Source organism: Passer montanus, unplaced genomic scaffold (genome assembly GCF_014805655.1).
Source record: "Passer montanus isolate IOZ18808 unplaced genomic scaffold, ASM1480565v1 scaffold73, whole genome shotgun sequence".
Lineage (NCBI taxonomy): Eukaryota > Metazoa > Chordata > Aves > Passeriformes > Passeridae > Passer > Passer montanus.
The window spans coordinates 444,875-585,209 of record NW_024372481.1 but is presented as its reverse complement, the minus strand read 5'-3'; the positions used below and the strand labels follow the sequence as shown (position 1 = coordinate 585,209).

At 49.3% G+C, this 140,335-nt stretch overlaps 3 protein-coding genes, 1 long non-coding RNA gene and 1 other non-coding gene across 12 annotated transcripts; 2 read left to right on the top strand and 3 right to left on the bottom strand.

Moving 5' to 3' along the window:
• Positions 1 to 52,824: 52,824 nt before the first annotated feature.
• LOC120512430 lies at positions 52,825 to 54,684 on the bottom strand. 3 transcript variants are annotated; one of them, XR_005630004.1, is made up of 2 exons: positions 54,273 to 54,684; positions 52,825 to 53,247 (listed from the first exon to the last, which is right to left on the bottom strand). It is a non-coding gene; the product is annotated as an uncharacterized LOC120512430 (long non-coding RNA). The 3 variants fall into 3 exon arrangements; XR_005630003.1 differs by lacking the exon at positions 54,273 to 54,684 and adding an exon at positions 53,454 to 54,217; XR_005630005.1 differs by lacking the exon at positions 54,273 to 54,684 and adding an exon at positions 54,114 to 54,206.
• A 22,061-nt stretch (positions 54,685 to 76,745) lies between these two features.
• Positions 76,746 to 76,873, top strand: LOC120512475. The gene has a single exon (XR_005630021.1). It is a non-coding gene; the product is annotated as a U6atac minor spliceosomal RNA (small nuclear RNA).
• A 1,316-nt stretch (positions 76,874 to 78,189) lies between these two features.
• On the bottom strand, positions 78,190 to 90,042 carry WDR5 (WD repeat domain 5). Its single transcript, XM_039730783.1, has 14 exons — positions 90,023 to 90,042; positions 87,659 to 87,847; positions 86,721 to 86,829; positions 85,386 to 85,459; positions 84,398 to 84,487; positions 83,746 to 83,835; positions 83,036 to 83,119; positions 82,168 to 82,223; positions 81,983 to 82,029; positions 81,751 to 81,826; positions 81,402 to 81,435; positions 80,667 to 80,741; positions 80,322 to 80,409; positions 78,190 to 79,328 (listed from the first exon to the last, which is right to left on the bottom strand). The coding sequence occupies exons 2-14, from the start codon at positions 87,737 to 87,739 to the stop codon at positions 79,228 to 79,230; spliced, it is 1,005 nt and encodes a 334-aa protein (XP_039586717.1). The 5' UTR covers positions 87,740 to 87,847; positions 90,023 to 90,042; the 3' UTR covers positions 78,190 to 79,227.
• Positions 90,043 to 98,216: 8,174 nt separating this feature from the next.
• Positions 98,217 to 134,920, top strand: BRD3 (bromodomain containing 3). Of its 2 annotated transcripts, XM_039730521.1 has the most exons (13): positions 98,217 to 98,448; positions 107,465 to 107,710; positions 114,312 to 114,638; positions 115,238 to 115,375; positions 116,331 to 116,478; positions 117,876 to 118,090; positions 120,288 to 120,659; positions 124,876 to 125,004; positions 125,379 to 125,570; positions 125,902 to 126,137; positions 126,637 to 126,929; positions 128,695 to 128,823; positions 130,367 to 134,920. In XM_039730521.1, exons 3-13 carry the CDS (start codon positions 114,438 to 114,440, stop codon positions 130,480 to 130,482), a joined length of 2,169 nt encoding a protein of 722 aa, XP_039586455.1. In that variant the 5' UTR covers positions 98,217 to 98,448; positions 107,465 to 107,710; positions 114,312 to 114,437; the 3' UTR covers positions 130,483 to 134,920. The 2 variants fall into 2 exon arrangements, with proteins under 2 accessions (XP_039586455.1, XP_039586454.1); XM_039730520.1 differs by lacking the exon at positions 107,465 to 107,710.
• Positions 130,667 to 139,766, bottom strand: BRD3OS (BRD3 opposite strand). 5 transcript variants are annotated; one of them, XM_039730525.1, is made up of 2 exons: positions 138,810 to 139,766; positions 130,667 to 136,662 (listed from the first exon to the last, which is right to left on the bottom strand). In XM_039730525.1, the coding sequence occupies exon 1, from the start codon at positions 139,123 to 139,125 to the stop codon at positions 138,856 to 138,858; it is 270 nt and encodes an 89-aa protein (XP_039586459.1). In that variant the 5' UTR covers positions 139,126 to 139,766; the 3' UTR covers positions 130,667 to 136,662; positions 138,810 to 138,855. The 5 variants fall into 5 exon arrangements, 4 of the variants coding, with proteins under 4 accessions (XP_039586459.1, XP_039586456.1, XP_039586457.1 ...); XR_005629996.1 differs by having other exon boundaries at positions 133,592 to 136,662; positions 136,933 to 138,850; XM_039730522.1 differs by having other exon boundaries at positions 136,453 to 137,175.
• Between the last annotated feature and the right edge of the window lie 569 nt (positions 139,767 to 140,335).

Here is a 140,335-nt window from a genome sequence, read left to right as displayed (position 1 = left end):
AGCTGGCTCGATAGGGTCCTGCTCCCTGGTTGAAACATCAATATTACTAATAAATAGAAATAACAAGTGAGGTAAAGGGCCAGACCAGCCTGACCTGCTTTATGAATTAATGTAGTGAAAACTGGCCTTTTTCCTCCAGCCTTTATATACTGCAGGCACATATATGAACATTGTACACATTTATTGGACATCAGAGCTCTGGAATACAGCTGGAGCCATGCTGTAACCTAATTTCTGTGCCAGGGAAAAAGTGGGAAAGGCCCAATGCACAGCCCCCTTTGGCTTTCAGGATTGCTATGAATGAAATCACCTCTCCCAGGCAGGATTTTTGTCCAGGGTGGATCCCCTCCAGCCGCAGAGCTGAGGGGTTTCTGTGGGATCCAGGGCTTCTAGTTTGCAGGGATTTTAGCTGGAGTTTGTGGGTCTTGTGGCAAGGCCGTGTTTGGTTTGGAGCTGGGTTGTTTGGGGGATGGCTGCCAACAGGAGCTGGGCAACCTGACCCCTCTGCCCTGTGAGTGGGCTGGGCTATATATATCCATATATCTATATATCCCTGGCTATATATATCCATATATCTATATATCTATATATCCCTGGCTATACATATCCATATATCTATATATCTATATATCCCTGGCTATATATGCCCATATATCCATATATCCTTGGTTATATATATATATACATATATCCATATATCCCTGTCTGTATATCCATATATTCATCTATCCCTGGCTATATATACCCATATATCCATATATCCCTGGCTATATATATATCTATATATCCATACATCCCTAGCTGTGTATATCCATATAGCCATATATCCCTGGCTACATATAACCATATATCCATATATCCATATATCCATATATCCCTGTCTGTATATACTGATATATCCATATATCCCTGGCTATATATATATATATGTATATATCCATTTATCCCTGGCTATAGACACCCATAAAGGTGGGAACAGAGGTGCTGGGCACTGCCCTGCTCCCCTGGAGCTCTGCCCTGTGATTCCTGCGTGCTGGGGGATGATTTCTGGGAGGTGTGAGGCAGACGTGACCAAGCTTTGGGATGTGAGCTGATCCCAGTAATGTCCTATCACAGATCCCAGTTCCTGGGAATGCCAGGACAGCTTTACACCACGGAGCAGCAATCTGGGGCCAGCCCTTGCTCCCAGACACAGACACCGTGTGCTGTCCATAATTTATAAGCTATTCAAAATTTATCGCCGAGAACAAACTCCGGCGGCGGAAGGGTTTTAAAGCCTTGTTAAGTATTAAAGTGGAAATATCCGTGCTGGAGAGGATGGGGATGAGGATGAGGAGCATCCTGCCTGCCCACCAGCTCAGCCTGCCCCGTGCAGACCTGGCAGGGCTCAGATTATCTCTCTACCCCCCTTTTTTTCCACCTTTTTTTCCCTTTGTGCTGCCCCACCATCTCTGTGTTCTCCAGCCACAGCAGCCCCTGGGTCAGGGGTAGGTCGGGGCTGGCCATGCCCCCCTCCACTGCCCCCAGCCCCTTCCCTGGGGGGACCCTTGGCTCTGCTGCAGGGGGCCCAGGCCACGCTGGCGAGGGGCTGACAGAGCCATACAAGCACTTGTCACCCCGGCGGTGACGAATCGGCCTCGGCTGACAAGAATGGATGGAGCTGTTTCCCGGGCTGATGAGGGGCAAGAGCAGGGCTGGGGATGCTCGGGGGGGGCTGCAGGAGAGGTGCTGGAGGTGGGAGGTGAGGTGGGACTCAGGTGGCTGAGCTGGGGCAGCCCCATGCTGGGGATGGGCTTTGGGGTCTGGGCTGGGGCACATTTAATAAGTGCTGCGGCGGCCTCCTCGCAGAGCTTGGCTTAATGGGATGCCAGAGACGACAGGGTTGCCTCGATCTGCTCATTCCCTGGGCCTGGGGAACCATCCATCTTGTTCTAACCCTATTTTAAAAAAATATAAAAGGAAAGAAAAGGAGGGGGTGGGGGAGAAAGAAAAATGATAAATCTGTTCAGGGCTTTTGTTTGCCTGCGATTCCTGTAAAGGACAAAAAAATGAAATAAAAGCCAGGCCCATTTTTTCCCTGCTTGGTGTTGCCATGGGATAGAAAACCCCCTGTTCCCAAGAGTGCAGTGCCTCTGGGGAGGGGAAAACCCCTCGTTAGCGTTATGAGTTGCATCTGTTCCCTGGGCCCGGGTCACTTCCAGCTCTCCAGCTCTCCCTTGCTGCCTCCCCCACCCCCTCGCATTCCCATTGCTAATTTATTTGGCTCTCCATGCCCTCAGAAACCAAAGGGGAGATCCTGGCTCCCAGCTTGGGCTCTGAGACAATGACCACCATGCTGAGAGCATCCAAAATCTGAGAGCATCCCAGATCTGGGAGCATCCCAAATCTGAGAGCATCCTGGCTCTGGGAGCATCCCAGCTCTGGGAGCTCTAAACCAGGTGCAGGAGACGGGGTGTAGAGCAAGGTTTTGGAGTGCAGTGCCTCCTCACCCCTCTGGAAAACAGAAATAATAATCCTGGGTCACCCCTGCAAGAGGCAGGAGAGGGAATTCCCCCTGGGACACAGCTGTGGGCAGGAAGGGTTTGGGGCAGCATGGCAGGAGATTGATCCTGCACTCTTGCGCTGGAACCTGCCAGGCCTGAGCCCCTGAGGAGCCAAATGAACAAACCTCCCTCTCCTGCTCCTGCTTGGCTCTCAGCTCCTTCCCTGCTCAGGGAATGCATGTGATCAGGACCCAGAACTATTTACCACATCTAGGAGGGTGAGGAGGCGTAAAAAAAGATCTTTGATGTAACACACTGCCATAAAAACATGTCTGTACAGCGGAGCAGAGGCTCTGCAGGACTTTGCAGGGTGAGGGAACTGGCTGGATATTCCCAATGGCATGTGGCAGGGAAGGTTCCAGCCACTGCCCGTGCTGGAGCTCCAAGGTGAAGCACAGGAGCTGGAGCAGGGCTGGCAGCCATAAAGCAAAGAGCTTCACAGTGAGAGACAAAACAGACCCAGCGCAGGGAGAGCAGGATTTTCTTACCCAGCCGTGGCTCCTATCTGCTCAGATCCCATTTCCAGGCTATTTATAACCCAGGTGGCAGCAGAAGGCTGGTGGCTGTGAGCACTGAGCCCCGGCACCCCGTGGTTGCCTGCACCACGTTGCCAAATGTGCCTGGTTCCCTGGAGATCTGGCTCCAAGAGCAGAGGGGACCAGCAGCCGCAGCCACCTGGGTCTGCTCTGCACCAGGGAGCACCCACGGGGAGTTTGGGTGGGTGCAGGCAGCAGGATGGGGCTGCAGAGAGGGAAGAAAGGTGATTTCAGCCGGTGTAAAACAGAGCTTTGGTGCCTGATGTGCCAACAGGGACCAAAACATGGCTGAGCAGGGGGCTCCAGGTGGGAACACGTCCTGAATGGGTTGAGCAGCAGGGCCGAGCCAAAATATGCCATGAGGAGCCATGCCAAGCCGTGCTGTGCCAACTGCACCATGCCATGCCATGCCACCTGGGCTGGGGACACGCTCATGGATCTCAGGCTGGCATCAGGGCTTGGCAGAGGCTCACAACCAGGCAGAGGCATCCTCCCAAAGCCTGGCATCGCTGCCTGGAAGGAAGCATGGCAGTTGTGCCTGGAAGCCACGGAGAAGCACAAAATCCCTGTGCCCAGTCCCAGGATCCCTGGGTAACTCGCAGGTACCGGTGTGCTGGATTGTGTGCAAAAGGCTTCACAGCCCTTATTATAAACACTATAAATAGGTTTGTGGTTCTTCTTTGAGCTTAAGAACAAAAGGCTGCTTCATTATCATTAAACTTGCGTTTGAGTTGCTCTGTGACTGAGTGTCTGGCCTTTTATTGCAAGCCAGGGCTTTCAAAAGCTCCTTAAATGTTAATGTCACCTTTAAAACAACAGTGGCGAGGCCTTTGATCAGCAGCGCCGGTCACTCGGTGCAGCTGAAGTAAGAACCAGCCACTGACTGATCTTGGGGTTTTAATATTTCCTTCTTCCCCCCGAGGATGCCTGGCACCAGGAGAGCAGCCAGGCTTTGATCAGACCTGGGTTTTTGGCCATCTCAAAGACCTCCTGCTCAAAGGAGATGTTCAGTGCTGGGCTCCCATGGCTCGGTGTGAGGCAGGGGAGCAGGGAATGGCCAGGTTGGTCCTGCAAGAGTGATCCAGCCACACTGCCCCTGCCTGGCTTTGGGGACAGGAGAGAGGCCCTTCTCCACTGCTTTGCCATGGAGCTGTGGGATTGCCCAGGTTTTGGGGCCACCAGCTGCACCCCCTTGTCTTTGCCATGGTGCATCCCCACCGTTTGGATGCTGGCGTCCACCAAGATCATCTCAAAACCTTCCCCTTCTCATGGCTCCAGCTCTGCCCTATACCAAAACCTCCCAGCAAGACCACATTCCCACAATTTCTGCCCATGCCCAGCCCCTGTGCATCCCACACAATGCCCAAGCACATGGTCAGCATGCAGGGACAAGGTGACACCGAGCAGGCGGCAGCCAAACGCCCCAGGAAAGCACATTTCAGGTCCAATTAATGCCATCCACGGCTGTGCTGGTGCTGGGCTGGGTACAAGGATATGTTTGCAGAGATAAGTGTGAGTGTAACCTGATGACACAAGTTGCCTGCTTCCAAATGTCAGGCAAAGTTCACCCAACCCATGTGAAACGAGTTAAAATTTAACAGAAATCTGCAAAGTGTTGCGTTGTAATTGAATCCATGATGTGGACGGGAAGCATGTTCAGACACATCCCAAATTTGCCTGAACCATAATATTCTTCTGGAAAAAAAAAATAAAAAGAAAAAGAAAGGGAAAAAAAAGAAAAAGGTCGATTTAAAGGAGGCGGCTGCTGCTAAATATGCACGCGCCCCCTCCTTCCCCTGCTGCAAGGAGAAAGTTCTGTCTGAAAACTTCTGAGTCATCCTGCATCGGTTTTGATGTGTCAAAATCGGTTTAAAAATTCACAGCTGAAGCAGCAGTGGGGAGAGCTGAGCCCAGGCACAGGCAGATGAATGCAAAGTGCTGCAGAGCTGAACCGCATCGGCTCCGCATCCGCAACAAGAGTCCTTAAAGCCGGACCCGGGATTTGAGGAGGAAAAAGGCTTTTTGGCTTCTTGACACTGGGATGTGGCTTTGTGTTGTTTTTCTCATTGCTGGCTGCTAATTCTCCCTTTGTCCTGGCATGGCAGGGTGCAAACCCCTTCAAGCTTTAGAAATGGAAAGTTGTTTTGTTGGTTTTGTGCTCCCTTTCTATAGAGAGTTCAGCCCCCCAGGCCTCCCTGCCGTGGGCTTTGGCCAGCAGTGGCCAGATGTGACCAGCACAGCCCATCACAGCCCCACGTGGGCTGGAACAACCTCTCCACGCATGGAACCATCCCAGTGCCCTTTTCCTTCCCTTTCCACGTCCTCCTGGCCTGATCCCGCCCAGGTCCTTCATCCCAAGCCTCAGCTGCCAAAAGAGCCGTGTCACAGTAAGGAGGAGGAAGCAGGAGAAATGAGCTCTGTGCTCTGGCTCACTCGGAGGTTTTTGTCTCTATCTTTTCCATTTAGGGAATTTATTACAGTAAGTGATGGATGGAATGGATTAAAAAAAGAAGAGGATGGCCATGGCAGTTTGGAGTAACTGAACACAGCCCCCTGCCTGGGCACACAGCATCTCCATGGATGGATTTGGGCTTGGCTCTGCTTTACCCCCTGCTCCTGCCAGCAGATTAAACCTGTGATCCTAAAGGTTGGTGCTGCTGGCTGCTGCACAGCCAGGCTCTCCCCTGGACACAGCAGGAGTGGAGGAAAACTGCGAGGGATGACTGAGACCCTTGTGTGCTTTTACTCTGCAAGGGCTTTTCATAGGGGAGCTAAAAACAAATTTAGCACTTAATGCTCTGAAGAGTAAACACTTAAATACCCTATCATCTGCCCAAGTGCTTTGTTTATTATTCAGAGAAGCCAAACTGAAGCAGTTTTCCATGGAGATGTAGTACCTCCTTCAGATTAGCCAGCTTAATTAGATCCTGGTTGCAGCGCACGCCGCTCTGCGCTGATGAGGGAAAGTCAAACAGCCACTTCCAGAAGCCAAGCCTGGGCTTCAGCTCCACCAGGCACAGGGCAGGATTTTGAGAAGAGAGTGGCAAAGCTGGACATCTCGAGCTCTGGTTCAAGGCTGATCAGAGCAGGTGACAGGGACAAACCCAGCACTGCTGCTGGATGTGGAGAGGAGCCACCATCTGCTCCCAGCCATGCCAGTCTGTCCCAGCTTCCATCTCCAAATCCCAACAGGGATAAATCTGATCTCTGATGAGGATTGACAACTTTAAACAAGCTATTTTCCCCTTTTTTTGAAAGAAAGTTGATGAAAATACCAGTTTAGGTACTAAACACTGGCAAAGGCCACTCCTGAATAGTAGCTGCCGTGGCTGGTACTCCCTGAAGCATAAAATCTCCAGTCTCCCATTTACAAGCTATTAAAGCTGTTACATCCCATAATGGAGTTCCTCAGGTGAAGAAGACAAACAAGGGGAAATGCTGAAACACCACGGCAAGGCCTGACACAATAACAGACACGGCACAAGAAGGATGTGACACGGGGAGACAAACAGGAGCGGAATTTATGTCACTGGAGATTACAAGGGCATCGTATATCAGCCATGGAGACGGGCTCTGAACGGGGCTGGCCTAACCTTTCAGGGAGAAAACTCAGAGCAACAACCCCAGCCAAGAGGAAAAGCAGGGCTGGGGTTCTCTGGCAGCATCCTGTGCTTGGGGACAGCCGGGGAGTTTGGTGGGAAGGAGAGGGAAAAGACAAAAAATGGCACAGTGGCCACGTGGCTGACGTGAAACTGAAGGTGTTGCTCAGTTGTTAGTGATACAAGGCTGGAAAATGTGTGCAGAGATAAGAGACACCTGTGCCGTGGTGTGAGGGGTTTTTCCTGGCCCAGTGGCATCACTTTGGGCACCAATGGCTAATCCTGCTGTTTGAGCTGGTGGGGCTGCTCTGATCCCCTCCCGAGCCCTGCCCACCACACCAAAGCACCCCCTAAAGCAGCTCTGGTTAAAGCTGTGAGGAAGAGGAAGCCAAAAGCTGAGCAGAGCCCAGACTCCAACATCCCACTGCGTGGAGGGGAATTCTGTCTTGCTGATGCCAGAGATCAGGAGCAACCTTCTGTCATGGGGAAACCCTGTTGTGAATGGCTTTAAAAACGTCACTGAACCAGTCTGCAGGGAAAGGTTTCACCCACAGCTTATGGGATTTGGCCATTCCTAGATCAACTTTCTCATGCTCATCCAAAAACCTGTAAATAGCCATGAAAACTCAGGAACAGGAGAAGGGTGTTGCCCTTCGGTTGGATTTGGTGTAATGTGAGTACTTTGGACTTTGTTTAGCCCTCAGATGAATTATTGGCTCCTCGTCCTTCAGCTCAGAACCTTCTTTTCTTGCTTTAAGTGACTATTTGCAAACATGTGATGTCTGCCCTGTCAGAGCACTCTGCACCTTGCAACTGCTCTTGGAAGTGTCAGAAATTATTAGGAGAGGCTGGATGTGGGCACTGCTGTTCCACAGAGCATCTCAGGTTGGAAGGGATCCATAAGGATCATCAAGTCCAACTCCAGGACTGATCTATATGACCAAGAGCATCACCTGAGTGCTCACTGAACTGTGCTGTAAGTATTTCCCTGTTCCATCATATGCTGGGAAAGAGAGAAATCTGAAGCAATTTTTCCCATGGTCACAAAATCAACCTATGACCACACTGTGACCTGAATATTGGGAATATCCGTGTCATTTCCAGCTGGTTTTGGTGTTGGAAATGCCTTTAGCAGCCTGCCCCGGTGCCAGGGTGCAAAGCAGAGATGCCTCCTGCTGCCCTGTGCCTGCCAGGAAGGACAAGTCCAAGGTGGAAGAGGATTCAAGATTCCACCTAAGGGTGATGCTGCAGAAAGAGAGGGTCCTGCAGGAGCTGGCTGCTCAGCTGTGAGTCTCCTGCAACTCCCAGCCCTCATTATTTCACTCCAAGTCAGTGCAGCAGCAGTCAGACTTCAGAGTAAAACCTGTCCTACTTTCCAGTGACTGAATGCAGCCCGTGCTCAGACTCCTGTGGCTGTGAACACACACTTCCAGTGCAGGTTTGGGTGGTTCCTCTCCATCCTTGGGTTGCATGAGCTGAAATTGGGGTTGATCTGTCTGGTCCCAGCACAATAAATTGCCCTGCTGCCTCAGCTGGCAGCAAGGTGGGGGCAGATTGCTGCAGTGGCAGATGAACTCATCCAAGGATTGTTGCAGCCCTCGGTTCAGCGTGAGCGCGTCTGTCACGGGCTCCACGGGGATCAGACACCCCCAGCCCCCCTGGCAAATAAAAAATGCCTTTTCTTCTCCAGCCTCACAAAGCAGCAGCTCTGCCTGGAGCCCAGAGGCAGCAGCAGAGCCTCCTTCCCTTCTCTTCCTCCTTCCTTCCCCCTCGCAGGCGGAGATATTGCATTCATTCATCTCGGGGGCAGGCTGAGCTCGCAGCCTGACAATACATTATGGTGATGGAGGTCTTCATTTGGTGCTGTCAGGGTACAACAGCTGTATCCATAACCCAGCAGGCCAAACAGGCCAGTTCCCCCAGCTCCCCCACCTCTGGGCCGTGTCCCAGCCTGGCAAGGAGGGCAGTGCCCGCTGCTCTGGGTGTGGGGTGGGGAAAGGGGCGGCCAGGAGGAGATGGATGGCCCCAAGTGCCACGAACACAATGAGGTAATTCCACCCAGCAGAGCCTCATCAATCCCCCGGCTCCAGCCCAGCGTCCCCACGGCCACGGACTGCCAGGGCCATAGCCCAGGTGTGTGGCTGTCAGGGAGATAAAAGAGCCTTAATTAAGACCCAATAAGCTAAGTGATTTGTTATCTCGGCACAATATATTACTCCAGCCTATCGATCCCAGGGCAGCACGTGTGTCTGAGAGCCACTGACCAGGCTGGATCTCTCCCTGGGGAATATGTGCTGTGGAATTCCCACTGGAGCAGCAGTTCCTACTGCTGGCTGCTGCCAGAGGACAGGAACCAGCCCTAAGATCTCCCCACTGCTGGACACAGCCAAAAAAATATCAGGATTTGCTTCACCAGTGAAATTTGGGAAAAGGCAGTTTCCATAAACCAGCATGAGCTCAGCTGTGGAACGGGAAGCCCCGAGGGCTGTCCCTGTCCCAGGCAGAGCTGGATGTCCCCGAGCAGGGAGCCAGCTCCTGGACACACTGCCATGACCTTGGTGCTCCAGCCCAGGCAGCACCACTCATCCCCGGAGCTGCTGAAACATTCCCTTCCCAGCTAAGATCAAACCATTTATTTTTCAAAACTTGAAGGAGGGGTGAAGGGGAGAGGGAGGGGAACCCAATTCCTTTAACATTCGAAATGTTAAACTGTTCATGGAGTTCTTTGATCTTTTGAGGTTTTGCTGCAAAGGGAACACCCTTTCCCCATTGGTTTACTGAGTCACGCTTATTACTTCAATGCAGAAATATCCTTTATGTCAAGTGTATAAATATCCAGCTCTAAGCTTCAGAAGCCTTTTCCTTTTTTCTTTTTTTTTTTTTTTTTCTGTCTGCCTTTTTTATTTTTTTTTTTTTCTGGAGGAGCATGTTTCACGCTCTCCCGGAGCCGCCTGCTCTCTCCCTCGCAGCCACAGTGACTTCCCAGCAGGAAAACTGGGTGCTCTGCATGGGTGCCTTGCAGGGAGCACCCCACTCTGCATCCTCCCCAGTTTCTTGTGGGGAATTCGACAAAAAAGCAGGATGGGGGAAGAAAGTAGAATATCCAGCCTGCAATTGTGTTAAGATCCCGGGATGCCCCTACTGCGAGGAGCAGCATCTCCCGCGGGATGCGCAACACAAACACGGGCTGGGGAGCGGCTGCGCGGCTCTCCCACGTTTTCTCCCGCATCTCTGGCATCTCCGGGCTGAGGCCGGGGTTCAAAGTGGCCGCAGGTGCGGAGGAAAAGCCCCGGGCTGGCAGAGCCCGGCTGGCACACGATGCCGGCGGCACCCACGCGTCCGCCCGGACCTCCCGCAGCCCCGGCTGGAGCCGGGCCGGCTGCTCCCTGCCGCCTGCCCCACGACTTGGCCCCGAGCTACGTCTGCGATTGGGCTTGTTTGAACAGTATTGATGGCAGGCAAGCCGGAGCTTGAGCAGCGGGAGCCCCGGCAGTGTTTGCCGGCGAGGGGAGGGAGGCGGTGATCCCCCCGCGCCCCGTCTGGGCTGCGGGATGCGGAGCGCGGCACCTCCCTGCCTTGCTTTGCCTTGCTTCAGCTTCCCAGCAGGATGTCAGCTCCAGCACAGGGCATCCCGCTGCCATGGGTGTGCCAGGTAGTGCAAAGTGTGTTTTAAACCGTGGCACAGCTCAACAGCTCTGGGTTTCCTTCGTCTTCAAGGAAAGATCCCTCAAACCGTGAGCATCACTCAGATCTTAGCCAGGCAAAGGGAGGCATTCCCGACAGCCTCCCCAAAATGGGACAGCATTCCCACTCCAGCCAGCCCTGGCTGAGAGGAGTCAAAGCTTTTAGGAGCCACATTCCCTGTCCAGTTCTTGCTGTAAGCTGAGATGGATGCTCAGAGCTACCTCGAGTCACCACCTCTGAGGACCAGCGAGCAGATTCCTGACCAGCTGTGTGTCCTGTGTCCCCAGATCAGGAGCTGCGGCAGGAATGACAACCTGGCCAGCTGGGGCAACACCCAGAGCCCTCGCCTGACAGAGGGGTCAGGGCTGCTGCAGTGCCAGAGCCCGCTGAGGGATGTGTGCCTGCCCTGTGCCCTGCCTTCCCCTGCAGCACAGCACAGCAGGGGTGACCAGAGTCACCCTCTCGTGTCCCCTGGGGTCCCAGATGGATGTGGCACATCCAGGAATGCTGGGTGGACCCTGATCCATCCCTGCCCATGCCAGGAGCTGCTGTGGCCCCTCCAAGCCCAGCTGTGGCCAGGCTGCTGAGGCTCCTGGCTGACACCTATCCCTGTGTTCCCTCTCCATCCCAGCATGGAAATGGGTTCATACTTTCCTTTGTCTTCCCTTTCTCCCCCTTGTTGGAGGTCACACCCCCCCATTACATAACCAGGAGCCAGCTCTGGGCAGAGCAAGGAAACTTGACATTCACATAACCTGCCAGGCTCCCTCCAACGGGGATTATTAAGTCATTAGAGCCTGTTAGCAAATTTTCCCAAATACTTTTTTTTGCTTCTTCCCAGGGGCACCTTGATGGTTAATGATCCCAAACTACGGGCTGGGCTTAAATTCACCCACTCTGGTCAGACAACTTCCAGTGAGGGTGTGGGAGAGCTGCAGAGGGAGGGATCAGGAAGGACCCTTAAGAAAATTCCCTCAAAATGATGCTCCTGTTGGACAGCAGAGAGAGGGAAGGGTTGGCACAGGGGAGGGGGAGAGGTGCCCACCCCAGGGAGGGTGAGGGGGTGATGCCCATCCTCCCTGGGTAACACACACCCGCTTTTCTCCTCGGCTGAGCTGGCAGCCCAGGGCAATATTTCTAACAGGCAACTGTATTGCCTAACTGGAGACAGAATAAAAAATAATCATAAAAAACCAGTCAGGCAGGCCAGTTGAGTAGAGAGGAGATAGGTTGCACCCAAGTGCAGCTGACTTGTCCTCACATTCTCAGGCTGAGCAGTGTGCACATCAACACCTGAGGAGTGAGGCTGAGGACAGGGGACATTCCCTGGCCCCAAACCCCCACCCAGGAGCAGCATCTGTTCAAAATCCACCCTTTCATCAAGGTATCCCTCACATTTTTGTGTTTATTGAGAAGCAAATTCTGGAGGAAGGGTTACAGCTGCAACCCAAGGTGTAGGTAAAGGGGAAACCCCACACAGACTCCTCTTATTTTAGACCCATGGCTTTTAAAAAGAATATTATACACTTAAAAGGATTTCTGATTCATTTAGCATTTAGAAAAGCCTTCATAATTTTATGACTATCAGTAAAACTAGCAATAATAATGAACTGATGGCTGCCAAAGTGTGCCTCCAGGTAACTCTGAATAATTTCCACTGGGATAAGCAGTAAAGCTCTCTGATCCCCATGACCCCCCAGCCTTGAAAACCCTTTGAAAGACCAGAGGAGGCCGTGAATTCCATCCCAAACCACTTTTGGTTAATATCTATGAGGAAGTCACCTGGCTATATCCAACATGAGGTTCAGCATTGGCACGGAGCTGTAGAAAAATCTGATTTCCCAGGCAAGTGCAAGCACCTGGAGCCCCCCAGGCACCCATGCCACAGCTCCCAGGACAGGGGATGGAGCTTTGCAATGGATCCTCCACAAAGGACCAGAGATCCTCAGTGTCACCAACCCCTTCACACTGGGCAGAGAGCAGGCAACCAGCGAGTCAAAAATTCACCTTCTCTGCAAAGTTGCTCGTGGAAGGAGATTTGTCACATGAGCCTGTTTGCTCCAGAAATAAATCTCCCTTTAAGGCAGGTAAATCTCAGGCAGAATCTGTAAGATACCCTAATGTGGCATTAAGCTGAAGTTAAGGTTATATTCCTCCAGGGATGCCAGATGGGATTTGCTTTCCTTGAAGACAGGACACATATTTTAACTTTAATGGGTTGATGGAGCCCCTTTTATCTTGTAAATATGAATGAGGAAGGGGGAGCTGTTAAATAAATGGAGGGGTTTTACCTGAACCTTTTTCCCTGTCATTGGCTTGGACTGTGCTAAAGACCTTTGTTTTCTCAGCAGAAAACTCGCTCAATCATTCAGAAAGGGAACTAAATGCCTTTTGAGAACATAACCTTTATTTTCCAGATAAATGGTTCACTCAGAGCAATTTGCATGTGGGAAGCTGGTATATGGCACAGGGAAAAAAAAAATTATATTTAAAACCCAATAGCAATGTAGGTCATGATACAAACATCTACTGCTGAGATGACTTCTCTGGGGTTGGAGAGTTAGGGAGCTCAAGGCAATGCGAAAGGATGGGGAGGGTGTGTGCAGCAGCTCTGCTTGGGGCTGCCTGGGGAGATGAGGGAGTGAACTGATCCATAGTGGTCCAGATAAAAGGTTCTGGGCCCTGGGAAGGTGCAGTCAAGCAGATGAGAAACTCTGCTCATGGATCCCACCACCCCACGCCTGCTCTGCAGCCTTGTCCCCAAGGCTGGCTTTGCAAACCCATCCCAACCCCTCTCTCTTTGCAGAATTGATCCCACCAGACGTGTCCCATTCCCTGGAGCTGTCACACCCACCCCAGTGACACTTGGCCACCTCTGCCCAAGCACAATTCCCACAGCAAAGCCAACCAAGGGAGCTGCTGCTGCCGCACCAACAGAGGGACAAACCAGCACTCAAACCTGATGTTTCATCTTCCTCCAGCAGCAGATTCCCCTAAAATTCTCCAAATCAGCGCACCCCAAAACATCTCATCCCCCATCTAAGCTGCTACAAACACTCTCACTGATCCAAGCCACCTAATCCAGCCCAGAACCAGCCCCCAGGTTTCCAGACCTTGGGCTGGGAACTAAACCCTGCTGTCTAAAGGGAGAGGGGAGCCTTGAGGCGCTGACCCCGCTGCAGGTTGTGCCCCCGTGGTGGTGTGGAGGAGGCAGAGCCTGGGAAAGGCGCCGGGAGCAGCTGCAGCAGAGCCCGGTGCCAAGCCCAGCTGCTCGTTAATTAGGGTAACATGTTGTCTCTTGTACACACCTCCAAAGACGCTGCATTAGCTTGATAAGTATTTAACACTTGGCACAGGGGGAAATTTCCACTTAGCATCCAGCAGAGCTGAGCAGCAGGGAGGGAAAGGTGGCACAGGCAGGGCAGGAGGTGGCACAGCCCCGAGGAGCCAGCCTTGCCCTGCTGGGACAGCATCAGGCAGCAGCTGAAGGGGTTTGTGGGCTCTGCCATCACACTGGGAGCTTGCAGCCCTGGGACAAAGCCCTGGCTCTGTTCTGGGTTTAATCCACCCCTCTCTGGGGGTTGTGGCTGCTCGTGCTTTTCTTTGAGAGGCTTTTGGAGCGTGCTGGCCGTGACGGGCCCGCTGTGTTGGGGTGCAGGTACCGTGCAAACACACTGCCAGGGCCAATGTGCTGCTGCCTGCCAGACATCTTCATCCCACAGCTGCCTTCCTGCAGGGAAAAGGGCCAGACTCAGCTCCTGGGACTGCAGGATATCCCCAGAGCTGAGGAAAACTGAGCCGGAACCCAGGAAAATGGTCCTTGCTGCAAAACTCACCTTTTGCAAGCACAATGCACTCCAGAGTGAGCAGGGATGAGGGTGATCAGACTCTCTCCAGCTTTGGGGACTCATCCCAGCCACACATAAACTGGGGTGGGGAAGCTGGTCCCAGTCCATCAGGCACTGCCCAAGCCTTACACAGGGCCAGGCAGCAGCCCAGCCTCCTCTTTCCACTACCAGGTTACATTAGCATTTTCCATATGTTCCAGTGCAGATAAATCTTTTGTCTGAATCGAAATCAGTAATTATGAGTCAGAGTTAGCACACAGCAGGTGAGTCAGGCTCAGAGGCATTTCTGCCTCGTACCCTCGAGGTCTGAGACACATCGCTCTCCTGAGCCTGCCGTGTGTGGTCTTTGTTCAGGGCTTTCACCAACTCCACGGGCAATCCACCAGCATCCCCCAGGCAGAGCTGCCACCTCCTCCTCAAATCCTCGGGGTGGGAAAGCACCCTCAGCAGCTGGGCAATGCACAGGAGGTCCCTGCTCACTCCAGGCCCTGTTCACTTGTCTTCGAGGGGATGGTTTATTGATGGGTGTGGCTGTTGGAGATTTGTCTCCCCACTCCCTTTGATCCCCCACTCATCTCCTCACCCCATCTCCTCTCCTCACACCCCCGTGGAGCTCAGCCCCATCTTTCTGTGGCACTTCATCCTCCCACACACCAGGCCTGGCCCACGGAAGGTGATCCAGCCCTGAGAGGTGTCACAGGCTGGAGGTTGGTTTGGTCACCCAGGTGCACGCAAGGAGCTCCAAACCCCACAGCCAAACCCTGGAGAGCCCATCCCAAGTGCTGAGCCAAGCTTAAAGGTGTGTGGGCAGAGCAGTACATGGCCTAAATCCTTAATCTCTGCAAGGGCCACATTGTTAATGTCACCAGGGTGAGACTCATCATGGCTCTTCTGTTCCCTCAGAGTGGAGCCCCTTTAGGGGCTTTGTCCCGAAAAGACAGGAAGATTGTGGCTCCAAAAGTTATTATGAGAGAGAACACAGTCCAAGGTAACCCCACATCCAGCATGATCATCTAAACTCCATTTAATTTCGAGGTGCCACAAGAGAGTAACAACCTGATGAGTGCCACGAGCCAGCAGCACACACAGGAGAGGGAGAACATCCCCACGCTCCTTGTTTGAGCCACAGCAGAGATAAAAATCCCGCTGGCATGAACCAGGAAGGAGCTGTCAGCCCTCAGCTCTGCGCAGAGGAGATTAGCCCGGCGAGCCTGTGTTTACTTTCTTTGCCTTAAAGCACGCAAACCCCAACAAAACAGACTTTGTTTACTGCCCCTCCTAAACCGCTTAGGCAGGGGGAGATGAGCTGAAAGCTTAGACACGCTGCAGAGCTCCAGCCAGATGTGGTTTCCAATGGCTGAGTTAGGCACCTCTGAAACCTGAGGTTTATTAATGAAGGTGCCTGCTGAACCATAACGAGCTGTTGTAATTACCTCGGCCGGACAGCAGCGCCACGAGCGCCCGGCCGAGTGACCACAGCATCTCAGGGAGGGGAGGAAATAGGTGAAGGTCATTGCCCACGCTGACAGGCTCTGGTGGATGGCTGGGGAGAGATAACAAACCATCAGGGTCACCCCAATAAGGGATGGAAAAGCTCCAGAGGAGAGGAATAATTACATGTGAAGGGCGATGCTCCCCTCCCAATGACAGCCCTCCAGAGCTGAGGGTGCTCCCCTGAGGGACCAACCACCGAGTTGTGTCTCTGTGGGATGAGCACCGGGCAGGAGAATCCTTCCCTGCAGCCCAGTGGTCCCTTCCCAGTTCAAACCAGTGCAAGGAGCAGAACAGAGGGGCATCCTCCTTATGGCAATTCCATAGTTTGGTCCCAACCCCACTGGTCACCTGTGAGTGAGCTCTTGGATGGTCAGGAAATGATACTGGGCTGTGCTTAGGTAGGAGCAGCTTAAACTGCAGCCAGGCCACAGCCCCCAACAGAGGGAATGGAAAAGCCACCACAGCTGAGGACCAGAGAAGCACCTACACCAAACCACCAGGTTGATGGAGACCAGGAAGATCAAGGATGACAAATCCCAGCACCCAGGAGGGGGTGACAAAGCAGGGGGACCAGGTGGCCCTCCCCAGTGGGGGCACAGACCTGTCCTCCTCCCCTGCTCCCTGAAGCACAGCCCTGCTGATGGAAGTCAGCACCTCAGCGAGCAAACACTCACTGGGAGCTTTTCACACCTGCTTTGGCCTCTTGGAGTTTCACACCAGTGAAGAGCTGTGACCTCAGGAGGGGAGGGTATCAGCTATATTTCCCAAATATCAGCAAATTGTGTGAGAGAAAGAGATATGCTAAGGGGGCAGACTGCTCAAACCATTACCATCCTTCTTAGTACCACTTAGCTGAACCGTTAAAAAGATCCAGGGCTCCCAAAGACAATTAAGCTCAAGGGAAGCCATAAATCTCAATAAACATCAAGCCAAGTTTTCTTCACTGCTTGAAACAACAGATATAATTTCATTGGTTACTGAGCTCATGCTCCCAAAGGGATTTCAGATAAAAAGCCACTTATTCAAAACACCAAACCCAGGCTTCTCCTGTCTCTCAGGCTACCGAGGGGTCAGATTTCCCAGCATGGGAACATGTGCCCCGCGGTCTGCAGAGGTGGAGCCTGGCTGCAGCAAACCCTTGCAGATTTATGGTGTCTGTGGCACGGCGCTGTGACCTGCCACCAAGGTCAGGCACCTGCCTGGGGAGGTGGCTGAGCCCAACAGGAGGCAGCCACGGGGCAGGAGGGGTCCTGGATGCTGGGCACAGCCCTCCATCCTCTGCTGAGCTCGGCAGGACACGGAGCTGGTGGAGCTGGGTGCCTGCTCTGGGAGCCCAGGGACAGAGGGCACGCACGGCCAAGGGTGTGGGGAGCATTTTCTCTATCTCCAAGCTGGCTTCCACTCCTGCCTCGTTATCTCTGAGGTACTTGAGGAGCCCAAAGGGGCAGCACAGAGCACGTCAGCTCTCCCAGCTGCCCCAGGAGCCTCCTGGCACTTTGCCCTTGTGTCGCTGATGCAGCTCACAACCAGCCTCTCTCACCCATGTGCTTTCCACTGAGGAGATCAGAGTGAAAGCCATGCCAAGGCAGCACATGCCAGCCTCAAGTACTCACTCCAGGGTTTTTTCCTGGCAGGTTCTGTGCTCAACAGGGCTGGGGCTTCACTTTTGACAGCTCTCTGCAAGGTCATTCCATCCACCAAGCGCTGCTTCCTTGTGCTTTGATTTAAGTTCTGGCATGCCTCTTGTATTGATTTCTCTCAGATGTATTTTATGGGGAATAAGCACTCAAACCAGGAGGCCAAGACCTCCAGCATTGTGCGCAGCATGGTAATGGATGAGCTTCTTCTCACACTCCCTCCTTCCCCTTGTCCCCAGTTCTCTCACCTTTTATTTAATCCACTTGCAAATGCAGTGGGGTGAAGGATGGCAAATGCACAAACACATGAAATGTCCCTGCTTTGGATGCTTCCCTGTGAGGGCCAAGCAGGGGATGGCTTTGGGTTGAAAGTAGAAAGACTTCTCCCAGTTTTTATCATGAGTTTCAGCTGCAAAGGCATTTCCCTGGTTGAGACTGTCTGCGGGATCTCCTTGACCACTGGGTAGTGGTCAAGAGCCTCATGAAGCCTAAAGAATTCAGCCTTGTCATTATTTAGCACCTAAAATCTGCAGGTGGTAGAACCAACTCAAACCTCAACTTTTCTCCCTGAAAGAAACCATCTTTACCACCAGAAATGCCCTGGTGGGATGGCAGGGAGCGTGTCCTCATAACTCTTCTGCTGTCTCTGCAGACTATCCAGGGCCAAACATAGCCACACATTCCAGGCAAGGCTTTTCTGCCAGCTGAAAATCTCCTGACCTCAGCAGAGGTGGAGACTCACAGGATCCTGGGGGACAGCCTGAGCTCTCCAGGTTTCCAGCCCAGTGGTTTCTCAGCATCCAAGATGTGCACTCTGGGCTTGCTGCATCCAGCACTGCTGGAGGTGACCTTGGCACTGCTGCTGTCCTGGTTAAACCCCAGCCTTAAGTGAGACCTAAAAATCACCACCAGAAACAGCAGAACACTTCAAGGGACAAACCCTCCGCAGACCCAAGGGATGGGTTTTCTCTATTTTAGTAAACAAACTACTGGGATCCCTATTGCCAGCATCAGGTTTCCCAAAATCCTGAATTCAGGGTACTGAAATGATGACATTGTGGTAAAAATGAGGACTCTAAAACTCCCATTCAATATATTTTCCTCTGATGACATAAGCCCAAGGAGTCAGGATTTGGAAGGCAGCCCTCGTTCTGTCCACGGGAGGAATAAAAACATGGTTATTGTTTTTCTCAGTGAACTGCAAAGCCTGTTTTTAAGTGAAACCTGAGCTTCCCGTCTCATCACGTGCTTCCAGGAGCTCGAGCTTTAGGAAAACCAAATACTTTCAAACTCTGGATAAGACCATTAGAGTTGCTTAATTTCCTTTATGTCCATCTGTTTCAGTTCAGCTCAGTTGCTTCTGTCCCAGACAAGACATTTAGCTCTTCTAAATAAATCTTATAGCCCATTTGGATTAAAGACTTTCTGATGCAGCCTCTGAATGTAATCCCTCTGATTTGCATCTCAAAGAAATCGAGTTAAAACCGAGTAAGAACCATACACGGAGTGCTTGGAATTGCTGGAGTATGCGGAGCACTCACGAGGTCCCATATGGATAATGGTGCTTTTGTCTGGAATTTATCATGAGCTCCTGCGCTCCTCTGGCCGTGGTCGCACCAGGCACACTCCGGGGCTTTCGAGGCAGACAGGGTGCAAACATAATTGACTGGTTTTGCTGATGTCCAAGGCTGGAAGTCTTACACCCCAGCACTCGAGGAGGCTGTGGGGAAAGTGTGAGACGCACTTTGAGAGTCTGGGGCAGCAGATGCCATGGATGGATGAACGAACGGCAAATCGCGCTCGAGCTCCGGCAGCTCCGCGATTATTCTGTTCTCCAGCGGGATTATTCTGTTCTTTAGCGGGATTATTCTGTTCTTCAGCTCCAATGGGTACATTCACATGGAGGGAGAGCTGAGAGCCTTTGCCCTGAGCACATTGCCACCCCACAGGCAGCGCTCACAGGGCTCCAGGCGCTGCTGTCCCCAGGCTGCTCAGCCGGCACTGGGAGCGTTATCTCATTTTTGGGTCACGGGATGCCGGGGTGCTATTCGTGGCACTGACGCAGCTGCCTTCCTGCCCAGGCAAATGCTTTTCCCCTTTCCGTGTCCCAGGGTACCTGTCTGTGACACATGCCTTGCGAAACGGCTGCAGCGCTCCGAGATTGCCCAGATAAGAGGCTCCGTTGGAGGCTGGCTGATTTTGGCAGCAGCCCAAGCGCTCCCTCGCTGCTGTCCCACTGATTCCTCTCAGGAGCATTTGAAGGCTCGAGGTGTTTGTGCTGCTGAGGCGTGGGAACAGCTGCTTCCCTCTTTTTAACCTTCAGAGTGGTAAAATCCCGGAAAAAAATAAAAATGAAAACTTACATAACCCTAAAAAAAAATAACGAAGCAAAGCCTTGCTGCAGTACCAGTGCTGCCCATGGCAGAGCTGTGCTCTAAATGGATTCAAGGGAGCAATTCAAAACCTTGTCACAGTGACATAATTATGAGAGGAATGGACACGGTTGCATTGACAAACTCCAATCCTCCTCCCAAAGATCCCAAGATTATCAACTCCTCACACGGTGGGGAGCTGAGTCACAGAGCAGGGAGGTGGTTTGGGTATCAGCCCTGCAGGGTTACTGCAGAGGATCAGATCCATAGCAGGACACAGGCAGGAATCCCTTTGCTAGGGCAAAGCAGACACCCACGCTGCTAATAATGATAATAATTAATTACAAGGACAGAGCAGAACTGCCCCAGCCTGAACCTTTACCCAGAAAAACCTCATTTTCTCTGGATGAGAAGAGCCTGGGTTGTTTACTACTGAGGAGCAGGAGGGGGAGCTGAGCTGGACCAGCTCAGACCATCACCCCCTCCCCTGCCACAGCCCCAGAGCCATCACAGGGCCATTAAAAGCCAAATTCATTTCCAGAGCTGAAACCAACTGCCCGTAATACAGAATCTGCTGCAGCTGTGGTTCAGTGTGGCACCTGAGAGCTGGGAGGTTAATGACACAGGGCTGTCAGCAGCCTTAATTATATTCCCATTTTTCCAGCCCCTGATTAGCTTTAGAGCTCATCTGGTGTCAGAAATTTGGTGCCTAAGCTTTGACAAAAGTGTTTCATTATTACTTAATAAACGGGCAGAGAGGGAGGGCACGTCTTTAAGCTCTGGCTTGTAAAAGCTTCCTCTTTTTTTCAGCTTTTTTTTTCATTTAACCTCCTAAAGGCTCCCTTACCTCACCCATTTGGGCTGACCCTCTTCTCAGTGCCCAGCCAAGAGCCCCCCACATTGCAGGCACCCCCAAACCTGTCTCAAATTCCCCCATAAATGTGCTCTGTTCAGCTGGGAGCCTGCTGCTCTCTGGCTGCTGATGGCCAATTAACAAGAATCATTTATTACTGTTCTATCACCCCTAAAATGAGCCAGGTGTTTGCAGGGAAAAATAATAAAATGAAAGGAGATTTAAAAACAATAATAATAAAAGCACAAGCTTCGAATCAAAAGATCCAAACGACTTAAAATCTAAAGCAGAGCTTAGGTTCTTCTTGAGATTCAATTTCCTCCAGCTCTCAGTGAAGTTAATTAGCTTGAATATTAATAGAATTGGTGAGAAGGAGCCTGGTATCTTTTAGCTCCTTCTCTAAAACCACAGTGAGCTCCACCACAAACCTTGCTGGGTGAGGCCTCCCAGCAGCTCCCTGTCCTTGCTAAGACCTCCAAAGGCAGCTTGGTACCCAATTCCCAATGAATTCCCCCCAGATTTTGTCACCCCTCAATATTTTTCTTTTTTATCCTTCTGCAGAAAATTCCTGGAGTGGAAATTTGAGCAAATAATCACAAAACACCGGAGTTGTGCTCAGGACTGAGATCGCGGGTGCTGCCTGGGGGAGGTTTTTAAACCCAAGTGTGGCTCTTCAGCATCATGAGCTGGATGTTCCCTCCCACCTGGCCCGAAAGTCAATCCCCTAAATCCCTCCTGTGTTTGTGAACATCCCTCCCAACATTCTCCCTGTTTCTGTCAGGGTGAGAGGGGCCTGCCCAGAGGAGCACTCATGTGGGGCAGGGTTCATGGTGCTGGTCTCTCTCTGGCCTTGGCCACGCTCGTGGCAGTTCCCTGAGATGAAGGACGCTCTCAATGACTTTATCCTTGACCTCTGATCAGTCAGAAAGCACGGAAGTTTCCAGCACCTCCAACCACTTAATGTTTAACTTCTGCCGTGGCTTCTGGAGACTGATACAATTTTGGCTTTGCAAAGGCAACTGGGGCTGGAAGGAGCTGACTGCAAATCATTAGCAGGATTGTTCTCACCCTTGTTCTTGGCTTTTTTAATTGCCAGGCACAGTGACAGGAGACATTTACTGCAAAAAGCTGCAACCACGTGAAATTTGCCTCGTTTGAGGTTTGGTTCCAGTGGAGCAGCGAGTGATAGAAACCAGGTTGATATTAACAGAGCCACTTCCAGTGTCTCCAGTGGTGAGAGCACTGGAGCTTGGCTCAGAAGATTTCCAGAAGCTGGAGATGGGCTGGGAGCAGCAACAGCATTTGGTGAATGTCTCAGCTCAGCACAAAGCAGGTGTGGGGTACTTTTGGCACAATCCCACCACTGTGTCTGATGTTCTTGTCCTTTGAGTGATTAAAACAAGCTCCATCAAAAAGGGACCACAGGGAGGTTGGTGACTTCTGTCCAGGAATACCTGAAATTATTAGAAAGAATCCACTTCCTTCCCTTTCCCCCTCCATGTGAAGAAAAAAGAAATATTTGGGAGGGAAAATCAGCTGGAACAGGAACGGTTTTCCATCAGTGAGGAAAGCTGAGGTGGTGTCTCGTGATGGCTGAGGTGGACTCCTTCAGTGGAGGACTTTGGCCCAGCAAGGCACCAGTACCACCAGTACCACCAGCCCTGCAGCCTGTCCCCACGCCGTTTGCAGGGCTGGTAACGAAGAGCAAACACCAAACGTTCACTGCATGGAACCCACCCAGGCTAATAACAGTATTAATTACACACACGGCCCCTTCTTCCCACTGTAAATCTCTATTAGCAATAAACTGGAAGGCTCATAAAAGGGAGTTTACAATGAACCCACCAGGCAATATGTGCCTGAATCCTTGGCTTTGTTGCAGCTGGCAATAAAGCCATCTTTTATTAGAGCACATACCCTGCCCTGGAGATAACGTCCAGGGCCCAGGACTCCTCAAAGAAATGATGCAAAGCTGTTTTGTTGCACTTTGATTTGCTGCAGAGCCGTGTGGAGGTGGGAAAAGCTGAGGGATCCGGGTAACAGGCTCTGCTTCCCTCACTCCCAGCCTGACACTGAATCACCAGAGCAGGAACAGCCTCGGTAATTCTACATCGTAAATGTTCCCCTGCCCTGAGGGGGGGAACTCGAGGAAACAGGAAAAACAGAAAAGGAAAAAATAAAATAAGGGGAAAAAAAAGTTGGTGGTAAATTAAGAAACACAAGGAAATCTCTGGTGTGAGAAAGGAGTAGCAAATGGTTGTGGTGGTGTCATGGGCAGGGGTTAATGTTTAAGTTTCTGTTTTTATTTATAAAAGTCAGAAGCAAATAGTGCTGAATATCTCAGAAATAGGCACAGATCCATCCAGGGGCACGAGGGCCAGGCCTGGAAGAGATTTGTTGGCTTCAAAGTCCTAGGCAGGCTGGGTCCAAAAGAGGAAAAATATTAAAAAAAGAAGGAAAAAAAAACCCCAAAAAAGCAAAAGTTGATATCTGCAATTTGTGGGACATGAGAGAAGCACCGAGACCAGCACACAGGTCTCAGAAAAGGCCAGCACACAGGTCCTTGCCTTCCAGCAACCACAAAACTGGACTTTGATGCTCCTTGTAGGTCCCTTCCAGCTCAGGCTGTTCTGTGATTCTGGGAAAGTTTGCTTTGCTGAAGGACAAACACCACCAGTGCCAGGATCACCACCGGAATCCCTGCACAGCCCAGCGTGCCCCTCTTCCCACCCCTGTCCCAGCAAGGGCTGCCTTCAAGCCCTAAAATGGGCACCTGGATCCTCTGGGCTTGCAAGACCCCTTAAGAGGCACCAGACTCATTAATTTAAGCTCAGTGGAAGGTGCTGCAGACAGGGGTGTGAAATCACCAGTTTTATTTAGCTCGCTGCTCAGGTAGGATTGTTCTGAAGTGCACATCAGCCCTGTTCTCTTATATATCTTACAGACTTAAAAATAACAATTTTGTCACCTCTGGAGCCATTTCTTTGCTGTTTGCAGCCCTGCTGGAGCGTCAGTGTTTAGCTGGAGGGCTTCATCTCCTTCAGACAGCCACCTGTCAATTATCCATCCCCTCCACAAACAAAATAAACGGCTGCTGGCTTTTGTTATACCCATAAAAAGTCTTTCTCCCTCTGTGTTTGCAGGAAAGCTGGTGGCACCGTGCTAGAAGGCAGACAGTTTTTTCCAGGGAGTTTAAAACCTGGCTCCAGCACTGTGGTTTGGACTTTCTTTCAAGCTGAAATTCAACCACGGCCCTTCACACTGCTGCCTTTATGCTGCTCTGAGGTGTGTTTCCATTCTTGTAAACACAGTTTTGGGGCTGCTCTTGGACAAGTCATTGCCCAGAGAAGCTGTGGCTGCTCCTGGGAGTGTCCCAGGCCAGGCTGGACAGGGCTTGGAGCAGCCTGGGATAGGGGGAGGTGTCCCTGCCCATGGCAGGGGGTGGAATGGGATGAGCTTTAAGGTCTCTTCCAACCCAAACCATTCTGGGATTTCATGTCTGCTGCCCTGGATGATGGTGAGACCCCACTGTGGTTGTCAGATGAACAGGACAAGTGCTCTCCTCAGTGTGACCTTTTTAAAATTCTCTTCTCCTTCTTCAAACCTGACATCCTCAAGGAAAACTCTCATCCCACTTCTGCATTCTTCCCTTCCCAGGTTAGAGCTTTTCCCAGCTGGGTTTGCAGGCCAGACACACTCTCAAAGTCAAGGGGAGAAAAATAGCACGCTGGAAGTGCTGGAGCCCTGGGCCTGGCTTTTTAAAGATGAATATTCCGCAGAGAAATTACTCATTGTTTTTTGTGGCTCTTTTACAGAGACAGAGAAAGAAAAGAAACTGATGTAATAGGAGATATTAGCCAAGACATCTGACTAAGGCACCTCACTCCCCATCCACCACATCCAGCCTGCCTGGAACTTCTGCTGCCAGCCCCAGCCTGGGCTCTGCTCCTGCTGCCTGATGGGGCACAGACAGGGCTGGACCCCGATCTTTGGGTGGGTCTGCAAGAGCCACCCCAAAATCAGCCTCTGAACCCACCCCAGAGGGGAAGCAGAGGAAGCTGGGGAGCAGCACCAGCCTGCAGGCAGGCTTGGAAGGGACCTTGGCTCTCTGCTGGGCCCTTTGCCACCAGCCTGTCCTTCCCTGTGCTACTGAGAGTGCCGGGCAGGCAGCAAGGCCAGAGCTCCTGAGTCATCCCCAGCTCCAGCTCCCATCCATCCCCATGACTCACGTGTGGGAGGGGACATTTTTATATATATATGTATTTTTACTGCATGGTGGCCCTGTTCCTGAGGACAGAGGAACAATTACCTGCTGCTTTCATGGTATAATAAAGAGCATGTGTTGTACCCTGCATAAATTTAGCTCCTGAGCTGATAAGAGAGGAGATTTTTCCCCTTTTCTGCCCTGGACTGTGCAGATGAGTGCTCACATTTATCCAGTACACGAGTGGGAAGGGATGGCTGGGTGAGAAGTGGGAGCAAGGCACACATGTGCACACACACAGGGACACATGGCCCCGTGCACACTGAGCCAGAAAAACGCTGCAGCTCTAAATCTACCCAGCAATCCTGTGCTAATCTGCTCAGTCGCTGTCCCAAATATAACTCGGGGACAATAAATAAACGAACAGGAGTTAAGTAAGTTCAGCTTCTTAACCTTTGCACGGATCAATCCCCGTGTTATTTCATTTTTCCCTTGTTTCTCTCCATCCCCATGTCTTGTTCTCTGCTTCTCCTGCCTCCAGGGACAGCAGGGCACAGCAGCCAGGTGAGGAGGGAGCTGGAAGCAGAGGAGGAAGACCCAGATCTGTGACAAAAATAAATCACCAACCACTTCCTTTCTGAAACCTGGGGTTGTTGCTTCCTGCTCTGCATCCCAGATCTCAGAAGGTTCCATCTGTAGGAGGACAGACACCCTCAGGGTACAGGAGTTTAAAAATCCTGGGTTAAAAAGCTCTGGCCATGGTTCCTGATTGTCAGGAGTGAGATGGTCCAGGGGTTTTAGATCTGTGAAATATCTGGTCCAGAATGTGCTGGAAGAGAGTTTACCATGTCTTTCATCATGAGTCATGTGCCACACACTCATGGGGAAAATATGATGCTGGTACCCAGCAGATGCCACGCTGGATGGGGACAGTCCCAGCTGCACTGCTCAGCACATCTCCTGCTTTGTTACCCATCCCAGCAGGAATAAGTCTTTCCTCCCAGCTGGACTCGCTGTTCCCTCAAGAATGAGGAGCCTCCAGCCTTACTGCTGTTGCCATCTGCACAGGCCACTGTTCTTTAGGTCTTTTTTGAGGTGGTCAGTACAGCCACCAGCCTGCTTTGCCAAAATCCTGTGAGGGTTTTTTTACTGTGAGCTGGGGAAAAGAAGATGTTTTCCAGACTCCCGCCCTCGGAGGATGAGTCGGAGGAAATTAGCAATGATGCACCACTGAAAAAAAAAATCAAATTGTTCAAGCAAGTTCAAAGCTGAGCCAGTCTGGAGACATCTGCACACCACATGCCAGCAGCAGTGAAGCACCAATAAATCCTTGCAGGATGGCACCGAGGGAAGGAAGCTTGAGCTGCTCAACCCAACTGGGGAAGCTCCCAGGTCTTCTGTTCTGAGGTACCTGGAGGGACTCAGTGGAAAGGAGAGAGAGTTGAGGGAAGTGAGGGAAGAATAACAATTTTTGGGGAAAATGTTGAGCTACCTATGTTCATAGAATCCCAGACTGGTTTGCATTGGAATGGACCTGGAAGATCTCATTCCAACAGGGACATTTCCCATTATCCCAGGTTTCTCCAAGCCCCATCCAACCCGGCCTTGGACACTTCCAGGGATCCAGGGGCAGCCACAGCTTCTCTGGGCAACCACAGGGGCCTTCTCAAAGCTTCTTTCATTTTGGATGTGGTTATTGCTGCAGTTTCCAGAATGAGGTGACCACTGAAGTCTATTTTCTGATTGAAACCCAAAATCATTAGGCCAAAACTAAAGAAAACCTTTCTAAAATTGGAAGGCAACCATGAAGTGAAACAGCAGAGAAAAATGGAGGTGAGCATCCAATTTTATTTCTGGGGAAAAGGTTAGTTTTAAAATAAAAACAGAAGAACCTTGCCAGGTGAAAATTGTCCATCCCCTTCAGCAGAGATCAATAACTCCACAGGATGAGGAGCTCAGGCCAGCTGACCTGTGGCTGTTTGCAAAAGGCTTTCGCTCTGCCCATGGAGCTCAGAGTAAAAAACGTTACAGTGTTCAAAGAAAAGTGAGTAAACAACCCCAAATCAAAGGTCCAGGAGCTTCTCATCCAAATGGCCTCAAGATCATGCGTGGTGGAGGAGGAGGTGTCAGCCCAAGTGGGAAAATCCCACCGTACCTGAGCAACACCAGAGCTTTGCCATCAACTCCAACAGAGGCAGGAATTATTCACTGTGTTTTTCTGAACCCCTGTGTCATCCTCAACTCCATCCCTCTGGAGTTTGTGGTTGAGGTAACGCCAGGCCTGGAGCAAGGCAGTTGTAGGAAAACTTTAAGTCCACATTTAGTAAGCACAAATATCCCCTTGTGAAAACCCATGTCAGTGGGATGGGTGGATTCCTCCACCTTCAGGACTGGATGGATTCTTCCATCTTCTCCAGGCTGGGATGACAGGAATGCTGTGGATGGGTTATTCCCACCCTGACAGGTGCCACACTCCATCCCCAGTGCCCACAGCCTGGGTGAAGCCTCATTTCCCCACCCAGCTCCAGTCATTCCATGTCCCCACACCAATCATTGCCTGCTCCAAGGAGAAATTTAGTGTTGAGCACAGTTTGAACACCATGACCAGCCCCATGGTCCTTATATCTGCAAAGGGTTCCTGTTCTTCAGGCACAGAAATTCAAATAAATCAAAATCTACTCTCAGCATCTGAAATATCCATCAGGTGTAGAGAAAGGAGACAGAGGGAAGGAGCAGGGTTAGGGCTGACCCACAGCAGAGGAAGAGATGTGAGAACGGAGCCTGGTGCCTGCCCTTCCTCTGAGAGAGGAGTTTCACACAGACCTGAAACCAGATTGTCAGAGTGGGGAGTTTGCAGAAGTGCTCCAGCACAGGGGGGCTCCCATGGGGACGCTCGAGACCAGACTTTCCTGAAGTGCTCACCTGATCTGCTGTGCTTTTTGGAAAATCTGACAGGCAGAGCAGATAGCTCTAGACACTGCTGTCTCATATAGGTATGGCTGACTCAGATAAATATATAAATATATGTGTGAGTGGCTTAACACACTTCCCTTTCTTCCTCCTCTCTCCCCCCAAGTTTTGCATGTCTGAAGCTGTTTCAGATAAAAGATACTCAAAAATGAAAATGCATTTGGGATGTCTGGGAACTGAAGTCAGACTCAGAGAAAACCAGACAGAGTTAGAGCCCCAAAATCCCTGTCTCCTGCCAGGAATCTCAACCCACTGCTGACTGCAGGTTGAGGCTCCGTGTGCTCAGCAGCAGCCAGGGTTTTTTCCAAAGTGTATTCCATCAGCAGTAATGGGTCTTTCCTCATAAGCTCTGTTTTCATAGTAAATCTTCAGTCTTACATTGCATTACAGAGTTCAGCTGCCGCTAATCCTTAAAAACAATTCATTCCCAACTGCAAAGTGCAATAAAGAAAGGATAATCACTATTAATATTAGTTATTGTTATTGATTTCAGCTTTAAAGAATTGATTTTCAGTCCTGGCTGCATTTATGAGTCTCTTTGCTGAAGATGCATATACGGGGCTCACCACTATTTTTAGATCCTTGCCCCAGCTCCAGGAGGAAGAGGATGGGGAAGGCAAGGGAGAAAGCACATGGGGAAGATCCTGATGGGTGAGGGATGGCATCTCCATGTGGCTTCACATGGGAGGAAAACACGGAGATTAAAAGGAAAATTATCAGTGCTTTCTTCCAGCGAGACCCTGCAATAGCAGTGAGTCCTCCCAGTCCTTTATGAGCTGTAAATTCAGTTTTACCCCCTGCCAGTGAGTCTTGCTTTGTCTGGAGTCCTCCTGCCTGACATTTCTCCCCACTCCACCCACAGTCTGACTGCTAAATATAACATCAAAATATGAATAAAATGGTTTTAGTGGAGGTGACTCTTTCCTGTGGGGAGGCTCAACCCTCTGGAGACCCTCAGCATCCTCCACTGAGCAAATCTGAGTGAGGGCCCCAAAACAGGCAATGATCCAGGATGGGATGGGATTCCTGGGAGGATAATCTGGGCAGGAGATCAGGGATGGGATGAGGAATGGGCAGGTGGGAAATATTTTGTTACTTGTGGTCGAAGCTGATGCCCAGGAAGGGCATATGCTGAGAAGAGAGAGTAAAGTTTCAGTTCCTTGTTTTTAAGGCAAGAAGGGGGTTGGGTTTTTTGAATCAACATTTTGCTTCAAAAAGTCACTAAAGTTCTGTCTCAAGGGCATAAAAATATTGAGAACCTCAAAAGCAGAAGGAATGGGGTTGTTTTTTTAGGCCACCAAAATGTTTCAGTGGGCTTGGACTGAAAGAGTTTCCAACATATTGCTTGGAAAGAAATTTTGGAAATTTTTTGCAATTCCACTCACCCTGCAGCAAACGCTTCTTTTCCCCAGTTGTTTGGAAATGGCAGTATATATAAAAAATTCCATATATAGCTCTATTTTCTGTGAGCTTTAAAAGCTCTCCCTCTAGATAGTTTGAATATAATCTGGTGAGGATGTGGGAATGAAACAGGGATAAAAACCCTTAGCCAAGCCTGCAAAATAATTAAATGAGCGTTTAACCAAGATCATTATTTTCCACAGTTTTATTTGTATGCAAGATTGGATACAATGGTCTGGAATATTGTTCCACACTATTACTGTGCTATAAATTATTTGAGCAAAGCACAGCAAGGCATCATAATGCAATATATTTTTATAGTGCCATAAAGTAATTACGCACCAGACAACAAAATCCTACAGAAGTGACATATTTTATGCTTAAATTATAATTACATTAAAAGCGTCTCTTCCATTTGATGTTTATGGAGCACACACAACGGCTGTCAGGAGGCCTGGGAACAAAGGGGATCTCTCACAGAAAGCTGGGCTGGGCCAGGGAGATGCAGCTGGGGAATATTCCTTGGAATTTTGGTGTTTTCAGAGTATTTCTGACAATTTTGGCTGTGTCTTAGCAGCCAAGCTCAGATTAGCACGGCTGTTCCTTGGGTTAGGCCTAGGATGCAGGCCCAGCTAGGAAAAACAATGCAATCTAATGCTGTTCCAAGAATTGGGCTGGGTTTTCCACTTTGTTTCACCTCCCCTGGACATGAGGGATGAGGAATTAGCCAAATTAACATTTGTGCCCCCACAGATCTCAGCCTCAAAGAAATCCAACAACCTCCCTCAAGAGCAGCCTCAAACCATCTTCTTCCAACAGCATTTTCCTACAAATCTTGTGATGTTCTGGGGATAAATTCAGTCCAGAAGTGGGAATAACACCCCAAAAATTACACTTAGAGCAATGGGTGGGAAGAGCTCAGAAAAAAGAAAGAGTTCTTTGGTGGGAAGTCCCTGGAGCCTTGGATTTTTCACCTCAGAGAGGCTTCAGCCTGCAGGAAACCTCTCCAAATGGGGCCTGGAGTTTTTTCTTAGTGGATAGTGCCTGTTTTGGGTTAAAACCAACTAAAAAGATCAGATCAGCGATGCAGAGAGGGGTTGTTAATCCAGGCAAGCTGCAGGAGGAGAGACGAGCCATGAGACAGGGATGGTCCCGTGGTTGTCCTCAAGCCAGGAGCTCCTCTTGGGAGCAGCCCAGAGGGTGGGAAAGGGAGAAAGAGAGGATGTGTGGGAGCAAATCCCCACCTCAGGAGGGCTCAGCATGTGCAAAGCAGTCGTTTCTGGCAGGGGAAAAATGGCTCGAGCCTGCAAGGAAATGGCTTCTGTGGTTGCAACCCAGCTTTTCCTGGAAAGTGCCCAGCTCCCACCTCGCAGCTCTCAGCTCTTCCTGCGTGACTCACGCCATGCAGGCGCCCCAAGGTGGGCGTCTGATGCCCTTTAGAGGCGGTGACATCTTCCTAGAAGTGTGACAGAGACCGTCACTGGCAAGGCAGCAAGGGCAGCACCAGGGGAGACAATGGAGGACTGGGCCCCTGGCTCTGCCAGGCCTGGCTTTGCTCCCCGTGTGTTCTGCCACCTTCAGAGCATGCTTTGCTGCTGTGTGCCTCAGTTTCCCCATCCGTGTGGCAGCTGTGCATGGAGGGAAGGAGGCCAGGAGCAGTTGTGAGCCAATAACACTGTGCAAACACTGCCACACTCAGGAGCGGGGTGAAGATACACAGAGTGCCCTTCCTGAGGCACCCAAACCTACAAAACCTGTGCTGTGAACGAGGGCAGATGAAGGCCCTGGGAAGGCTGCATTGGTCTGCCTCTCTTTCTGTACCCCCCACATTAACTAACTAACTAACCAACTAACTAACTAACCAACTAACTCACCTGTTTATCTAGCAACTCTCTATTTATGTATATTTATATATCCACCCCCTGCATATGGAATGGCCCCGCTCTTCCAGAGCTGACACCCTTCAGAAGAAATCCATCCTGCAAGAGTTGGTGTTTTGCTAGAGAAAGGTCACTTCAGCTGTTTGTGTGAGAGCTGAGGCCAACTCCATATCCTTCCTGTCCTGACATCCTTTTCCAGGCCAAAGCCCTTTCTGGAAGCACGCAGAGGAAAAGCTCAGAACAATATCTGCCCTTACTTCCCCCTCCTGGGCTATATCCTTCAATGTCCCTCTATCCAGGGCTTCTGCTCCATGCTGGAAGAGGGAATGGCTCTTAAATCATGTCTACACATGGCTGCTCCCCTGGTTTACCCAACAAACACAGAGGTCTCCTGGTGTGTGGGAGCAGCCCTTAAATTCAGTGACCCAGAGAGCTCAGAGCAGAGCAGGGATGGTTTGAAAGCCTTTCCTGGCTCCTGTGGTTTCTCTTCCCTTGGGTCTCTGTCGTGACATGCCTGGACAACGTGACAAGACCTGCACAAACTCTGTCAGCCTCACTGTGCTCCCTCCAGCACCGAGCTCTTCTTGCAAGCTTGCTCCAGGAGAAAGAACAGCAGAGATGCTGCAGGCTCTGCTGGGAGAGGAGAGGGCAGGGGTTAAATTCAGGCCTCGGAGAGCTGAAATATCCCAAGCATAAGGCGGATGTGGCACTTCCCAGACTGCATGTAAATCAGAGACACATGCTCCCTCTGCTATGGCAGCACATGTGCGCTGCTTATTTGGAGGACCCACGTTGCCATTTATTTTTGTTTCCACCCAGTCAGGACTGGAGGAATTTTGCTCCAGCTCTCCATGGCAAAATAACACAGGGTCTCTCTTCCCCCAGGACTGAGGGCATGAGAGCTACCTTCAATTTCTTGATCAAAAGAACTCAGTGTTGCCCTTTTGAGATGAGCTCCAGATCCCCCGCCAACCTTGGAGCTTTCTCTCCCTCTGAACCCAGCCAGGAGCAACTCAACATCAGGAAACAATTCCAGGGACTGTTCCACATTAACCACAATCCAATTATTTTCCACAGCCTGGTGATATCTTCCTACACCCCTTCCCTGGCCATGGCGATGCCATCGATGGCGTTGGGCAGGTTGGGGGTGACCAGCCCAGGGACATCCTGGACAGTGGCAGCACAGGAAGGGACATGGCAAGCTCTGTGCCTCTGGCTGTTTGCACAAGGCCAGGTTTGCCCCGGTGCTGGCAACAGCATCCTGGGGGTGAAGTCCAGTGCTACGCTGTCAGTGTGCAAAGGACACGGGCACTGTGGAGACCTGTAAGCAGCCAGAAGATCAAAGGGGACAAATGTCCATGGAGGCCACAATTACAGAGCCAAGGTGAGAAAGGATTTCATGTCCCAGGCACGGGCAGTGCCCTGAGAAACTCTCCAGTGCAGCAGTGCTCAGGGCTGGCTGCAAGGCTGCTCCAACTTCCCTCTCAGGTGTCTCCGCTGGGTATTTTGCAAGCAGAAACTCTGTTCTGGCTCAGACCAGCCCTGGCCTCAAGCCAGGACGTGTGGCTGTGGTCAAGGCAGGGCTGAGGCACCACGAACAAGCCCAGCTTGCTGTGCATCAGCCCCCACACAGCCCCGGCTGCTCAGTGTGACTTTCGAGGCTTCCCACCCACCACAAGCTCTTCATCTCCTCCTCCATGACACCCTGGCTCCTTTTGTGCCCAATTTCAATTCATTTCTTGCTTGAGTGTGCTCCTTTGCTCAGCGCCCAGCCCAGGCTGGGCCAGGCTCCCTGCATGGATCACAACACGGATTGCAGCGATCTGCAGACGGGATTTGGGATCCTGGGAAAGCTCTTGGGAAAGGTCCTCCCTGCCATCCCTCGTCTCCTCTTCCCTCTGAGCTCTGCGTTGGCGAGGCAGGAGTGCAGCCCTGCAGGCTCTGCCTTTCTGCAGGGTTATTTCTCTGTTTGGAGTCGCTTACCCTCAGAACCCCCAGCGCCATGGCAGCGCTGCAGGCGTGCAGCAATCCTCAGGAGCTCAGCCCTGCTGGATCCCCCCTGGCAGGGTGAATTTCTGTCTGGCAGCTCCCATATGACTGGAGCAGAGAGCGAGGGCTGGCCCAGCTCTGCTGGAAGTGGCCTTGTGTCACCCAGGAGAGGCTGGGCCCCCGCTGTCCCCATCAGCCAGATGTGACTTGGCCAGTGATGCGTGAGCGCCTGGGCTTGAGCTTTCTTGGTTTTCCTTCCTTTCCAGTGCCCCCAGCTGATGGCAGGGACTGGAGGAGGCAGCTGAGATGCCAGGGATGAAATCTGCTGTCCCCTAGCACGCAAACCCTGTGTCCCCAGTGACAGATTCACCCAAATCACTCTGTTCCCCGGGAGCCGCCGGCTTGCCAGAGCTCTCAGTGAGTTTTGGTACCCAGCCATGCACAACCTTCCTCCTCTGGTGGAAGGAGAAAGGCACAGAAGACAGAAAATGAACCTGGATCCAACATCTGGTCCCCTCCAGTCCCAAAGAGGCAGAGGATCTGGTGTAACTGGTCAACTTAACGGGTGGGAGGCTCACACCAGGCAGGTACAGGCACCAAAAGCCACTCTGGAGAACAGAAAGGCTCTTTGCAGCCACACACCAGCTCGGATTTCCCTGCTGTATTCAGACTGAGGTGTTGATCCCTGCTGAACCCAGGACTGATAAGAAAGGACCCACCTGGAGCAGCCCCCACTGCATTTTTTGGCTCTGTGATGCCCATACCCACCCCCCTGCCAAAGCTCCCAGACAAATCAGGAGTTTGGAGCTGCTGGGGCTTGCCCAGCTGGAGGGGATGTTTGTGAACTCACTTACAGTGTGGGGAAAACAGCCAAGGGGGGCTGGGGGAGTCCAAAAATCCAAAACACAAACAGAGCTGGCAGGGAGAGAGGGAGGGAGGGAGGGGTCCTTGCTTTTCATGCCCAGGTGAGGCAAGGCAAGGAGGAGGAATGTTTTCCCCTGGATCCACCAGGCCCTGATCCCCTTGGGGGGCTGGCATCACCCCTGAGAGCACAGTCCCTGCTGTGGCACCTCACCCTGATCCCCTTGGGGGGCTGGCATCACCCCTGAGAGCACAGTCCCTGCTGTGGCACCTCACCCTGATCCCCCTCACCAGGCAGCAGCCCCGGGGAGAGGAGAGCAGAGCTCCCCTCTCTGCAGCCTCCTCCATCCCCAGGAGCTCTGGAAACTTCCCTGCCCAGCCAGGAGCGGTACCACGAAACCTGGCAAGGGCACAGGTGATGCCTCCCTCCCACCCCACACACAAATCAGCCTTTATCTGCTGGCTGAGTGGGCAAGAGGTGCCTCTTCCCAGGCTGATTGGAGCCAAGAGTGTGAGGCAGGGGGCGGGCAGTGCCCACAATGGCTCTTTGTAACGGGGCTGGGGAAGGCTGGGCAAGCAGAACAGGTTTGCTTCACAAAGACCAAAATCCTCCCAGGAGCAATTAGCAGGGGATCTGAGGGTAAGAAAATCCCCAGCTCCCTGTAATTTGGATGTGAGGACGGGCTGACCCGTGAGGACACAGGTAACGGGGTGAGAAGCTCCTGGGGATGCTGCTGGAGGTGGAACTGCTGATCAAAAATCCTGCATGGCCAGGCAGCTCCCTATGGAAACAAGATGTGGGGAAGGACTAACTCCTGCTTAATTTGGAGCTGGAAAAGATCACACACTCCCTTAGATGGCTTGGAAGCATATTGATCTGACTGTCGTGGTCCCAGGCTGCTGTGCCGTGTCAAAACAAGAAGTTTTGATCAGACTGAAGCAAAGGAAATGTTGAATTTTCCCTTCAGGGAAAGAATTCCCAGGACTGTGAATTTCATCCTGGCTTGAGATTGCCCTTCTTCAGCATTTCTCATGGGACAGAGAGGTTTTATTCTTTTTTCCAAGCTCTTGTCCTCAAGACCTTTTTCTGAAATTCTGGACTTAGTCTTCCCAGAGGGTCAGGTTTATTCATAACTGAGGAGGCCAGGAGGCCTTTTAAGCAGTACTGTAATTATAACTGAAATGTCCAGAGACTGCAGAGAGAGCAGAGGCTGAAGACAACACAAAATGCCTCGGGACCCTTGAGGAAATGAGGAGATCTGGCACACGGGTTTGGACAGCCACGGATATGCCATGAAAGCCCTCATTAGTGTTATCCTACATTATGTTTATGGCCATAACACCAAGAGAGAGCTCCCACAGGGAGACCGTACAGGAGCATCACAACAAACGGTGCTGAATGGAGAAACATCTCCCACCTGCTGCTGTCAAAGGCTTTTTCTCCTCTAAATGCAGCAACACAGACTCAGAGACTGAGCCCAGGCACTGCAGCTTGGCAGCTTTAGCCCACAGACACATCCTGAGTCACGGGATGGTTTCTATTCCTGTTTCCTGTGCCTTTGCAGGTCGGTTTGGTGCAGGATTGTGTCCCCCACACTCACACAGGGTCTGTGTTGAGGCCGTTCTCGGCCCTGCCACCTCCATCTCCTGCTGTGCCAGAGATTTCCACCTCCACCTGCCTGCACGGAGCAGGAGCACAAGCACAGCCACATCCAAGGCTGGCTCAGCTCAGTGCCAGCCTGCAGGAACAGCTCCAGTGTGGCATCTCTTCATGGGAATCCAGAGAGACAATTTCCAGAACACGCCCGCCTGTTTCAGCATCAGCTCCCAAATTCTGGTCCTTCAACCACCCACACCTGTGAAACACATTCCCAAGTCCCCCTCCCACCTACCTGAGCCTGGCATGACCTCAGGACTAAAGCAGTGCATTGGGATTCTCCTTGCTGTTAATAACCCACTGCAAGCCCAGAAATGGGAGCAGCTTTTGCTCGTGGCATCAGATCCACCACTGATTCCCAAGAGTTTTGTGGCCTCTCCAATTCAATGTTCTGACCTACAACCCAAAATGCAGGGTTGACCTAAGAGGTCATGAAGGGCTAAGAGAAATTTGGACAAAAGTTAGACCCCAGCCCAGCAATGCCAAGCACCAGCTGCACTCTGAAACCTGCTGAATCTTCTCTGCTAAGACCGTTCCAGGAGACCTTTTGCAGCTCATTTTTCCCTCCCACAAGAAGTCCACATCAATGCTTAAAGTCTTTATAAAGTGCTTGGAGTTCTACAAACCACGCAGTGCTGGTGCAAAGGCAGGTGTTGAAAGCAGGGCTTGGGCTCTGTTTGGTCCAAAAACTGCAGCTGAATGTTTGAATTTTGACTTGGCCACACATGCAGCAATCAGTTAAAATTTAAGCAATGTCCAGAAGTCCTGTTGGCTCCTGTGAGGCCAAAGGACACATCTGAAGTGAGGTGTGGGGTTAAATCAGGTTTTCCAGAGGAGTCTAATTGATTCAACTCCCAGAATACGCCTGAATCTCTACACGTTTTCCAAAAATGAGACTTGAAGATGAGGTTACTTCACCTGGATAAAGACTTGGAGGGTTTTATGCCCAGTTTGTCTTTCCCAAAAGATCATGTTTTCCATTAAAGGCAGACATTCAGGAAATTAATGACTCCAAACTTCCACAAATGTTGAAGCCATGTAAAAAGGGACAGTGCCCAACAGTGCCAACCCCTCTGTGTCAGTGGCTCATCCCTGACAATGATGGAACAGCTCCTAGTGCCACTGTGACATCAGAAGCTCCTCGTGAGTTTGCAGAGCTTTTGAGAGCTCCAGTTCTCTTCTGCTTAAACAATCCTCACCTTAAAAATGAGGCTGTGGAGAATTCACTGTAAATCCCTTTGCATTTCCTCCGCGCTGAGGAAACGAGTGAGATCAGCTCCAAACTTGCAGTGAGCTTGCCCTGCCAGAAATATTTGTGCTTGGACCAGCAAAGCCAACCTTCCCAGGCTGGCTTGGGAGAGCAGACACTTTGTTTTTTGGCTCCAAGGGAAAATGTTGCCAGCTGCCAGCACTTAAACCAGCAGTGCTGCTGCTGCTGCTGAGCACGAAATCAGCCAGGCAAGACATTGTGATGGGGAGACAGGAGGGAAGAAAGCAGGGCATGGACTGGGTGCAGAAACCACCACGCTGAGAAACCCAGCTGTGCCACAGAGCTGGGGCGTGCCGTGGTGAGCCAGATTAAATCAGGAAATTGGGATTGTTTGCTTCTTATTGCTGCCATCCTTCACCCATTTGTCCCGGGAAATGGAGCAGGAGCTTCTAAAATCCTGCTGGTGCCATTTCTTGTCACTGCCTGCCCCCTGCCCCTGGTCTGACAGCCCTGATCCGTGGGGTGACCATGGATATTGCCATTGGATATATGACTCAGTCTCTCTGAGGATAAACTTGGAAAACTGAGTTACTTTGAGAGCTGATCATGTTTTTTTCATGGGGTCCATGGCTGGGATCGCTCCCACATCACATCCTCATCCTCCCAGCCTTTTCCCCACTCTTCTCAGCCCTTCCAAAAGGAAAGCAGATGTTGGCAGCTCTCAAGGCTTCTCTTTCTGAGCCAGGCAAAAGTGACTTTGGTTTTCCATGCTGCTCTAGCAGAATGTTCTGACTGAGTGCACGAGTGGGTATGGATTTATGGAGAATTTACCCAACGAGATGGGAGCTGTAGAGTCATATATATATATAAATTCTGTTTCAAACCAATATCCCAGGACTGTTCTCCATAAAACCAAGAATTTACACAAGCAAAAAAGAATTAACATCAGTGTGTTCCCCACAAATAGAAAGTTTCACAGAGTTTGGGTTTTGTGGGCGTACATTTCAAAATCTGCCCACAAATGTTTTCTGTCTTAAACACCTCAAAAACTTCCCAGCAAAAAGTGACAGAATGTATCTCTCTGCAGTCAGAAATGGGATTGCATCATATGCACACACAATCAGGCTGGTTTTCAGCTAATTAGCTCTGATCCACACTGCATCACTGCTTGAACAAAGCTCTAAGAGACCCAGGGCAAGTTTCATGATCAAGAGGTCCATGGGGGTTAGAATAAGATGATTTTTAGGTCCCTTCCAGCCCAAATCATTTTATTATTTATTATGAATCCATGCCTGAGAGGCTGGAGTTCCCTCGAAGGCCATGTTGATATCACTTTGAACATTTTCATGTACTCCAGGGAAAATTCTTCGAGATCCCCAAATGTTAAAATATGAGTTGGGAAAATATTCCGAATTCCTCTGCAATAGTGGGAAAAAAAATTCCAAGTTAAATCTGGAGTGTTTTCCTACATTTCATATAAGAGCTTTTAATTGCATTTTCCTTTAAGGGACATTTCAATTTTATATTTATTCACATTATAGGATGACATGAAAGGCAAGAGTGGTTCCTGCAGCTGGAGGATGATGAAGTTTGAAGGAGAGGCTCCGTGCAGGGAGCTGTGCTGGACCAGGGCTTGGGACCAGTGCAGCAGCAGCCTCCCAGTGCTCCCATACCCAGCTAACATGAAGGAAAATCTCCCACTGTCTCCAGCCGATTGTAACTCAATTGTGTAAAAAAAAAAATTTGCTCCAGGTGGCAATTTGGCATCTGCTTCCATCTCCCCCTGCGGTGAGGGATTGCAGGCACTGCTAACGAGGGGCTGATTTTGCACACAGTGGGCCAGATCCTGGACTCCTGCAAAGCACAGGGAACATGGTGGAGCAGGCAGCAGCTCGTTCCAGACCAGGGGACAAGCCCCAGGAGTCTGTCCTTCCACTCCCTGTTGCGACAGCAGCTCGGAGCTGTGAGTTTTGGGCTGCAGCCTGGGGTTGCTGTTTGCATCCGCAGCCTCTTTAAACATTCTCGTGCCGTGTTATCGCTCTGGAATTCCAGAGTGCTGAGTCCTGGCCTCAAGCAGCCAGAGGAATTTGCTCCCCAAGCATTAATGCCTTCTCCTTCCCCAGAAGGATCCCCTGGGATGGCTCCTGTTGTGCAATGAGGGTGGGCTGGTCTCCTGCCAGGCCCCAGATGCAGGTTTGGGCTTGGTCACCTCATCCAGCTCTGGCACGTGAGATGGGTGATGGCACCATCATGGTCCATGGTGGCCCTGGGACAAGCCCAGGGTGAAGAACTCGGCACTGTGAAGGGCAGCAGCCTCTTCCATCCCTTCCTCTCCAGGGGTATCCAGGTTTGCATCAACCCATCCAGAGGCTCTGGGGGACAAGCCCCACATCCTGGATCCTCACTGCTAGTCCTCCCACCCATTCTGAGGACAACACAGGAGGCTTCTCCACTCAGCTGCAGGACTCCTCACTGCAGCAGAATTCTTGCCTGGGCTGAGCTCACAAGGAAGAATTTGAAGTTGTACACACGCAAGAGCAATACTTTAAAAAAACTGGGGAAGAGATAGAAAAGCTTCTGGATGAAAACCAGGCAAATTCCTTGAGTTTGGAGGAGGCTGATCCACATCTGCTTCCTGCAGGGGTTCCTGTCACTGCTGCTGCCTCTGCAGAAAGGCCGTGGGACAAACGGGGCTGGCGAATCATCCTGGGCGAGCTCCGAAGGAGCCAGCAAGCTTTTGCAGAATCTTTTTGATGACAAGAGCGTTGTGCTGACAAAACAGCCCATTTTCCCCGCTGCAACCCCCTCGTTATCAGCCCCTGGTTGCAGGAGTGTTGGCTGACACTGCAGCGAGGCAGACGAGGATTATTAAGTTGTTGACAGAGAGCTCATCCACTCAGAGCAGTTATCGTGGCAGGGAGCATCCAGCACGCAGGCAGCTCCTGACAGGCTCTCTCATCAGCCAGATGCCGTGTGTGGGGGAGCCTCCTCGAGCCTCACACCCCGTTTTCCCCCCTCTTGTTGTATTTAAATGAGTCTCCCAGCAGTGTTATGGTTGATTAGCCCTGCAGAGAAATTAATGGGGACACGGCTGTAAATAATCTTGGAAATGGTTCTTAGCTGTCCCTCCAGGTGAGTCCATCTCTGTAAGGGATATATTTGGGAAAATGCTGCTGTGATTGCTCCAGGGAGGAGCATGGGACCTTCGTGGATGGGGAAAACCAGACCAAAGCCAGAACTTCACCTTGCCAAGACCTGCATTGCTTTACTGATTTTGGTATAAGGCTCCTGATTGCACCAAGTGGTAAAAGCCATGCCAAAGGCCAGGATTAGAAAGCCAAAGTACAGTTCAGTGCTGTATTCCTGAGCTCAATAAATGTATCCCCTCCTGGAAATGCTGCTCAATGTTAACAGGATTACTGGGCCTGCTCATCCATCCAGGCAACCTCTCGGAGAGGGGTAGGAAGGAAGGAAGGAGGTGGGAAGGATAGGAAAAAGGAGGATGGAGGCTGGTGAAATGTCCTTAATCCTGCTCCTGTGCCCACTGGGACCCAGCACTCCCTCCCTGCTGCTCTGCCATCCAGACAGCTCCACAATCACAAGGAAGCAGCAAGACCAGCCCCAACCCATGGTGCAGCACTGCAAAACTCAAGGTTTCACTTTGATCTCTGCCTGGAAGATGAAAAGTCTTAATCAAGGCTGAGAGCACGTTAAACAGCAGACTCTGAAATAATTGGGCACTCCGGCCTCCTTAGGTAAGTGCAAAAAGAGGGGATTATTGTGGCTTGGGAAGTCAAACGTGTCCAGGCTTTATCCTGGCTGGAATAGGGCACAGGCAGAGGGAGCAGGGCAGTGCAGGCTGAGCACACCCTGCTCAAGGATTGCCAGACAATCCAAGGGTTTCTCTGCTCTCCCCCCAAGCTGGCTGCACTAAAGCAGGCAGGGGCAAGGCTGCCAGGCTTGGCCAGCCCTTGCCTTGCCAGCCCCAGGAGCAGCTGCTTTTGCAGAGGGGATTTGTCTGCCTGGAGAGTCCAAATCTTTTAGTTTATTTCCCTCGAGTGTGTCAAAAACCTCTGCCTGCAAGGCTGAAGGAGACTTTTAAAAAGTTTTAAACTGGTCGTTGCTAGTGGGTGGACACCAAAAGAATTGTCTTCCCAATGCTCTTAGGATGATGTGCAGGGGAAAAGGGACAACCATGGCATCCAGATGAGGCACACCATTGCAAAAATCTACAGAAAGCAGGAGAGATGGAGAGGAGAGGGATGGACTTGGTCCTGTGATTGAAGAGAAAACAGCAGAGCCAACACGGTAGGAGGTATCCTGTACTTCCAGCTCAGATGATGCCATTGGATGCTGGAGCAGGTCCCAAATGTGCCATTTCTCCTTGCAGGTTTGTGTCACCTCGGCTCCCAGCACCTCACAACCAATTCCACGTGCAACAACAACACACGAGAGTGAACAGGGAGGTTTGTGACATGGAAAAAGTGCTTTGCCCCAGACTGAAAACCTAATTAGCAATTAAAGAGGAAAGAGCATCCCATGAAGTAGATATGCAGATTCTTTTCCAGCCCATCAGGTTTGCAGAGAGCAAGGGAGCAGCTTCTGGAGCAGCACAGGGCAGCGGGGCGATGGACGGACGAGAGGATCGTCTTCAAGAATGGAAAGGACATGAGACAAAATGTTCTTGCTCGATGTTGTAAACAAGCCTAAAGTGTTTTGAAAGACTCTGTCAATATAAATTACTGACAAACAAGACAGTGGAATTGCAAAAGAGGAGCCCAGCTGGAGGAAGGCTGCTCGCAGAGTGCCTGCTGCCCACCTCAGACTCTCAATGCGGCAGCACCACTCTGCTGCCCTCCCACATTCCTCTCTATTCTTCTCCTCTCGAATGGAGAAGAGGCATCAAGTGCTCTGTGAGAGATGAGTGCATTAAAGCATCCTCCAGCCCAGCTAGTGCAGCCCTGACAGCCGAGGGAATCTGCCAGCAGAGCTCTCTGTGCAGCATTTCACGATAATTCCCTGTGCAAGCCCTCCCTGTGAGGGCTTGGGAGACTCGCTCAGCAGTGCCTGTGTCCCTGCTCCTCCCTGCTGGCAGCTCATCCCCATCCCCACAGCATGGATCAGGGAGCTCTTGGCATCCTCCTGTGTGCTCAAGCCACGGGCAGGGAGCAGCTGTAAATTCCCAGCCTCGGTTACCTGGTGTTAACTTTGTCATCTTGTCCTGGGACAGCAGCCAGAGCTCTGCCAGGAAGAACTGTGGCAGTGCCAGTCTCAGCTCGGCTATGGACAGCCCCGGCAGCAATCCTGGCAAAAAAAAAGCCCAAAATAGAGTAATGCTGATCCCTTACCCATGGCCTGGAGTGATTCCAGCTGCAGGTACAGGGTGAACACTCCCTGTGTGCTTTGGGGACAGTGATGGGGACAGGAGCTCACACCCACACTGGGCGTGCTTCAGAATCATAGAATCCATAAAGATGGAAAAGATCTCTAAATCCTTCAAGTCCAACCAGTACAGATAGAGGCCAAAAGTCTCTATTTTTAGGGGTGTTAGCCCTTTCTCAAAGAGATACATTGAAAAAAATTCCTTGCAGAATTTGTTGGTGTGGTCAGCTCCCAACCCAGCCCCAGCACCTTCCCAATATGGCTCTGGTGGCAAATCTCAGGAGGATTTTTTTATTACATTTAGGTCTTCAAAACCTCTTTGCCTCAGAGTTAAATTGCTAAAACAGCCTGGAGAAGAGAAGGCCCTGGGGAGACTTCAGAGCACCTTCCAGTGCTTAAAGGGGCTCCAAAAGAGCTGAAGAGGGACTGTGGACAAGAACCTGGAGTGACAGGACAGGGGGGAATGGCTTCAAAGTGCCAGGGGGCAAGGATGGATGGGATTTTGGGAAGGAATTCTTCTCTGTGAGGGTGGGCAGGCCCTGGCACAGGGTGCCCAGAGATGCTGTGGCTGCCCCTGCATCCCTGGAAGTGTCCAAGGCCAGTTTGGATGCAGCTTGGAACACCCTGGGATAGTGGAAATGAGATGAGCTTTGAGCTCCCTTATCACCCAAATTGTTCTGTGATTCCATAAAAACAAAGGCTCCAAAACCCATCTCTGTTTGCACCTCTGGCATTTCAACCTGGTACCTTCTGAGAAAAGCTGATAAAACAGATGCAAAACAGGAATTTCTGCCCCCAAAAACTTCTTACCAATTCCCAATGCCACCCTGTGAACGGCATAAATCAGGGTTTTGCACTTTTCCCCCTGCTGTTTAAAGCCCAGATGTCTGAGCAGAGCTCCAGGATGAGAGCTCTGCCTGCTGCAGAGCCATGCCTTGCACATAGGGATGCTTTAAATCCCATATGGGATTTCCAGCAGGCCCTACTGTACTTGGGCCTCGAGTTCAGAGCAAGGGGAGTGCTGGAGGGGTGGCTTTACCAGCTACAAACATAAATAAACTGGAGTGGGTTCGTCCACCACTGAAACACAAACATGGCTGGAGTGGCAGCAAGCCAAGCAGAGAGATAATATTTTTCTTAGGTATTAGCCCAGTATGAAATCAGAGCAGAAGAATACTCAAAGAAAGCCTTGACAGGGAGTAATGAGATTTTCAGGTGGGTTTTTAAAATTTTACTAGAAAGCTGAGAAAATAATGAATTGTAACCATTCTCCTTATGATTAAAGAGTCTCGGTGCCACCCCCCAGAGTGGCACGGGTAGGAAGTGCTTTTCAGGAGGATTTTGTGGTTATTTCTGCTTCTTTCTGTATTATGGGAGGCTCCAGGAGCTCCAGAGCTCATCCATCCTTTAGCAGATGTGAGCTGGGCTGTGCCCATGGCTCAGTGCCCACCAAGCCCTCCCCTGGCACAGGGGTCACCGTGGGGCTGGGGGAGCAACAGGGCTGCCCCAGCACCAGAATTTTGGGGTACATCCCCTTCTCCAAGGAGGAGAAATCCAGTCCAGCCCCAGGATCAGACAGGAGGTGTTCTCCACGTGCTCATTGTTGGTCTCAGTTAGCTCTGCCTCCCCTTGGGGCTGAAAATACCTTGCTGGGACCCTTGACAATGGTGCCAGAGCAGAGCTGGGGTACCAGCCTGCAGTCACATGGATATCTCTTGGGTTTCCTGCTTTTGGGATGATCCCAGAGTCCCTTTTTCCCAGCCCGATGGTCAAAGAAAGAGTCAGAATTCTTCCGCTCATGTTCACAAGGTTGTTTATTGTCTATTATCTAAAATATTTTCTCTCAGACCCGCAGAGGGCTGATCTGCAGGTCTGTCAAGGGCACACTGCCCACCCCTGGGCTGGTGTCTGCATTTTATACTATGAGTTACGTGTACTTTATTTATCATTATTTTCCAGTACCTATCGCCTATGTCAGACTGTCTACTTCCATTCTAAACCAATCCAAATGTGCCACCATCACCCAGAAAATGGAGGCTAGGAAGAAGAAGGAAGAAGAATAGGACACCCAGTTCCCTCCATCTTGCCTCCTAGACCCCCTATAGTAAAATCCCCAAAACTCCACTTTTCACCCAGTGATTAATTCATTATTACTCCACTTAAACTTCTGTGACTTGTGATTCTTCGTACAAGGTTGGTAATTTGCTCCATGGGTTGAGATTTAATTCCCAAATGTTTTGTCTTCCCACCAGGGGCTCGTGTCACTCAGGGCACTCAGAGGGGTGTCCTGGGTTCCAACAGCGAGTGGGGCAGGCGAAGGCAAAACAGGGACAGACATCTCATTTTTGTTTCCACTGAGATCCCAGAACGCTTTGGGTTGGATGGGACCTTAAAGCCCATCTCATCCCAACCTTCCCAGCATGGGACACCTTCCCCTGGAGCAGGCTGCTCCGAGGTGGCACGGGCAGCAATGCCATGCAGGGTTTGGCTCCGGGAGCAGAGTTTTGGCTGCCGTCTCTCCGCGTCAGCCGGGATGGGGAAACCTGAGCCGATGGACGGCTCGCAGGAGCAGAACTAACAAGCCAACAAATCAGGGCGCTGCCATCTCCTCCGCCCCTCTCTGTCTGGTTCAATAACAGCCGATGGGGGAGGCTCCCAGAACTGCTGAATGGCTCGATAACCAGGAGCCAAAAACATTCAAAACCGCACGTCTGAATTAATTCATCCCAAAGCATCCGCAGACAGGGAAGGGGAGGGGGGTGGTGGTGAGGGAGGAGGTGGAGGAAAAGAAACAGAAGAAGGAGAAACGACTTGGCTCCTTTTCAAGCCCTTTCTAAAAATGCTGAAAGAGTTTGGCAATACTAATAAAAACCCAGTGCAGCAGTTGCCCTAATTTTTCTGAGCAACATCGCTGAGAGGCAGGCGACAGGATGGCTGTGGCATGTAAAATAAGGGATGAAAAGGAGGAGGAAAGGGTTTGGATGTCAAAGTGGCGGTGGCAGGATGGAGCCTGACAGGATGGACAGAGACACCCAGCTCTTGGAATCCCTCTCAGATCCCTCCCTGCTCCATTCCTGGCCTTCCAAAGCTCAGCCCAGACCCTCTCCCAGGGCTGGGAGTCTCTCTCTGTGGCTCAGCTGATTCAGAGATGGATTTGAACATGGTCTGGAGGCAGCCAGTGTCAGCCTGTCTGCTGGGATGAGACTCAACAGAGCTCCAGCCAGAGCAGAGGAGCAGAAAAGCCACACGTTGGTATTGGGGAGAGGCAGCCCAGCAGCCAGGCAGGAGCTCCAGACAGCAGCTTTTTCCTCAAACAGCATGAAATCCATACAGGAGAAAAGTTTGTGACCAACTCAGCCTGGGAACCCCCTCCCAGGGAGGGGAGGGCTGAGGGAGCACCGAGGCTCCTGCAGTGAGGACAAGGTTTTCTGCAGCAACGTCAAAGCTCCATTTTGGGCTGGTTTTCTAATGTTGGGCACTCTGGAGGAACACTGGCAGTACGTGGTGTGGTCATTCCCAGTTCCTCACGCACTCAGAGGGATGCTGTGGGCTGCCTTTGAAGCTGATTCATCAATTCATGGCTTTAAACTGGAAAATAATGCCTTTGAATTGAAAGAAAGTAGGGTTAGATGGGATATTGGGAAGGAATTGTTCCCTGTGAGGCTGGAGAGGCCCTGGCCCAGAGGAGCTGTGGCTGCTCCATCCCTGGGAGTGTCCAAGGCCAGCTTGGACAGGGTTTAAAGCAACCTGGGATAGTGGAAGGTGGAACTGGATAAACTCTAAGGTCCCTCCCAACCTAAACCATTCAGTGACTCAATAATTCCACAATTAATTAAAACATCCCTCAAGAATTTCAATCTCAATCCCTTAGATTTCAGGTTTCCTACACCAAACATCACTCCAGGAGTTTGGAGGGCTCCATTCCAGCCTGTGGCTGGTTTTCCCAACCCTTCCACAATGGCATTTTCAGGGCAGTGGCAGACCCAGGTCCATGTTAGGGGTTGCTAAATTGAGAGACCAACACTGCTGTTAGAAACACAACATTTAAGGGCTGCAGCCCATCAAACCACCAGCACAACCAAGGTCAAAGCCATCTTTGAGTCATCCCATGGAGCGTTAGGAGGATCTGTATAAATAACTGGAGAGACTAAAGCTAACGGCTGAGTGCAAACACTCCCAGTGCTGCAGGACTTGGTGACATTCAGCCAAAAGGTCACATCTCTCACCATGCTATTTGCATTCTCCATCTTCACACAGCAGGAGGAGAGCACAGGAGCTGCAGGAGGCAGGTGAACGGGCTGGAAATGCTGCCCAGCCTCTGGTTTGGGCAGGACTTGCATTTCCTGTCCTTAATTTTCACTATGAAGGCTTCATAACAAAGCAGCTGGTGGGGTCTTGGGTCTGCTACTCCCTCTGACCAAGAGTGAGGACAACACATGTGTGGGGACACCCCAGCAGACCAAGCTGGGACATTGTGGCTGCCACAGGAGCCCATTCCCTGCTCCAGCTGGGACTTCCTTCCCAGGAAGGTGTTGTAGGAACCCCTAAAGAATGGGGCTGCTCCACCAGGGCTGCCTCAACCCAACAGAGGGGGCTTTGGAAGAAGAAAACAGAGAGCTCGAGCACTATTAGGATATGCAGAATTTTTAGGGTGCCCCTCATCCTAGTGATAGTTGAGGGTAATTAAAATTGCAGGGAGAAACTCTCAGCCCTGGGGAAGGGAACCACTGGATCTCTGTTGGAGCCCAGGACACCCCTCTGGGTGCCCTGAGTGACACGAGCCCCTGGCAGGAAGACAAAGACACTTGGGATTTCCATCTTAACGCACGGAGCAAATTATCCTTGTATGAAGAATCACAAGCCACAGAAGTTTAAGTAGAGTGATAATGAATTAATCACTGGGTGAAAAGTGGAGTTTTGGGGATTTTACTATAGGAGGTCTAGGAGGAAAGATGGAGGGATCTGGGCGTTGTCCTATGCTTCTTCTTTCTTCTTCTAAGCCTCCATTTTCTGGGTGATGGTGGCACAGCCGAGAGATCTCCATGTGACTGCAGGCTGGCCAGCCCCAGTTGGGATGAGTGAGAACAGTGGATTTGTGTGTCCCTGAGCTGCTGTTTGTATCTGGGGAGTGCGGGCAGGGAAGAGGTGTTGGGAAATCTCTCTGACTCAGCCTCAGAAGTTGCTCAACTGAAATATCCACAGCAAAGCAGGGTGCTACAGCTGAGGGATTTCTTCCCCAGTTGCAGAAAAAGGAATGGCTTGAAAAGTTTCAACCTCCAGCTAATTTTAGATGGACTGTCCTATTATTGTCCAAGCTTACATCAGTTAAACCTTGTTTTTCTGTCACACAGGACATGGGACACATCTGTACCGCTGAAGATTGGCTTAGTCAGAGCCTTTCTGAAGCCTGGGGCTTGCTGGATTCAATCACAGAATCATTTAGGTTGGAACAGACCTTTAAGATTATCGAGTCCAACCCTATTTATGTACCTATGTAATGTTTAACTTCATGGCACTGTAATGCAGTTAAAGAAAACTCAAAGGGAAAACTCTGCTGTTCTTAATGCAGTTTCTGCTGATGTCTGAGGCACCTCAGACAGCAAAATTCATCTTTTTAATCGAGGAGGAAAAGTCTGTAATGTGCACAGACCTGGTGAATCATGTCCTCAAAGTGCCAGGAAGGATCAAAGTTGGAAGACCTCCCCCTGCTCCCCAGAACACGCTGGGTTGTTGCACCAACTTGTACATGAATTTAAGTCCCAGGTAGGATTTTAACCACAGCAGATGGTTGGGAAGAAAGCAAAGGCTCTCCAGAGGAGCCCCACCTGGAATGTGGGCTGTGCTGTGATGTAGGAGACTGATGGTGGGGTCTGGCTTGTTCCTCTCACAGGCACCAGAGGCTTTGAAGTATCTCCCCAAGGTTCTTAAGGACAGTGTGGGTGTGGGGAAGCCACCCTGCCTGGCCTGGGGAGGTGACTGCTCAGCCCTCAGCCAGGGGAAACCGTCCATAAAGGCTCCAAATAGGAAATGCCTTCAAAAAATTTAGGGGGGAAAAAACCAGTCCTTGCAGTTCTTATCTCAGGGGAAATGGGAATCAGGCTTTTGGGAGGAGGCATTTCCCACCCCTGCGGGCTGCCAAGCCCCCCCGTGCTGCTGCAGATCCCTGGCAGTGGCCTTTGCAGGATGCAGGAGAAGGCCTCTGAGACATTTCTTTCAAAAATAGAGCAGGGGTTACCCTTTCTTTCCAAACTCCTCCCGGGAAGGAGCCGCCCTCTCCCCGCGCCTCTCCGTCCCCTGGCTCTGTGCACGTTAACCCCGAGCCATGATGGTCCAGCCTCGCTCTTCCCTGGCCTCTGTGGCCCCTGCTCATTTTCCTGGGGAGCAGCTCCCACCTCTCCTGCTGGTGGCTTCCCACATGGTCCCAAAAAGTACAAGGGAGCACCAGGGAAAGGTGGAAATGTGTTGGAACTCGATGATCTTTAGGGTTCCTTCCGACTCAAAGTGTTCTGTGATTTTTGGGATTCTCTGATTTAATGTCAGGGCCCTCCCCTGCACCCCAGCCCTCAGCAGGGCTCCAGGCCAGCCAGGCAGGAGAGGCTTTCCAGAGCTTATGGCAGAAGAGGAGCTAGAGCAGAAATTTTAGGAGAAACGCCAGATCCCTGCAAGTCATCAGCGTGAGACAGCCCCAGGTCTCTCAAGACAGATGTTTCCAGATGTGGCCAGGCAGCTGGACTACCTTACAAGGCAAAATGATGACCTGGCCAGAGGTTTGGTGCTCAAAGGGGGGTGATTTGGCAGATTGCAGGTGGCAAAGCCCCCCAGGTCCCCTTTGACAGGCTGAGGAGCATCCCATGGATCGGATCTCTGCTCCTGGGTTTGTGCCTCTTTAAAAATCAGTCAAACAACCCTGGGCTTCTGGTAGGTGCTGTGACACTCTGTGGATGTGGCTGGAGTGTTTTTAAGTCCCCTCTCTGGAGAGAGCTCTGCAAGTGCCACTGGAACTGACACTTCACCTTTTCCTGGGTCAGGGAGTTTCACTTCAGGGAGCTTCAGCGCCCAGGGCATTCAAGCCAGAATCCAAGATCTCTTCTGCAAGGTGATAAAACACAGTCAAAGGCCGTGTGCAGATGGATTTGCCACCCAAACAAAAAGGAAGCTGGAGATTGCTCAGCCTGGAGAGGAGAAGGGTTCGTGAAGCACCTTCCGGTACCTAGAGGAAGCCTGGAGAGAGATTTTGATAGGAGAGCAGGCTTAGATGGGATTTTGGGAGGGAATTCCACCCTTTAAGGGTGCTGAGGCCCTGCACAGGGTACCCAGAGAAGCTGTGGCTGCCCCTGGATCCCTGGAAGTGTTCCAGGCCAGCTTGGATGGGGCTTGGAGCACCCTGGGATAGTGGAAGGTGGGATTGGATGGCAGGGGGTGGGACTGGATGAGCTTTAAACTCTCTCCCACCCAATCCAGTCTGGAATTGTGTGAAATGGAGGCAGAAGAAACCCTGAGCATCCCTGTGGAATGGGTGAAGGGATGGGGGGAAGCAAAACTGCAGCCAGCCAAGGAGCTGAGCTGCTCCCTCTGCTCTCCTGAGCATCCAGCCCATCCTGTGCATGCTCCTGCTGCTGCGGGAGGGGTGGGAGCTCCTGCAGCTGCATTACCTGCAGGGCACGAGGGCTAATTGCCAACCACACCGCCAGCAAATGGCTCTGCCACAGCAAAGTGTTATTGACTGAATCAGAGTGCAGGAAAATGGCCCATCCCAGCTAAGGTAACCTCCTTTTTCTAAATGGTTAATCTGCAGCATTAGAGCTGGTGTGTTAAAGGAGGTTTAGGGCAATTTAATAGCTCATAAAACTTTATGGTCCCAGTTGAAATTGGAGTGATAACTCTGGAGTGTAAAGCTATACTTTGCTAAATGTCTCCCTTAGATTTTTTATTTTATTTTATTATTGGAAACTTAACATCTGCTACAGCAAAATAAAACAGAACCATTTGCACTGTTGAGAGACGTGAGCATTCTGCTTCTCTTCATTCTGTTTATATGTTTATTGCTTAAAACTTTGGCGTGGATATTATCCTTGATTATTAAGATTTCAATCACTCCGAGGAAGGGAGAGATAAAATAAGCCAAAATAGAGCCGTGATCAGCTCCACTTGTGGGCAGAATGGAAACCAACAGGATGCCAAATCACAGACATTGATATTGTTTGGAATCTTCCGAAATTTCCATTAATGATTCCTTGGCCAATTTCTGTCTGTAGCAGTGCTCCATAAAGCAGCACACAAACCACCATGGAAAGGGAAATGGGGTGGATTTGGAAGGTGCTCCCCCTGTAACAGTCCCTGTTTTGATGCTTCAGTTTCCCCAGATGTCAAATGCTGGTGGCTCCTCCGAAATGGAGACCTGGAAACTTCATCCCAAAGGTGAAGGGAAGCCCTGGGAAGCTCCAGTAAATGCCAAAATCTGTGGCTCTGCTGCTTTTCCCAAATCCCAGTATTGTGAAATTCTCTACAATGCCCAAAATATTATTTTTTCCTCCCACAAGTGCCTATTTGCTATTCTTCCCCAATTCCTTTCACCATAAATCTCAGCTCACACTTCCAAGCCACGTATTTAAGGGGGGGAAAGTACGTTTCTAAAAAGAGCTATGTGAGAAATGAACCGGGGACTTACAGAGCCAGAACAGCCACGACTCACATGGAAAATGAAATTAAAATATTGGTGATCTCCAACCAGGAGGGGGTCAGGGAGCCCAGCACAGGCTTCAGGCCCTGGGGAGTGTTAAAGGAAGTTTGGGATTTATTCAAAGATCCTTGTGTAGAGACCAGCTTAGTCTGCTCTGCCAGCAGTCTGCTTTAAGCCTGGCTTTAATCTGGTGTCCCTTGCTCAGCACAAGTCCCAGTGCTGCATTACCTGGAGCCCCTGGGAGCTCCTGAAGTGCAGAGAAATGAGATTTCCCCGCTGCCAGCAGTCCCCCAGAGGATGCCCTCTGTGATTCTGTGTGTTTAATTGCCACTTGGAACAGAACAAAGCCCTTCTGGCACAGCCCAGGGTGTTGAGCACAGGCTTGAAAGACCTCGTTCCTGCCTGCCAAGGCCCAGCTCTGGTATGTCCCAGACTGGCCAGAGTGTCCAACACACTCCTCTTGAAAAGCCACTTCCTCACCCCTCCCCTGACTCGTTTTCCATGCAGAGATCCCTCCATTCCTTTCAATTCCACCCCAGTTTTCCCTTTTCCCTGAAGAGATCCCCCATTCCTTTCAATTCCACCCCAATTTTCCCTTTTCCATGCACAGATCCCCCATTCTTTTCAATTCCACCCCAATTTTCCCTTTTCCGTGCACAGATCCCCCCATTCCTTTCAATTCCACCCCAGTTTTCCCTTTTCCCTGAAGAGATCCCCCATTCCTTTCAATTCCACCCCAATTTTCCCTTTTCCGTGCAGAGATCTCCCCATTCCTTTCAATTCCACCCCAGCTTTCCCTTTTCCATGCAGAGATCTCCCCATTCCCTTAAATTCCATCCCAATTTTCCCTTTTCCGTGCAGAGATCTCCCCATTCCTTTCAATTCCACCCCAGCTTTCCCTTTTCCATGCAGAGATCTCCCCATTCCCTTAAATTCCATCCCAATTTTCCCTTTTCTGTGCAGAGATCCCCCTATTCCCTTAAATTCCACCCCAACTTTCCCTTTTCCATGCAGAGATCCCATATTCCTTTCAATTCCACCCCAATTTTCCCTTTTCCGTGCACAGATCCCCTATTTCTTTCAATTCCACCCCAATTTTCCCTTTTCCGTGCAGAGATCTCCCCATTCCTTTCAATTCCACCCCAGCTTTCCCTTTTCCATGCAGAGATCTCCCCATTCCCTTAAATTCCATCCCAATTTTCCCTTTTCTGTGCAGAGATCCCCCTATTCCCTTAAATTCCACCCCAATTTTCCCTTTTCCCCTCCTGCCACGCGCAGGACAGCTTTGCAGTGGTGTTTTCCCGTGATTCAGCAAATTCCAGGGCAGCAGCTGAAGGGTTAAAGAGCCTCTCGTTAAGTTGCCCCCAGGGATCCTTTCCCAAGCCTCAGTCCTGGCCTTTGCTGAAAGATTTCCTCCTTCCCTGAGATGTCATTTAGGCCATTAGGGGGATCTTTTGCAGGGAATAATGCCTACCCCTTACACGTGGTTCCCCTTAATTAGTAATTAGGATAATGCAATATTGAAAAAGCAAGGCACAAATTTAATTAGTTGTGTTTTATTAGAGTAACTAAGGAGAAGGCCCCCGGACTCCACGGAGGGAGAGGGATCGATGCTGAACATCTATTTTCACTAGAAAACAATTGCAGCTGACGGGCTGTCTGTGGGGGAAGCCACCGTCAGCCTCCATCCCTGCCTGCCCAAGGGAAGGGGCAGCACAGGGCCTGGAAAATAAATGATCAATACCTCCAGAGAGGGTCTGTGAAATTTCCAGAGTGGATATAATGGGAGCTGACACATAGCTATGGGGAGATGGCCTCCATTGCTCAATTAGCTCATTAGCTTTTAAGCTCTTCTGGCTCAAATGGTGGCAGAAGAGCTTGGGTTTTGCATTTCTGTCCTTTTTTGGGGAGTTGGTGAGGCTGTTTTGCAAGGAAACCCCTTCCCACTGCCACCCTCTGTCCACCCTCACCATGTGTGCTCAGTGTCTGCTGGAAAAAGCCACCATGTCCCTTTTTTTGAGGTCTTTCCCCCCTCTCAGCGGGGCTTGGCATCCTCTGAGATGAAACATCACTCGTGTTTGCTCTGCACACCCTTCTGGTGGGGATCTTGAGAAATGTTTCCTCCTTGGCAGGGCTGCTGCTCACACAACCCTGCCTTTATTGACACGCTTTCATCTGAGCACAAAACCTCCCACCTGGGCACACGTACACACCTGGCACCAGTGCCAGGGAGTCAGTGAGTGCCACCTCTTTGCATGGCTCAACAAAGCCACCAGACAATTCCCAATCTTGGCTTTTCCTTCCTCTGCTTCTGTTCCATAATTGTTCTCCAGCCTTGCTGCATCTCGTTGGGTACGGAGAGCAGGGCCCTGCTGGGCCAGAAACTCTGCGTGGTGAAATAAAGGGACTTCATGCAGGCACTTGTAGCTCAGACAGGAAGATAAAAGCTGGAAGAAATGAATTATTCTTGTCTGGTTATTTGAGAGACAAATAAAAGGGCTGCTGAAGGTTGCAGAGAGCAGGAATGGCCACAGCGCCGAGGGTCCCAAGCCATGAGGGCAGCAAAATTAGACTCAGACCCATGTGGGCTTGATTAGAGGTCAGGCTTCAAAATAAAACCCACCAGCAATGGTAAGATAAAATAAGAACTCACACAGATTTCTCAGCCTGGCTGCTTGAGCCAGGAGAGGGATGGTGTGGCACAAAGGGAGCGGGGTGTGACCCAGCCTCCCCACGGGCTGCTGCAAACGGAGCCTCTCTGGATATTTAATGCTCTCCAGCACGATTTGGTACATGGAGATCAGTCAGCCTTTGATAAGATCATAGCAGGAGGACAGGAGGAAATTGCAGTCTTGCCCAATGCTTGATCTTGTGCTGCTGAACCTGCTGTATCCCAGGCGTGATGGTCCAGCCTTAATGGCATCATATTAAGCTGAGACAATGCAGCCCCGTGACCTTGTGATGCTTGATAGCCACGTGTGCTATTTTAATGAAAAATCGGGGCTTAACTAAATGGCTGAGGGCTGGCTGTTAGCACTCCGAGCCAAGGGGAGGGAAAAGGAAGGGAATTGGGATGTAATAGCCATAATCATCCCTCAGCCAGTGACCTCCTGCTCCTCTGATCGTGGCCTGTGGTGCTGCTGGAGAGGCAAACCCAACAGGGTCTGTGCACTCAAATTTGGGCTTGGGCCTCAGTTTCCCTCAGAAAGAGCCAAAAAATCTGCCACTGCCACATCACTGGGATGAGCTGGGGGCAAAGCACAGCTGGATTCAGAGCTATTCCCCCTTGCTCCAGCCTTCTCCATAGTAATACCTCTAGGAGCAGGGACTGGGATGGACACCGCTTCCAGGCACACGCACTGGTTTCCTCCCCCAACAAATTGAAGCTGTAAATATCGATAGCCTTCTCTTCCAGGGCTTTTTAATGCCCTCCCATACTTAGGAACTATTAAGCACACCCATCATTACTAACCTGCGAAGTAAATGCGTCCTAATGGGCAGGCGAGCTACGCTGGCCCCAACAAATCATCCCTAATGAATAGTACCTGGCACATCCATCACCCTTAAACGCCAAAGCAAATCCATCTGCGTTAGCCGCTGAAAAGAGCCAGGCAGATCTCGCCCTCCCTTTCTTCCCGAGGCAGGGGAGGCTTTGGCTGGCAGCACGTGAGCCTGGCTGTTTCCAATCTTCCCCCCATTCCTGCAGTCAGCATCTCCCAGGCGCATTTCTCCATGGCCGGGCTGCTCCCGCACACAATGCTCTGGCAGCGGCATGAAAGGCTTTAAATAGAAACCAGCGTTTCTCCCTCGCGCTGCACACAATGCTCGCCTGACCCTTCGCCGACCTCACCCTCAAATCTGGGGTTCACAGCCCCAGCCTTGAACCCGGCTCTGTTTTTTCATGTTTGGCCTCTCTATTTCCTGAGGTCAGGCAGCCCACCGCTCCATTAGCATGAAGCAACTCAGGGCTCATTTGCCAAAACTGACATCCTGGGAAAGTCCTGATGAATTTATGAATTAGAGGCTACAGATGCCAGTAAAAGAATTAAGGATTTATTTATTTATATGCGTATTTATTATTATTATTTGCAGGAAATCGGCTGGGATGCTGCTGTTTGCTTTTTCTGAAAAGCACGGCCAGCCTTGAACGCTGTGTCAGCAGCAGTTTTCTTTCAGAGAGGAAAAAACACATTTTTTTTAAAAGATCTGTTTTAGGGGTTGGTTTTTCTGGGGGTTGTTTTTTTTATTATTATTATTATTATTTTAGGTTTTTAAAGGAAGGGCCTGAGGAAGAAAGTTCCTGGAGCAGGAAGCTGAGGGAGCCAGGCCGGCATCCCGGCGGGGCGAGGCGCTCTCACCTTGCGGAACGCGGGGATTGCAACACCCCAGCAAAGAGGTAAAATTTATATCCCATAAATCACATGTCAAGTGCCTGCGAGGAGAGGTCATTAAACAGATGTATGAGGCAAGAGGCAAAGTCCATCCATTTCAGAAGACGCTCCCAGTGTCAGCAGCTCTCCAGAAGTCTCAAGAGGCAGAGGGATCCAACCGGCACGGCAGCAGCTTCCCTGATGGTCTCTTATTTATTTCCTCCTCTATTTATTTGATGGCATTTTCTTTATTGGAAAAAGTTCCTGGGCTTTGCTCTCCCCTGTCGCAGCTGGCCGGTGCAGGGGCTGTGGGAGGGGAGGGGAGGGAGGAGGGTGGCAGATCAAACAGCTCGGGAGGGATGGAGTGATGGATGGAGGCTGCCCTGTGATTAATAATCAAACCAAGAGCTTTTACTGGGCGTCATGTGGAAAACGTGGCTTTGGAAACATTTGTCTTCATCCCACAAACAACAAGTGGTGTTTCTTTCCCTTTCTTTGTTTCTCTCCCCCCCAGCTGCCCCCCCCTTTCCTCCCTTCCTCTCCCTCTTTTTGCTTTTCTTGCCCAGAATCACTGATTAAAATCTTTTCCATGCTTTACCTGCTCCAAGTGGCTCCTGTTCTGGTTTGATTTATGCTTTGCTTATCTCAGGCTTCAGTGGAAAAATAATGACCAGATAATAAAGAGCACTAAGTAGCTTTTCAAGTGACATGGCATCCGCCGTGGGACTGGGTTCTGCAGGAGCAGGGAGGGAAAGGCTGGGATGGCCTTGGGCCAAAGCAGAGGGAGGAAAACAGAGGATAACGGGAGGACAACCACAACCCCGGGCCAGTGCTTCCTTAGTGGGTGACAGCTCGGGACACCCTCCAGTGGATGCCTCATCCCTGACCTGCTGAGGGGCAGGACACTTCACCAATGGATGTTGTGATTTCCCCAGGGCTTTTGGCCAGGATTCCAGGGGCTGTTTGTCCTCCCAGGACAGGGGCTTCCCCAGGCACACTCATCAGGATGTTCCTCCCCACCTCCTTGTTTTCTCCTGGACAGACCCCAGCAGTCAGAGAGGAGACCCCCAGCTCCAATCTGCAGCTGGTCTGGGGTGCCCAAACCCCTCTCCCTCCTGCAGCTCTGGGTCTTGCTGCTCCCAATGGATCTGCAACAGCTCCAGACCCACCAGGCTTCACCCACAGCAGCAGGGATCAGGCTGGGACCTGCAGGTTTCCCTGCCTCATTCCTTGCAGGGTCACAGTCTCCCTGCTGCAGCTTTCCCCAGCCCTTTTCCCAGTGTCATCTGCTTAAGGAATCGCCATTAATTCCAGGGTAGGAAGGAGCCATTGTTTACTCCACGCTCTGGGAAAAGGGAATGGTTTTGTTGCCAAGGAACTATTTTTAATTGTAATGTGCATCCAGCATGGCCAGCGAGGTGGCTGCAGTGTGGGAATAGCAGGGAAAGGGGTGGAGGCTGTAGGGATGACAGCTCATCGTCCATCCCATGGAAAACCTCGAGGTGACACACAGGAGTGTTCCCTCAGCCTGGAAAGCAGCAGCAGCCTGTCCCTTCCAGTCCACATCCCCAACAAATCATCCCCAAAATGTGCTGCTCAGCCCAATTTGAAGAGAAGAGGAGACACAAGCCAGCGCAGGCCTCGCAGCGTGAAGTGATTGCCGAGCAGGGATCGCACAGCTCCCTCCTGGCTTTCAATAACCCCAAAAAATAAACGCCTCTGGATTGCCTCCACGGAGCCAGGGCTGCGTGTGGGTGAGGCTGGGGGGGAAAGCAGGGATGTGCCCGTTTCTTTGCCCCCTGTCCCTGGCTGGCAGCCAGCCCCTGACACCTCTGGCGGGGCCGGGCTCTATAAATACGTGTGCATGACAGATCTGGCACCGCGTGTTCCTGTAAGTGATGTCATCTTTGGGGAGTTACTTAGCAACCGTGGAAAATGTTTTGGAGGCTCTAATTTTTCAGCATGGCAAAGCCATATATTTATGCAGCTCGGCTAATCAGCTCGCTGGTGAGGCAGCCCCGATGAGCTCATTTTCTTCATCATTATTTTATGTGAATTGGGCTTTTAGCACTAAAGAGGCCACAAAGATTTAATTCAAAAATGTGATTGCTTTATGTTTCCAGGGTATCATTAACATGGCATCTACGCAAATAACCATGGTAACAAACTGGTAATTAGTACATATATGGCACTTATTATTAATACAGAAACAGGACAAGTTCCAAATCAGCACAGATTACAGTACATTATTACCATAGTAATTACCTGCAGTAACACACACAAATTGAACTAAATGGCCAATTGAACTAGAGTGAATGGCTTTTTATTCCAGTCCCTAAATAATGTGCATTCTTGGCTGAGTAGTTCAAGGTAAATAAAACTGTTTTTAATTTATTGCCCAGGGTTTTTTCCCCCCCTTTGGTGGAAAGGGCTGGGAATGGCAGGAGTCAAGAAGTTTTTTTTTATACTGTGCTTACAGTATAATTATTGTACAGGCTAAACCATTCCTGATTCCCAGAGAAAGACAAAGAGGGGCAAAAGTTATTAGTTTATTTTATTAGCGGGTTTATTTCTCTAATTTCAGCCATGAAGTAATGTTCAGTGTATCTACAGGACTCAATGCCAAATAAAGTAGGGTCCAAATCCAGTCTTTCAGTCCCTGGGTTTGGCTTTTTTTAATTGAGAGAGAAGGAATATCTGCATTTGGAGTAGGTTAGAAAACTGAACTTTTTGGAGATGAGCACATTTATTAAAGTAATGAAAAAGCAGGGGTTTGGCCTAACCCTTCCCCTATGGGTTTGAGGTACATAAAAGTACTGAACCCACAAACCCTGAGTCAAACCCAAGCAGCCAAATGCACTGGCTGGAGCCAGCAGTGCTGGGATCAAGCCAACCACCAAAAATAGAGGAAAAACTCCAAATCTCTTCTTATTCTCTCCATTTTGCAACATTTTATTAGTCCTATCCCAGACCAGGGAGGGATGGAAACCTTTTCTTTCTGAGATCCTGGAGATGCTGAACACCCTGGGCTCGGAGCACCAGTGGCAGCAGACTCCCAGCCCTTTAAAGATTAAATCCATCCCTCCATCCTAAGGGGTTTTTTTTCCCCCTTTCTAAATGGAAATAACATTCAGAGAGACACTTTCAGCAGGAATCTGTCTGGCCTCTGTGTCTGCAGTTTGCAGACCTGGGAGCAGGAGCACACATTGCACTCACTCCTCCTGTTTGGGGGCACCCCATCCTGCAGGTGCACAGTTCAAGACCTCTTTTTTTTTTTTTTTCTTTTTTAACCCAGTTTTGCCTCCTGAAATGATTCTCCTGGGTTGTCTGGATGATGATGATTTTACCAGCCACCACTTTCTTGGGAGGGCTTTCTTCCAGATGACATTTTTTCCCTGACATTTTTTCCTGTCCAAAGTTCTCAGCATGCAGAAGTTCCCTGCTCCCTCTCAGAGGAGGTGCCTCCCCTCTCCCCAGCACCAGCAAAATTAAAATCCCAGCCATTCAGAGACCTTTTTTTTTTCCTTTCCTTTCCTTCTCTTTCCTCTAGACAAGCATTAATATTTCCACTTGCTGTGGGGAATTCAGACAGCACCATTCCTGGAGCAGCACTGGATTGGGTGTCCATGCTTTGGGATGGAGACAGGCAGTCTGGGAGGGCTTCAGCAGCTGGCACAGCCCTGGAGAGCATCCCACACATGGATCTGCATGAGGGAAAATGGGAGACCTTCCCCAGCAAACCCCCTTTACTGTGCTCTTCACCCGTGTGCTTCTGCTGGGGAATTGCAGCTCCTTTATCAGGTCCATCTCTCATTGTATTTCACCTTCCTCAATTCATAAGAAAATTATTATTTTAGCAGGCAGGCATTTAATTAAGTTTCACTGTGTTTGCTTTGGCTCTCACAGCATGGAAAATCTCCTTTTAACAGCCATCCCTTGAGCGTGGGCTCTGATCAAGCCAAGCTGGATGCAATCCCTTCTCCCAGCAGTTCCCTCTCTCCTTCCAAACCCTCCGAGCCCCACTGGGGTTCTCCCAGCCCTGCCAGGAGCACACAAAAAAAACCCCTCTCAAGCAGGCAGCAGGAGCTCAGCACTGCTTGGCATCGTGGCTGCTGCCCACTCCTCCCCTGCACCCCTGCCTGACTCACAAACTTCCCACTCCAAATTAACACCCATTAGGGCTGATTTCCATCGCGCTGCTCCCACGCAGCCGCAGCACAGCTCTGCCTGGCTTCAAAACAGCCGTGGAGCTGGGTTTTGAGGCTGGGTTTAGCCCACTTTTGTTTCCTGGAGGGATGTTGCCCTCATGAGAGCTGAAGGCATCTTTTTTTTTTTTGGGGTGGGAGCACAGCACTGCCCCTGAGGAGCTGCTCGCTCCTGGGCTGGGTTGCTGCATCCAGCAAGTCCACAGGACTTCAGTGCTAGGGTTTAGTAAAATGCTCTTTTTTCCTCTGCAGTGCCACGAGCAGCTCATCTTTGTGAGGTAATTAAGAGCTGCTGTTGATGCTTTGGTTTAATTTAGGAAAAAAAAAATCAAAACAAATTGGATTTGGTATCCTCAGCTCCCTGCCCTGCTCTGCTGCCAGCCCTCAGGATCCCTCAGGATTTGGGACCTTTTGTCAGCCTGGGCAGAGGCTCAGGAACACCCCTGGCATCAGCACCCAGATCATGATCTGCCTCCCTCACTTGGGATGCAACATCTCCCCAAAAAAACCCTTTGGGGGTCCTTAAAAACCCCCAAAAGGCCAGAGCAGGGCTTGATTTTCCCCTCTCCCCTCCTGTGCCCTCCTCTCCCCTCCTCTCTGCTGTTTTGTTTTGCAGTTGCTGCTGTTGCCATGCCATCTCCTTTTGTTGCTATGGATTAATAGTGTTTTTTACTTATTTTTATGTATGTCCTGGGAACATGATTGCTTCATTTGCCCTGCAGGTTTGTGGGCCTGACAGGCATTTCCACATCGTCACCTTATCTTAATCCAGTTCTGGGCTGCTTGCAGGATAAATACCTGCAGAAATACCTGTTCCTGGGGAGGTCTGGGACAGGTATTTGTCCCAGCAAGTGGCCGGGGTGGGAGTGGTGGGGACACACTGTTCCTGCAGCCTGTGCTGGGCCCTCTCTGATGTCACAGGGCTGGTTTTTATCCAACCCAGGATAACCCCTCAGGAGCCACCAGCAGAATCTTCCAGTCCTGGGTGGAAGGATGGGCTCCAGCTGTCCCTGATGGACCCCAAGGTGACACAGCTCAGGGATTGCATAAAATACATTCATTTATTTCATTATAATGGCCATTGAATCGGGATTTGGCCTCCAGCTCTTTCCGTCCCTGGAAAATCCAGATCACTGGAGAGGGACCAGGAGTCCCCAGGGAGGATCTGAGCTGGGCCATGGGAGAACCTTTGGTGTCCAGCATGGAATGTGGTGCTGGGAGTGAGGCTGTCACCAAAAAAAACAGGAACAAAGTGTTTCCCAGTGGTTTAGGAGGTTGGTTTTTGCTGTGGAGGCAGAAGACTCAGCAGATCCCAGACATTCCTGTCCCACAAACCCCAAGGGCTGCTCCACCACTGCCCGGGCCACCCCTGCAGTGTCCTTGTCCCCAGCCAGGCCAAGAGGAGGATCTGCGTGAGGAAACCCCTGCAGACCTGGGGTTTGATTGTGGGGAGCACAAAGGAGGGATCAGGAGGGATCTGCTCCTCTCCAGCTCCCCACACACCCCTCGTGGGGCCACCCTGTGCTACTTTGTCAAGTCAAACCTTTCATTGCTCTGTGGCTCCATTTTCCCCATGTGAAACGGAGAAAAAATCCATCCTTTTGCCCCATTATTGAAAACTTCATGGACTTCTTCTTCTTTTCTTCTTTTCTTCTTTTCTTCTTCTTCATTTTCATCTTCTTCTTCGTCTTTGTCTTCTTCTTTGTCTTCCTTGTCTTTGTCTTCCTTGTCTTCATCTTTCTTCTTCCTTCTTCTTCCTTTTCTTCTTTCTTCTTTCTTCTTTCTTCTTCTTTCTTGTTCTCTCTTATTTCTTCTTCTTTTCTTTCTTATTTTTTCTTCTTATTGTTGTTATTTTTTTATTAATATTGATATTAATATTGATATTGATATTGATATTAATATTGATATTGTTGCCCTTGGCTCACAACATCCCTAATAGGTATGGACACAGGGACACAGGATCAGCCTCTTCCCTGCAGCAGTTAATCTTTCCTCCATCCTCCTGCTCCATCTCCCAAGCAGTCCCCAGACAAATCTGCCCCCAGAGCCGTGAGCCTCGGGGGTCCCTGGCTTGCACACACCAAAGAGGAGCTGTTGACATCGTGGAGATCACAGCAAACATCAGCTCTGCCTGTCTGGAGGGGGGAACACGAGCTCCTTGCAGATGCAGAGCTGCTGGGGCTCTCAGTGACACCAGGGCCGAGGGACATTCCAACCACAACATCCTGCAGCCTCCCTGCCACCAGACAAGGAGCTTTTTATTAGGGGAGGAATGTATCTTTAATGAACTGGAGGGGTTTAACTCGTCAGGGGGTGCTGGGGACGGGGTCCACCGCCGTCATTTTTGGCCAGGCTGTGGTGCTGCCTGTCCCTGGTGCCCCACCACGCTGCTGGGAGGATCCTCGCTCTCCTGGGCATCCTCCAGGCCCTCTTCCAAGGGGTGATCCACCTCCATGGGCATCTCACATCTCTGGTCCTGTGGAAATCCATCCTTGTCCTGCAAGGAGAGGGGTTGGAAGCACCTCTGAGGCCCTGGAAGAGTCCAAGGCTGGGAGGATCCTTGCTCTCCTGGGCACCCCTCTTACAAGGGGGTGATTCACCTCCATGGGCATCTCACAGCATCTTCCCTCTGGTCCTGTGGAAATCCATCCTTGTCCTGCAAGGAGAGGGGTTGGAAGCTCCTCTGAGCTCCTGGAAGTGTCCAAGGCCAGGCTGGATGGGGCTTGGAGCAGCCTGGTCCAGCAGAAGGTGTGCCTGTCCATGACACGGGGGTGGAAGAAGATCTTAAAGGTCTTTTCCACCCCAAATTCTGTGATTCTGTGGTGAGTGAGGCTAAAATCCTCATGGCACAGGAGCAAATCCATTCTTCCTGCCCCCATCAGTCCCTGTGTTTGTTTGCACAAACTGGGCTTCGGAGGTAGAGGAGCTCCATGCTGATAAATGTTTTCTCCAGTTCCAAAACCATCTTCCTCACTGCTGTGTGTGTTTATGCGTGTGATCCCATGGAATTCTGCAGGGTTTGGAGCTTTACTGGTGTTTTTTTAAGGTTTTCTTTCACCCTGTTTTAAAGCAGCACCTGAGGGAAGGTGATGCTGAGAGGTTGCTCCACCACAGAGTAACAAATCTCTCCCTTTATTTATCCTCACTCAGAGACTTCCAGCCCCCTCTGAAGGGCTGTTTGCTGTCATCAATCCTGGAGGAGCCCGTGGGGGCCAGGACAGGAGTGACACCAGAGATTTGTCCTATTGATTAACCCGGGATGGGAGGAATCAAACACCAGGAGCAGACAAACACCTGGGAGGAGAGCAGGGCAATTGTCAGGTTTGCTTTGCAGCTTATTGGGTTTGGAAGGTTTCATTTTTCTTTTCCTACCTGGAGGCTGAGAGAAAGAGGTAAAACTTTCCTAAATTCCTCCTCGTTTGAAGTTCCCCAGTTAACAGCACACGCCAGAGAGAAAAACCCCCCTCAAAATCCCCCCTCTGCCTGCCAGCCACGAGTGAGATCTCACATTATTGCCTCTGACAGCTCTCATTCCTCAGGCACTTTCTTTTTCCTTCCTCAAAGGAGGAGGGGGAAAAAATATCAAAGGTTTCCAAACCTGAGCACCTTCTGAGACTGCAGAATGCAGCCCCATGTCTGGAGGGATGCTGGGAAGCAGGAGGGAGGATGGATGCAGTCCTGGGGAAGATTACACGTGTTTGCCATTGCGTTTGCCTTGGGCCCTTGGAAAATGTTTGTAGCTTTCAATTAATCTCATTAGTTTGGAAGTAGACGGAGGGGCGGGAAATCAAAATAATTTCATGGGGAATTCTCTTTAATGGCTTTTTAAAAACATGCAATTGAGAGAGGTGCTGGTGGAAAACATTTTAATGGTGCTGAAATCAGCGGAGGGGAAGCAGTAAGGAATGCTCAGGGAAAGCCTCGTGTGAGGGGAGCTGTGGGGACAGGTCTGGGACCCCCAGCCAGGTCCCTGGGCTCTGATAAGCCCTGGGAGAGCCCTGCTTGCCTTCATCGAGTCAGCTTTTCATTCCCTTTTGCTGCTGTCCCGGGTTTGCAGGCTGGAAGGGGTCGGTGGTTCCTGCAGTTTGCTCTGCCGGCTCAGTGACTGTCCCCAGGGTCCTGTGGGGGCACTGGGGTGCCTTGGCGTGAGGACAGAGCCTCCCCTCCATCCCTGGAGAAGGGACAGAGCCTGCCCATGCCCTCAGGGCACAGAAACATCTCTGCCTCACAGAAACACCCCCAGCATCCCCCCAGAGAGCCCAGCACGCCCTGGGACATGGAGCATCCACCCCATTCCTAATTCCCTGCATCCCAAACACGCTGGGGACACGGGGCATCCATCCCGCTCCTAATTCCGGGCATCCCAAACACCCTGGGGACATGGGACTTGCTGAGCATTCATCCCACTGTTAATTCCCTGCATCCCAAACACCCTGGGGACACGGGGCATCCATCCCGCTCCTAATTCCGGGCATCCCAAACACCCTGGGGACATGGGACTTGCTGAGCATCCATCCCACTGTTAATTCCCTGCATCCCAAACCCCCTGGGGACACGGGGCATCCATCCCGCTCCTAATTCCGGGCATCCCAAACCCCCTGGGGACATGGGACTTGCTGAGCATCCATCCCACTGTTAATTCCCTGCATCCCATACACAGCTTTCCTAAAATCCTCTAATCCTATAGATTCCCACACCTGGGACACGAGGCATGCTGAGCATCCATCCCACTGCTAACTCCCTGCATCCCAATTAACCAGAGAGGGAGGACCGTTCCCTGAAAGAATTTTTATTTTTTTTCGAGGAGCATCCTGTGGCAGAGACCCCGACAGCGAAATCCACCCCCAGCCCCACTCTGCCCGTATTCCAGCAGCGCTGCGCCCTCCGCTGCAGGCTGAGCGCTTAATTGATTGGATTATTTCCTAATTAGCAGCGGGGTGCCCGGCCGGGGAGCGCTCCCGGGGCCGCTGTTTGCAGAGCTGCCGCGATTCATTCCTGCCGTGTAAAAGCGAAATCTGGCTCGGTGCTTTCCCCGGGGCTGCGCTCGGCGCCGGGAGGAGGCAGCGCCAGGCTCTGCCCACCTTTTAATTCGCTTTATTTCCCCTGGTTCCGCACAGAGTTTGCTTCGCAGAGTTTAACCAGCCCGGCAATTGCTGTCACAGAGGGGAGGGACGTGGCACCGACACCCAGAACACCTGACTGCTGTCCCCAAAGGGTTCCCCAGGGTGAGGACACGCTGTCTGGTGTGTCACACACCTCTCTCCATCCTCCTCCACGCCAGCCTCTCACTCTGGGTGTTCATCCATCCTCCCCCAGCCCAAGCCAGCAGGCAGGGCAGGGGCAGGCTGCAGGATTAGACACACTGTGTCCCAAGATGATATTTTTAATTACCCCCTTGCTGTTATTTAATGAGAATTTGGGAATTTGGGAGGAGAAATATCTCCTAACATCACAGTGCCTTGCCCTAACCTTAATGCTAACCCTAATCCTAATGCTAACCCTAACTCTAACCCTAACCCTGACCTTTTCCTGATGTTTTTTGCCATTTTGTTCCTGCCACCCTCCCAGACACTCCCCTGAAGGACATCAAAGAGTAAATTCTGCCAGGAGCATCATCCCCTGCAGCAGAACCCAGAGGTCAGAGCAGAGTGGCCCCAGGGTGTGAGATGCTCAAACCACCAGAAGGAAAAGGCTTCAGGGTGTGATTCCAGGCTGGATAACCCCAAACCACCAGAAGGAAAAGGCTTCAGGGTGTGATTCCAGGCTGGATAATGCCGACACCTGGCAGGGAGGACACTCAGATCCTCTGGTGCTCCTGAGCCAAGCAGGCACCTCTTGACTCCTCAGCAGCCAAACCCGTGTGTGCCTCACTCAGAGGCGTCCCAGGGGCACACACAGCATAACACCTCTCCCTGCCAGCTGCACAAAAGCAGGAGAACATCCCAAAACAGGCATCCAAGCTGCACAAAAGCAGGAGAACATCCCAAAACAGGCATCCAAGCTGCACAAAACCAGGAGAAGATCCCAAAACAGGCATCCAAGCTGCACAAAACCAGAAGAAGATCCCAAAACAGGCGTCTAGGCTCCCTCCGTGCCAGGGCTGTTGAGTGTGGAGGATGCTGTGAGGTGCCCAGCATGGAGGGGAAGCTCCTGCGGCTCCCAGGGGAGATCCTGGCTGGATGCAGGGATGCAGGGAGGTAGATCCTCCCCCACAGTGTGGCCTCTGTGCTGCCAGTGCATCGATTGTGCTCCATGTAGGTCAGGCCACGGAGCTGTGAAATGGAGCAGCATCCCCCCCTGTCCCCCCTCCCAAGCCTCTGCCTGCCCAGCCCTTGGCACGGGGCAGCCCTGGCTCCCATCCTAGAGGAGAAGGGCACTGCCCTGGGGCTCGGGGCTGGTTTGACACACACAGTGTGTGTCCAGCTCCTGAATATCCCCCGGAGCAGGAGGAGGGCTCAGAGCTGGGAGGGGGAACTGAGCGTGACCCAGTTCATGGTTTGTGTCAATACAGCTGGCACTGCTCCCTCCCAGCTCCCAGGGAAGGGCTTTGCTCAGTGCAGCATCCCCCGGGAGGAGGGAGCTGGCCTGCTCCCTCCCAGCTCTGGGCAATGCATGGGCCTGGAGCAGCTCCCAGGGAAGGGCTTTGCTCAGTGCAGCATCCCCCGGGAGGAGGGAGCTGGATCTCCCTCGTGTGGGTGCTCCCCTGCTCGTCTCCACGGGTTGGAGGGGGTAGGAGACATCCCAACCTTCAGCCTTGGGAGCTGCTGGTTTTGGCCCCCCAGCCTTAATTCCTTCTAGAAGCCTTTATCACCCCAGGAGGAAACCCAAAGCCTCTGGTACCCTGGGCTCCTCATGGGCTGGAGAGCTGGGAGGAGAGGGAGGCATGGAAAGGGAGAGAGAGCAGAGGAAAAACTTTGTCAAACAAACAAACAAACCAAAAAAACCCACAAAAAACAAAAACAACAACAAAAAAAACAACCCAACAAACAAAAACAAAACAAAACAAAAGTTAAAAAAAATTAAAAAACCAACAAACCCAAAACACAAACAAACAAAAAAAACCCAACCCAACAAACAAAAAAAGGCAAAAAATTAAAAAAAAAAGAAAAAACCCAACAAACCCAAAACACAAACAAACAAAAAAATTCCCCACTCAGTAGTTCAGAGCAAACTTTGTACTAGTTGAAGATTTGACCTTGTGTTCTCTCCTAGGAACAAACAAGAGCAAAAGGAGGATCATATTATTTTGCCTGAAATTTGGAGTGGATCAGACCCCTGCTGTTCCAAGCCCCTGCAATGAATGGCTATAAACAAGATGCATTTCCAGAGAATGAATTAAACACTGAGCCTGAGTACTGACTGTGTTTGAGAGATGTTTATTTGTCCTTGCTCCATAAAGAGTTGCACAAGGACTTACTAAATTTTAACCCCACACTGTTCTTGGGTAAATAATGCCTTTTATCCAACGTCAGGAGTGCTCAGAGCTGAGATAAGCTCAGGTTGGCTCGTGCTCTCTGGAGCATTCAGCCTCTTGGAACCAGCTTCCCACAGACCCCAGGGCATCCACATAATTCCCAAGAGCCTCCAAACCTCTGGAAGCTTTCTGCATTTTTATGCCAAAAAAGTTTTTTTTGAGAGAAGTGCAGCAACTTTTATCTCAGCTCCTCTCCATATTTTGGAAAGAGAAAGGGGGACAACCCATGAAAAAGTGGTGATAACCTGTCCCGGGAGCTGTGCTGTGACTCCCCAACAATCCCTGTCCCCAGTGCCACCACCACGAGGAGCAGGGGGCTGGAATGAGGTGACCTTTGAGGTCCCTTCCAACCTAATCCATTCCATGGTTCCATTTGCCGCTGTCCATCCCTTCCCCAGAGATGGAAATCGTGAAGCTTTGAGAGCTTCCTCCATCCCAGCCCTCTTCCATTTGCCACTGGCCATCCCTTCCCCAGAGATGGAAATCGTGAAGCTTTGAGAGCTTCCTCCATCCCAGCCCTCTCTGTCCCTCCCAGCATCACTGGTGAGCACACACACACAAAAAAAGGCTGAAAGGGGATGAGTATCACTGCAGACTTTCTGTCTGCTTTCACTCCCAGAGCCTGCACAGCCTTGTGCTTTTGGACCATCTGCTGGCATCCAGTGGGATGGGGAGTCAGGTCTGCACAGCCTCAGCATCCAAGCAGGGAGAGCAGCCTGGAATGCAGAACTTCTGGGGGGAAAAAAATGGGTTTTGCTGCTCAGGAGGGAAAAGCTGAGTGAAAGTGGTGTGAAAACCAGCCCAGCCTTCTGCCCCCTCCCTGCTTTCAGCAGTGTTTTGTGGTGTTTCCCCCACTTTGGGGGGATGCAGCCGCAGGATGGGAGATGCTGAATGTGACTCTCCCAGAAGAAGGATCTGTGCCTTGTAGAAACATTTCTGAACTCGTGTTTGTTCCCTCTCCTGGGTCTGGGCAGAATGTCAAAGCCTGCTCTGAGCTGGAAATATTTTAAGACTAGCACTCACTGGAGACTGAAACAATGGCAATTCTTCAGCTACTGAGGCTTTTATAAAAGGGCTTTTGACACAGAGGCTGCTTAGGGTTGGGGTTTTTTTCTTCTTTTTTTTTTTTTTTTTAGTTGTTTTTTCTCCCAGAAAACGCTGTGCTAGTGTCCATGTGTGTGCTCATGCACACACTTTTGAGTGTGCAAAATAATCCCTGTGCTTCCAGCAGGGCCAAAGGTGGGAATGGCCAGGAGATGCCTCCAGCCCTGCTCCAGTGAGGAGGAGGCAGCAGCTCACACGGGATCCACGCAGGGAGAAAAAGACATTTTAGAGTAAATGTCAGCTTTTGCGTTTCTGGGTTTGGGGCTTTTTTTAAACACGTGGGTGGGACTTTTAATGCCCAGATGAAGCTGAGATGGTTTCAGTCTCCGGGGCTTATCCAGGAGATTCACACAAACACTATGGAAAGTGTCTCTTTGCTCAGGGAGGATGAAATTTGACACTGCAGAGATTTTAACCCGGTGTTCCAGCGAGGAGCCTCGGTGGTTAGCGTGTCATATCTGATAAAGGCTAATCAGCCCTCCTTCAGGCACCATTCCGTTCTTATTTCCATCTGCTTCCCATGCAGATGGTGTTGTCCATGATACGGACTCACATGCAGGAAAACCACTGCGAGTCCTGCTCAGGGATCAGAGGATCAACAGCGAAGAAGGAGAGGATGGATCCCTCACCCAGAACCCTTGGAGACATCTCCCAGTCCTTGTTTGGGAGCCAGCAGCACCCAGCAGCAGTTTGCACTGGTGTGGGGATGGGATCCCACTGGGCAATGGGGTTTCCTGCACGGCCCCATTGCCCGCCCCAAGCTCTGAATCCCCTGGCCCCAGAGCCATCCCTCCCTGCCTGCAGCCTCCTCCCCAATTATCCCGGCTGCTGTTTGTTCAGGCCATGTGGATTTAGCTCTCCAGCCTCATGTGCTCTGTGTGTATAGGGAAAGATAGATTGTCGCTGCTTTCCAGTATAAATCACATTCCTTACAACACTCCAAAGTAGCATTTTCAACCTCAGGGTGCTAATAGGATCCAGCAGGAGAAAGAAATGTCAGCTAAGTAGCAGGCGCTGTTTGGAGAGTGCAATGGAGCTGATCCACAGCCCCGGGGCAAAAGGAGCAATCCCAGGGCAAAGGTTAAAGAGTTCAGGAGCACTTCAGCCTGCTTAATTGCAACAGGCCTCTTACACGGGGTGAGATGGATGGCCCGAGCCGGCCGAGGGGGGCACAGCGGGGCCAGCAGCATCACCCGGCCCGGGCAGCGCCGGCACGGCGGGGAGAGGAGCGGGATGCAGCCACGGAGGCACCGCGGCCGCTCCTCGCCTCTGCCCGAAGCGCTGCTGGGCGGCAGAGCTGCCACAGCAGCGCCCTGCGGCCATCAGCTCTGCCCCATCCTGGTCCTGGGGCCACAAACTCTGCCCCATCCCAATCCTCCAGCCGTCAGCTCTGCCTCATCCCATCCTCGGGTCAAAAACTCTGCCCCATCTCGACCCTGGGGTCATAAACTCTGCCCCATCTCCATCCTCAGACCACAAACTCTGCCCCATCCTCCAGCCATCAGCTCTGCCTCATCCTGATCCTCGGGCCACAAACTCTGCCCCATCCCATCCTTAGGGCATAAATTCTGCCCCATCCCCATCCTCCAGCCACAGCAGCGCCCTGCGGCCATCAGCTCTGCCCCATCCCTAACCTGGGGCCACAAACTCTGCCCCATCCTGGTCGTGGGGCCATAAACTCTGCCCTATCCCATCCTCAGGCCACAAACTCTGCCCGATCCCAACCCTGGGGCCATAAACTCTGCCCCATCCCCATCCTCGGGGCATAAACTCTGCCCCATCTCCATCCTCAGGCCACAAACTCTGCCCCATCCCTATCCTTGGGGCATAAATTCTGCCCCATCCCATCCTCCAGCCATCAGCTCTGCCCCATCCCCACCTTCGGGCCACAAACTCTGCTCCATCCTGATCCTGAGGCCATAAATTCTGCCCCATCCCGGTCCTGGGGCCATCAGCTCTGCCCCATCCCAGATCAATGGGATTTTATCCTAGTGAGGGCTTTTGCAAGAGCTCAGCACAGGCAGATAAATATCCAGTAGCCAGAATAACTCCAGCTGCCAAGGAAATGTTTCCTGCTCCCCTGAAAATCAGAAAGAATGTTTTAAGGGGAAAGAGGGGGAATTGGGTACTGTTGCTGCTCTTGTAGTTTTTCTTCTAGGATTTGTTTCCTGATTTCCTTTTATTTTGAATCTTCAGAATCTGAGGTTGTTTTGTATCAGTCCCAAGGTGTTTCTCTTGGGATGGTGCCTCAGATAATATTTTTTGTAGAGTTCTGGCTTGTTTTCTGACACACATCTGAGAAATGTCATCAAAAGCTGATGTTTTGCATGGAAAAGGTCTTTTGCATTATTATATTTTTTTTTTCATCTGAAGAAAAAAATAGAATAAAAAATATTTCTTCCTTTTCTCCAAGCGAGGTTTCTGCTGTTTCCCTGGTGATAAAGACACAGGGCTGGCTCTGGAGACAGATGCGTTTAATTCCCAGCTCTGCCGCAACCCCCGCGCTGACCTTGGAGCGGCCGCGATCCGCACGGGACGGCGTTTTGCTGTTACAGCTCCCGTTTGGCCTCTCGGGCTGGGAAAAAACCTCCAGAAAATCCAGTTCTTTTCACTCGGGCCCCCAGCCCGGCGTGTCGGGGCCGCTGCTCCATCCCCGAGCCGCGCAGCGCCCGCGGCCGCCGGGATGCGGAGCGAGGCTGGCGGATGCCCTCTCGTGGGAAGAGCGGGGCTCGGCCGCGCTCCTGATCCCCCCGGGGGCTTGGGGAGACCCCCGGCCCTGCGCTCCCCCTTCCCCGGGATGCTGCGGGTACCCCCAGAGCTCGGGGAGCATCCCCCGTCCTCCCCGAGAGCGCGGCAGGGCACAGCGTTTTGGGCACCTTTTATTGAGAGAGGGGAGAGCAGCAGCCATGGGGCACCCCTGTGCCAGCGCCCACCCCACGAGCAGTCCCGGGGCAAAGGTTGAGGAGTTCAGGAGCACTTCAGCCTGCTTAATTGCAACAGGCCTCTTACACGGGGTGAGATGGATGGCCCGAGCCGGCCGAGGGGGGCACAGCGGGGCCAGCAGCATCACCCGGCCCGGGCAGCGCCGGCACGGCGGGGAGAGGAGCGGGATGCAGCCACGGAGGCACCGCGGCCGCTCCTCGCCTCTGCCCGAAGCGCTGCTGGGCGGCAGAGCTGCCACAGCAGCGCCCTGCGGCCATCAGCTCTGCCCCATCCTGGTCCTGGGGCCACAAACTCTGCCCCATCCCAATCCTCCAGCCGTCAGCTCTGCCTCATCCCATCCTCGGGTCAAAAACTCTGCCCCATCCGGATCGTGGGGCCACAAACTCTGCCCCATCCCCACCCTGAGTCCATAAACTCTGTCCCATCCTGGTCCTGGGGTCATAAACTCTGCCCCATCCCCATCCTCCAGCCACAGCAGCACCCATCAGCTCTGCCCCATCCTGGTCGTGGGGCCATAAACTCTGCTCCATCCCCATCCTGGTGCCATAAATTCTGCCCATCCCGACCCTCCAGCCATCAGCTCTGCCCCATTCCCACCCTCTGTCCATAAATTTTGCCCCATCCCCACTCTCGGTCCATAAACTCTGCCCCATCCCGTCCTGGGGCCGTCAGGAGAGGAGCAGGGCAGCGAGGATGCAGGGCAGCAGGAGGCGGCCGGGGGGCGCCCGGGGGGCTCGGGGGGAGGCGTTGCACAGGTCGGTGTCGCAGCAGTGGATGCGGACCCCCGGCAGCTCCTGCTGCTGGCAGTGGCGAGAGGTGGCACAGCCGCTGGCCAGCAGGATGCCCAGGACCACTGCAAAGCAAGCACAGGCAGGGACATCAGGGGGATGCCGTGGCAGCCTGGCACAGCCTGCGAGGTTGATTTTGGGGGGGACAGCGGCAGGAGCAGCCCCCCGGCCCCGGGGGCGGACTCACCGCTCTCTGTTTTAATGCAGAAGCGGTGCTTGAAGCCCTGGTGCGACTGGGAGCAGGTGATCACCTCGGGCTTGGAGCACCCCATGTCCACGTTCTTGGTGCCAACCACGATGTTGCAGCCATAGCACTGGAGTCCAGACACTAAACAAGAACCAGAAGAAACGCCGTTGGATTTTATTTATTTTTTTTTCCAGGGGGGAAAAGGCTTCAGCTCGTTCCGAGCTGCTCGCTACCGACGGCTTCGCAGCGCTCCCTGCCTTGCCAAGTCGCATTAAGCCGGAGCCCGGAGCTGCCCGTCACTTGTTTACCCTGTGGGGCCGAAAATACAGACTCATCTCCCGCTAGAGGTCAGTGCGAAATCACAGATTAGCCTGAGATTTGAGCTGGGAACAAGGGAGCTTTGAAACGGGGTGTAAAGAGTAGGTGGGACCTCACAGACACCACTGGCTCAGGGCTCGGTCGCGCTCAGAAATAGATTTTCCCTTTTTCACCAAATTTTTCCAATTTAGCTGTGCCTGTTTTGGAGGGATTTGCTCCAGAGGGATGGGTTTATCAGCGTGGTTTGGTTTTCCCCCTGGACACAGTCCCGGTGTTATCAGAGGGTCTGTCAGGAAGGCGAACCTGCTCGGAAACAGAAGGGAAATCCTCCTTGAGAGCACCAGAGCCTGTGACCCCGGGCCAACGGGCTCAGGGTGTCCCCAGGGCTTTGCACACTTGCACTGGCAGCAGCTCGGCCCTTCCCTGCAGCCCCTGTGTCTGAAGATTGCCACAATGGCAATTAAGCTATTTCTCAGGTTTCTTAAAAAAAAACCAAAAACAAACAAACAAAAAAAAACCAACAAAAAAAACCCACCACCACAAACAACAACAACAACAACAAAAAAAAAAAAAAACCCCAAAAAAAACCAAAAAAAAAAACCCCCCCCCCCAAACAACAACAAAAACAAAAAAAAAAAAAAAAAACCAAACAAACAAAAAAAAACCAACAAAAAAAACCTACCAAAAAGCCTTTAAAGGATATTAATTTAAGCATCCACCTCTGCTGTGGAGGTTAAGGCAACCTCTGTTGATTAATCAGGTTGCTGCTGGATATTATTTTACAGCATCCACCTCTGCTGTGGAGGTTAAGGCAACCTCTGTTGATTAATCAGGTTGCTGCTATTGCCTTTCCTCACCTCTGAACACTGACCCTGAGCCCTCATGTGCTCCCACAGGGTTTTTGGGGGCTCAAAATCTGCTCCCACAGGTTTTGAGCACCCTCACACAGTCAGGCACAGCAAGGGGAGTCCCTGCCCCGGCCAAACCAGGGAAGAGGAGCCCAGGGGATCCCAAATCCTGGCACTCTGCCCTTTTGTACAAAAGGTGACACTACCTCCACCCTAAAACCACCAGCACACAGCTTGGGGAGAGAGTGCCCCTAAATTCACCCCGAGGATCAATCCCACCTGGGCAAGTCGGGTTTGGGAAGGATGGAAAAGGGTAAATTCCACCTGGGAAAACTGGGTTTAGGGAGGATGGAAAAGGGTAAATTCCACCTGGGGAAACTGGGTTTAGGGAGGATAGAAAAGGGTAAATTCCACCTGGGGAAACTGGGTTTAGGGAGGATGGAAAAGGGTAAATTCCACCTGGGAAAATCGGGTTTAGGGAGGATGGAAAAGGGTAAATTCCACCTGGGAAAATTGGGTTTAGGGAGGATGGAAAAGGATAAATGCCACCTGGCAAGTCAGCTTTAGGGAGCATGGAAAAGGATCAATCCCTCCTGGGCAAGTGGGGTTTAAGGGGGATGGAAAAGGGTAAATCCCACCTGAGAAAGTCGGGTTCAGAGAGGATGGGAAAGGATCAATCCCACCTGGTAAATCGGGTTTAGGGAGGATGGAAAAGGGTAAAACAGGTTCAGGGAGGATACAAACTGTGGCTCCAGGGCACGGGCACACCCCGGCAGAGCAGCACTCACCCCCCGGCAGGACGAACACCACGGTCAGCAGGGACAGGATCCCATGGGCGCCTCCAGCCATGTGTCTGCAGAGCATGGGGGGCATCTCCGGGGGTCCCCCAGAGCTCCCAGGGCGAGCAGGGGCTCTGGGGGAGCGGGCTGAGACCTCCTCTCCTCCTGGCTCTTCACCCTGGCCCTCCTGGTCCTCGTTGCTGCCTCCTCACCTGCCAGCCCTGCCCCGGGGAGGTGCTGGGGGTGCAGCAGGGATGTGGCTGCTCCCCGCTTGCCCAGCCAGCCCCTGGCACCCAGGCTCCTGCTGTGGATGTTGAATTTGTCCCTTTTCCTCTGGAGAAATTCCCCGGTTCTTTCGGTTCGTGCACAGACCTGAGTGCGTATGTGCTACCCCCAGTTATTTCTGTCCTATTTCCTCTGTCCACGATCACTTCCCATTAATACCACCGTGCAGCAGCTCTTGGAGAGAAATTCTCCCTAATCAAGATTTAGTTTTAAATCCACTTCGAAATCCTCTAATTCAGTTGGATTAGGCAGAAGGGGTTTGGGGAGATGTATGGTTTTACTTTTTTTTTCTTTTTTCTTTTTTTTCCTGCCTGTCTCTTTCCTCTCTGAGCTGTCTCATCTCCATGAACGGACCCACCGGCTTTCTGTGACATATTGTGCTATTTAAAGAGGACAGGAATAATTTTATTAAAGAGAAGCAGTCAACTAATTTTAAATCCGAGACTTGAGCTCCTCTAACAAAGTACAGCTCTGGGGATGGCCCTGAGGTTAAAGGGAAAACCTGGCAGAGAGGGAAGAGGGTTTGAATGGAATATTTGTATTTACACACAAGAAAATAGTTGCAGGGGGAGGTTAAAGCCAGCCCTGGGCTTGGATCAGCTCTGAAGGGAGCTGGGACTGCCAGGGGCTTGGGGAGGGGACAGGGGGACAGCAGAGGGAAGGGCTGAGCAGTGATGGCTCCACATGGGACACCACGGATGTCACCAGCTGCAGGAGCAGGCCCCCAGCCCCCGCTGGCTCCTGCAGAGCTGTCCCCAAAGGCAAAGCCCCAGCTCTCAGCGGAGCTAATGGGACTTGGGGAGCTAATGCTTACTAATAGGAGAGCGCGGCCGAATGCGTGGGATTAAAAAATTAAAATGACAAAATAAGCTGCTTATGTAGCTCATCCAGCAAGTGCCTGCTAGCAGCACCTGAAATCCCCCACCCTGGGGGGCACCCCAGCCCAGCAGGCACCTCCTGTGCCAGACACAGCTCCCAGCCAGGCAGGCTCGGGTTTAACCTCCAGCATCTTCATTAGCAGCGAGGCTGGTTCATATTTTACCAGGAGACAGCACAAACTCATCCCAGGAGGGGCATCTACAGCTCGGGAGGGGCAGTTGGCACCTGGGAGAAGTGCCCAAGAAATGCAGCTCATGGATTTAAATCCCTTAAACCACCCACGGTGTCTCAAAACAATGTGATTGTAACAAATGTCTGACACAGTAAAGCCTGAAAGCCTGGGGGACAAGGGATAAAAGGCAGGAAATGGGATTGATTTAAACGCATGCATAAATCAGAGCATTCAATAAGGAGGGGAAACTAACTTTAATCCCCTAATAAACTCATCAGTTATCTGGAAGGGGCAGCAGGAGCAGCCTGGGCTCTGTGGCAGGGATGCAGCATCCCTGGAAGCATCCAAGGCCAGGCTTGGAGCAAACTGGGAGAGTGGAAAGTGTTCCTGCCCTTGTCGGGGGGTCGGAATGGGGTGAGCTGGAAGGTGCCTTCCACCCCAAGCCGTTCTGCGAGTCTGCGATGCAGCAGCTGTGCACATCTGGCGGGGCCGGGGCTGTGCAAACCCCTGGGCGCTGCACCTGGATCCGCAGCCTCAGCCGGAAAAGCGGCTCCTCCGCTGCTCCTTCCACCGGGAACGCAGCGGGAAGGGCTGGCAGGGTCGCGGGGGTCGGAGCGATGCCCTAAGCGGCATCGGTGGCACCTGCAGCGGATGCTGGGGGAGCCGTCATTAGCGCTGAGGGAACTCGGAGCGATGGACGAGCTCCGGGACCGCTTCGGGAATGGGCTGTCCCTCCTGCACCGCTGCTCCGGCTGCGGGAGATGCCGCCAGCACGTCCCGCGGTGCCGCTCAAAGCTGCGGGATACCCGGTGGGAAAGCCCAAACCTGCGGGATATCCGGCTGAAAGGCTCAAACACAAAGGATACCCGGAGAGAAAGCTAAAACTCGAGGGATACCCGGCTGGAAGGTTAAAATCCAAGGGATATCCAGCGGGAAAACTCAAACCCGCGAGATACCCGGCTGGAAGGTTCAAACCCGAAGGATACCCGGCGGGAAAACCCAAACCCGCGGGATGCCCGGTGGGAAGGCTCAAACTCGCGGGATACCCGGCAGGAAAGCCCAAACCTCCGGGATATCCAGCGGGAAAACTCAAACCCGAAGGATACCCGGCGGGAAGGTTCAAACCCGAAGGATACCGGAGAGAAAGCTAAAACTCGAGGGATACCCGGCAGGAAAGCCCAAACCCTGCGCAGGTTACGCGGCCCCGCCGCACACCCCGCGCTGAGCTCATCCCCGCGGCACCGCCCCGCCGGGGGCCGGACTCGAACCCGCGAACCCCGGGCGCGCCCGCCTCCACCAGCGAGGCCAAAGCGAAACCACAAGGGGCCGGGGAAGAAGCTCCGCCTTCTGCACGCTGATTGGCTGGACGTGATGAATATATTAAAAGCATGGTGGGAAACGAGCGTTTTAGCGATTTTACCGCGATTTTTAGGGGTTTTCGGGCAAATCTGTAACGTAGAGTAAAATATTTTTAATAGGAGCTAGAAAGAGGTGTCAAACTGAGGGAGAAAGGATAGAAGGGCTGGCTCACTCTATCTTGCATAGGTGAAGCCTATTGGAGGTTTAAATAGTGTCGGGTGCGTTTCCAGCTCTGTGTTGTATGAAAGGAGAGAAGGTTAGCACTCCCCTTGATAAGGATGGAAGGGGCCCTAGTGGCCTATACAACACACATACGGTTAAGGCACTGCCACCTACTTCGTGGCATCTAACCATGTTTTTTTCTGTTTTTCCCTCTTGTTTTCTTTCCGTGAGACCCTAAAGAAAGCGCAGCAGCCGCTTTTTTAGTCCCCCAGCTCGGTTTGTCCCTCAGCTTAAAAGTCGCCGGTGCACCCCAGGGCCACAGCAGTAACTCAGCCCAGGCATTCTCAGCTCGTAGCTAAAATAAAATTACACCTCCCCTGCTCCAGCCAGCACAATCCTCGTTCCCAGAGCTGTGCTCGAGCTAATCCTGGCTCTCCAGCCACCACAGCCATGCCAGGCTGCACAGAATTAGAGGTAAGCAGAGCTCACGCCAACGGGCCCCAGCATTAATCCCAGGTGGGATATTAAGGATTTAAATACAGTCTTTATGAAGAGCAGCTTTACAGCAGATCCTTTACATTAGGGGCTTTTTTATCCCTGTTCAAGAGATTCCCTGGTGACAGCAGAAAATTCATCTCCCTCCTCCCCAGCTGTGTGAGGCAGCACAGCTGGGCAAGCAAAGCCACTCACAGGGACATGAGAAGCTCTGTGACAGGAAATATTTCTGAATCAACGTTAAAATGCTTTGCTGGAGTAAAATTCCACCTCCTCCATGCTGTAAAGCAGCACAGCCACACCTTGCATTGAAGAGTTTCTGGCCTTCAGGAATAAGGCTGAAAAAAAATCACGAGCTGATCATTTTAGCAGTGACAGCAAGTCTAGACACAGTGTCCCTTCCTGGGGGTAATGAAAAACCTCCAAAGGCAGTGATATTATTAATAGCCATTTTAGCAGCTCAACATGAATTCTATTTTTATATTTTAAAAAGAAAACCTACGCCTCATGTCTTGCAGCTTTTTGTCCAAGGGTTTCAAAGCAAGGCAGCCCCAGAGCAGCACTCCACAGGTCTGGACTGGAATTGATTTTGTTATTACCAAGCACATGAGGTAAATACAAAAAAAAAAGGTTTTGCTTCACCAGGAGAAAAACCTCCCTTTGTAGCAGAACCCTTTGGGTGCAGTGAAACTTGTGGATCCATGCATTTCTTATCCACCCAAGGTAAATCCTGGCTCCCTGCCCATCCTGCAAGGAGAGGGCAGCAGGAATATTTTTCCTTGGCTCAAACTCTCTGTGAGTTGTAGCAATGCTCTCTCTGCTGAGGGCACCCTCAGCTCAATCCTTTTCCCTTCATTAAATCAATTTGCTCTTGTGTTTGTTCATCTTCTCTCCACACTGCTGCTCCTCATCCTCCCTCACTGGAGTTTCTACAGAAAACATCTCCCCTCAAAAATGTTTTTTTAAGAGAAGCTTCCCTGGGCACAGACACTTCACATGAGCACACTCTTAACCACAAACATACACATAAAATCCCACCTTTTTATTATGGCACATGGTATTTTTCTGGATGTGTAAATACCACATGGATATGACAAAAAGGGAAAGAAATACCAATGCTGAGATAGATACAGAGTCATGCCATTTGCAATACAGCTTCATACCATGGATTGCCAAGATACAAAAAGTCTGGGTTTCTTTCTTTTTACATTGAAATAACTTTACAGTGTTCTGTGAGTTGGCTTTAGAACCAGAAGAGGCAAAATAAAAATAAAAAAAATTAAAATATGCTGAGAACAACTACAAGCAGGATTCATTTTAATGGTTAACAGAAGAACTGTAACTTTGCTCTAGTACAGCATCTATTAAACACACATAACAAGAGGTAAGCAACTATACAGAAGGTAAGAGATTCCACCACAGGAGTCAAGTCAGGGGCAGGAAGAGGGAAATCTGGAACTGCATGGTTTTATTTGGTCACAAAGTTTGAGCTGAGTGTTTTAAAATTAAGCACCCTTAAAGATGCAGTACTCCTATTTAAAACAATACAGAAATTTCCCAAGAGACTAAAAACTACATTCTGGAAAAAAAAAACAACCAAACTTAAAAAATTAAAAAAAAAAAAAAAATTAGACATATTTTAAAAAAATTCCACACATCTCTAGGCCTGTGACTTAACTTACTGGTACAAAGTAGCCTGGCAGCTCTTCCTTAAGCAGCAACAGTGCCCAGAAGCAATGCCATCAGAAAATACAGTATCTTTGGGGTGTCCAAGACTTCTGACCCGACATCAGAATCATCCATTTGTCTGCCAAAACATCAGGCAAGAAAAGGAGACACTGCATCTTTTTTTTTTTTCTTTTTTTTTTCCACCACGTTGCCCAGCTCTAGCAGAGCTAAGATGTTTTCTTTGGGCCAAGACTAACAGAAACCGCTTTATCAAATATTCTTCAGGTTTCCTGCCAAACTGGATTTATGGGTGTTTTTATTTTTTAATAATTTTTTTAAAAACATTTCTTTTTTTTTTCTCCTGACAGTCTCTAAAGCAATCCTGGAACGTTTAACAGTCACTCTTCCACAGTTTAATTGTTTTGTCGTTTTCTAGCGCCGCTGATGCGATGATGTTTTCTGTTGGGTGACAAGCTGTGGAGATGACAACATCTGAGCAAAAAGAAAAGATAGAAAAATGGAATTATTTCAATCTGGCTCATAGCAGGCATTTCTGAAATTTAACAACTGTGTTTTACTAAGCCAAGTTATTATTTCCTCGTAGCAGAATTAAATGTGTTATTTGTAAATATCTCACAACTGCTGCTCCTCTGTGAAAGGAAATACAAGCAGGAAAGAATTGAGGCCAGTAGGAAAGTGTTTGACAGGTTTCAAAAGATGAGAACTTTTTAGATTCCAGTTCTTAATTCTATCAGATCATGTCAGACACAGCTGAATCAAAACCCAGGTCAGGTTTTTTTCAGGAGGGTATTTCCAACAACCTGGGCAGTTCGTAGGGAACACCTCATCTCCAGACCTGAAAATGAAAATCTGCTGCCACTGGCTTCCTTACACTCCAAATCAGTGGGATCCAGCCCAAAAATCACTGGGATCCAGCCCAAAAATCACTGGGATCCAGCCCAAAAATCACTGGGATCCAGCCCAAAAATCACTGGGATCCAGCCCAAAGCAAAGGACTGAGCATGCTGAGATTTCACTTCAACTCTGCTCTTTTACAGGATGCAGACTGAGGTACCCAGCAGGTGACATCTCATGGTTCAGGAGCAGGCACATGCACAGGCATTTCCAGCCCACATCAATCCTTATCCTTGGGAGCTGCAGCTCTGGAAGGTGCTAACAGACCATTCACAGTCATTAATGTTATGATTAATGTTATATATTTAAATATCCTGACCAGTTCTGTGCTCAAGCAAATCTCCTTTGCAAGCTGATGTCAAAGTTCTCACAGTCAAACAGAAAACATTTTCAACGCCCATAAAAACTCTTCATAAAAAGGAGGAAAACTCCCAAGACTCAATTAAGCTTCAGCCAGTCTAGAATTTAAGGGTCTGAGAGTAAAAATCAATATCAGAGAGAAAATGCTCAGGCTCAGCATTGCTGATATGAGGGATGTTTTACCAATAAAACCAGAATCCTCTCTCTCACCTGTGTGTCCTTGTAGTTTCTGTACAATCTCTTTTGTCTGAAGGTTCCAGATATAAACCAGGTTGTCTTCTGAACCAGACACAATCCACTGGAAGAGCAGAGAAAAAACAAAGTTATCTCAATCTTTCTGATCCATATCCAAGTGCTACTTCTCAGTAAACATTTCATTGCTGTCATGGGAAAGGGAGGAGGAGGAAAAGTCAGGAAACCTGACAGTGAGCCCACCTAGAGACACAGAAACCAGCACCCACCAAAGGAGGTTTTCAGCCCCAAAATCCTATTTTATCTACAGAGAGGAGCAGTAAAAACTGCACAAAGGTAACAAGAAATAATCAGAACACCAACCTTTCCACCAGTGACAGAGAAATTGGCAAATATGCAGTACTTCTCATTTTTGTGTCCTGTGTAGGTCTTCAGGCACTGGAAGGGAAGAGCCACAGGACATTAATGCAGCTGGAAGAGTTTTCTCAGTCAAGGACAAACTCTCTGGGAAAAAAAGACTAAACACATCAGCCTGTGATTCTCACCCTGCCAAAAAGGGTGATCTAGAGGGTGCAGAGTGCAGCTCTGCTCCAAAACCCAAACCAAAGCCCTAAATTTGTCACAGTGAAAGAGATCAAAGGCAATTTATTGTTCATTAAGAGAAAAATGCAGGAATATTACTGTACTTAATGTCTCGGGGTATGCAGAAGGCAAGTATTTTCTTTTTTTTTTCTTTTTTTATTTTCAAAGACATTTTTAACCAGAATCACAGAATAGTTTGAGTTTGAAGGGACCTTTAGAAGTCTGACATGAGCAGGGACACCTTCCACCATCCCAGGGTGCTCCAAGCCCCTCCAAGCTGGCCTTGGAAACCTCCAGGGATCCAGGGGCAGCCTCAGCTGCCAGGGCCTCCCCACCCTCACAGGAAACTTTCTAACCTGAATCCTCTTTTAGTTTAAAACCATTACCCTTTGTCCTGTTGCAACAGGCACTGCTAGAAGTCTATCCTCTCCACTAAAGAGGTACTGTTTAAAACTCACATGTAAAATCCAATTTTCCTAAAAGCTTAGTTAAGCCTATATAATTAGAAAGAATTACCTTTCCTTTGCTGTAGTCCCAAAGTTTAAGAGTGCTGGAAAACAGAAACAAAGATTTTAGTTCTTGGATTTTTTTTTATCTGAAAAGTTCCTAGCAGCTGAAAAATGTTTCTCCATGCAGAGTTCCAAAAGTCTACAACGATCATTTTAGCCTGGCTTTGGAATGCAGGGTTAGTTAACCCCAAAATACCAATTTTACTGCCATGCCATTCATATTCTCCTCCATAGAAAACACTACATATGAAGTCATGTATTAGCATTTTACTATGGCAAAAAGCAAATTAAGCATCATCAGATATTCCAAATTTCAAATCTGAGTGTTATTCTCCTTTTTTTTTTTTAATACTTACTTGTCCAAAGTTGCAGCTAATATGTATTTGCCATTTGGAGAGAACTTCACAAAAGACACAGGAGGGTTATCATCATCTACAGCAAAATCAAAAGCAGGGTTACAAAGTGCACAGCTGTGTTGTCTCACTGACAGAGGGTTTCTTTTGACATTCATTTGGTTTTAATAGTTTCACTGAAACACAGAAAATCTGGGTGAAAAATACAGCCCAGACACGAAATATTTCTACTTACCAATCAGTGTTTTCAAGCACTGGCCTGATGCTGTATCCCAGATACGACTGTTAAAAACACACACAAATAATTATTATTGGGCTTGAAATGTTTCATTACAATTTTAGCATTATAAATAAAAGGTTTTGTTTTTTTAAAGTATTTTTAAAATGCAAAAGGTTCAAAGAGTGATGCAGACAACTTACCAGAGTCCATCATAGCTACTTGACACTATCAGGGATCCATCACGATTAAAATGCACCTGTAATATTATTAATACTAATTATTAAAACTAATAACTTTACTGGTGTTCATAAAGATCAAATGTTTAAGCTCCTTATTTTCCATTTCTGACATGGAACACATCAGCAGAATAAAACATGCAGGTAGATCCTGATTATTTTAAGGACATGGAGTAGAACCACTTATGTAGCCACTCCTATGTTTGAAGATGAATTTTCTGCTATTTATATCTAAAAACAATTATTCAGGATTATTACTATTAAAAGACATTTGTAAGTGTGAAATATCTTTTACAAATGGCAGAACAACCCTGTTAGAACAGTCACAGCTCAATACATGTGAGGCTCAAATTTTTTTCAGTGTTTTTCATTTCAATGACATTAAGAGTTGAACACCTTCTGGTTTTCCTTAATTCCAATGGATATTGCTGTATTCCAAGCTCATTTCTCCTACAAAATGACTTAATGAGATTTAAAACAGGAATGTTCTGTGGAACACCTTCAGTAATGACTTGGAACAACACAAAAGCAGAGAAATACAGATTGTTCTCTGAGCATCAAGTGCCACAAATCAGTGTCCCAGAATGACACTCAGGCATGCCTGGCACACCTCTGCACCACTCACATTTACAGCCAGGACCAAAATCCACACTGATCTGAGAGAAAACAGCACTCATTCCATTCCCACTGAGCACTGGCCACAACCACAGCCCAGCCTGGATGCTGTGTAAGGGCTTGGTAACAGCACAAACTCACCCTGCACAGGGCAGGAGAGGAGCTCTGCTAACAAAACAAGCATTTTTGTGATTTTCACTGATCAGGAGGGACTTACAGCTGAAACTGGGTCAGAGTGAGCAGGCAACGTCTTGAGGCACTTCCCTGTTTTCACATCCCATATCCTGACGCTTTCGTCAAACTGGAGAGGCAAGAGAGGCACCAGGGGATCAGTCAGGCCCCTCACTGAGGCACTCAGGTACAGCATGAATCTCAGCCCAGGACACAACCAACAGCCTGGGAACACCTCCCTGAATTCCCTGTGTCCATCTAGGACACTGAGGATGGATTAAGGGCTTTTCCCCAAGTAAATACAGCAGGGGCAATGCACAGCTCACCTGACTACAAGCTGTGTTTGTAGGGGAAAACACAATTAAAATGGGCTGTGTGATTCATATTCTTTTATTTAATATTCTTTCAAACCATGATCTGACCCAATCTGCAGAGGGAGAGGTGATTAGAAGTCATCCTTTAGGTAAGTCAGAATCCAGGTGATTAGAAACCTTAAGTTGTACCATAAATTCTGTATTCACTACTTATAAATTGTACTATATCAATCCTGCCTGCAGAAATCCTGTGCCATTCTAATCATAAATTAGTGTGCTACACTAATCATAATAATCTGTTAAGAAAATAAAGCTGTAATTGTAACTATGATTTAACACCATCATCATTCTGCCAAGGATCCCTAAAGAACCTGTCTGTCCCTTTAGTGACAAGTGACAGAGTGTGCTTCCCACAAAGGAAAAAAAATTAAAAACCACTCACTGAGCCAGAAACGATGAGGTTTGACTGAGGGTTGAAATTGCAGCAGAAAACGTAGTTACTGTGCCCTTTCAATGTCTTTAAGCACTTACCCTGAAATAAAATTCAGCAGAGTTAAATACACAGCATCACCCAGAACCATAAAAGCACCCAGAGAGAGCACATTAAGGTTAATCACTGTGCAGCACAGAAAGAAACCATCTCTAACCCCAGATTTAGATGGGCAGAGGGCCAGCTGCAACAAAACAGGAAAGAAAAATATGTAAAACAATCATAATGATTGCAGATGAGGTGTAAACTCTCTACGCAGCTCAGGAGGATCCAAACCATTTAATAATCCTAATCAAAACAAAATTATCCAGTTCTCTCTGTCATGAGAGAATGGGGGGGAAAAGCAGAGATAAGAAGTTACAAAAAGGTTTCATTTGAGAGGCTTTTTGCTGTGGGTCTATCTCCATCAGCAGGCTTTAGTGCTCTCTCACAGCACAACAGGCTCGACATGGTATCCACAAGCATCCCACTCCTTCCAAGAGCAGACAGCACAATCCATTCATCCTCACAGCCCATCCACCAGCTTGTTACAAGCAGGAAAACAAGTGAAGAAGCCAATGCTGGAGAAAAATGAAGGTAAATAAATTATAATTCCTGTCCTTACCGAGCTTACATCCCATATTTTGAGAGTTTTGTCATCAGAGGCAGAGACAAGGAGGTTGGAATCTGATGACCAAGCAACATCAGAGATCCCCTAAAACAAAGGAAAACAATTCTCTTCTCAGCCCTGTTTGTTCAGGCACACAGAAAAGTGGAAAACACAGACTGCAGATTACATTCCCAGCTGAAGCTTGAATGAAAATTCAGCCCCAAGAGCCAGGAATTCAGTGATTTTGCTGGTTAAGAGCTCCTCTGGCACAAGTTAATTTTAAGCTGGGCCACATACTCTGAGAACATCAGTAGCTTGTTCACACAGTTCTCACTGTGGCCACCAAAACCCTTTGTTGGAATTCCTAAACAGAATGCTCATAAATTAATCTGAGTAAATGGCTTTTCTTCATGACAAATGGCTGCTCTTTACAGTCCAAGTCCCCAGAGGCTGGAGAAGATTCCAGTGGTTTTTCTTTTGATAAATCTTCATTTTTGCTCATGAAACTTCAGCATGTAAAAACTTTTTTTAAAAAAAGAAAAACCAAAGGGCTTGGAAGTTTTGTGTTTTCTTAAGAACTTTGCAGAATGAGTAAGTGTTGTGTTTATGTAGGCAAACCCACAAGGAAAATTCAATCTCCTTAAAAGGCAAGTGTTTTGTTCCTTATACAAAGGAAAGATGGAACAGGACACAGTGTCAGAATTCACAGGGATTTTCACCCAGGAATGCTCTGCCCTGTGTCTGAGGTGGGTTCTCCTGCAGTTCAGGGACACAGTTCAGGCTGGGCACTGGGAATGCAGCCTGCACTCCAGCCACATCCCCAGCCTGCCCCAATATTAATCCAGCAATTCCAGGACTATATAAACAAAAAAACTACAAAGTAAAGACTGAAGAACAAACCTTCTACACAGGTAGAACTAACCAAGAATGGAAATTTCTGAATGAGGAAAAGAAAACAAAATTCTTCCCAGGTAAATTCCCACAGTAATCACCTCATACTTACCAGCTTATGACCAGATATTGTTTTTTCAAACTTGCCATCATACGCTCCCCAAATTTTAATGAGTTTGTCAGCAGCTGGGAAAGAACATGCAGTTCAGAGGTTAATTAGCAGCAGTAGCACAGTTGTCCCTTCCAGGTGAAAGGAAATAAGTTAATTCTGTCTCTGGGCACTTCTCCCTCCCCAGGCAGACCTCAGGGAAGAAGGTGAGATTGAACTGGTGAAGAACAGCTTCCTACACAGCACTCTGCAGCAGCTGAGCTTACATAAGCTGCCTGGAATGCAGAGAGACTCCAGCAGCTTTAGTTTCTCTCTTGACAACTTGGGTTTCTACTTCTGTTTTAGATTGCCAGTGGTAAAAGTAGTGCTGGTTCATGGGAATGCTTGAAAGGCTTGTGCCCCAAAAAGAACAATAATTACACCACAAGCTGGACTGAATGGATGCCTGCAGAAACCCAAACATATTATCCATGGTAACTTGCAAAACAAGCCAGAGCAAAAAGTTGCTATTTGCCAGATATAGAGTTTGGAAAACACGTTCAGGGAAAAGAGGAGGTGGACTCTGATGGGGACACTGTAAGAATGATTTACATGGCCCAGTGCACTGGTTTTATTGAGGTTGTTTGCAGTTAAGTCAAAGCCCCAAGCCATTCCCATGTCTGGAAGATGCTCCAGTGACCCTCAGTGTCATATTCAACATTTCCAGCTGCCCTTTCCTTACACATGGATTCTCTCTGGATCACTGACAGTGACAGAAGCACATTTTCAAGGCAAAGCTGTCAAGCAGTGCTGAACACCAAAGAAACCCTCAGGAAATACCGAAGCTGACAGAAAGGAGACTTGTTCACTTAAGAGAGCAAGCAGTGAAACACGTTTATAACAATTCTGCACTTCACTGGGGCAATCAAAGCTCTGACTGCCAAGCACCAAGGCACACAGGACAGAGCATGTGCATCCAACTCTGCAGCATCTTCCTTATTTCCCACAGGAAATTTCTGCCTGCAGATACTGTGCACAAAGTTTATTTTAAATGTTCACTTCTAGTGATACAGAAAGGCACAAGGGTTTCTTCTGCACAGGAAAGAATCCTGTGCTGGTTTTTGCCCATTTGCTCAGACAGGAAAGCTGAGCAGCTCTCTTGGCAATGCAAGACCCAGTGCTCAAAGTAACAGAACTTCAGTCAAATTATCTCAAAGAGTGACAGCTTTGGTATCACTCTTTCAAGAAAAACCATGTCATGACATGGCATCCCTCCTGTCCCTGATGGAGGCTGCAGACAAGCCCTTCTTCAAGGCCCACATTTGTGTTTGAAATGAGACAAAAGCAAGCAGTACTTACAGGAGCTGGCAAGCCACTCTCCATTAGGACTAAACTTGACTGATGACACTGCCTTTGTGTGTCCTGCTAACGTGAACTTGAGAGCATAGTTTGGCTTTACTGGGGCAGGCTGCAAGAAAAACAAGTATGAATGAGTTAAATAACAAACAAATTCAGTATCTCAGTGGCCAGCTCTGATCAGCACAGGGGAATGGACCATGTGGATGTTCACCACAACAGATTCCAGCAACAAATCACATTTACATTCCCATTCCCCTCCAAATTCAAAAAACTACCAAATAAACCAAACACCCTTTCAGACTGGGGCCTCACTGTTCCAAGCACAACACCTGAGGTAAATTCCATCCAAGCCAGTAACCAACAGGAGAGAATAATCCAACAGCCCAACCACAAAGTGCCTGGCACTTCCAAGTGGCACTCTTGACACTGATCTGTGCAGTGCTTTCAAGTGTTTGCATCTTCACCCTGATCATGAATTAAACCACAGGCCAATTCCTCCCTGCCTCTAAAATCCCACTTTTACCTTTTGAAAAGGTTTCATGGTTAGACAATAACACTTCCTTTGAGCATCTCCAGGCTTCAGAGAACCTGAATAACTGTTTGCCCACTCCACAACTAGAGATTCACCAACCCTCCAGCCACCTCCAGGCATTCCAAGGATACAAGCAAACAGCTTTTGTCATGATCAAAATGACAAGAAGTGCTTCACTAGTGAGAACTTCCCCAAAACCAACAAAAGAACACTCAGCACTACAGCAGAGCTGCACTCCATCCACTTTTCCCATAAAATCCTCAGCACGAGACAACAGCAGAAGCAGCCACATGGAACAGATCTTAATTTACAGGAAAATTCAAATCCCTGATTCTGGTCTGGCTGCTGAGTGTTCAGGTAGCTCCAGGTGTGTTTACAGGGGTATTTTTTGGGGCCCCACACACACCTTGCTCTGATTGGTCGAGGAGGAAGGAGTAGATTGTGTTTTGGTGGATTCTGCATCTGGCTTCTTTTCTTCTGTTGCCATGGTTCTGGAGCTGGCAAATGAGACTTATGGGTGCTTGAAGGGGAGAATGAATGTGCTGCTTCAAAAGGCAGCTCTTGCCACCGAGAGGAGAACCACGCTGAAAGGAAAACCTGGAAGAAAAACAAAATATTCTCATTAGCTGTCAAAAAGATTCTCAGCATGCACAAGAGTGAGATTGGTCAAAGTGCAGGTTGCCAGAAACCAGTATGAAAACCCCTATTTATTATCTGTTGAGCAACACAGCAGCATTTTAGGCCTTCAGACCTACTTATGTGCAAGACCAAGAACTCAAGCCACAGCTTTGATCACTCCTTGGAAAGCTTTTTCCAAACAGAAGAACAGCACAATAGCTTTGAGGTGTGGCAGGGTCTTCACATCACAGACCCCAAAGCACTTGTAACAAGTACTTAGCACAGGGTAAGTACAGTAGCTTGCATGGAAGATTGAAGGAACAGTCCAAGGCATTTCTATTTTAATGTATTAAAGCAGAGAATACAAGATGATAATGAAAACAAAAAATAACTGGCACTTGCAAAGCTTATGACCTGACTAGACTCCTTTCACCTCAGAATGAAAATATTTTAGTATCATATTTCCCTGCTGAAAGGTCTGAGCATCAAACCATCCCCTTCTCCACCCAAGCCTTCCCCCTGACTGGCAGCAGCCTTGGATCAGCCTCTCCAGACTCTCTTTTTGTAACAAGACCTGCTGGAGTGCAGTGCCAGGATTCCGTAATCGGGGCTGATGCTGCAGAGGGAACAAATCTCCACTGCAGCTCAGCCACATTTCAGCTCGGGAACAGAATCACCCCCGGCTCACACTGTCAGGATTCGCCTGCTAAGTGCATTTGCCACATCGCAGCTCCTTTTGCTGCTGGCAGCACATTCAGAATGAGAGCGTTTGCACCCAGGATCCAGAGGCATTCCAAGCATCTCCTTCCCGAGAGGGTGCAGAGCAGGGCGCTACCAGTTGCCTGCCGGCTGTGCTGGGTGTGGGGAGATCCCAGAATCCCAGCCTGGCAGGGAGCACAGCGGCTCCGGTGCTCCAGCAGGGTCATCCCAGAGCACATGGCACAGGACTGCATCCTGACTATCTCCACTCAGGGACGCTCCCCGGCCAACCTGAGGGCCACAAGAAGAAATTAAACTTTCCTAACGCCAGACCCCGATTCCTTTTCATCTGGAACTCATCTGGCGACTCGGGCGAGCCCGCAGCTCTGCCAAACCACCGCAGCATCGCTGCCGGGCCCCACGCCCGGGGGGCTCCCAGCGCATCCCCCGCGGTACCGACAACACCGCCCGAAACCCCCCGGCCCCGAACGGCCCTTCCCTCGCTCTGGAATGTGGGGAGGGGGCGACTGAGGGGTCCCCACAGCCCTTCCTTCGCTCTGAAATGTGGGAGCGGCTGAGGGGAGACCCCGATGTGGGGATGGGGTGAGCTGAGGGGTCCCCACAGCCCTTCCCTCACTCTGGGGGTGATGGGGAAGACCCCGAATGTGGGGAGTGACTGAGGGGTCCCCATGGCCCTTCCCTCGCTCTGGAATGGGGGGATGGCTGGGGGAGACCCCGAATGTGGGAAGGGGGCGACTGAGGGGTCCCCACGGCTCTTCCCTCGCTCTGGAATGTGGGGGCGGCTGGGAGGAGACCCCGATGTGGGGAGGGGGTGACTAAGGGGTCCCCACGGCCCTTCCCTCACCCTGGGAGCGCTGGAGGAGACCCCGAATGTGGGGAGGGGGCGACTGAGGGGTCCCCATGGCCCTTCCCTCGCTCTGGAATGGGGGGATGGCTGGGGGAGACCCCGAATGTGGGAAGGGGGCGACTGAGGGGTCCCCACGGCTCTTCCCTCGCTCTGGAATGTGGGGGCGGCTGGGAGGAGACCCCGATGTGGGGAGGGGGCGACTGAGGGGTCCCCATGGCTCTTCCCTCGCTCTAGGGGCGCTGGGGAAGACCCCGAATGTGGGGAGGGACTGAGGGGTCCCCACGGCCCTTCCCTCACCCTGGGAGCGCTGGGGGAGACCCCGAATGTGGGGAGTGACTGAGGGGTCCCCACGGCCCTTCCCTCGCTCTGGAATGGGGGTAGGGAGTGAGAGGAGACCCCGATGTGGGGAGGGGGCGACTGAGGGGTCCCCACGGCCCTTCCCTCGCCTGAGGGGCGGCGGCGGCGCGCGCGGGCAACGGCGGTGCGGGAGAGCCCCGGGCGGTGCGGGAGCAGACGGGAAAGGAGGAGAAGGAGGAGGAGGAGAAGCCGCCGCCTCGCCCCTCTCGCTCTTTCTCTCGGTGACTTACCGGGGGATGGGGACGGGGAAAAGGGGGGCGGCCGCCGCCTCCTCCGCGGCGTGGCGGCGGCGGGTCCGGGTCCGCCAGGCGGGGAATGCGGGCCGGCGCCTGCGCGGAGCGGGCCGGAGGCCGCACAATGCCGCTCTCTCCCGGGAGCGCTACGGCGCGGCCCGAGAGCCAAAAGAGCGGCGCGAGTGCGCGCTCGGGCGGAGCCCATCCCCGCCCCTTCCCTCCCTTCATTCTTTTCCCTCCCCTCATTCTTTTCCCTCCCTTCCCTCTTTTCCCTCCCTTCGTTGCTTTCCCTCCCTCCCAGCGCCCGCTGCCGCTCCCCGCTCGCTGAGGGGCGCGCCCTGCCCGTGCGGGCCGCATCCTTGCCGGTGTGACGTTCCCGTGTGGGGAGCGGGCTGGCACACACCGGGAGCGGGCGGGCTCGGCGCTGCTCCCGGCGCCCGGGGGCCGTTGAGCTGGCCTGGAGGGGGTTAGGTGTCGTTGGGGTGCGACCGCAGCCGGCCCCGTTGGATGTACAGCGATAAAAGCGGCTGTGGGAAGGGCAGGCCCATCCACACGGCAGGAATGGCTATAATAATGGCTTTATAATGGCTGTAATATCCATAAGCATGTCTGTGAGGTGGGGGTCCGGCTCTTCTCCCCGGCAGGGAGTGGGGAGTCACCCTCAAGCTGTGCCAGGGGAGGTTCGGGCTGGACATCAGTGGGAATTTATTCGTGAAAAGTGGTGTTAAACGTTGGATCAGGGGGAAACATTAAACATTGGGGCTGCCCAGGGAGATGGGGGAGTCCACATCCCCGGGGGTGTTCAAGAAGTGATGATGTGGCACTCATTGCCATGATTTAATTGACAAAGTAATTATCAATCAAAGGCTGGACTCAACAATCGCGAAAGTCTTTCCCAAACCAAATTATTCTGTGACTCCAAATGCTGATGTTTGAGCTGTTTTAACACCAAGAGGGTATCTGAGGCAAGGTGGTTTTCTCAGCATATTGCCACACAAAATGCCCTGACTCAGAAAAGTGTTTAATTTATTAAGGCCGAACAGCCCAGATGGAGTTAAACATGTGTTGAAGCACTTCTCTGGAGAGCAGGGGGTTATTTCTGAACCCACACGTTGCAGTCTGCTTTCAGTTAAGAGGGAAGCAAAGGAGACGTGTGTCATTCACTGGCCCTTTAACACAGGAAGATATTTGGCTTCCAAAAATGCTAGTGGCAGTTGAGAAAGGAAAAGATGAAAAAAAAAACTGTGGTGTAGTGAAGCCAAGGCCCTTCTCCTCCAGCCTGGAATCCTGCAGCAGAAATCTGGAGAATTAGCCCTGCCCTCTAAACTCAGGGAGGTAAAACACAGAAGAGCTGCACAGTCACCCGAACAATATTAGGGAACAAATGCAGTAAAACCCCTGGTGCTGATTCTTACAGATGGTTTTGGCTTAATGTTTTCAGTCTTTTAAACAATATGAAATAAAATGGGAGAATGCAAATCAGCAGTATAATGCTATTTATAGACCTTCCTTGTGGCAGGGTGTTTTTTGTTTTTCATGTGGGAGATAAGTTTGTATTTTGCCTCTCAGTGTCTGCTTTGGGAATTTTTGCCTGATATTTTTCTGTATATGTAGAAAATACATATAAATGTAAGTGTGTAGAAAACATATATGTGTATGTATAAAAATCCTTATCTGCTGTGAATAATACCTCTCTGGAACCTGAAAAATGTAGCCTTGACTACAAATTAAGTGTAATCCTAAACAACCCCTTAGGCTCCAAGTGTCCTGGATGGTTTTTTTTAAACTAGTTTAAAGTATGATAAACACCATTTGGCCAAGTGCCTGATTCCATGCCAGGCTGGGTTTTTGATAGCATGGAACTTTCAGAAACAGCACAAGCAGGGGCATTTCTTTGGGACTGCAGAACATCCCCAGGGCTCTGCACAGACAGAAATCTGGGTTAAATTTCACTTGATGGTTATGAATCATCTGTGTGGGTCTTTCTTGCTCCCCTGGCCAGGCTTCCACAGCTGGGATCAGCAGGATGTGACATCTGTCCAAACTCTGGAAAAGCCTGGGGCTTGGCAGGCTTCTCCCTCACCAAATCTTTCATTCCCCTTGCTTCCAAACAGCCTGAATTTGGGGATGTGCCAAGTGCACTGGAAAAGACACCTGTCCGAGGTTTTTGTGGGAAATCAGCTTCCCATGGTGATGAAAGGGAGAGGAAGATGGCTCAGATGGGAAGGAAGTGGCTGCTCCCAGTGTTACTGGGGTCCCTTTGGGTGCTTTCCAGGGTGTCAGCAGCTGAGGCCGTGGCTCCTGCTGTGACCAATGTGTGATTTTGTCCCAGGTTACACCGAGGCCAGAGCTAACCCTGAGCTGCAGAGCTGATCCAAAGGACGTTATTGTTTGTGGAAAAGCTCCCAGGAACTTCCCTACAGCCTGGACCTGATCTTTAGACCTGCCTGCTGCAAACCAGTTCGTGCTTACATTTGTAGTGGTGAGTAATCACACACGGAGCTCACAAGCTGTGTGAGCCCATGTTTATGTTTTGGCACAATTAGCAATCTCAGCTCACATTTTTATTTGCTTGGGCCCCTCAGCAGACAGAGGAAGTGCAGAACAGACTCGCTGTGTGTTACATTCTGCTCCAGAAACAGGGAGGAAGAACTCAGGAGAGACCTGCTGCATCTTTTAGGCTTCTAAAGAGCAGCTGATCCCTGACACAGAGCTGTTTCTGGGTGGTTCCTAACATGCTGTTCTGTTTTTTTTTCCCCCTAAATCCCAGATACATCACATTCATATGTTTCTTCTGGGATTTAAAAACAAACACTGAACCTTTTCCAGGATGATATTTCTACCTCCCCCACTACACTCTAAGTCTTGCTTGCATCATTGCCAACATTTGTTCATTTAAAGCTAGGAAATCTTAGCCCAGTGGAGAGCAGGTAGGATTGGAATCTTCCTGCCCTGGGAGGGATGTGTACAAACACTTAATCCAGGCATGAGGGGCCTGGAAGAAGTTGAAGAACTCATTTCAGTGTAAGATCATTGAACACTGCATGTATCAAACCCTTGTTAGTAAAGACCTGGTAAGAAACATGATTTTGAAGAGCAGGTCAGACTTCCCACAGGGTTGGAGCCCTGCAATGTGCTATTGATTCAGCACAAACTCCCCTCAATGCCAAGTTAATGCACAGAGGCTGCTGATTTGAGAGCCCAGCCTGAGTCACACCCGCTCTGACTGCCAGACGTGATGACAGCCTGCCTCTCCCAGCCACTTCAACTGGAGCAGCAGGTTCTCAGCACTCGTGTGAATCAGGAGCTTTGTTCTTTGGCTGCAGCCACACTGAGCGGCCAGTTCAATACAATTCACTCACACCTCTGAAATAGTTTTAGTGAAATCTATTTATTACTCACTGTCATTTACAGATCAAGGTGTTTGAAGGTGTTACTGTTAGAGGATCTCTCTGCCATTCTCTCCAGTCTTTGTGAGGGAGCAGGAGGAAAAGTAAGGAAACACAGAGGAATCCTTTAGGGCTCTGGTCAGCTGAAGTCTGGCGTGTTCCAGTGTCTGTTGGTTTAAACTGCCAGCTCAGTAACACACACATATTCACAGCCTTGCTTACCTGTGCAAACACTGTGTTCACAGCAGGTGCTGGGTCTTCACATCACCCTGAATGTCCAACAAAACCATTCAGATGCAGGTAATTTCCAAAAGAAAATTTTTAACTATGGCCAAAGTTATGCAGCAATGTTGGCTGGGCAGTTTCTTTTCCATTCCCACATTCTGTGCTCATGTCCTTTTCTTCTCTCTCATAACAGTTTAGGCCTTTGTTCTGCCTCTTTCTTTCTGCTCTTTCAGTTTCCAGCTCCTCCAAATAAAGCTTTTTGCTGCCTCCTGGTAAGACACATCACAGTCAGACAGAAGATTTTGTGGGCTCTCCATGGCTGTCTCCATGTGGGCTGTCCATTGCAGTGGAAACACTTCATCACTGCTTCACTGGATTGAGAACTTCCAATCTGGAAGAACTTTATTTAAATCTCCTCTGGACCCTCCACTGGATATTGGCTGACTCCAGATCACATTCAAATCACAATCAAAACTTTTCTTTGCAGATAAACATATACAAGATCCTTTAGGTCTTAGGTTGCTCAGTTCTTTCCTGTCTTCCCTTCAAACAGCACATTCCTGTGCTTTTGGGGCTTGTAGACATCCTGGCTCTTGGCTTCCCAGTCTGGGGGCTCTGCTCACCCCTCTCCAGATGAAGAGGGAACACTGAAGATCCAACAGCCCTGCAGGCACTGACATTCCTGGGAGTGAGAAGCCAGGGTGGCCTCACCAACTGGTGTGTCCAGGCTCTCAGCACTACAAAGAATGAGTCAGAAGAGCTGAGTCCCAATTCTGCCTCTGCCCATGGTTCTCTGCATCATCATATTCCCTCTCAGCTTCCTCAGCTGAAAAACAGGAGTCATAATATTTCCTTACTTACAAAAGCTGTTAGGAGGATTATTGCATTGTTGTGAATTCCACAGATGAAAGGTACTACAGAAGAACAAACTGCAATTATTGTTTCAAACCTCTGCCCTAATCCTGTCATCCTTAACTTACTGAATAACACTTACTCAATCGAGGAAATCCTGCCACTACACTGAAGATGATCATTGGAAAAGATGACTCTCTGTTGTAATAAGAGCATTTATCCCCTTGTGTTCAACACCCTTCTGCCTGACACTGGAGTGATCTGAGTCATGTAATCTCCCCTTGCAGTGGGAATCTGTGGTTTTGATAGTGGAACAGGCACAGGTGAAAATCAGAAGCTTGCAGGAAGTACCTATGGCAAAGATCAGAAAAATTGGTGTTCCCAGCAGTCCCTGATTCCTGCTAAATACTGTTGGGTGCAGCCACACAAGGCACCATCCTCCCAGAACTCATCTGTCCCACAGAGTATTTCCTCTTCTGCTTCCATCCCCTCTTGGTTTGAAAACACTCAACACTCCAGAGCAGTGGCAGTATTTAGCAGCCCTGAAAACCACTCTGGTTTTGCACAAATAACATTTTTCTTGTTGAAACCTGTGCACAAAGCTTCTGAGATGGATGTAGGTACCACTGGGCATTACAGGTTAAAAGTACTGTAACAGCCAGGAATAAATACATGGCAGATGTTCATTAATAAGACACTAATTGGGTAACTGGAGGTGCAGCATAAAAGACCACAGAGGCCAATTGAGAAGCTTTGGGTGAATCTAGGATGCTCCTCTGAGCTTGGGGAGCAGGGAAAATTAAGAGCTGCTGCTGTAGGTTTCTGTTTTATGGAGAAGCTGGTGTTAAGGTGCCTCAGAAGAGGCAGCCTGTTACATCTTGTGCATGAAACTGTGTGACAAAATCAGAATTTAATTTAAAGATTACAACTCTTCCTCGGCTGAAGTGCTTTTACTTTGGCTTTGGTAACTTGAGCTTAAATTGTTCTGATTTGATTTCACTGTACCTCCTAAGGGGCTTATTCAAACTGAGTCAGCCTGTGCCTGTTTGGCTAAACCATTATCTAAACTCACTGCCTTGCATAAAGAAGGCTTTAGGGATCCCAAAATATGTTTGCTTTCCTAATCCCTTGGAGGATGCAGCAGGGTTCTTCAAGCACAAGTCTGCAGGCCTACAGGTAGGTGTGTGAGTGACTGCTGTGTTCCAGGTTGAAAGCTGATAGTGGTGAAATCTCTGGGGACAGTTTCCCACGTGAATTGTTTTGCCTGCTCAGCCTGCTGCATAATGAACATGACAATTTGGGATGAAACTCTCGTACACCCACCCTGGGTGAGATAAGGCAGATAAGGTGTAACTGGAGACTCCTTTTGGGTTGCAGTTTTCATGCAACCCGAAAGGATGCATGATTTAATTTTTTGATGCACCCTTCATCATTGTGCTCCTGACAGTGGATTTGCAGTGAGGCTCAAACTCCAATATTGAACTTGTGCACATTCACTGTGAGGTGAGTGCCCTGCTAGCTTGGAGAGTTTAATGCTCTCACAGAGTTTCTGCTCTCTGGCTTCTCTTGCCTCTGCCTTTCTGCCTGCACTCCCCAATTTCTCTCTGCTCTGTGTCTGTTGCTGGGGTTGCTGAACACTTTGCATGAGGAGACCCCTGTTCAGTTCCTTGTGGCTCTGCCAAGTCTCACATTGCAGCCAACACTTCTTTTGTTGCAGGAGTTTGTCTTAAACTGAAATATAAATACTTTTAAAACCCAAGCTTTCAGATTATGGTTTCGCTGAAAAGGAGTCTTTAGAGTGCATGGAGTCCATTTTTCCAAGTGTTCATAATGAATACTCAGCCCATTTCTCCCTGCCCCCTCCCTTGGAAAGCTTCAGCTGCCAACTTTTCCCAGCCCCCATGCCTCGAGCTGCAGCAGTTTTCATTTAGGGGCTCTTTGGTCATGCTCATGATTTGGTGTCTGTGTATGTTATGGCATTCAGGAATTCCTGCTCTGGTTATCCATGTGGGATCAGGGACATCCTGGAGCAGGACAGTGCAGTCAAAAGAACTGCCCTGGCTCCCTTCAGCTCTCAATGCTTTCATACACTTGTGGTCTTTTAGACTGCCTTGAAAATGGGCTTAGAGCAGAACAATGGTAAAAAGTGCTCAAAGTCCTTCCCCTGCTCCCAGGTATCTGCACTTCAGGACACTTGTGGGCAGAGCAGAGTTCAGGTGGTGTTTCAAAGGGATTTCCTCTCTTTTTGGCAATCAGGCTTGTGAACCATAGCTCATGAAGGTGGTTCTCCTTAAGTAGACCAAGAATGTATTTTTTTCTTACAGCTTTTATGCTTTGTGCTCCTGCAGAGACCACGTACTCTGGGTGGAAAGGTGACTTTGGGGTACCTGCTGGTCAAGTCAAAAGGGTCAGCTGGCAGGAAGGAAGCCCAGGTCCCCCACACTGACCTGGAGTGGGGTTTGGGTGTTGGTGCAGAGACACCAAATGCTGCTTTAGCAAATATATGCAACAGTGGTGGAGTTGTGAGCAAGTCTCTGGTTCCTGAATTTGCACAAGCCTTGAAGTTGAGTGCCAAAAAGCCCTTTTTTGGGGAAGTTTGGCTAAGGCATGTGCACAATATTGGTTCCATCCTGAGGCAGCTGCAAGCCTGGCTAAATAGAATTCTCTTAAGCCTGTACAATCTTTCTGATTATATCATACCTCTGGAGAAACTTCAGTCCCATTGGTCGTGTTTTTCTAAAGCTAATCTTCTGGAAATAAGGTCTTTTAGTAAAACTGCCTTCACCTTATGGTTACAATAAACTGACTTATTAATTGGCATCAGCATGTGGCTGTCTGAAGCAGCAGCGTGGCAGCCTCTGCTGGCACACGTGTCCACAGAGAAATCCCCTCACTCTGCCTTATTCCATATTGGCACTCAAATGTTCCCCTCATTTATTTTCCAACAGCTCTATTATATATTTTTTTTTCTGCAGCAATTCAATCATATTTTGGCTTATAACAATTTTTTTGTTTTAACTTCTGTTTGCAGTTGTGGATTTGCTTTAGGACATGGGCTGTGCTTGTGTGTTACTTGGAAGTGTTTTTAACAGCGCTGATGTTTGTTGATGCTTTTATGGTGGTGTGCTGGTGAAATTCACATTGTTTTTATTGTATACGTTAGATTAATTTCTGTTGTTTTCAGCAGTTGACAGTGTTATGAAACACACCAACCAGTGCAAACTACATCGGGCTGTGGTTTTCTTGATGGATTTTTTTTGGCCGCTCGCTACTCCAGCGTGCATCGGCGGCGGGCTATTTTTATTGCAGCTCGTATTAGTTGTTGCGTAATACCTGCGAGAGCGCATTACCCAATGCAAACCGCGATTAAAAAAAAAATACAAACAAAACAACACAACAAAAAAAAGGGGGGGGGGGGCGAAAACAGTTGTGATTTCCATCTCACGCGTGGCTCCCACGCGCGTTTCCAGGCGCACTTTTCAGCCTCCGCTCGTACCTCGGGAGGCGCGACGCGGGCGGCCGGGGGAAGCCGGGATTTTCCCCGGCCATGTCTGCCCGGGGGACACCCGCCCGCCGCCAGCTCGGCGCGGCTCCGTGCCGCGGGTGCCCCGCGCCCGGCCCCGCCGGCCGCTTCCCCCGCGGGGCACACCGCGTTGGGCGGCCCCGCCGCCGCTGACCGGGGCATCACCCCTGCCGCCGCCGTCCCCTGCCCGCCGCTCCGGGGAGGGCGCGGGGGGCCGGGGGGGACCCGCCGGCTTCTGGGACTTGTAGTGCGGGCTGCGGCCGCCGCTTCTCGCCCGGCCCGGGCCGGGACTACGGTGCCCACATGGCCTTGCGGCCCGGCGCATGAGCGCTCGGGCGCTGTAGCGCATCTATTATACTGCCTTGCCGAGGATAAAAAGAAGAGCAACTGGAGGGACTGTAAGGCAAACGTTGCTGGAGCTGCCGGGGCAAAGTAATCTATTTAATCTTTCCCTTTATTTGTTAGATGCTTGGGTGTGCATTGCTAGCACTGGGCCATGGTTTCTGGAGGGAGGGGGGCCGGGGAAGAAGGGGGAGGAAAGCAAAACCCACTTGGGAAAGGCCAATGCTGATTTTTTTTTTTTAATTTTTTTTTTCTCCTCCTCTCTTCTGCTCCTTCTTGTTGCGAGAGCCCCGCGTCGCTCCCCGCGGCCCCGCAGCCTTTGTGCGCCGCCACAATTGTAACAAAGCGCGGCGGGGCTGGCTGCAGCCTGGCCATTGATTTCCTCCCGGCCCCGCCGCTCCTGCCCACCCTTTTCTTCTTCTTCTTCTTCTGCCGCTTCTTCTCCATCTTCTGCTCCCCCTCCCCTTCTCGCCGAGCGCCCGAAGACGCCCCGGCCGCAGCCGCGGCCCCGCCGAGCCCCGCGCCCCAACGCAGGACGGGCTTGCTTTCTTTTCTTTCTCTTCTCTTTTTTTTTTTTTTTTGGTTTTTCTTCTTCTTCCCCCTCTCTCGCTCGCTTTCCCTCGATCGCTCTCTCTGCCCGCCATCTTTTGAAGGGGAAAATTAGGGGCGAAGAAAAGGAGGGCTTCAGGCGCTCTTGAAAACAACGAAAAAAAGAAAGAGGGGAAGAAAAAAAAACAGGGAGGGAAGAGGAGGAGGAAAAAAAAAAATTTAAAAAAAGCGCGGAGGAAGGTGGGGGGGACTAGGCAGCCTCCAGCCCCGTGCCGGCCGTGCGCGGTCCCGGGCTCCGCGGTCGTTCGGGCGCGGAGCGGAGCCCGGGGCGGCCCCAGCCCTGGGCCAGCGCCCGCCCGCTCCGGCCATTTCCCCAGCCCCGCCGCTGGCTCGGGAGCTGGAAAAAGGTCTGAGCAGGCAGCGGATGATGGGCTGGAAAGTGCGCGTTTCGCGTGTTGTCCGCGTCCGCATGCATTTATTTGTTGTGTGTGTGTGTGTACCCAGCTGCTCCGCTCGTGTAAATATCCGGTGTTTACCAAACTTTTGCAAATAAATGGAAACCCAAGGGTTCGCTGCCCAAACTTGATACGCTTTCTAGATGTAAAAAGAAACGCAGATCGCAGATTTATATATAGAAGTGTCACGCTATAAATAATGCTACCGATAATAAAATGTAAAACTTCAAAACTCAGCCGTCCTTCTCCTCCGTTTATACTTCTTGTTTGGGTCTGGCACCTCCCTGGGCGCTGGGGATAGAGCATTATTTGTAGCCTGCTTGGTTTCACTTTCAAACAAAGCTGTAGTGTTCGGGTCGCGGGTCTGTGCGCGTCTTTACGTGGTTGGGGCTCGCAGGGTGTTAATTCAGAACGCGTTTTCCTCCACTATTGACTTTTGACAACGTGGAGAATGTGTTCTGTCAGGTTCGGGGTAAATGTTCTGTGACAGTCCCAGAGCGTGGATGTTCCTTTCTGTTGATTTTTCAGGAGCCAAAAGTTACTAAAATAAACTTGTTTGGATGAGCAAATGTGATGGCTTCACTAATATTTCAAACTTCTATACGTAGATTCTGGGATCGTTTTTTGTTTTTGGTTTTTGTTTTGTTTTGGTTTTTTTTGTTACATCTTAAGTTCCCTGACACTGGTAAATAATAGCAGGTTAGGAGCTGACATAATTAGCAAAGCACACCTGCTGTTCCTTGCTGGGAATAGAGAAGCACGTTTTTAATATGCTTATTAATTTTTGTAATGTGTACAGTGTGAGTGTGCTGGGGGGTGTGTCTACATGAAACTAGAAGTTTAGTTTTAAAGCTGAAACTGTTGTCTTTAATTCACACAGTGCTAAGCCAAGGTATTAGAGGGGACTTGGTGACTACCATATGTGCTGCAGGATCTGGGTGACAAGTGCAGAATAAATATGCATTGATCAAAACAAACAAGAAGTCCCCAAAGCAGTTTGGTTGCTTTACAAGCAGAAAAAGCCATGATCTGTATTGCTTACAACTCCCTAACTGCTTGAGTGTTCTGTGCATGCAGGTCCTGCCTCCTGATCTGCAGATCACAGCACTGGCACACTGCTGCCTGGCTCATTTTTTTAGCACAGAAGTTTGGGGAGTTTTTAATAATACCCTGGGAGGCTCCTGCTGAAGCAGAGTAACTCCAGACCTCAAAGCCTTCCCTTTTGGAAAGAAGAAATGCTAAGATTGTGTATTTCTTTCTCTTCAGTCTGGATAAAAATACTTATGCTTATTTAGTGTTTTGAGACAATGTTTAATAAAAGGGTTGGGCAGGGGGTAACTGTCTTGTAGAATCTTCAGCATAAGCTTGATTGCAATATTGTCTCTTCAGTGCTGAGACAGTAGCTATGGCAGTGAAAAGCTTTTTAGTTGTAGTGACCTATGCATGCAGAGTTTAAATTAAGAAAGAATGCACGTGCAATGTGAAGTGTCTGAGGGATGTTTTCAAAGCTGACTCTGGAGTGTTTGTTCTGTTATCTTCAAATAAAAACTAGGCTTCTGGAAATAAAACTGGTGTCACTTAAGCACCAAAGTGCTTACAAAAACTTTAGTTCTTGTCATTTAATAAGTATTTGGAGGAAAAGCATGTTGAAGTCTGAGTTCCAGCTCAGTGAGCGTGCTGAGCAGCCTTGCCATTGCACTGTCTTAAAGAAGGCTGATTTTGTTATTAGTCAGTGTCTGCAAGTGCAAGTGTTTCTGTGGGCTTCGTAGCTGCTTGTGTCTTTGCACTGATGTGTACAGTGACACAAATCACAGTTCTTAATAATCCTGCAAGAGGCCTCTTTGCTGAGTTAAGAACTCCGTGTTTAAAACTCGTCTCTTAAGATGGAGTGAGTCCAATGGGGGTTTTTGGTATCCTCAAACCTCACTGGCAGGCCAGGGGTGCAGCCTGCCTGCCCTGAGGGTCTGTCCCTGGGAGGCTGAAGGCAGTGCACACGCTGGGCTGGGGCTTCCCAGAGTTTTCCCAGGAACATCTTTTACCTGCTGCGTGTTCTGAATGATGCTGTTTAATATTTACCATTTCCCTTCGAGGGGAGGCTCCTGTGCAGTGGGGTGTGGGTTTGCAGCCAAGCCCTGCTGCACTCCTAGAATCTCACTCCTCCTCCCAGGAGTAATCTGGGAGCCTGATCGCTCTTGTTGACAGCACAAACAACTTGGGAGTCAAATCCCTCTCCTCGGCAGCAGCTGAGTGATGTACTGAGCTCTCGTATTTCAAAGGCTTAATTACTTTTACAAAATATATTACTCTGTCTTCTTTGGTAAGCTATCAGGTGCTTTCAGTGCAGGCAGAACTACACTTTGCTAAATAAATGAACAGAGAGTGTTTTGCATCTCAGTGTTGTTGATTGTTTCTCTTTAATCCTGGTTGCTCCTTCTTTGCTAATTTGCAAAATTCATTAATCCTCAGTGGGTTTCCCAGTCATTACCATGAGCCATATGTTTTGTTTTGTACGTGGTGTTGTGTTTTTTTGGATTTGGTTTTGTTTTATTTCAATTTGCCACATTATTGTTCAGTAGTAGCCCAGAACCCTGTTGCAAGCAGTGGAGCTGTGGGAGTTGGGAGGGAGCCATTGTGTGCTGTGCTGCTCAGTGAGCTCTCAGGACATTTTGGAAGGGTCTGTGCATCTCCAGCTTCTCATTCCACAGGATCTTACTGCGACATCAGGGTTGTTTTGTCAATCATTAGTGCTTGTTGGAGGTGAAAAACTTCTTGTGGCACGCAAACTCTTTAACCCACTTGTTGCTAAAGGCAGTGTTGGAAGGATGCAAATTCTTCTGGACAGCAGTGCAGAAATTCTCTGTAATGTGCTGTGTTTTCTAGTAGTCCTTTTCCCTTCTTCTTGATGAGATACTGACTGAAGAAACTACTCACCTCTATTTTGGGTTCCTTATGCACCTTTCCAGGCCTTGGTCTCTTTTCAGTAGATGTTGTCATATTTGGAAGGGTTTCAGCAGCGTGGATGACCTGGTCGGAGGAGTTTGTTTTTCTTCTTTCCTGGGAGCAGGGTTTTCTCCTCTCCACCACCATTGCAACAGGGGTAGCAAAGACAATCTGAGGTGAAATTTCTGTGCTTGAGAGACAGATCTGGAAGAAATTTCCCTATCTGCACTGATCCCATTTACTGTCAGACTTTGAGATTTCGACTTGGATGTGATTGATACCTGTCTGCTTTGGGAATGGTCCTCTTTGCTCCTGACTTTCTTTTAAAGAGAGAGAAGCAGGGGCAGGAAAGGGTGTTCTCTCTTGGGAAAAAAAAAAGGTTCCACTTTTCCACAAAAGTTCCACTCTTGAAGTCTGCACTTGGAGAGCTTTCCTGACACAGCTGCACTGACATCCATGCAGAGCATGTACTGCCACAGATGTACAGGCTGAGATGTTCTTCATTGTGACTGATTCTCCTGTTGTAACCAAACCCTGCTTGGATTGAAGAGAATGCACATTTCTCCTGCTGGTACTTTGTCTTTTCAACTGCTCAGCTCATCCTTGTGTAACATCATAAAAGGTGCCTGGCTGGTGATCTCCTGTTCTCAAAACCCATCGATATGGCCACGCTGAGATAAATCTGTTTTCTAAAACTGCCCTGCTCCATTGGTTTGGCTACAAGCAAGTGCAGAGTTAGCAGTCCAGAGCTTTTTGCTGGGAGGGGCTGTAGGATGTAGCTGCCTTTTTGCTTAGCAAGGCTGGTTTAGGAAGTGTGTTGTGCTGTGAGTGTAGTGAAAGTGGTAAACGGAGCACATGTGTAAGAATTGTGTCTGAGTTTAGTGGAGGATGCTCTTCCTTCCTGGAAAGCATTGCTTTTTGCTGTTCCTTCCTGGAAAGCACTGCTTTTTGCAGCTTTTCTGTTGCTGCTACAGTCGTGCTCAGGGTCTGTGAAATAATGTTGAAGTGCAGCACTTCACAGTGAAGAGAGAGGGAATGCTCCTCTGAGTTTCCCCTGGAGTGAGTGCTTGCCTGAGTGAGTGGGAGCATTCTGGATCAGCCAGTGTGCTGAAAGTGTATTCCTTTCCTGAGCAGGAACAAGCCACGTGGGAATCAGTTGGGATACTTGTGTCCACACTGTCATGGTCATATTTCCTTGGACTTGAGCTTCATCCATATGCAGGAGCTCTGAGCAGCTTAGGGCTTGTGCTCTAAGCCGTGGGTGCTCTCAGCAGGAGCTGTCCTGGGGAGCTTGTGTCCTCCTGTCCATCTGCCCTCAGCACTCTTCCCTGGGGGTCTGAGGCAGCAGGGAGCACCTTCCCCCCTTTTCCTGAATGATCAGCCTCTGCTCCCTGCATAGGGAGGGGTAATAGACTTCTAAGATCCAAATTTTTCCTTTTTTTTGCAGACCGTTTGGGGATTTAATTCAAGCTCAAAAACTGCTTTGATGCTCTCTAAGGGAGCGACAGCAGCTTAACTACCACAGTTTGTTCACACCTCAGCTGACCTGGAACTTCCTTGCATAGCTGAGCAAGTTTATGGATCTACCCAACCTTAGCAAAATCACTTTTCATCGGAAGTAGTAGAGCCCATAGAGCCTTTTGTACTTGTGTGGCTGTGTTTGCTTTAAGTTAACACACGGAGTTATTCCGGGACAATGTGCTTGTTCAAACACAGGGCACTTCAATTGTTTTGGAAACAGATAAAGCCAAGCTGGTGGGAGTGTGCACAGGGGATGAGTGGTGGTCTTAAATGGGAGGGTGACTGGTGGAACAAGTGCTGCTCTGCCTGCAGAGCTGCAGTAATTCCCTCGGTGTGTGGGGCTCTTACCCTGCCCCATTAGCAGGTCTAACGTTACTGTGGCTCAGCTAACAAGCAGTATATTTATGTCATGGTAATTCAATCCCTTTCATTTCATCCTTCATCCCCTTAAACTGACTTGATTGTCGTGTATTGATTTTAGGTGGACTTAGCATGGGAAAGGTGCAGTGCTGTAGTTGTAAACCCAGATCATGATTTAAACCAGTGGCAGCTCATCCATTTCTACTACACTTGTAATGCTTTTTGTCCTGAAATGAATCTGGTTTTTTTTTCAAAATAGTAACTTTAATCATTTGAATACATAAAAACAAATTTAAAAGTTAAGTAGGAGAAAGTGTTGGAGCACAAGAAGTGTATAGGGGAGGTTGTTGATGAAGATATTTTCTCTAATGAATCACTTTGGTTCTGCTCTGTACAGTGAAATGCTTCAAACAAGTTAACAGATGGATCTGGGTCTGTTTATTAGAAGTCTGTCGATGTTTTCATGGAGCTGCCCCTAAGGAGAACATCTGTAGCACTTGTAAATCATATTAATAATGCTGATATATGGCCTTGCAGAACTGGTGGTGTAAGGGAGAATTGCAGTGTAGGTTCTTAGCTCCACAGAGCAGGAAACAACCCTTTAAATAGCTAATACAGAGGAATTAAGTGCTATTTGCAAGGGCTCTGTATTTTATACTTTGCTCAGAGTACTTTCTGTACTTAATTTCATGAAGAGGAGGTGATCTTCCTGTTTCTGTAGCCTCTTAAACTCAGCTGGAAGTGGAATTTGGCTGTATCTAACCTCCCCTCCTTAACAGGTGCCACTAAAGACCTTTTGGGTGTTGTGGTTTATCTTTTAGAAATGTTTTCAAAGAGTGCTGCAGTGTGGGCAAAGGGATAAAGCAGATGGCAGTTTTAGCTTTGCACTTTCTTCCAGTGACAAGGGGTGTTGTACATAGTCAAGAAGATGTTCCCAGAAACCCCAGTGATGGCATTTGAACACCCTGTAAACACAAATTCCTTTGTGCTCTTGATTGTTTTTCCCCTCTTTCTTTAAAATTGGTGCAAACATAACACTGAGAATGGGTTAATCTATAAATGCGTGGGAAAAGGCTAATGACTTTAATTGCAGATGGCAGTGGAAATATTGATATCCCCATTTTCCAAGTGGGGGATAACCAGCCTGCAGCCTGGGGTGTCAGAACTGGCAGCAGGCTGGCTTGTACAGGAGATTTTGTAATTCTGTGCAGGTACAGCAGATGCTCGGAGATGTTCTGCCCAGCAGGGAAGTAGTTGAGCTCTTGTAGCTTTTTCTTTTCCTTTTTTTAGACTTTTCTTCAAAAAGCTTTCTGTCCAATAATCTCTCTTTTTGGAAATCAAAGTGCAGAGAATGAAACAATCATGACAAAACCTGTTGTGGAAAGGCTCTGTGTCCTTTATTCACTGCATGCTGAATCAAACAGAGTGAGTTTGAGGCTTTTCCTTATGCTCTGAAAGTACACAGAGCACCATATGCTGATTAAAAAGGGGAAGGGCCGGCTTTTTCAGGACTCAGATGTTTAACTGTGCACATCACATCCTTTAAAAAGCAGAAAACGAGGGTGTAGATGTGAAATAATCCCATTAGGAGTTCTGGACCCTGTATGAGTGTTGCCACATTCTGCTTTACTGGCTGTACCTAAATGCTGCTGCTGTGCATGCATCAGCTGAAACTTGGGACAGGGCCAGAGTGTGTGGGTTTTTTTGTTCTTATTTCAGTTAGTTTGGTTGGTTTTTAATAATTTATCTGAAGTACAGAGTGTTGACCTGAAATTGGCAAAACGGTTTGCTGGAGGCACAGGATGAATGGGCAGGAGCATCACTGTTGGAGCAGTTGTGCTTTGGAGAAGGGAGGCTGTAAAGGAATGTTGGGAATAGGGGAAATCAGGTAAGGAGATGGGTTATGATGCTTTAGCCTGTAGTTCAGAAAAGTAGTCTGGGTGTGATCCAGCATTTAACAGCAGCCAGTGATCTGTCTCATTTTTAAACTGCATGAAACAGGGAACTTTCCCTTCTGTCTCCTCACTCTGTTCATCCCTCCTTTCTTTTGCTGACTTTCTCTATGTTTTGTTTTCTCCCAGAGTGTGTAGGTTAGCTGCCTCTTTCCTGTTGCAGTTTACCTGCTTGGTAGTATTTATATCTGTTTCTAGCCTCCAATTTTGTTTCCTGAAGGAATACAAGCAGAAGCAGCCCCAGGCTGACTTCTGCTGGAGCCACTGAGTATCAAGTTAAGATTATTCAGCATTATCATCCAATTCTGAAATGATTAACAGCCTCAGCCTGCTGCTTGTCACTGGGCTGGTGTGTCCAGGATGGACCTGTTGCTCCTGCACTTTTAGCTTGGTGGTTTCTTAACAGCTCTCAGAAAGTGAGAGTTTTCTTTTGCTTCATGTGCTGTGGCAGCTCCATTTTTTTGATGGCTGGGCAAGCAGGAATTCAAAGATTCCTTGCCACTGAGATCTGTTAGAAGGAAGTTCAAGCTGAAGGAACATCAGCTTGTCACACAGTTTGTCTCCCACTTTCAGAGCAGTTGGTGATGCTGACATGAAGGATGCTTAGAAAGGCTGACTGTGGTTCAAACCCAGGTGAGGAAATGGATTTGTAGTTCTGGTTATTCTTGAAGTATGGATTTGAATGCAAAACCAGAGGTGAGTAAAAGAGTAGATTCTGTCCCTCTGTGAAGCTTAAAGTGATACTAATTCCAGAAACAGAGAGAGGTGGAATAACAAAGAAGGCATCCAGCAGACAGCATTTGTACCAGTTCTGAATGTGCAGAATTGGCCAGCTTGCAGAAGTTGTGACTGAGTCTGTGGAGTTTTACTGTGCCCATCAGCAAGCCTTGAATTTGGGGTCACCAAAAGTTTTCCACTCCTTGGCAACTTTCATGTAAAGTTGGAGATATCTCTCCTTGATGAGGCTGCAGTTTCTTTTTGTGCTGTTTTAGGAAATGCTATGGCAGAGAACAGGATCTCCATGCTCCTGCACCCTTGCCCTCGTGCAGTGGGATTTCTCTTGCTGGGATCCTGTTGTGCTGCAGGGACAGGCTGCTTGTGCAGGGCTGGGTGCCACTGACTCCCTCAGCTCCCCCAGCTATTGCTCCAGCTCCAGATATGCAGCACTGAACCTCCTTTGTCATTTTACCTCTCTCCAGCAGCTGGAGAAGGAATTGACTCAGGTAGAGAAACCACAAAGTGTGCAGAGCTTAAGTTTGTTCCTGCCTGTGCTTAAATCTTCCTTAGAAAGAGATTTATCTTGATTGACCAATTAGTTGTATCTTGCAGGTGATAAGTCTGCAAAACCCTCTATGGTGAGGTGCTGAGCCACAGAAACCTTGCAGCTCAGTGAGAGGGGAGAGCTGCTGAGCACTCTGCAGGATCAGGCTTGAAGTGGTTCCTGAATCCCAGAGGACTGGGCTGCTGGCTGTGCTGTGGTTTGCACTGCACTTCCAGTGTGCCCTCAGCCACATTCCTGCCTCCCCGAGCTCTCCTGCCCCTCGTCCTGCTCCTGACACGTTGAGAGCATGGATGGTATGTGGCCATGTGCCAGCACCTTCCCTGTGCTTCCTTTCTGCCTGGTGTCCCCAGCTGCAGGGCTGCTGCTGCACAGGGGCTTTTGGGGGGCTGCAGTCACCCCTACAAGTGCTGGGAGTTGCCAAATAAATGTGCAGTGCACTGGCTAGGAGGGAAAATCTGCTCCAAGCAGGATTTTTCCCCTGTACATTTTGACTGTCTGGTTTCTCCCTGGCTCTGCCCCTCGTTAGGTGTTTTGGGTTCAGCCCCGTGGGTCACACAAGGTAATTCCATTGCATCTCCACCTTTCCCTTTGGGGGAAAAATGGCACGAGCAGAGTCTGCCCAGACATGTGGATATCCCAAACACTACACTTGCTATGCCAAATCTCTTATGTAAAAGCCCAACATTTTTTTTTCCATTGCCATAAAGGTGTAATTTGTGTATCTTGTGAGAGGCACAACCACCAGCATTTTCCTGTTAAGCACCTACCCATTCCCATCCATTTGGATGTGCAAGCCACTCCAGGTACTCTGGAACCTGTTCATGGATCTTATTTATTACAGCTAAGCATTAAATTAACTTTTTCATGATAGGCCACCCAGTTAATTTGCTGAAGTACCTCCTGGCTGATTTTTTGCAAGTGCAGTTCAGCTTATCTGAGTCCAGACCTTATGCAGTCAAGTCTCAAATCTCCTTTAGTCAGGAATCCAGCACAGGGTAAGCTTTGTAACCACTCACTTTTCCTTCCTCCTGTAGCCTTTTTAACAAAACCCTGTAACTCAGGAGCTTGCACAAAGCCAACATAGTCTGAGTTGAAATTTGCCTCCTTGTTTTCAGGGGACCAGAAAACGCAGGGCAGGAAGACAGGTCCAGAGGTCATTCTGTACTCCCTAGCACAAAGAAAGGTCAACCATGCCTAATTCATTATTGACATTGGTCCCTCAAAACTTCTCAAAACCAGATTCAAAGCTATGAAAATGAACTTGGTTTAGTGTTAAACATCACTCCCTGCACTTGAAACTGCAGCCTTTAGAAATCAGTTGAGCCCCATTTGATTTGTGTGTGACATGCAGCTAAATTCCTCAGACTTGATCAGAAGGTGCTTCCTGTGGCATTAGTGACTTGGGGGAGAGAAATACTCTGGCCTCAAATTATCAGAAAGTCCATCACTTTATTTGAGGTGCCTAACAGTATTTATAAGTCTCCAGTGCTTTTATTAAAGTGACTTTTGGCTACCCCTGGGTTTGAAGGCATCTCATCAGAGATCTTACAGCAGCATGATTTGCAGGGAGAGCACTGAGTAGGCATCAAAACTGAAGACCCTTGAAATTACCAGTTACTCCTGGCTGATTCCTACCTACTGGTTAGGAGCCCACAGGCTCCTTACTGAGGAAACACCTGCTCTTATAATAGCCAAGGAGAGACCAAGGGTAGGAAAGCCATCTGCATAATCTAATAAGCATTAAACCAACCAAGTCAAAAGCCAAGGAACTGACTTAATCTGCTGTGATCTTTTCCCCTCCCTCATGCAGAGGTGAGCTCAGGACACAGTTGCATCTCCCAGTCTCAGGATGTTATTAGGGCGGTGCTCAAAATAATATGCATGAAAAGCAAATCTGTGAAGTGTGGAATTAATGATTTGGGAGACAGCAAGGATGGCTGAATGGACTTTCAGAGTGCTGCAGTGTGCCATAGGGGCACTGCAAGCCAAATTCCCAGCTCCTGCAGTGAAGCCAAGTGTAAATCCCAGTGTCTTGAGGGGGTGGCACGTTGTGTGTAGCGTGTCTGTCTGCCAGGGCAGGGTTGGCTGATAAAGCAGCTCGTCTGTCCTCAAGTCTTGCTCTCAAATTGCACATCCCTTGTGTTTGAAGACACCATCCCTGCTGACATGTTAGTAGGTACTGAAAGCTGCCTGAAGTTCTGTTCCTGTGTGGGGCTGGGAAGGGAAGGCAAAGGAGGAGGAAAAGGAGGCATCCACAATTTTGTTTCCTTCTGAGGAGACTGATGTAGCCCTTAATTTCTACAGCCACAGAATAAAATGGGTACAACCCTCATTAATAACCTTACTGGACTTTGTATTGAGGTTTAGTAGTGCTAAACCTGTCCTGCAGAGAAAGTAGGGCAAGATGACCAAGGCTGGGCTGCTTCTCTGACATGGGCAGTGGCATGTGGTGGCAAATCTGACCAAACTTCAATTGTTGGGAAAAAAGAGACTGAGAATCTGCTTGGGAGGCTGCAAGAAGCCAGTGTGGGGAAGCAATGCATGGAGCAGCAGCTTGGAGGACACTGCTCTGACTGCCCTGCTGGCAGATTTTGGGTCTGGCTGCTGACTGGGGGGCTCTGGGCATTCACCTCACCGTGGTGTAAAGTGTGAGTTGTGAGCAGCAGCCCTTTGAGGAAGGAGCAGGGTCTTTGTGTGTGCAGAGTGTGAACTGCTAAGGGACCTTGGTCTCTACCCAGCCTCTGTGTGCTACTGTAATGTAAATAAAAATGTGCAGATAACAGCAAGGTCAAGGAACATCTCTCAAACTCGATAATTTTCCCTGATGGGAAGATTTATGTGGCTGTTTCTTTGCCGAGCTGGAATTCTGCCAGATGTTGATCAATGTCCAAGTAACCACGCAGAAATACTATACCAAGGGGGGAAAAACCAAGGAGTTGTTGGACTGCCAGGCTGCCATAAAGCTTTCTGTATGTCTGCAATGAAAACAAACCCCATCGGGTCCTGCACGGGAGCAAAGCATCCGTTAAACGCTGGGCACTGCCAAAGGAGGTGGCAGAGCTGTTGGCTGGAGCAGCAGGAGAGCTGGCACACTGCACACTCCATGGGCCTTCAGAGCTGCTTTTAAACAGTCCCCACTGCTGCAGGCAGGAAAATGTTATCCTGCTAGTGCAGGGAATTATTTACACGTTTTCTCCATGCCAACTGTCTCTCTGCTGACTGACCCTGTGTGAGGGATTCCGTGGAAGAAAGGTTTTTTTAAAGGAAAAATCCATCCCACCTAGCTGGGGTTTTTGATGTCTCATTTGCCACACTGATTTTGCAACTTAGCAGAAAAAGACTTAAACTCCAGGACTTAAAACCTCCTTTCTTTGAGGTTTTGGGTTTTGTTTTTAATTACTATCTCAAATTGAATAAGAAAGAGAAGCAGTGTTCACTCTTTGTGTATGACAGCACTTCAGGGTATATTTTAAACTTGCAATATCAAAACCACTTGTGCAGACAGAGAAATCAAGAATACCTCCTGCTACTTGAACATTATAAGCCTGAGGAACAGGATAAGTAGTGATTTAAAAATTAAAATTCAAGCCTGTTACTGCAGGGCTAAAAGAAGTCTCACTTAGCCCCTCACTGGAAGGTGCACATGGTGTCTGGTTTTGGCACTCTTCACTCCAGGCTTGCACAGTCCCTTGTACAGTGATGTCCTGAGTCACTGTCTGTAATAGTTTAAATATTTATTGATACCAGTGCAGTTTCAGAGGGTGCTGGAGTGCTTAGACAAGAGCTGTATAGTTCAGTTCTACCTGTAGTTATGGAACAATTTGTAGAAGCTTGCTTAATTTTTGTCTGTGGGTCTACTAAAGTGTCCCCTTGGGTGATTTGTGTGGTAATTTGGGATGTCAGATGGTCAGGGCTCTCACTTCCCTCACTTAATAAATGATCTTTCACATGGACTAGATTTCTCAGGCATTAATTTATCTTTAATTTAAAGTCATTGCCTTTTGGACATTTCCAAAGCGTTTTTACCCTCATCTTCCAGATTCCTCATAGCCCTGCTTTTTACATTCTTAAAAATGATACCATTTTGAGTTTTTAAAGGTAAAGGAATGGCTCTAGAAGCAAATTCTTAATTTTAAAAATTACAAAGTGATCCAGTATCAAAGCAGCTTCCCCAGCAAATGGTGAGGAAGCTGCTGGACCAAGGGTAGAAGGTGCAGTGAGGCACATTAAAGCTTTATTTATGGCAGGACAGTACCTCCAGTGCTGCCAGACAGTCCAGGTAGCTATTTCTGTCTTCTGCAGGCTCCAGCAGTTCAATGCCAGTGCTGCTGGGAGGTTTGGAGCCACTTTGGGGTGTAAAAACCAGTGTGTTGGAGCATGGAAGTTAGAGAGGATCAGGGAACTGACCAAGCTGGCTGTCATGGTTCTGCCCCTCCTTGTTTTGGTAATGTTCTTAATTAAAATCCTTTCTGAGTTGTGTCACTGATGACTGTTCCATCCTTTTATGTGGACTGCACAAGCCTTGTTTAAGCCTGAGGATCAAAATGGCCCTGTGGGGAGGCAGTGCCTGTCCCAGAGAGTTTTCTCTGCTGGGTGGGGGCAGAAAGGAGTTCCCATTATCTCCATGGCACAGATGAGGAGCTGTGGGGTGAAGATACTGAAAGTCTTGGCTAAGGTCAGGGAGAAGAAGTCTGAGAGAGGTAGGAGCTATGGATCTGTGGTTTGTTGAATTACAGTTCTGGGATTTAACACAAATTAATTAAAAATCCTTATCAAATTGGAGTTTGAGAGGTAGGACATGAGGAAATTGAAATGAAAAGAGAATCATATTTAGCCTCAGGTTATTTAAGGGGAAGACTTAAGTTACACTGCATAGTTTCAAACTTGTGACCCAAATGCTCTCTAGCAGTAGGAATTGCTCTCTGTGGGTGTTTTATTTCCCCTCAATCCTTGCACTGGATTCAGTTTGTTAATCAAGAAGACAGCAAACAAAATGCTTCAGTGGTGGTCACCAGGGACCTGCAGCCAGCCTTGCATTCTCTGGGATGATGGATGTTGCTCAGAAACCTGAATCCATGCAGGGAGCTCCCCAGAAGGAGACGGAGTGAAACTTCCTAATTACCTTTTTTTTTTGTTGTTTTTAATTCTTTGTCTATTTACCCCCCTCGATCTGAAGATTGAATTTTGCAATATTTCTGGTGCTGCTTTGACTTAATGGAACACTGGGAGAAAATCCTTCCCCAGTTTCTTCCAAATCTGAAACCCAAGTAATATTCTAGTTAGGAAATTCCTTGTCCAGGGGATGCCAGCATCCCTTTTGGCTGCTTGGTGATCACCCAGCAGCATGAGCACATGAGAAACCAGTCCTTTTGGAGCTAAGCTGGACTCCCGAGTTATCCAAAAACAGGGATCAGGAGCCTGATTCCTGGAGCTATACCTAAATCCATGGTACAAGAGAGTCCTCCTGGCATTTTTCTCCATCCTTGGAATACAGTGGGTGTTGAACAAATGGTGGCAGCATGAGAACTGGACTTTGTTTCCTGCACAAATAATCACATGTATTCACACAGGGGTTTGGTTTAGGTTTTGAGCAGTTCCCTCCCTCTCTGCTGCAGATCTGTTTGTTTGTACACAGCTATTTTGGTAAAATTTCCCCAAGTTAGGTATGTGTTTACTTTTTGCCTTCATCTAATCAGCAGCTCACAGGGTAAGTTGATGTTCTATATTTAGTCCAGATATTCAGTAGAGATGATTAGGGCTGTATTAAAGCAGAGGTTTTTGGGTTTTTCCAAGGATGTCTCCCTGCTTTTTCCTTCCTGGGTTGCTGCAGTTTCTGTCTCTGCTCACGTTTCTCTGTTCAGCCAAGAAGTGTATGTCAGAGTATTTGTATTGCTTTCTAAATATATTTGAAATAATTTGCCTCTAGAAAGTGATTGTGGTCTGTTTGCCATGAGAAGCGTAGCTGCAGTCCTGATGTGAGCTGAAATATCCAATGTTTATGGAAGATGACATAGCAAAGCTGTTTACCATATGCTACACAAGGCACAGTGATACTGGGCTATTTTTACCTCTGCAGTTTGCAGAGGGAAAACCAGAATACAATAATGCAATTTATGTATTCTCCTCTATTTCAAATGTGTCTTTGAGAGAGAACATGACAGCACTGTCTGAGCCAGGTCACGGGATATCAGTGTAACACCAGTTATTATTTGAGCCTGGATCTCGAAACTTTAATATAAAACTGGGGTCAAAACCAGTCAGGTGCATGCACTAAGAGGCATAATAAGACATTTATGAGATTCAAAGTGCAGACCACTTCAAGTTGGGCTGTTTGTGGAGACACCTTTCACTCTCAGCAATTCACAGCATCTCACTCTGCCTCTTCTTTCATTTCCCTGGACTGAGGTCCTCTGGCAGCTGTCATCTGCTCTTCATTATGGGATTTCAGACTACCCCTTGCACCAGAGCAGAGCCCTGTGAGCTGACTGGGCCAGGCAGCATGGGTCTAGAGACAATGCAGTTCAGTTTACATGGAGCTGGAAGCTGGGGATTTAGCAGCTTGCATCAGTGCATTCAGGGAGTCTGCATTGCATCCTGTATTCCCTGACTGGATTCTGAGGTTGCCCTGAGTGTTTTCTTGACATGAAGATGCTCTCTGAGCCAGCTAAAGCAAGAACTAGTCCCATGAAGCTTGCTGTGTCTCTGCAGGCTTTGAATTTGGGAATTCCACTGTCTCTTGGGTCTTGAACTGTTCCCATCTGCAAGATAAACTGTGTTCCAGAACAAAGTCAATGGGGTAAAGAGCCTGTGTTTAAATATTGTCCACACGAGAAATGTCTCAACCTGCCTGCTTCAAAAATCTGTATTTACACCCTTCCCCCTCTCTCTGTCTAGTTTGCTCTAGGTTGTATGGTTGCACCCTGGAAATGGGATGTCAGTCCCATTCAGGGAGCATAAAGGAAGAAAGAAAATCTCCCCGTTGCTGCCGCAGTGACAGCGAGTGAGAGCCCGGGCAGGAAGATGTCGGCGGTCGCCTCAGCGATCCAGGCTCCTCAGGGCCCTGTGAATCCGCCCCCTCCAGAGGTGACAAATCCCAACAAACCCGGCCGAAAGACCAACCAGCTGCAATATATGCAAAATGTTGTGGTGAAGACCTTGTGGAAGCATCAGTTTGCTTGGCCTTTCTACCAGCCTGTTGATGCAATTAAACTGAATTTGCCGGTACGTTTCTGTCGTCTTCTCAGCCTAGAGAGCTTTGTGTTGGTCAGGTCGGTTTTGGGGTTGCTTAGAGGGGAAATATCAACCCCTGGGATGGTGTTGGGCTCAGCCAGTGGCTTCATGTGCAGCAAGAGAGGCTTTGGTGTTCTAATCCAGAACAAGAAAATGACACTGCACAGCCCTGCAGGCTAATCACAGCCTCTGCAGGTGCTGCAGACCAGCCCAGGGAGAAACTGGGTTAACAGGTGGAAACCTTTTAAAGGGCAGAATGCTCTTAAAATTAGAGACTGAAACTTTGAGCACAGTTTTAGCCAGCCCTGATAAACTTCTGTGAGTGCCAGAGGCAGCTTTTTAAAAAGGGAGGCAGAAATGCTGATTCCCAGACTGGAGGTTGTGTGTTTTGGAGTCAGGTTCATAATAATGGTAAGACTAAAAAGATACAAATTAGAAAATAAATGAATATATATTTACAATTACAATTTCCACAAAATTTAGGGGTGTGTTTTTTAGAGGGGAGGGGGATGAGGAAAAAGCAGGGGTTAGAGGGAGATGTGAACAAAACTGAATCAGAAGATATAACATCTTCCCTGTTTTTCCAACAGGATTATCACAAAATAATAAAAAACCCCATGGACATGGGGACGATCAAGAAGCGCCTGGAACACAACTATTACTGGAGTGCCAGTGAATGTATGCAGGATTTCAACACCATGTTTACAAACTGTTACATTTATAACAAGGTAAAAAAGCCCAGAAAAGCCTTTAGAAAACACCCACCTATCCCTGTTACAGTGCACATTTTGAGCAGGGCCGGTTCTGGGCCCTCCTTTCAAGGATTTGAAATTCCACTAATTGCAACCACGTTACTTGAAATGCACAAAGCTGTCTTTGTGCTGCCTCTTTCTTCCCCCAGACTAGTTACAATGGCAAATATGCCTTTTAATTATAGGTAGATTTCTGTTTTGGGGTTATGCAGCAAGTTTTTACTCCTTTTATTGTCAGTTAGGAGTTTTCTGGGATGAGCTGCACTTAATGCAGTGCTCTGCAGGTGTTTTGAGGTGCTTTAATGCTGTGTGTTAGACTGTCTGGCACTAAATAATACCTGTTAGCAGCAGAAAGGAGCTCAAGAATCATAACTGTCCTTTGACTCTGTCTCCATAAATATGTTCATACTTACACACATTTAGATTGCTTATTATTATTATTTTGGGCTTGGCTTGTTTGCTGTTTTGTTAGATTGTTAAAATTCTTTGTGTTCTGTTTTCTCCAGTCATTTGTCATCATAGACCCAGACTGGAGAACAGCTGAAATAAACAAATTAATTAGTTTGAGCCACAGAATGTGTGTTTAGCCTCTTCCCTTGGACCTGCTGGCAGGCAGGGAAGGACAGCTCATCCGTTCCAGTTTGCTGCTTCCACACTGCTGCACTGGATACTGGTTTATCAGGCTCCTTCTGAACTCCTGATAATTCTCTGGATGCAGCACACTTAGGGGCTGTAATTATTGCATGCTAGAGCAGAACAGAAGAGCAGGAGAGTGGCAAGCAAGGAGGGAGAAGAGCTAATCTGTTTATTGTCAGCATTTGAATACCATAATTTATTTGAAGGGCCTCAGTGTTTTCTAAGCCTGGTCTTCAAGCTCACTGCTTCAGATATGTGAGTGATACAACAAAGGCTCATATTCTTCTTTGTGCAGCCCACAGATGACATTGTCCTCATGGCTCAAGCCCTGGAGAAGATATTTCTGCAGAAGGTTGCCCAGATGCCTCAGGAGGAGGTGGAATTGCTACCCCCAGTTCCTAAAGGCAAAGGTCGCAAGCCCTCAGCGGGCACACAGAGCACAGGTAGGGATCCATGCAGGGCCAGGGGATTTTGGGAGCTGTTCCCGAGGCCTGACCCACCTCCTGAGCTGCTGGACATTGCAGTTGGTGAAGAGGCTGGGAAGGGAGAGCGTGGTCTCACAGTTAAAGCACTGGGGAGGAAGGTGGGAGGTGTCTGGGAGATGCTCACTCAGGGTTTCAGGGCTCGTGTGTCTCAAGGCTACCCTGCATTTGTCACACCAATCTTGCCATCTGTGGTTTGCCCATCCAGGCAGCACTTCAGGGAGGGAGGGCAGTGCTGTTGCTTCTCTATGCAAAGAAAAAGCCAAGGTAGTCAGAAATGCCAGTCTGCTGCCAGTGCCAGAGCATGGCATGGAAAGTCTTTACAGATTTGGGTTTACACAGCTCACCCTGGGTCCTGCCAGAAATCTGGCACAGCAGAGGCTTGGACTCAAATGTTGCTAATTCCCTAAACCCTGTATATTTTCCTTTTACACACATGGTTGCAACATCATAAAATTAAAGGATTTATTAAGCCATTGCAAAAGGCTGTGTGCCCCATTGCATATCAGTGGAAACGAAGTTTAGTTCAGCTTACCTAGAATTGATTTTAAATGGATTTAGGACTAAAATGTCCAAGCATAATAAAGCAGTTCATAAAGGACCTTGTGTGGGCTGAGTTAAAGGATGAGAGTAATTTTTTTTCTCCAAACAAGGTCTAATTGTTGCTCTGGGAAAGTCAATTGTTCCTCTGTTTCCCCACATTTCAGGTGCTAAATGGAGCTATAAATCTATCCAAGCTCAGAGACATTAATGATGATGTATGTTTTCAACATCCTTTGATAAAACATAGAAGGAGGTTATTAGGTAGTAGGTTTGTCCCACTTTATGTCACACCAGTAGGCAGATTTTTAGCAGTGCAGGTGTAGCATCAGAGACATCGAGGCATCAGGAGGCTGAGGCTCTACTGAGAATCATAAAATATGGACTTGGAAGGGAATCACTGAGCCCAACTCCCATCCCTGCACAGCCCCAAGAATCCCACGCTGTGCACTTGTGGCAAATCTGAAGTGCTTTGGCCTCGTGGGTGCTCAGGTGGCTCGGGGCAGTGGTGGTTGCCATTTGCATGGTGTGAACACCTCCCACTGTTCCTCTGCTGCTCTTCTGCTGAGCTCAGTGCAGCTCTGGGAGCATCCAAGGGGCGAAAGCATTCCAGAGATGTGAAAAGCTGCAGTTATTTTGCGTGTGGCTGACCTAAACCCATGGTACAAGCCCTTAGAATCAGAGATTCCTCACTTTTATTGTCCCCTGGGTATAACAGCACCGAGCACCGTGTCCTTTGTGCCCTCATGGGATCCCTGTGCCACGTCCTCTTTGCTCCCAGCCGTAACCACCAGCGCCTTTCCCCTCTCGTTTGCAAGGAGCTCAGCAAGCCGTGGCCGTGTCTTCCGTGTCCCCGCCGGCCCCGTTCCAGAACGTCCCTCCAGCCGTGTCTCAGACGCCCGTCATCGCTGCCACCCCCGTGCCAACCATCACCGCCAATGTCCCGCCTGTCGCCGCCCCTGCCGCCGCCGTCCCGCCCCCGCCCGCCGCTCCGATCATGCCCGTGGTGCCTCCCACGCCCCCGGTCGTCAAGGTAAATCAGGGGAGAGGGGCTGCGCTGGACCCCTCCTGCTGGATCCCTGCTTGCACCGCTGGGTGTGAGATGGAGAGGGTTGAGAGCAGTGCTGCCAGTTTTCACAGGGGTTGGCACCTGTGCTTGCTCCAGCCTCTCCTTTCACAGCCTTCCCCTGTGCTGCTGCTCCAGGGCTCTTGGAATTCTCCCCATTTCACACCAAATAGCTGAAAGCATCTCTTCTGTCTGTAACTGAACTCCTGATTTTACTGGGGCGTTCCTTTAAGGTTTGCACTCCAAAGCATCTCTTCTCTCTGTAACTGAGCTCCTGATTTTGCTGAGGCTGTTTCTTTAAGGTTTGCACTCCAAAGCATCTCTTCTCTCTGTAACTGAGCTCCTGATTTTACTGGGGCTGTTCCTGTAAGTTTTGCAGCCCAAAACATCTCTTCCCTCTGTCACTGAACTCCTGATTTACTGAGGCTGTTCCTTTAAGGTTTGCAGCCCAAAGCATCTCTTCCCTCTTTTTTCTGAGCTGCTGATTTTACTGGAGCTGTTCCTTTAAGTTTTGCAGCCCAAAGCATCTCTTCCCTCTTTTTTCTGAGCTGCTGATTTTGCTGAGGCTGTTTCTTTAAGGTTTGCACTCCAAAGCATCTCTTCCCTCTGTAAGTGGGTTCCTGATTTTACTGGTGCTGTTCCTTTCAGGTTTGCTGCCCAAAGCATCTCTTCCCACTCTTTCTGAGCTGCTGATTTTACTGGGGCTGTTCCTGTAAGTTTTGCAGCCCAAAACATTTCTTCCCTCTATAACTGAACTCCTGATTTTACTGAGGCTGTTCCTTTAAGGTTTGCAGCCCAAAGCATCTCTTCCCTCTTTTTTCTGAGCTGCTGATTTTACTGGGGCTGTTCATTTAACGTTTGCAGCCCAAAGCATCTCTTCCCTCTGTAACTGAACTCCTGATTTTGCTGGAGTTGTTCCTTTCAGTTTTGCAGCCCAAAGCATCTCTTCCCTCTGTAACTGAGCTCCTGATTTTGCTGGGGCTGTTCCTTTAAGGTTTGCAGGCTCCAGCATTAGGAATGTTCCTCTCTGCTTTCAGCCAGTTCAAGACAAGCCTGTCACTCCAGTTGGAGGAGACTGATGTTGCCTGCAGGTTTTGGGTGCATTAGTTCTGTCTTTCTTACTGAGTAATCTTTTGGGAGTTGTCACTGGTGTTTTGCTATTTATTATGTTAATTTATGGGTAAATGAAGACATTACCTAAATAATTGAAATTTTCTTAGCAAGCTGTGAATTGCTTTAAAAATGATGAAAGCATAGCTCAGAGAAAGCTGGGGATCTTTTTATCTAAACTGTGGAATTAACTGCAACAGTTTTGGTTGTGAGGTTGCTTGGACCAGCAGAGGCACAGATTTGTTTTGTTTTTTAACCCAATAGTTTGGGAATTACTAGAGAAATTGTAAGTCAGATCTTGCAGCTAAGCTGTCCTCCTCAGAAACCTGTCTCACATTTCAGTTTCTGTCCAAATAACTTGCTTCTGAGAATCAATTTCATTTTAAAACTCGAGGATGAACCCAGAAGTGAGTTTGCCAAATACACACTGCAAAATTAATTCTGCTTGGGATTTACTTAAGATTTCCCTTAGATTTCTCTGAGGAACTTCTTCCTCCCTATCTTCCTCTCCAGAGAAATAAATCCTTGATAGGAGCACGAGAGAGCTGACTGGACAGTCCCAGCTTGAATTTATGTGAGAGGGTTTATTTGCTTAAGGCAAAATCTACCTTAGCACACCCACTAAATAGAGGGGAGTGAGGGCTTGTGGGTCTTTGGTGATTAATAGCCTTGGTTCAGAACTTACAGCCTGATCCTGCCACTGGAGACTCAGACATGTGCTTAAGTTACTGACACTTGCTCAGTCCCTATGCATCAGTAATCGACTGGGTGCCCTCCTTTCCCTTGGCAAACACCAGGTAAGAGTCCTGGCTTCCCTCTCAGGGAAATAACACATTTCAGAGCATGGTTGGGCTTGGGTTGGAGCCGTGCAAATGGTTGGTTTCTGTAGCTCAGGTGAGGTGCAGTGTTGGAGCCTCTAGTCACAAATCCCATTTATCCCAGTGAAATAACTGAGGGTTTTTTTTCTGTCGGAGGCCAGGCAAAACTAAGGATGAGCCGTGCTAGGGTTTCTACAGGGCGTGTCCTCATGGAGCCTGTCCCTGTGCTGTTTCAGAAAAAGGGAGTGAAGCGGAAAGCAGACACCACCACGCCCACCACGTCTGCCATCACTGCCAGCAGGAGCGAGTCCCCCACGCCGCTGTCGGACCCCAAACAGGCCAAAATCATCGCGCGCAGGGAGAGCGGCGGCCGCCCCATCAAGCCACCAAAGAAGGACCTGGAGGATGGAGAGGTCCCTCAGCACGCAGGGAAGAAGGGCAAACTCTCTGAGCACCTCAAGTACTGTGACAGCATCCTCAAGGAGATGCTCTCCAAGAAGCACGCAGCCTATGCGTGGCCCTTTTACAAGCCCGTGGATGCAGAGGCCTTGGAATTACATGACTATCACGACATTATCAAACACCCCATGGATCTCAGTACTGTGAAAGTACGTCCTCATTTACCACCTCTTTTTGCAGGGGGTCCCTCTGGTTGCAGAGGACTGGCTCCTTTGTGGGAGGGTGAAGGGGAGAGGGTGGAAACTGAACCTGTTTGGATACCAGCTGGATATTTTTATATTTTATTTTTATATTTTGTTTCCGTCCCCTCTCCCTTTTTTGCCATAACCTGGGACAGCTATTTTTTTCTGCCCTGCAAAGCAGAATGTACACAAAGCAAAGATGATGTACACAAAGCAAAGTACAATGGCAACCTCTCCTCTTTGTGAATAGTCCAGGTATTTCACTGGTGTTCTTAGGATTGTGTTGCACTCTGAGAAGAGGAGGTGCTTTATTTCATAGGATTCAATTGATGGTATCCCATTTCCAGAAGCTGCTGCCTGCCTACTTGGTGGTGGCAGATAGGCTTACACTGAGCAACTCCATGTGATGGTGCACAGGGAGATATGTGCTGGTTTTGTGGTTCACGCTTGGCTCCTCAAGAGTTCAGCTTAGTATGGTCCAATATTCTTGTTTTTCCCAGTAGGTTTGGAGGTTTGTTGAATCCCTTCATGAAGCAAAGCCATGTCTTTGTAGTTCCCATCTTCCTGTGAGCCAGGCACTGGGTTCTGTGTTGATGGAGGGGAGACTTCCATGTGCAGGAGTTGCAGATGTTGTTGCTGGCTTTCACTGGCATTGCCAGAAGGGTTTTACTGCCAGCTTAGCCAGTGCCTGGGATTGTCTGAATGCCCAGGTGACAGAAGGGCAGCTGTGGTTGTGACTCCTGTCATACTCCTTGGCAGATCCTGTGTGGTACCCAGGAGGAGCATGTCACACTCTGATGTGCCATGCATCCATCCTAGGGCTGCTCTGGTCTCCAGACATACCTGCACCCTGCTAGTTGAAGCCCCAGGTGATTGCAGGAAGATTAGAGATGGACAGAGTGAAATCCTGACCCTCTCAAATATTTCCATGTGTGCTTAGGTGATTTCTTATTGCAAGAGGTCATTGTGCTGTGTTCTGAAAAATCTAGGTGCAAAGTTGTGATCCCGTGGGTTGGTGATTCCTTCATGCTTAAATCTCTTTAAGGTCCTGACTTCATTCTTTTAAAATTGTACACCTCTGCCCCTTTCTGGTAAGTGCAGGTGATATCCTCCCTCTGCACCTGACTAGTGTAGGGTAGGAAATTGGAGACAGGCTGATGGCAAACCCAGTGGAGTCTTTTACACCTACAGACTCTGGGCTTCTCATTCCACACGGTAGTATTTTTCTTAATTAAGTTGTTTGAAGTGCTGTCTGGTATTGGTTTTTTATGGAGTGTTTTATTGTCATTGCTCTTGGCCTGCAGATCATGGTGTGACTTCTCAGAGATGCAGCTCATAATATGTTCACTCTGTGGAACAGAAACCTGCCATTTGCAGGCAGTGTCATTTTCCAGTGTCAGGGACTTCCACTGTGGCTCTGAAAGGTTTTTAGATTTAATTCTGCCCAAGTGACAGTGGCTGTGATAAAGCAGCACAACTAAAGGGCCTCCAAACTAACCTGGAAGGAATTATGTGAGAAAGTAAAACACAAGCATTGCTGCAGCTGTAACACATCTTGTCTCTTGTTTCTGTGGCTGTGTTAGGTTGGATTTTCCCCAGAGACTGTTCTTCATGTCCAGGAGCACTTTTTTCCCTGGCAGAGGTGTCTCCAGGAGGATTTGGAGGTTGTTTTCTCTGTGTGTGGTGAAGGAAGCAGGTGGGCTGTTGTGACTGTGCCAGGGGCAGGTGAGATTGAGGGGCTGTAGCTGAGTTTGCTGCAGCCAGGAGCAGAGGGATGTGCTGGAATTTTGTGCTGGAGCTCAGACTGAGAATGGGAACAGCTGAAGGACAGGATCTGTGAGCTCATCTCTACTTAATGCCCTTTATCAAAGAAGGAAAGGGCAGAACTGCTTGGAGTAGGTAGGGGTGGAAGTGTGAGGAGAGAGAGGCAGCAGCTGTAATTCCCTGTGAGGAGTGGGATGCATGAGGCAGGAGCTGCTGCTGCCCTGTCCCCAGGCAGGCAGGGACCATTGCAGAACATCCCTGTCCCTCTGTGGGGCTGGGGGCCCTGGAGCACCTCTTCTGTCCATCCTTGGCTGCAGGTCCCAGCAGTGACATGGATGTCTCTGCCTTTGCTTTACTCAGAGGTGAACAAGCAACAATCCAGTGCAGGAGGATTTCCACAAGGTGTTTACTTTTGGAATAAAGCACTTCCTCCAGGGATGGAACTCTGCTCACCTCTTAATTTTCCTGCAGTGAACTTCTGCAGTTTCAGAGCAGCTGAGTCTTAAAAGTGAGGAGACATTCTTTGTATCCTCTGTGGGCAGGACAAGACTTAGAGCAAGGGACACATTAGACATGAAGAAATGAATTTATGAACAGTAAAGATGATTGAACAATTTATTGAGGGAGAAAATGAGATTGCTGTCTGTGGGACAGAGGATGGGTGAGCTGCCCTGCCTGACTCCTGATTTCTAGTTGTAAATGTGCTCACTTTTTTTTTTTCCTAAGCAGCTGGATATCTCCAAGTGTATTTATAACAAGATATTCCAGCCCACCAATTCAAAGTGCATTTCTTTCTTTTGTTAAGCTAATTATTCTTTATAAGAAAACAAAACAAAAATTCACAGATTAAAAATTGTAGGGCTAGAAAACTGTTGAGTTTGGATGAAAAGCAAAGCCTCAGACACTGGAATGTATTTCATAGGCAATAATCAGGCCCTGAGTATGCCAAACAAATATAAAAAGGCCTTTCATGCAGTCAGATGTATTTTAAAATAAATGGGCCCTTTGGTTTGAACATATGTTTTGCTTTGGAATTGGCCTGAGAGGCTTTTCAGACAGGAGCACCACAAACCTATTTCCCTTTCTGCTTTTGTGCTGTGCCTTCCAGGCTGTCTCCTGGTTTATTCACCAGGAAAATGAGGTCTCCTGACAAAAGTCTGACAGATGTCTGGCTGCAGCAGGGATGTCACCACCCTGCACCAAGTCCCTCAGAAGCTGAATCCCTGGAGGTGAAATTCTGCCCTTTTCACAACAAAAACAGCTCCAGGAGTCATTGCAGTGTTTCAGGACAGTTAAATTTCTGTAATTCTATGAAAAATGGGAATTTTGCTTGTGTTAGGGGTGGGTGACAGACCCTGAGCATCCCTGCTTGCTGTTGGGATGGGGGATGTCTGTCCCCATCACGTCCCCAGCCTGTCTGCCAGTCAACCCTTCCCTTCTCTGGGCACACAGGTGCCCAAGACATACAAAAGGGAAGCCTGTAAGCACTTGGCAAATAGAGAATTTCTTTAAACCCAGGTCTTTTAAATGCAAATGAAACCTAGTGTTAGTTTCTGGTTCCTTTCAGCAGGAGTAATTGGAGCTAAGGTTTTATACATAGTAGTAATATATGCATAAAATCAATTAAGTGCTAGGAATGCTATAAACTGCTCTAAACCCAAGTCATTGAGTCCCAAACAGCAAGAGAAATGGCTGGAAGTGAGAGCTGAAAAATAAGAGGAAGGAACAAGGTACAAATATTTGACATTTATCCTCACTACTCTAGGAAATAACATTATGAGTAGGTTCATAAAAGGTGAAGCCCGTATCCATTTCTGTCAGTTGGACTTTTAAATTAAGAGTGGGAGTTGTAGTTTAACTGTAAATGCCTATTTTGCTTTAGGAACTGCAGCAAACCTCCTGCCCTCTGCTAGCAGGAAGTCAGAGTTAGATTTTCTTGATCTTTTCTGCCCTTTCAGATTTACAAGGCAAATATATCCAAGCATATGTAGAAATACACACTTCAGGGACTCCTGTAATTGTAACTTGCTTGTTGACTCTTGCCCTTTCCATCCATAATCCTTGTTTGTGTTAGTTCCTGATCCATTTTTCTAAACCATTTTTCTAATAATTTCTAAATGTTTTCTGGTAGAATGTGGACCCTGACAGATTTATATTCTACTACTTAGAAAACAAGGCCAGTTTAGACTCTTAGTGTTTAAACTGCTATGAAATATCAACTTCTTTGGTTGCCTGGTGTTTGTTTGCTTGTTTTATAAAGCAGAAACTCTGAATGTTATTTAGGAACCAACAACCCAAATCTCTTAGATAGGGTTTTTGAGGCTCTTCTGAGGTTCACGTGTCCTCCATGCAGTTGCTACGAATGCCTTTTGCTTATGGCTTTTCTTTTTTCTTTCCCCTTTGGCTTGTTTATTTGCAGAAGAAAATGGACAGTCGGGAATACCAGGATGCACAAGGTTTTGCAGCAGATATTCGGTTAATGTTCTCTAATTGTTACAAGTACAATCCTCCAGACCACGAGGTGGTGGCCATGGCAAGGAAGCTCCAGGTAAAGGTGTTGGCAAATGCATCTTCCAGAGTGTTTTTAGTTCAGGTACAAGGAAGATCCAGGTGTGGATCTGCTCTTGGCACCAACAAGGGAGATTCCTCCAGCCCTTGGAAAGAGCCTCGTGCTCCCTGCAGGATTGTTGTGCTCTTCACATGGCATGGGCTCAATTCCATGTTCAGCTCCTAAAATATAATAATCATTGGTTTAAAAGTAATTGGGGGATTTTCTTGGGCTTTCCAGATGGGCAGCCATATTCTCTATATTACTATTTACATGTAGTGCACAAAGTGCCTGCCCCTGATGTAGTTAAGAGACCAGAGTGAGCTGTTTGTGGCCGAGGCTCCTGTGGTCACCAATTTTCCTCCTTTTTGCAGGATGTCTTTGAGATGAGGTTTGCAAAAATGCCCGATGAGCCTGCAGAGGCCCCCCCTCCACCTCCCCCAACAGCCCCAGTGGTGAGCAAAAGCACAGAGAGCAGCCACAGCAGCGAGGAGAGCTCCTCAGACTCCGACAGCTCCGACTCCGAGGAGGAGCGGGCGACTCGGCTGGCCGAGCTCCAGGAGCAGGTACTGCACCATCCCAGCTTGTGTCTGTGCGTTAGACAGCAGCAGGAATTGTGTCCTGAAAAATCCCACCTAGGCTGGCATGCAGAGGAACATTCCCAGCCTAAGGGGTAAAGCATTCAGCTGGGCACTCAGTGCATGTTGGATGTAATGGTAATTTTCTTCAGTATCATTTTTCTCAGTGCTGATGCTCTCTCCTTCCTTCTGGGATCCCAGAGTATGAACTGCTTGACTTTTGGCTTTAGGATATACTTACACCTTGGGATGTAGAGGGAAGGGTTTGTGGAGGCAGCAGTTCGCTGGCCTTGATGGTTTTTCCCCTGTTTCCCCCCAGCTGAAAGCCGTCCATGAGCAGCTGGCTGCACTGTCCCAAGCGCCAGTGAACAAACCAAAGAAAAAAAAAGAGAAGAAGGAGAAAGAGAAGAAAAAGAAAGATAAAGAGAAGGAAAAAGAAAAGCACAAAGTCAAAGCTGAGGAGGAGAAGAAACCCAAGGTGGCTCAACCACCAAAACAAGCCCAACAGAAGAAAGCCCCAGCTAAGAAAGCGAACAGCACAACCACAGCTAACAGGTGAGAGCCAAGGTGCCTTGAGGGGAGAGCCAAGAACTTCCAGCTCTGTCCTTAATTCCTGGGGAAGCTCAGTAGTTGTTAATTTGCTGCTGAATGCTGTTCCCATTCCCAGACAACTCCAGGGAGTCTTTAACTTGGAGCTGGCAGTGGAACCACTGTGTTTTCACTGTCCAGCTCTTTGAATCCCTGCCTGATTGCTCTCAGATAAGGTTTTGGGGGTCGCCTTTTGTGCAGCCACCAAGAACGTGCCATTTCATGGCTGCCCCCCTGCTGCTACTTGGGCTCATTGTCACACTTCACAGGGCTAAAATATAATAGGAACACAACAGCTGATCTCAAGCTGCTGAACTTTTTCAGCACTTGTGGTGCTGTTCCAGCCATCTGACGAGAGCTTCAAAGCCAAGAGCACGGGGATGTTTGTTACGAGGGAGTCAGGGGAAGAAAAAAGAGTTCATTGCTGTGTCCCAATGAATGTTTTCATGCTTGACAACCTCCCCAGGCAGCCCAAGAAAGGAGGCAAACAGGCATCTGCAACCTACGACTCGGATGAGGAGGAGGAAGGGCTGCCCATGACCTATGACGAGAAGCGACAGCTCAGCCTGGACATCAACCGCCTGCCCGGGGAGAAGCTGGGCAGGGTGGTTCACATCATCCAGTCCAGGGAACCTTCCCTCAGAGACTCCAATCCCGACGAGATTGAAATAGATTTTGAAACTTTGAAGCCCACAACGTTACGAGAACTGGAGAGATACGTGAAATCTTGTTTACAGAAAAAACAAAGGAAACCGTTTTGTAAGTTAACCTCCCGAGGCACGTGTTCCCCCCAGCAGCTCTTGGGCTCAGCTGTGGAGTCAGGGCATCTGTATTGAGATTCTCTTACCCACCTGTTGGGTATGTGGTGGCAGGAGTTTTTAGAGATTCTTTTCTCCCAAGGAAATGTACAGAAACTTCCTGTTTTTCTCTGTTCTTTCTTCCCATGGTGTCCTGCTGCAGAGACCTGGAGAGCCAATGTGTTCCTCTGCAAGACCTGTGGGATGCCTTTATTACTTACCCAGGCTCTGGAAGGCCCTGTAAAGGTTTCAGTCTCATTGTGTCAGGTGTTACATGCATATATCTGGAAGGATCAGTTTCTTATCCTGAATAGTTTAGCATCTAACGAGGCAGGAAACAAAAAACGTGGTTGGGATCCAAGCCACCAAGGCAGTAAATGATTTGCACAAGGTTACCTGGTTACCTGTGGATTCTGGGTGTGTCTGAGTTGTGTATTCACCCCAAAAGTGCTCTTCCTGTGTGTCCTGATCACCACATTGGCCTCACCCTCTGTCAGTTCAGAGGGTGAATGTCAATCTGCTGCTGAGTGTGTGGTTCAGTGTGGGACAGACTTTGTGTCTTGCCCACAAAGGGAATTCCTGCAGCCCCTGGAGAGTTCAGCTCCAGCTGAACAGCAGTAGGATCACTTACCTGAAGTGCTCTTGGTTAAGGGAGTTTTGCTTTTAAGATTGTGACACAAAAGCTACTCCTTGCTCTTGCAGAGCATCTCCATTCCTTCCTCAGGATTCTCAGGAAGGCCTCAGCAAAGTACAGACTTTGACCTTTCTTTTTGCTTTATTGTTTTCCCCCTGAATCCTTCCCTGTTGGCCTAGCTCAGGGAAGGATTTTCCAGAGTTCTTAGGAACAGGAAGCATCCTTCAATTTTGGAACCAGAGCACAGGGTAACACAGATAACCTCAGATACCCACCCTGTGAGCCTGGCATGCCTGAGCCTGGCTGTGCTGTGTTCCCTCTTAGGACTGTGCTTTCCAGTTTTCTTTTTTTGTTATTTTTTTATACCACTGCTTTAAAGCAGCTCACAGAAATGTAGGTATTTCCTTGCTGGATCAGGAAATATCTGGCTCCTGTCCTGTGCTTCCAATCCTGGCCAACACCTGTGTTCAATTACTCCTCCTTTGGAGGAATATTTCCTTTCCTTGGCAGTGTGAGTGTTGCTGGTCCTTCTCACCCTTTCCATCCCGATGCAGTTACATTCCTGTTGTCTGCCAGCCTTTGCCACAGTTGGTTTTTAATTTGCCTTTGTTTGTTTTGTTTTCTATTTAGAGCAACATAAACCACAGTAGATTCTTGCGTGAGGGGATCGGAAGTTTTCATGGCAGATGCTTTACTCCTGACAACCTTTAATGGGACACTTTATTTTACAGGGCAGAAAACCCATGTAACAATTCTGTAATTACAAATCTGTAATTATTGACCATATAACTGGCTGGTAAGTAACCTGTAATGACAAGGTTATTACATGGATATTTCTATCTTCTAAAATACTTTCCAGAAGATCTCTCTTAAAAAAAAAAATTGCATGTTACAGGATGGTGGTGATTTGATGAGCAAGGCAACTTCAGGTGTTGTCTTCTCTCTGGGATGTGTAGTTGCTGTGTGAGCACTGGATGTTGGCAGTGTCACTGCAGAGTGTGCACACAGATGTACATGCCCTGTAAAATAGTGATGTCCACTCTTTCCCCCTGCATCCCTGCACTTTCAGAAACTCTGCCTTCCTCCCCCACAGCTGCCAGTGGCAAAAAGCAAGCAGCAAAGTCAAAAGAAGAGTTAGCTCAGGAAAAGAAGAAAGAACTAGAAAAACGGTTACAGGACGTCAGTGGGCAGCTAAACAACAACAAGAAGCCTGCAAAGAAAGGTAATGGCTTTGGGTTTATGGGAAAACAGCCCCCCAAAAGTGAACAGACTTTGTCACAGGGACAAAACCTCTGCCTTGGGTTTGTCCCTGTGGCTGGAACCCTCAGGGAGTTCCCACTGAGCTGCTTTGGGAACTGCTGGGTGGTAAATAGGAGCAGTCTGGGAGGCCATTCCTCCTTCAGAGGGAGCAGGATCTGCCCTGTGTTCACCTGCTGTGCAGCCCACACCACAGAGCTTCTAACACATGGGGTTAAAAAAATCCCAAACCCCCACGTGGCTCGGGATGCTCCAAAAGGCTTCCCTGGTGCAAACAAAGCTTTAACAGGGGATTTTCTGTGCTCAGAGGTGACCCTGCCCCACAGCAGAGCTCTGCATCCCAAACATCCACTGTCACTGGCTGTCTAAATACCTGTCATGGTTTAAGGTAATTTGGAAGAAAACTTTTGAAGGAGCTCTTCTAAAAAGTAGGTTTAAACGTCTTTTTTTTTTAACTGATTCAGGAGAATGCTTTGGAGAAAAGTGGAAAAAACTGTTAATTTAATAGCCAAAGCATTTACTAGTACAAAAAAATTAACATTATTAAACAATAAAACTTTTTGCTGCTTTAAAAGAGATGATAAATTCAGAAAGTCTCTTTTGTGGGCTGTAGCTGGACTTAGTCTCTTATCAGTCTTTTTGGTGTTGGAAATGCTGTGGCTCAGGTTTGGCTTGGTGGGCTGCAGCTGTGAGCTGTAGCTGCTCTTTTGGGTGTTCAGTTTAGAGTGGGTTTAAACAGGTCTAAAGAAGAACTACAGTTTAGGGAACTTCTCTGCTTCAGCTAGCTAAAAACTAACTAAAAGCAAAGGAGAGCTCTGTCCTGCTGTCGGTCTGTCTGTCTGCAGACAGCACAGTCCAGCAGCAGGAATGTGGAGGAGTGTATGCAGTTTATGAAAACAAACTCCACGCTGCTTTTCTCTCCTCCTTCACCCTCAGAACCAGCATTAAAGGTGCAAAACTGATTATCCAGCCCAAAGAGAACAGTTTGGGATGCCAGCATCCTTCACCAGCCCAGGGCAGGGGCTCTGCCACCCCGTGGGTCAGGGTGGGCACAGGGCTGTGGGCACCCTTTGTGTGCTGGGTGAACACTCTGTGTGTGGAGACAGATTTAGTATAATATTATATATTATACTAAAATACTATATGAAAACTATACTAAAAGAACAGAGAGAAAAGAGAGATCAGAAGGCTCCAGAGAACAAGAATGGAATGGAATGGAATGGAATGGAATGGAATGGAATGGAATGGAATGGATAACAAAACTCTTGTGACTCTCACAGCCTCGGTACAGGTGGCTGTGATTGGTTATCAATTAAAAACAATCCACATGGACCAGTGGAAGATGCACCTTTGCATTCCACAGCAGCAGACAGTTATTGTTTACATTTCTTTCTCGGAGCTCCCATCTCCTCAGCGATCCTAGCAGAGGATTTTCCACAAAACAATCCCAGTGACACCTTGCGTGTTTCAGTTCCTGCGAGTGACCACATCCCTGCTTGTTCCCGCAGAGAAATCCGGCTCCACTCCCTCCGGAGGCCCCTCCCGGCTCAGCAGCAGCTCCTCCTCCGAGTCGGGGAGCAGCAGCTCCAGCGGCTCCAGCTCGGACAGCAGCGACTCGGAATGAGCGCGGACACACGGACACAACCCCCAAACGGACACCCCCTCCTGCCCCTGCTCTGCAGAGTCCCCTCCCCTCCTTCCCCCTGCTCACGGTGGTCAGGTTTTAACCCCTCTTCTCTTTTCTCTGACTTGTTTTTTATTTTATTTTTTAACTCAGTGTTACAAAAGGTATTTTCTTTTTTTTTTGGGGGGGGGGGAGGGGGCTCTTTTTAATAGGTCAAAGATCTTTGAGTGTGTGTGTGTGACTAGACTTTATGACAAATAGTTCTCTTTGCATAAAGTCTCTAAAATTTACATTTATCTGGAGAAAATTGGTCGAAAATGGAAGAACTTTGAGCTCTTAGCAGGAGATAAATAGAAAATTCTGCAAGGTTTGTAGTACATTTCCCTCCCAGCCCTTCCCTCTCCCCAGAATATTCTCTTTTAATAAGCCTGCCTGGCTCACACAAGGTAAAAACCATCTTTTTTTAAAGAAATCTCTGTAAAATGGTACTGTATCTGAAAGATGTTAGCTTTTGAACTAGTTGGTGTATTTGTTATTAGCACTAGTATTCTTAATCTCCAAGTCTACAGTGTGATGAAAATGTCAGATGCTATCATCTTTTTACATAAAAACAACAAAAAAAATCCAAAAAAATTCTCATGTACTGTGGATTGCTAACATGCTTTTTTTTAATCTTGGTAGAGGCATAGGCACCTGTTCAGGAAGGTCTTGAAGCATGAATTTAACTTTTAAGCACACGAGCAATAGAAGTGGTTGCATTTCTTGGTTTTCCACTCAAAGGCTTCACTTTTCCTGGGGATTCATTGGGAAGAAGGGAGCAGGGACACCCTCAGGTTTCTTGGGAATGTTATTTTTACCATGAAATAGATCATTTCCAGGAAATGGGACGCTCTCTATGAAAGCTGTCATGGAGCTGACAGGAGTTTTTTTGGCTGGGAGTTGCCAGCTGGAGCCTGGAGTGACCCCTGAGGTGACCAGGACAAGTCATGTGCCCATGACTGGGCACATCTTGGGCAATTCCTCCATGACAAACACCTCAGCCTGGGCTTAAAATAAAGCAGCACTTGAGCTCCAGCTGAGGCTGAGCTGGCAGGGGAAGTGGAGAGGGGTTTTGTGTGTGTTTGGGCTTTTTGCTTTTGAGTTTGCTTTGGTTTTCTCCCTTCTCCTCATCATTCTGGTAGTGAGCTCCTGGGAAGGGGGATGCTCCTCCTGTGTCAGGCAGGGCTCAAGTTCCAGGCACTGAAATGTTTTACCTCAGTGAAAAGAAGAAAGAGGGGAGGGAGAATTTTTTAAAAAGCAAATTTTTTTAAAGCTTGCTGTTTTTTTCAGTCCAGCCTAACATTTTGACCTGCACTGCTGCAATGCACCCTGGTTTCAGTGTCCCTAATTTCATGTACATACCATGACTTTATTTATTAAACACCATTGGTCGTTTAAAATGTAATAAAACCTAACAAAAGCAAAGCTGGGGTTTTGCAGGCCAGCAGACAGGAAGATTTTTAATGAGATTTGAACCAGATTTAAAAAACAAACAACAAAGCAAATAAAAATCCACAACTTTATTTATATACCTTGGACTTTCTACCTACAGGTGCTACAGTCCAGTCTCTCGTGTGTCTGGTGCTCTGTCATGTTTGGTGTGTTCATTTTTAGATTTTTTTTCCTCCACTTTTCACCCCAGACCCCTTTTTTCCTGTTTTGTACAGATTTTGGAGACATATACTTCAATACAGTTTTATTTTCTCAGTGGTCTTTTTTCCTCCCCTCTTATTTTGTTTTGGTAGAACAATGGGGGTTTGATCCTTTTCTAATCTAATTTTAGGAAAACACCAGTTCTACAATTATATCAAATTTGTAATCTGAGGGGCAGAAGTTTTATTGTAAATTATTTTTCTTATAAAGAAAAAAAATATACAGAATTTAACAGAAAGTTCTGCCTTTCCATCTCCAGCACCAGCCCCTAAAACTGCCTCTCCCCTGTGGGGTAGCCCTAAATTTCACCTTCTGTGCTCTCCCAGAAGCACAGAATCATGATTTTTCTTTTCCATTAACAATGGAGTTCAGTTCTGATATTTTTTTTTTAAGTTCTACCCTTACAAAACCTTCCCCTAAACAGATCCCTGGTAATATATTTTCAGAATTTACTATGAGGAAATGTAATATTCACCTGATTAAGAGCTTGGGTTTCTTTTTAACGGGGTTGGGTTTCACCTGTGTTTCTCCTGTTGCCTGCGACTTGAATGACCAAAACCAAGGAATATTTTAAGGAATAATTGCAACCAATTCACTGCCATGGCTTTTGGATAAACAAACTCCCAGTTTTCCCTTCCTGAGACCTTTTCCTGTGTGCTTGACCCTGAGCTGTGGTGGTGGCTGCTGTGGGGAGGACAGACCGGAGGCGACAGCATCACTGCCACAAAAAATCCTGGGAATTTCAGCTCTGGCACCGTCCTCTGACAGCAGGAACAGCCCCTGGAACACACAGACATCCCTCAAGGAGCCACGGGGCTGCCCCACCAAAATTAGCTGGGAAAGCTGGAGCCAGAGGCTGAGAGCCAGGTGTGAGGTGATGGGAGAAGCGTGGCCTGAGGCTGCTCAGCGCTGGAGGAGGATCCCTGCTGGAGCTGGAAAACCATCCCAGCCTGGGGCTTTCCCAGGAAAACAACCTGCCAAGGCCACCACGGAACGAAAAGAATCTGCTGCACATCTCTGATCCACCAGCTGCAACTTGGGCTTCCACTTATTGGGAAACTCTGCGTGGAAAGTGAGGTGTTCCCAACAAAATGGAGCAGGGAGAAATCCATTTTGGCATGACTGAGGGAAGAATTTGGTGACTCCTCCCTTCCAAATGCTGTCCTTACACTTCTCCATTCCCAGCTTGTTTGTAGTGCTCGTTATCCCCACCATGTCCATGGGGGTGCCTCTTGTACATCCTGAGTTTCTCCAGGAAAGAAAAGATGTTTCCAGTCCAGAGTAAGAAAGAGCAGTCCTGAATGAGTTGGGAACTGAAGCAACAGAGCATTTATTTAACTGGCTTTTATTGCATGACACGTCAGTCCAGATGTCACAAAATAACTTGGAAACGATCAAACACACAACGTTTGAAGGACATTTTTAAACTTAAGAATAAAAAAAAAAAAGGAAAAAAATTAAATTTTTATGGTAGAATTTTTCTTGAATGAACAAAGTTTAACTTTGTTTTCCAGGGGAAACTTCACTGAAATCAGTATGATTTCATATGTATGCATACACACAGAGTTTTATTGAAACTGCTTTTTTCGGACTAATTCCTGTTTTGACAAAATATCTGACCAGACCTTTCTCAATCAACCAGCATTACTGCACCTTTTTAAAAACTTTGTGAACCTTTTCTCTGATTGTAAACTCAGCCTGTCTCGTGGCTCAGTGGGACCAGAGGGAGATTCCCCATCCCAGCGACCGAAGGAGTCTCTCAGCTCTCTGCACACCAAATGTGTCACCTCCACAACAAAAAAAACAACAAAACCATTTTAATTTTTGTACTGGTGTGGTTTGAACCTTGCCTACCCCAGGGTTTGCAAGTGTGGGAGGGATGTTTCAGGGCTGTGTCACTGCTGGCAGGGTGGTGAGCCCCAAACACACACAAGCATCATTTCCCCCTGAGCTCTCTTCCCTCTTCCCTGTGTGGTAGCAGCAGTTACCTAACCTAGTTCTTTCTCTGCTTTGGGGAGCAGTTTTTAATTTTGGGGTTTTTTTTTTCCTTGTTTTGAAAGGAATGATGTTTTTTTTAAAGCTGGGGTTGGAGCTGAGGGGAAGGGATCGGGGCATGACAAAGACGAACCACAACCTTTTTAGTACTGGATTTAAATTCTCAGTCTCTTCTCAACTGTGAGAGTTACCACTAGGGCTAACTGTGGGCAGGCTCTGCATCAGTAAAGAGAAATTTAGGATTCCTTACACAGCAGCGTTATCTTGCTTGAGCTGCATTTTGTAAAGAAAATGGTATTTGCATATCTTTTTAAAATGTCATTTTTAAAAAAGAAATTAAACCACCAGCTAGGATTTGACACAGGCCACTTAGAACACAGCCCTGATACTGGCATAACCAATCCAGAAAGATTTGTTGTTGTATTTTTTGTTTTGTTATTTTGGGGTTTTTTTAATATTTAAAAGAAAAAAAGAAATTGTTACTTTTCTGTATGATGTGCATGCAAATTTACCGTAACTCTTTTTCTTAAAACTTTTTAGTGCCATTTCTAGTATATTCCTGTAAATGTCAGTTATTGAAAAGAAATGAGTCAATGTAAGTAGTTTAGCTTGTTTATTGCAAATTGCTGGCCTCAAACAAAACAGAATTAAAAAAGAGTTAGAAAGTAATCTTTGATGTTACTGGTAATCACGGACCCTGGTCCTGGGGCATTCGTTTTGTTTTCATAATAAAAAGAAAAATTGTTTGGTGTGTGCAGTTTGATCCCATATTTTCCCCTCTCCTCATCTTTTCCAGGTGTGGCACTCAAACGTGGACTGGGCAGTGCCAGGAGCCAAACATCAGGGGTTTGAATCCTGGTGCCACGAGTCCTGGAATAATCTGGAAGTTATTTTAGGGAATGTCACACTCAAAGGGCTGACTGCCCTCGGAGTGGGGCAGCTCTGGGGTGTCTGAATCACGGCTGAGTACCTGGAATAAAACTGCTTTAAATCCCTTTTTTCTGGTGAGGGAAGCAGCTGTTTCCATGTCCCAGTGCAGCCAAGGAAGGGCTTGAGCTCTTCCCAGCATCCTGCAGTCTGCAGGGTCTTAAATTCTGTGAGAATTGCTCCTGATGGAGGTAAGTTGGGCTGAAAAGAAATGAGATTTCACCCAGGTTTGCTGCTGGCTTCCTGGAAGGCAGCAGGACCTGCAGGAAGCAGAGGGACTTTGTCACCTGCTGTGAGCTCAGGGTGACCTGGAAGGCACAGCTTGGAGCAGCTGCTGCCAGTGCCAGCAGAGTCCTGGCATTGCTGTGTGGGGGCCAGCATCTATTTTGGTCACCAGAGAGGATTGGGGCTGGTTTTGCTGTTTGCTGTGTGTGTGAGGTGGGTTAGCACAGGCTGCCCCAGGGTTCATCTTTGTCTAACCCTGTTCCTGCTCACTGCCCCTCCAAGGCTTCAGCAAAGCTGTTCTGTGCTCTGGTCCCAGTGCCACTCCCGTGGGCTCTTTGTCCAAGCTGTCCCTAAAGAGTGTCCTGTGAGGCAGGTGAGGATATTTCTGTGGATTTGCAGGTGAGTTATTTCTGGGGGCAGAGAGCAGAGCTGTTCTTCAGGCTGGGAGGAGGTTGAGAACACACAGGACACGACTGAAGTTCAACTCACTGCTCATTCCATGAATCCTGGGGCTGCCCGAGGGACAGTGAGGGGCTGGAATGAGTCCAGAGAAGGGAACAGAGCTGGGGAAGGCTCTGGAAAGTCTGTCCTGTGAGGAGCAGCCAAGAGGGCTCAGCCTGGAGGAAAAGGAGGCTCAGGGAACACCTTGCTCTCCACAGCTGCCTAAACCAGGGTTGTGAGGTGGGCTTTGGTCTCCCAGGACAAGAGGGAACAGCCTCAGGGTGCATCAGGGGAGGTTCAGGTTGGACAGCAGGAGCAATTCCTCCGAGGAAACGGTTCCCAGGGGCTGCCCAGGGAGGGTTGGAGTCCCCATCCCTGGAGGGGCCCAAGGAAGGCCCAGATGTGGCACTCTGGGCTGGTGACAAAGCGGGGATCAGGCACAGGCTGGGTGTGACAATCTCTGAGGTCTTTCTCATAATAATTCCCTCATTCAGTGTGACAGCCAGAGCTTTCCTTATCCTGAAGGTGCTGCTGGCCTTGGGGAGCTGGAGCAGCCTCCCCTGCAGCTCCCAGTCCAGTGGGGTGGGTTTGGAGCCCCACAGTAACTGAGGGGATTCCTCCCTCCCAAAAGGGGAGTGCCAAAAGCTGTCACCTGTGCCAGAGCAGGGGAAAAACAGCCATTCACCAAACTGCATTCAAATCATTTTAATGCACTTTATCAAAGAGGCTACGACAGTGTTTGAAACAAGTGCATCACCACCACACAACTGGCTCACAGAACAGCCACAGCAACCCTGCTGTGACCAGTGGCACACAGAAATGGAAAACTACAGTCACATTCACAGAGATGGAAGGACAACTCATCCTCTTCTTCCTGCACTGTCACATCCAGCATCCATCCTGGAAGAATTTATGCACATTCTTACGGGTTTAGTCTTGTATAGTCCAATTAACACTCTGCAAAATAACTGAATCTTGGTTTACCAGCCACGTTAACAAAAAGAGACTGATTATACCCAAAATAAGCATCTTCCTTACTGAAATTAAAAAGAAAGTAAGTGTTGGATTTCTTTTTCTATAAGAAAAGAAAACGAACAGCTGCTTTGGGGGATGTGCTGTTCCTTAAACTCCCAGAGTTCACGTGCTCCCCAGGGCTGGCCTGGAACCCACCTCTCCTGCTTCTCCAGGTGAATCCACCTGCAGATCCCAGGGGAGCTCTGGGCCCAGCCCCTTGTTTGAGTGAAGCATCTCCTGTTCACTCAGGCAAGAGCTGGGGGCCCGGGTGGGTCACACATCCCTGGCACTGCTCCCCCGGCGCCTTGCCGAGCCTCGCTGGCTTTGTGAATCTCATTGAACGCTTGCACTGCCGGAAAAACATTTATTCACTGAATGGTTTCTCCTCCAGAGCTAGTCCTGACAAAAGCAAGAGGGTTATTTGTGTGCAGAGCAACGCACAGGTCTGCAAAGCAGCGAGGTGCAAATCTATGAGCGCACACACACAAGGTATCGAACACCAACACATGCAGAAATAGTGCTTTTAGAAAAACAACGAGCTGCCTGTTGTTTGCAGTGCTATGGAGCAGGGCTGAGTACACCAAACCTCTATGATTCCACTCCAGAACAGGTGTGTTCTGCTCAGAACATCGAGTTCAGCAAGGTTGAGTGTCTGTGGGTTTGTTGTAGCATTTCACCCACACGGGAGAGGTGGAAGAGATTCTTCATTGTATTAAAAAAAATAAATAAAATAAAGTGCTTGAAAAAAATGCAAAGGAGGTTTTAGATAAATAGAACAGAAGTAATGACTGTGCCTAATAATAGGCAGGTAAATAATCCATCCTGAAGCTGACATCAAATGCTGATTTGCCTGGAGCTAAGCCTGTGCCCAGGCACTGCTGGGTTGTACACATGGCCTAAGCAGGACAGAAAGGGCAGAACCCTGAAGAATTTTCATGCTGAAACCTGGGTACGTAATTCACACCCCTGGAAGTGGTATTTCTGCTTTTAACAAAGATTCAGGTGCTTGCTGGGCTGAGTTTCTCAGTGTGATCTTGCCTTGAGCAAGTCAGGATTCAGCAGAAACTTAAACCTGAAAGCAGCAGCCTCTGTGCCCCAGCAGGGCATTGCTTCTCCCTCCTAAAATCCTGCAGTTAATCATAATCCTAGACACAACTTTTAAAATACATGCACCAAACCTACAATCCAACCTGAACTAGAAGTTAAACCCTTCCAAGCTACTGCATGCATTAAAACTTGAATGCAAAGCAAACTCCAGTGGCCTCTTTCCTTCTGTAGCCATCTCAGGAGTGGCTCTGTGCTCTGCAGGAGTTTCCTCGTGTCCCTTAGGACATGTGTGCATTTACAGGGGTTTCTTGCTGTTGCTTTCCTGGGCCTGTCCCTCCCTTTCAGGTGGTTCACTGTGGGATCAGCCTGAAAGGACTCCAGAGCTCCTGTTGTTTCCATGATCCCACACTGTGGGATCAGAGAGAGCCCTTGGCTTTGCACAAAACTCCAGCACCCCTTTCCTACCAGGTGTTTTGAAGGCTTGGATTAAATTCTCAACACATTCTCTCCCCGTTCCCACAGTGAACCACTCCATTCCCTGGCTGGAAGAGACCACTTCAGGGCAGGAATTAAATACACACAGGGCAAACAGAACAAGTAATGGCCAGATGGTTTTGGAGATCAACTTCTTAAAACCACAGCCCTGATGGGAGCAGATCTGTGCTCGCCTCTGTCCCACCAGCATTCCCAGAGCTCTGGAAATGCCCCAGGGCTGGCCAGTAAGGGTGGCTGGGGACGGTGCCCAAGTGCCAGCGGGTGTTTCTCAGGGCACATGAGACACTTAAAAGCAACACATGGTCCAGCACGGCCCCTGCCAAGATGCTGGGCAGCAACAGGCTTGAGAGCTCCCCAGCCAGGCTGCACACACTCAGTGACATGCAGAACGGGAGTCTATAAACAGCAAAACCAAACAGAAACAATCCAGCTTCAGCCTTCCTGCAACGCTGCTTCCTGTGCAGGGCTGTGAGAGGCTGGTGCACACCCACCTCCCCCAGCTCTGCTTCCTCTCCACGTGCGGATTCCTGCCGGGAATTACATAATAGCACAAAACTTGGACTGCCCCGTGTCCCTGGAGACATCCAGCTTGTTTTTGTCCCGCACCAGGATGGCTTCGTTGCCGTACTGCGAGTACCACATGCTCCTGCTGCGGCTCAGGTAGGTGTTGGGGGGAGCCGACTCCAGTTTCTGCTGCTGCTGCTGCCAGATGAGCAGGGACGTGTCCCTGTACCTCAGGCGGGCGTAGCCCTCGGACAGGGCTTTCTCGGGCAGGGGCACCCTCCCGTTCATCACCGGCTCGCTCATCTGCCCCGGCACAGCTCCTTCCCAGCAGCTCCCAAATAATTCCCAGTGGCTCCGTCCAGGGTGATGGAGGCTGCTTGGAGCTCAAGGGGGAGCATCCCAGGGCGCGGCGCTCGGGAGAGGGAGCAGGGCCCTGAAATCACAGCTGCCCTTGCTTACAAACCACAGCAGGACTTCTGCGAGCTCACCCAGCTACTGCTGCGTGCTCCGTGCCGGGGAGGGCCCGCACGTGCTGTCTGTTGACGCTCCATGAAGCATCTCCATAGGAGCAGCCGGGCAGGACAGGCCCAGATGAGCTGAATTCCCTGGAGAACGGATCCCGAAGGGGTCAGAGCCCGGAGGTCAGCGGTGCCCAGGCCTGTGCACGGCCTCTCCCCGCGGATGGACGGCAGCCACGTCACGCGCCCAGGGATGCAGGAGAAGATGCTCGGCCCCGCTTGTGGTACCCGAGCTGGGCTAAGGGGGCAGCCCGGCACCTCCGCACGGCACCTGCGGGGCACAGCACGGTCACCCCGCGGGCTGACACCGGGGCTCCCCGCCCTGCCAGCCTCCCTTCCCGCGCCCCCCATCCCCCGGCCGCCCCCAGCCCCTTCCAGCGGCCCCGCGGGTGTCCCGCACCGCCCGGCCCTGCCCTGCCCTGCCCTGCCCGGGCCGGGGGTCCCGCAAGCGGCCGCGGAGGCTCCGCCCGCCGTGATGCGCTCGGGAGGAGCCACGGCCGGGGAGGGACCGGGGAGGGACCGGGGAGGGAACGGAGCGAGGGGGCGTGGGGGTGGCGGAGGGCACCCCACGGTGGGTTTGTGGGGCCGGGGATGGCAGTGGGGTACCCCAAAGGGGTGCGGGGATATGGGGTATGATATTGGGCACCCCACTGTGGATGCGTGGGGCTGCGGATGGCAGTGGGGTGACCGAGTGGGGTGTGTGGGTCTGGTGATGGCAGTGGGATCCCCCAGTGGATGTGTAGACCTTGGGATGGCAGAGGGGTACCCCAAGGTGGGTTTGTGGGGCCGGGGATGGCAGTGGGGTCCCCAAAGGGGTACGGGGATGTGGGGTATGATATTGGGCACCCCACTTTGGATTGTGGGGTCCAGAGATGGCAGTGGGGTACCCTAGTGGGGTGTGTAGGTCTGGAGATGACATTGGGGTACCCGAGTGGGGTGTGTGGGTCCAGGGATGGCAGTGGGGTACCCCAAAGGGGTGCGGGGATATGGGGTAT

Excerpts from the sequence above, each read along its gene's own strand:
- WDR5 (XM_039730783.1), bottom strand. The coding sequence starts at position 87,739 with ATGGCAACAGAAGAAAAGAAGCCAGATGCAGAATCCACCAAAACACAA. Across the intron at positions 85,460-86,720 it reads AGAGTGGCTTGCCAGCTCCT|CTGCTGACAAACTCATTAAA; the intron begins GTAAGTACTGCT and ends GTTCTTTCCCAG. Across the intron at positions 83,120-83,745 it reads ACCTCATCGTTTCTGGCTCA|TTTGACGAAAGCGTCAGGAT; the intron begins GTGAGTGGTTTT and ends TTGCCTCTCCAG.
- BRD3OS (XM_039730525.1), bottom strand. The coding sequence starts at position 139,125 with ATGAGCGAGCCGGTGATGAACGGGAGGGTGCCCCTGCCCGAGAAAGCC.
- BRD3 (XM_039730520.1), top strand. The coding sequence starts at position 114,438 with ATGTCGGCGGTCGCCTCAGCGATCCAGGCTCCTCAGGGCCCTGTGAAT. Across the intron at positions 125,005-125,378 it reads CCATGGCAAGGAAGCTCCAG|GATGTCTTTGAGATGAGGTT; the intron begins GTAAAGGTGTTG and ends TCCTTTTTGCAG. Across the intron at positions 126,930-128,694 it reads AAAACAAAGGAAACCGTTTT|CTGCCAGTGGCAAAAAGCAA; the intron begins GTAAGTTAACCT and ends CCTCCCCCACAG.